Genomic DNA, 144,179 nt, shown 5'->3' with positions numbered 1-144,179 from the left:
GTAGTATAACTTCATGTAGCTTTTGAAGTAATTTGTCATTGGCCCAGTTGTAGATTTCAGAAGGCAAGCAGTTGTTGCCAGATGCCTTGCTCCCAGGAATTATTTTAATGGCTTTCTGCAAATCTTCTAATGTAGGCTTGTTGTACAAATCCATCAAAACTTTCTACTGTGGCAATCCTCCAATTCTTCTGACCCAGGATAGCACTTTTAATTGTATCAATATCGGAGGATAAGGGTACAAGCTTCTATGATGCAACTGTTATGTCTAAATGATTCTGTAGTGATACATGTATAGGAAAACCTCTCCAGCTTTAAACCTGCTTAATTCAAGATCAAAGAGTAATTTAGTTAATTTATATCCGTACAGAATCACGCAGACCCAGCAGTTACATCCAGGTTGACCATATATCCTGGTTTAGCTGGGACAGTCCCAGATATCAGAGCCTCGTCCCAGCTAGCTGGTGAGAGTTCAATTGAATGTCCTGGAAATGCAGGGCCATGGCGCATAATCTGGGAGGCGGAGCGGTACAGCATACCAGGCAGGCAGGCAGGCACTACTATTCCTGTCCGCCCACCTGGCCAGTGTACCATGCTGCCTGCCCCCACTGACTTGGGACAGCAGTGGGAGAGAGGGATAGAGCGGGCTGGTGGGAGACAGTGTCCCAGATGCTCTGGATATCCCAGGTTTCCTTATGGTCAAGTTATATCCTACCAGCTGCTGTGTGCCCCCGAGCAAAAGTTTCCAAGAATGTAACTAGTAAGGTCTATGTCCTGGTCCAGACAAGCTGCAGGGAAGACTTCGTGAAGAGATGCTGCAGGGGTCATGGCTGGGTGGCAGTGGGGCTCAAGTCAGCCTCACGCTGTTACTAGGGTGGGCTTTGCTGCAGGAGAAAGAGGTGTTGGCATGGCCAGCAGCAATGAGGCTAACATAGCAGCTGCTGAGTGAGAGCCTTGTGCAAGCTCCCAATGTAACCATGACCTAATTTTGTTACCAACAGAGATTGCCATAGGTAAATTTGTTGGTGAGAAAATTGGTAGCTGCAGTAGTGGGGGAATCAACACCCAGCAGCTTCTTTGTTAACGCCTTAGCTGTTGACTATGCTGATGCCTCCTGTCCAGCAGCATTTTTTCCCAGCAACATTCTGGCACCTCCTCTAAGTCCATGCCCAGGACTCATGCCCTGTTTGCTGCTCCCTCCAAAGTCATAATACTGGTAGCTTCGCCTTCCCTTTTAAAGTGGTTAAAACGTATATTTGTCCATCCCTTCAGTGGGAGCTTAGGGAAAGTTTAGGCCTTATGAAACATTTCAATGCTTTGAATTCTATTCATACTCTTATTATGAATACTAATATGCTTTTGTTCATAAAGTGGTTTCTATGGGGACTTTGAAGTATTAGTTATGACCTATAAAGTCCTGTATGGCCTGAGACTGGGCTGTCAATGCTTTAGTCAGGAGGGGAGCTAGAACTAGATATTTTCTGCAAGGGCTTGAAACTCTGCAATTTGCCTTCCCCTGTGGCCTGAAATAGCCACTGTGACCATCAATATACATTCCAAAAGCACTGGGGAAGGCTGAGAATATGTTCCTCGCAATGATGAAGGGATGATAAGGAGTGTTCATAGATGGCTGACTGAGTTTGTACTGAAATAATTGCTTTATTGCTGCTGGGAATTTAATGAATTATTAATAATGTGTTAGGGCACTTAAAGCCTTGGATAGGTCTCTTTTCTTAAAGAGTTAATCACATACAAAAAAAAATAAATACAATTTAATTCCAATAAATTCAATTCCAATGTTTCAAATCTCTCCACTTACCAATTACCATTAGATATCTAGGAAGCTTTATCAGGCATAAGTGCATAACTTGCTAACATTTGCCATGTTGTTTACCAATTTAAAAATCTTTCACTGACATTATAGTAAGTTATTGGGGTTTTAGGAAGTCACACCTAATGTAAGAGCTATGCAACCCACTAAATATTTCTAAATATTTACAAGAATAAATACTGAATGTGCTTTTCCTGGAATCACATACTTTTTGTGTTCAGTTTTCACAGATATTTTAATGGATGAGTTTATTGACCAACATGGCCATGTAAATAGTGAAATGTCACTAAATCTTCACCTGGAACTGATTTTGAGCTAATGGGCTTCAAAATTTGAGAGAGGAACTCAATTTTTTTTGTATTCATCAAGTTAATGAACAGAAGCTAGGCAAAGTTTGGTTACACTGTGTCCAAGCAAAATAAATCATCACAACATGGTTTTTGAAATATGGATAGTTAATATTCACAATATACCACTTCCGAAAAGATCCACAGTTATTATGAAGAAAATACTTGTAGGTAAAGGGTACAAACAATTAATATGCATGTGTATTCTTACTTCAAGCCTGTGACTAAATAATGTTAATAGTGTAACATTATAATTTATGAACAGAAAAAGAGTCTATGTTCATCAAAACGGTTATTATTATTTATTCCAATCAACCTTTTACTGTGAAATATGTTATCAAGTTTTTCTTTCTGTTAAAGTATCATATTTTTAGCCTTGGAATGAGTCATTGTTCAATTCTGTATTCTCAAGGGGTGAAAGTTGCTTTGCTCCATAAAGAGTAAACTTTGTGAGTGTGAATACTGGGAGGGAACAGGAAAATGGGAAGACAGCCTCCCTCTACTACTGTAACTGCACTGTCCATGCCAGAGAGATGGTAAGTAATGAGAGTCACAGGACTCCTATCACTAGGCCAGCTCTCTTCATCCTTGTGCACTGACCTGTGCAAGGTCCATGCAAGGATGGACTCCTTCCTGACTTTTCCTCTAGCATTTTGTCAAAGCTCCTTCAGTGGAACAAAGAAACATGATCCCCATGTCTGTGTAGGCCTGACCCCTCCTCTTAATTATAGCCCTGTGGCAGGACGGCCTTCTAGGGGTGCCATGACCTCCCCTAGCGCCCCTACCTACCATGCCAAATCGGGTCTTGAACGCACCCTCTCTCTCACTCGCCACGTCTTTGATATTAATATGTTGAAAGGAGGCTGCCTTTTTACCCTTCCTTGGCATGGGGCTCTGATGTCTTTTGGCTAATGATCTGCCTAGTTACCCTGCTGCACCCTAACCTACTGGGCCTGTCTCCGCACCCTCGCAGCCCGCACCGGGGCCTTGCTCTGAGCCCTCGCCCTCTCCTGGGGCTTCTCTCTATGAGCTTGCGTCGCCCTCCCCCAGGCTCCTCACAGTATCCTCGCCCTCTCTGGGGCTTCTCTCCTCATGCATCCTCCCTGGGGCTTAACACAATGCACTCCCACCCCCCCCACCGGGGCCTGTGCCCCACGCTCCCCCCCCCCCACCGGGGCTCAGGCGGCCTCAGCCTTACCTGGCCCCAGACCCCTTCTAGGGTCCTGTGCCCACTGGGCTCGTCCCGATAATCGCCCACACTGGGACCGGGGTCAGGATACCCCAAAACACAGCACCCTCTGCAGCACCAGGAACCACCCCCCTACTGCTGGGGAGCTCCCCTGAGGCCTCCTCCACCCCTACAGCCTCACCCGGTCCTCCGGTATTATACAACAACAAAACAGAAAACTCATACTCCTGTGTTCCAACATAAATTCCAAGCCAACCTGGCTCCCTTTTACATATATCCTTATCAAGGTTTCCTCCACCCAGTATTGTCAAGCAGATGCTCTCCAGCCATCAGGCTTCTCTGTTATGTTCTGCTCTGCTTGCTCCAACAGAGCTCCCTCTTCCTTTGCAGCCAGAGGGGAACTGGCTCTGGCCTCAGCCTTCTCTGTTTATATAAGCCAGGCCCTGCCCCCTTCTGGTCAGCTGACCAGACTGGTTGCCTTGGCAACCCCCACCTGTGCTGCCCCGGTGAGTGGCAGCTGAGCCCACATTGCTATTATCCAGTAGCAGGCACCCTAGTGTCCTACTACAAGCCCCAATGGGGTTGTGTGGACATAGGGATCCACCCAGGCAGTATTACTTAGAGGCCTTAACTAGTATGAAAGGACTTATGGTATCCTTCAGCAACAAGGGGAATTTCATTCAGTGGAAAAAAATCTACAGTCAGGAAAAAAATTGAGCAGATTCTTTCACAAACACCACCTGCTGTAAGAACTCCTTTCAGTAAAAGGCTTATCAAAATATTTTCTCCTTTCATTTTCCTTCTAAGGTTCTGAGTTGCTTCCCTAATAATAGGGTTGTTTTAAAGAGTTACAAGTCAGGGACTAGCTTTGTAATTACACAACATTCGTTTTTGTGAAGAATGCCATAAAAAGACTGCACATTCTCATTACTTAAAAAGATGAGCAATTGAACAAATTCAAATGCTTTGCCCTCCACTGCAGCTGGACACATGGTCCCTGAACAGCATGCAACGCTGAAAGTCATTTAACTTCAAAAAGGGGGGGAAAATAGTGTGACATATTTAAATGCCATAGAACAGAGCTTACAAAAGAAGGATTTTCTAGTCACCAAAAAGAAAGTATAATGAACGTACAAGAAGCAATAGCGATAAGCATGAATTATTATTTATAGAGGTATATTGTATCCGTCACAAACATCAAATCATAACAAAAACTTATACAAAAATCTTTTTTCCTTACCTCAGAGTTATGTAATTAGTAACTTCCTCTGCCATCAATTCATTGAACACTAAAGAAGGCATAGACTTCATATTTCTTAGTACCTCTAGCTGCATATTTATTTTGAAGTGAAAAAGATTAAATATAAAAAGTAAAAAAATACTCATGGTTTACCTGTACTCTTTAAATAAGAAAATGATCAAAATTTTCATCACAATTCACTTGACTTTGTGTGAACTTGCTTTTTAATGCAAATTCCCTAATCTAACTTGTAAAACATTTAATATTTAGAATATACTCCTTTAAGTTCTATCAAAAGAGGCAAAGCTGCATAACAATGCCTGGTACTGGTGCATTGTGAGCTGCTACAAAGGAATGAGGTGATTCTTTCTTTCAGGTCAGAAGGTCAGGCTTCACTGCATTAATTTTGCTGAGTCCCTTTGTTATAAATAACAAACAAGGTCATTTATTTTCATTTCCTTGTTTCTAATTGCATGCATCTCCTTTGGAGTATGAACTCAGTAAACAGGTGGCTGAAATGCTGGGGGAAAAAAACTTGAAGCTAGTCCAGAAAAGAGGGCATGTCCCACACTGGTAAAGCAATTTGATGAGTTAGAGATTTAGTCATAGCAGGATGTGCACCTGCTTAAGAGCAAAAACACTTCTGTTTGGCATACAGAAATACATGTAAATTAAGAGAGATTATTTCACTCTGAATGCTGTGTTGATATTTGATCATATTCAATCTGGTAAAATTTAAATAAAACCTTAGTGTGTTTTAGTGAACTATAATCTACTTTCAACTGTGTTATTTTTTTCCTCTCTGAATGATATTTTTCCACTGGTGGATCTACAACAAGACGGTTTCTCCAGAGCAGAGCTTTATCACAATTTTCATAATGAAAACTAACTGCAGTACTGAAAAAATAGAATAATAAAAAACTAGTATTAGTGACTGACAAAATGTAAAGTCTTATCAATGTATCCTTATTTTAAAATTGAATTTGCCATAACTTATAGAATACTCACTGATTTGAAATTACAATATCTGCTTAATTAGTTTCTGGTCAAATTTTCAGCCAGTTTAACCTGGGTGACTAAATGTGCTCAAATGCAATTTTTACTGAACGTCCATTTGATGTAGAGCCTGCATTTTGCGGATATGGGCTTCTGCCTGTAAGGTGAGAGATGCCGGGGGCCACCAACTTCCACTAATTTTCAAGTCAGATGATGGCACCTAGCTTCTCACTGGAGATGCTAAATGGCAGAACTCAACTTCTGGATTCATGTATTTAAGAACTTGAGCCCAGGCTGTACCCTCATTTGTATTCTTAGAGGAAACACATCCTCATTTCCCCTGACCTAACCTATCTGTGTGCTTTGTTCCAAATCCTTGTTTGGGAAAGTCTGTGCGGGAAGGAGGAAAGGCGGAGCAGGAAGAGGTGGTTGGGAAAGAGGGAAGCTCATCATCCTTCCCCAGCCAGCAGAGGGAGCTAAGTTATTGGGGAGCAAGGAAGAGAATGGAGGAAGCAAAGGTCCAAATGTCAAGTGTCTCTCTCATGTCTGAGGAACAATTGTCTCATCCGTTTTTTGAGGTCCTGGGCAGACCTTGGCCTGTAATGGTATTTTCTCGTCTGGCTCTGAGGATTGTGCCCATAGCTGTCATTGTTTAACCAACAGCCTTTCTATTAGACAATGGCTGGTCCCAATCTTTTGTTCCCAAGTTCTCATTTGTGTACAAAAACCACACTGTATTTCTGAAAGAAAAATATTACAGGTTTGAGCAAAATATTTTGTTTCTCTAAAAAGATAAAAAAGAAAAAAGTCTGTAAAAACTGGCTCTTTGAGCAAAATATTTGTTTCTTGAATGTAATTATAAACTTCATTCTACAATCTTCCTGACTTCGATACTTATCTTGAAGAGTTCAGTGAAAATAAATTGTTTTCATGAAAGCAGAGAAACCATTTGATAAACACACTGTCTCAGAAAATTGTTCCTGAAGCACAGGTCACTCTCTCACTTTAAAAGAAAGAAAATGTGTTTTAGAAAACAAGCCAGACAGCAGAAAAAAACTTTTTTTGTTTTAGCCAATTTATTTTAAAAGGCAATGCATAAACCACATGGAAAATTCTGCATTGATTATTTAGGCTGCTGTAAGAATCCTAGAAAACATAGTTGAAATGTTTTTATATTGAAGAAGACTGCATTTAGTAATGATTTTGAATATGCACTTTATTGTTTAGGTTTACTTGTCAAATGTATTGCTTAATGTTATGTATTCATGGAAGTGCCCATTTACCAAGGATAGCACTGGATTGTCAGCCAGTAGATACCTCAGAGAACTTGGGATCATGGGATCATAGGAAGGTTGGAATGGAAGGGACTTCACGAAGTCATCTAGTCCAGCCTCCAGGTTGGCAAACTTCAGGTCCGAAGTGTGGAAGATCCAGCTTGGTGAAGCACACAAAAGTCAGAACCTTAATTTATAAAGTTCCTGTTAAATTAGAAAGACTTTAGATATTTATTATCAAAGCATCAAAAACAAAACATAAAGGTACGTAGCCCCACAGGGCATTTAATCATCTGTCGGTCAAACTACCATTGTAACCAAAGATTGAAAGCCCTCTCTCCTAATACCCTCCACGTGGTCATTCTTCTAGTACTAGCCAGTTATCTTTCACCATAAGTATGCCCCCTTGATGGCCCAGTGTCAAACAGATTGGTCTATGTTCTGTTGCAGTGTGAAATGTCAAACTAAAAGGAAAGACATACCTGAACCAGAAACTGAAAGAGGTGGAGGGTGCTCTCAGAGATAGAATGAAAATGAAACCTCATCTTCAAAGGTATGATGATCCATTTATAATTGTTATTGTAGTGCTTTCTAGATTTGGATCACAATTTTAGAAATGGGGTCCTGATCCACTTAGCATGTGCTGAAGTCTCTCCCTGTTGAAGGTCCCTCACATGTTCATGTAAAGATTTTTTAAAACGCAATTATAATTTTCTGAATTGTGATAGTGTCTATGATGCCTAGTCCCAAAACTCTACTGCACTGTGGACAGTATACGCACAGAACAAAAGGAGAGTCTTGGAACCAAATGGTTTACAATGTAAGAGTTTGTCTATATAGCACCTTTAGGCTGCTTGCAGCCATGGAAAAAAACCCCAAAATGGTGCTTTACCTTAAATTTGTCTCATTCCCATACTGAGCCCAGTACATGCCCAGAAGAGGCAGCATGCAGCTTTCCCAGTGTCTGTATAGATTGGTTGCTTTACTAGGGCTTTATTGGCATTTTTATATAATAGCTGATTGAATCAACTGTAGCTAAAAGCACCAAAAACACCCACTGAAGGGCCTGATCTATACAGAAGCTCTGAAGCTAGGTTGAAATAACATGCTGCTACTTCTGGTAAGGTGTTTCCCCCCACCCCCACCCACATCTGTCAGCACCCCTAATGAACTAGTTCTGGTATATCTATCCAGCACAACATTGTCACATGAGCTAGGGACAGATATTCAAAAAACCTGAGCCTGAATTGATCTAATCTTTGCAGGTCAGTCTAACCCAGCTAAGTTAAATCAGTTTTGTAACCAGACAGACATCCCAGAAATGCAGGCACATGCCTGCAATGGCTCAGGCTAGAAGCTGGGGGGGAGGGCGAAGCACTAGAGCAGCCCTCCCCTCACTTCCACAGGGCTGAGCTGAGGGTGGCATAGTTTGGCCCCGGCAGGATGCTCTAATTATTCCCCCTCCTATGCAACTCAACAGGGAATGTTTATCGTCTCTAACTTGTGTTTATTGACCCATTAAGAAAACAAAGCATCTCTCCATTAACTAATGGAACTCTTCTTAAATAGCTCTTCCAAGCAAGGACAGTAAGCTGCTTGTTGATTAGCCCCCAAAAGCCTGTCTGCCTGTCGTCTCCCACATCACAGACTGTAGCCAGCATGTGGTCTGGTAGGTAATGCTGAGGTGTCTGCATAAGGCAGAGGGGAGTGGGGAATAATTCCTGCTTAGCAGGGAGAAGCCAAGCAGACACTGTGCCTGCAAGTCTCTGCCGGAGCTGTATCCAGGGAGCAGAAGGGAGGGGCCAGCCCTGCTGTGGAGCAGGGAATCCCACCCAGCCCAGAGAGCATGCCAGGATGCTAGGGGTGTCTGGTTTATCTTAAACCAGCAAGAGATCTGGGACAGACATTGCATAAACTGGTTTGACCCAAATCAGTTAAGTCGATACTACATTCAAACATGTTTATCTCAAACCGGTTTCAGTCATTTTCAAACTGGTTTATGTGCACTGAACATCTGTTCTGTTACAGGTTTAAACCAGTTTCTGATCACTTAAACTAGTTTATGTATAATGTCTGTCCCTAGCCATGGAGATACCCTACCTGTACTTAAATAGATTCCTACTATCATATTACTGTATATACTAATTAGTTAGTTCTTATTTGGCTTTTTTATCAACATATCTCATAGCACTGTAGGATAGGAAGTACCCTATGTTTAAGATATTTTGCATATAAGTCAGTCGCACATTTTCTATTTCAATTTTAGGAAAATCAACTATTTCCCTGAATATGTTGATAACTACAGACAAAATCCTTGAATTGATATTATCATTACAAAATTCCATAGGAGAATCCAGTAACTAAGAAAAGGACCTAAATAATTAGAACAAATATCAAATGAAAACTGCACTGAAAAATTTCATATTTAGTTTTTTTATTGAATGCATATAATATTACAATTACAAAAATCAAGATTGTCAGGAGCCTTATTAAAGATTAACCTAGCATATAATTCAATGGTGGTTTTTATTAGGGCTGTGTGAAGCTTTGGGAGGTGATTCAATTCAGAGGAGATTTGGCCTGATTCAGTGGCCGAATCTCTGAATCCAAAACAAATCAGGGGACCATTTTAAAGGTCTGAATTGATTCAAAGCTCTCTGTATCTTCAGAAAAGATTTGGAGAGTGCTGATGATTAGTCAGTCCCCGATGGCTGCAGCAGGGAGCTGCAGCTGAAGTCCAAGCTGGTAAGTATTAGGGGTGGGGAGGGGACCACTGGGGGGACCCCTGCCAGCCCCCTCAACTTTCCTCACTCCCCCAGCCACCCAATGGCTGCCCCCACTCGCCCCAGCTCCCGGTGCTTTAAAAAAAAGCCCCAGTGCTCACCAGGTGTTGTCAGGTGGGGGGTGGGGGTGATCCCCACTGCTGCCCACTGCCCCAAGATGTATGGGGGGCACTGCAAAAGCCCCTTGACCCCCCCCCCCATTGCTCTCCCAGCCTCACCATGGGTGCCCCACCCAGGCCAGCTCTGGCCCTTTAAGAAAAAAAAATCCCAAGAAAAGTCCCAGAACTCACTGCTCCTGCAGTGGCCTCATGGCTTGGGAGGGATTGTGCAGAGCCCCCTGTGTAGTTTGGGACAGTGGGGGGCAGCAGGGATCGCTACCCTGGCAGCAGGAGTGGTGAGTCCCGGGGCTTTTCTGTTTTGGCGTTTTTTTCTTTAAGGGCCAGAGCTGGCCTGGGTGGGGCACCCGTGGGCTGGGGAAGCAAGGGGGCAGTCAGGGGGCTTGTGGAGAGCCCCCATGCAGCATGGGGCATGGGGGGCAGTGGGGATCACCCTGCCACCCGGCAGCACCTGCTGAGCCAGGGCTTTTTTTCCCCAAAGAGCTGGGAGAGTGGGCAGGGGATGTGCTTGGCTGATTTGGAGATTCAGCAGCATCCTAGAGATTCGCACAGGCCTAGTTTTTATGGTTCTTTTGAAGGAAAAGATTGGCTTATAATTGGAACAATACAGTAAGTGACATTACCTTCATTATACAGATGTGGAAACCGAGGCCACAGATAGGTATTACATTTGTAGCACTAAATATGTTCTTTTTTTGTGAAACAAAATGTAAGCAAATAGCTGTTCAAACTTGTAGCACTAGAAAGACACTGAAAGTGCTACAAAGTGTTGCACTTTCAAAGAGTGACTTCTCAGCACTACTGTTTTGTAGAGCTACATGTAATGCCTGTACAAAGACATGTAGTACTACAGCATCCCACATTCTCCAAAGAGGAAAGACAGAGGGAGGGAGACCAGCTGGTCCCTTGATATCCCTCTTTGCAGTGAGTTGTCAGAGATTCCTGGTTCCACAGCCACTTAAAACAGTCCTGATGTTCTCTGGGAGTGTTTAAGTGTGAGTGTGAGGGAAGCCACTTCCCACAGCTACTTGAACAGGACCACCAGGATCATTCAAATGGTGGCAATAATTCCCTCACCCTAACCCTTCCCTCCCTGGCCCACTTTGCCACTTTAGTGCTCTGACAGCAGCAATACTGGGGTGGCAGGGCAAGGGTGCAGTTGTCCTCACCCCTGCCACCCCTGCAATTATTGACAACCTGTCCCCTTCTCTGGCAGAGAAGGCAAGTTGTCAGTGATCAGACTTGTCTGTGGGGCAAGTGAAACCCAAGGAGTAGCCTTTTATTGTCCCCTGGCTGGTGCCTTTGGAGCTCTTCAACAAGGGAGCTAGAACACTTGTACACACTCAGAACATTACATTTCTGTAGTACCACAACATGTTGGACCCAGTGGACCACACTGCTGTCCATAATGAAATGCCAGATATATTGCAGGATACTAGGGCAATAAAGGTTGATTGTTTAATAGTGCCCACTGTACATGGGCTAGTTGTGCTGAACAGAACCACCAAGGCATATGGATCAGTGCATATCTGATCTAAATCAATGTTAACAGAAAAGTGTTTTCCTGTCTGACTTTAGGCGGGAACTTACCCCCTTTTATTAGTTTCATTTGAAAATGTTAACTGACCCTAAAATCTGATGAGGAAGGACCTTGGGCTTGATTAAGATAATTTGGGATACTTTAAAATGGTGTTAATCAAATCATTTTTTTAGTCAAAAGTCACTGCTGTAACTGTTATTTCATGTGATGAATCAAAATATTATTGATTTTCAGCAGCCGTTCCTGATAAGTAGAATATGTGCCTGATCCAGAATCTAATGCAATTAATTGGAAGGAGTCTCTTTTGTCTTCAACAGGCTTTGGATCAGATCTTATGCTAGAACCCATATTACTTTTCTTCTCTCTTTTTCTTCCTAAGTGGAAAATATCAGGTCAATCTCTATAATAGTAGCTATCAAACAACAGCCCTGTCATGTGACAAGGAATATCAGCCTATTGTAACTCTTGCCCATGTTATGTGACTGGGTAAAGAAACAACCACACCCTTCTACAGTCTAATCTCCTGTCAATCCCAGGCTTCTATCCCTCCTTTTCACTTTTCTTATGCTTTTTCTACTTTCTGCTTCTCTTCTCTCAGTGTGGGGATTGAGACATCACAGCTAAAATATCAGGGAATTGATTGTGCAAGTTACAGTATTTGCAAGATACTGATTTGGATTTCTGGTTTCCAAACTGGTACAACTGTAAGGCTAGGGACAGACATTCTAAAAGCCTGAGCCTGAATTGATTCAGTCTTTGCAGGTTAGTCTAACCTGGCTAGGCTTGATTAGTTTTGTAACTAGACAGACATCCCAGAAATGCAGACACATTCCTGCAGTGGCTCAGACTAGAAGCCGGGGGGCACCAAAGCAGCCCTCCCTTCCCTTGGACAGAACTGAGCTGAGGGAGGTTGTGGGGAGGGCTTGGCCAGACTCCAGCAGGACACTCTGATTAGCCCAGCAGGGAATTGATAACAGTGTTTATCACCTCTAACTCAGTGTTTATCACCCCATTAAGAAAACACTACCGGCTACCTGTTGATTCTACCTGTTGATTCAGCAGGGACCATAGCCAGCATGTGGTCTGTTAGCTAATACACAGACACCTCCTCAGCAAGGCAGAGGGGAGGGGGGAATTGTAACGGGGAGTGGGGCAAGCAGCCTGCAGTCGCTGCTGGAGCTGCATCCAGGGAGTAGAGGGGAGGGGCCAGCCCTGCTGTGGAGCAGAAAACCCCACCCAGTCCAGAGAGCATGCTGGGATGGTGGGGAAGTCTGATTTATCTTAAACCAGCAAGGGGTCTGGGACAGACATTGCATAAACCAAGTTTGACCCAAATCAGTTAAGTCTGATGCTACATTCAACATGGTTTCTGTGCACTGAACATCTATTCTGCTACTGTTTAAACCAGTTTCTGATCACTTAAACTGCTTTATGGGTAATGTCCTTAGCTTAAATTTCAGAGATGGCCTGGTCTAATGTAGGGCATTCAGTAACAGGCTATAGAACTAGGAACTCCTGAGTTCTACTCCTGATTCTTCTACTAGCTAATAGCACAGTCTTGATCAAGTTACCTCTCTAATCAAGTTACCTTTCAATTTCAACCTCTAAAAAGGGAAAAAAAGCATCAGTACCTCATAGTTTGTAACCATTTTTCATATGGGGATACTGAAGAATGAAGAGAATAAAAAGACTTGCAGAAGGTCTTGGAGACTTATGATACTTGACTGGTTAGAACCTATGACTACTCATGACTTTTGGTGCTTTTCTAAAGATACTTTCTTGCTATGTCCATTAATATCTAGACAGTACCCTTGCTGGACTTATAATAAAATGAACTAGGCATGTAATATGAGGGTTTACAAAGTTAATACTGAATATTTTTAAATGGGTGGTGTGACTTTGTATATGCACATTTTTGTAATTTGCATATTACTGATTCATTCAAATACAATTTATTTTCTTGCTGTAGAAAAGCAGTTTGAGCATTCGTAATGGATTTTAAAATTGAATTATGATGATGAGTCAGAAGACAGTACAGCTAAGGATGGAACAGAGTCATAACTTATGTGCTACATCCTGAATTAGTAATACACTAGCAAGCATGTATTCTGATCCTATCTAAAAGGTGCTTTTAAAAAATGTCGTCAAATTCAAGGCTACTTGGTATAAAGAAAATCCTTGGCTGGAATATTCCATTTGCTATGCCAAGATGCTTGCTTTTCTTACACCAGCTAAAAAGAATGGAATACTTACTTAAAATGATGAATACTTCATTGTTACAACCACTCTGAAAGAAGAAAAGAAAGTAGACTTCCAAATCCATGGCTTTACTGAAGGCTTGGAAAGTGAATAACTAGAGAGAGAGAAATTTGATGGAATCCTTTCAAGATTAAATGTGCAGAAAGATAGAAGAAGTGCTATGGAGCATATTCTGCCTTCAGTTATGTTCACGGGATAGATAGTATATAATTAAGAACAAGGTTTGGCCATGTATGCATCAATTTAAAGCTTAGCAGAGATTATTCAGCTTCAGCCACTTAATAAGCTAAATTGAAGAGAACAGAAAATAGACCACTTACATACTTGTCTTATTTTCAGACCTGTTAAATTATCTGTAGACTGATGTCCCATGCAGGCGTAATATTTTATTTGAAAAGTTTATCATAATTTCTATTCCTTTTTCCTGAAAATGGTTCTCTGTTCTCACTGCAATTCCTGCCAGAGGTAAAACCATAAAAATACTTGATTCCTATAGAACAGGGGTGGGCAAAGTCCAGCTGGTGGGCCAGATCAGGCCTGTGGTGGACTCCATTTTCCACTGGCCCCTGCTTGCATTACTGAGGCCAGTTTCCACGGAGCGCGCAGAAGCAATGGGGTCATAACAGCGCAGGGCCAGGGTTTCCACGGAGAACAGCCCCAAAAGTGCTGGCAGTGTGTGCAGCTGGGTGGGGAGCTGCTCTGGCACTAGGATTGCGGCGCTGGAGGGGCAGGTGAGAGAGCACCAGGCAGAGGGGAGCAGGCTGCGGGGGATCAGGGCCATGGAGGATGAGATTGCAGGGCCCATCCCCTCAGGCTGTCACCATCCAGGAGTTGGCAGGAGGCAAATAGAGGATGGTCACCTCCAGAGCCAGGAGGCGTCAGAGGTGGTGCATAGCTACATCAACTGTCAACCCAGTACAACTGGGGAACAGGTATACAGCCCTGGCAGTGCTGGAGGAGACTGGGCGTGAGGAAGAAGGAAGGGAGGAAGCCACACCCTCATCCAGCAAGCCATCATCCAAATCAACTGAGCATCATCCAGTGACCCAGAGGAAGAGACATTGGGTTATCGTCATAGGGGACTCCCTCCTCAGAGGAATGGAGGGACCCATCCACTGCACAGACCCCAATGTGAGAGAAGTGTACTGTTTCCCAGGAGCCAAGATTGGGGACGTCACAGGAAAGATCACTGACCTCATCCGGCCTTCCGACTACTATCCTATGGTCCTCATCCATGTGGGAACCAATGATGCGGCCCGGAGTAGTCCGGACCAGATCATGGATGGCTACAGGGCTCTGCCAAGCTTAGAGAGTTGGGGGCCCAGGTGGTCTTTTTGTCCCTCCTCCCAGTTACTGGAGGCCGTCAGTGGCAGAACACCTGTATCCGTGAGGTGAACCAGCGCCTCTGGAGTTGGTGTCATCACGCCAGATTTGGCTTCCTGGACCTTGACCCGCACTTCAAATCAGAGGAAGTCCTGGGGTGTGATGGTCTCCATCTCTCCCCCAAAGGTAAGAGTTTGTTTTCTTACTGGCTAGCTGACCTCCTCTGGCGGGCTTTAATCTAAGTTCGTCGAGGGATCCACAGGAGCAAGAGAAAAGTCAACCAGGTGTAGGGCCGGATAAGAGCTCAGGTATACACCAAGGGACCAGTTGTCTCTCAGGTAGGGGGGTACCCAGGGTTCCCTCAGGGGGATTAAGGTGTCTCTTCACTAATGTAAGAAACATGGGGAACAAGCAGGAGAAGCTTGCTCTCCTGCTTGCAAGTAGTAAAATCGACCTGGTTGGCCTAGTGGAGATATGGTGGGATGAAACATTATACTGGGCAGTAGACATAGAGGGCTATAGGTTGTTTAGAAGAGCTAGGAAGGGGAAAAAGGGTGAGGGGGTTGCGCTCTATGTTAGGGAACAGTATACCAGTTTTACCTTCCAAATGGGACCAGAGGAAGGCTTAACTGAGACCCCATGGGTCAAACTTCAAGGAGGGCGGGGGGAGAGGGATCTGGTGGTAGGGGTTTACTACAGGCGACCACATCAGAAAGAAGAGCTGGATCTGGAATTCTCCAGGCAGCTGGGGGAGGCCGTGCGTGCAAAGGATGTTGTGGTCATGGGTGATATGAATTACCCTGACATCAACTGGGAGGAGCAGTCGGCCAGGTCTAGCCACTCACGAAGGTTCCTGACATGCGTACAGGACCTATACCTCATGCAGGAGGTACTCATCCCCACTAGGGAAAATGCCATACTGGATCTGGTGTTAGCCTCTGGGGATGACCTGGTGGGGGATGTGCTAGTACAAGGCAGGCTAGGGGACAGTGATCATGAAATGATCCAGTTTGCTATTCAGAGAAAGGTGGGGAGGGTAACCAGCACAGCACAAATGCTTGACTTTGGGAAAGCCAACTTCGATGTGCCCAGGGCAGTAGTCAGGGAGGCACTCGGAGCCCAGGGTGTAGCTAGTATGGGGGTCCAGGAAAGGTGGTCCTTCCTCAAGGAGGCTATCCTTGAAAAAGGTCCAAGAAACCTTCATGGCTCAGCATGGATATTCAGGCTGGCCTGAGGGCAAAGAAAAAAGCATACTGGCAGTGGAAGCAGAGGGCAGGGACAAAGGAGGAGTATACCTCCCTGACCCGAGCTAGTAGGGATTTGGTAAGGGAGGCTAAAGCAGCACTGGAGCTTAGATTAGCTTCTGGGATTAAGAATAACAAAAAGTCCTTCTTCAAGTATATAGGTAGCAAGAAGAAGTCTCGGGGTAACATTGGACCCCTATGGGGCAGAGCAGGGCAGGGCAGGGCAGGGCAGGGCAGGGCAGTTGGTGACGGACATGCGAGAGAAGGTAGAACTCTTTAACAAGTTATTTGCCTCCATGTTCCTGTCTGCTGACAATGGGTTGCTCTTCGGTGACAGCGTAGAGAAGCCCAGGAAGGATGCAAGTCCCCCGATTATTAGTTCTGACCTAGTTAAGGATTACCTGGAGGGCTTAGATGTATCCAAGTCGGCGGGCCTGGATGACCTTCATCCGTGGGTGCTGAGGGAATTGGCTGGCATCGTTGTGGAGCCATTGACATGGCTATTTGAGGACTCCTTGTGCCTGGGCCAAGTCCCTGAGGACTGGAAAAAGACCAATGTGGAGGGGTAACCAACACGCGTCCGTGCCAGGCTGATCCTGCCTGACTAATCTGGTCTCTTTCTATGACTAGGTAACAAAAAGCTTAGATGTGAAGCAGGAAGTCAGTGTCATCTTCTTGAACTTCCAGAAGGCCTTCGACACAGTGTCCCTCCCAATTCTGGTGGGCAAGCTGAGGGACTGAGGCATTGACGAAGGCACAATCACATGGGTGGCAAACTGGCTCCAGGGTGCACCCAGAGGGTGGTGGTGGACGGGTCGATGTCGACCTGGGAGGGTGTGGGCAGTGGAGTCCCCCAGGGCGCGGTCCTTGGGCCGGTGCTGTTCAACATCTTCATTAGCGACCTGGACGAGGGTGTGGAGAGCACCCTGTTCAAGTTCACTGATGACACCAAGCTGTGGGATAAAGTGAATACACCAGCAGGCAGGGACCGCATCCAGGGAGACCTGGATAGGTTAGAGTAGTGGGCGGATCTGAACAGGATGCAGTTCAACAAGGACAAGTGCAGGGTGCTGCACCTGGGGAGAGGGAACCAGAATTATGGTTAAAGGTTAGGGGCTGACCCTCTCAGCAGCACAGAGGCAGAGAGGGATCTTGGAGTCAGGATTGACTCCAGGATGAATATGAGTCGCTAATGCGACGAAGCAATAGGCAGAGTCAGCCGCACCCTGTCATGCATCAACCGGGGCATCACTAACAGGTCGAGAGAGGTCTTGCTCCCCCTCTATGCAGCGCTGGTCAGGCCGCAGCTGGAGTACTGTGTCCAGTTCTGGGCACTGCACTTCAAGAGGGACATGGAGAACCTGGAGAGGGTCCAGAGGAGGGCCACTCATATGGCTGGGTGCCTCCGTGGCCAGCCCTATGAGGAGAGGCTGAGGGACCTGAATCTCTTCAGTCTCTGCAAGAGGATACTGAGAGGGGATCTTGTGGCTGCCTACAACCTTATCAGGGGCCACTATGAGTCTATGATACTATTTTGTTTATCTTTATCTCACTATCTTATTGTATAATTCATAACATTTTGCAGTTAAGTCATTTTAAAATGAAAAATGACTGAATATGATTAAATAGGTCATATGGTGATTAAGGTAAAATAGGATAATTTGTATGTTTTCTATCCCATTACTCATGTTGGGAAGATACTACAGAGCTACCCAAGGACTCCCATTGTCTTGACTGGGCCTTGGATCAGGTATTAATTAGCTATCTATAGTTGGCCTATAGTGCATCTGTTCAAAGGGTGTCAAGGGCTGGATGTAGGCTGTGGATCTATATTAACTGACCCACAGAGCTGCCTGCTGCATGCAGGCTCATAGGCCATTTCCCATGCCCGATCCAGTGCCAAAGACCAGTCTGGCATAGGTGTCACATGAAGTACATGCCCCAGACCTGCATGCTGCAGTAGTCTACCTCGGACTGGTCCCACATGCTGTGCATTGTACAAAGGCCAGGGCCACCATGTGCTGCATGTGGTTCATGGGGCTGGAGCTGTCATCCATACTGCAATGAACACACATGGCCTGTTCAGAGCACACACTGCATATAGCATGTGCACTGGACCAGTTCTGTGGGTTGGATCTAGCACAGGGGTAGGCAATGTTTTTTGGCCGGAGAAAAACACAATGCCTACCGTGGAAGATGCTAGAGTGCCGGCTTGCCAGAAAAACAAAATGAGGGCAGGGGGTACATGGTACGATGCCCTACTTGTGCCCCTTGCCCCTCACCCAAAGCCCCTGCCCCCCAGCCCTGCTGCCCCTTGCCTCCACCCAAAGCCCCTGCCCCCCAGCCCTGCTGCCCCTTGCCCCCACCCAAAGCCCCTGCCCCCCAGCCCTGCTGCCCTGTGCCCTCCACCCAAAGCCCCTGCCCCCCAGCCCTGCTGCCCCTCAGGGGAGGCTGCACTGCCCCGCTGTCTGCTCTGAGACGTGCGCACAGTCTCCGCCAGCATGGAGCTGATGTCGGAGCTGTGGAGCCTGGCACAGCTGTTTGCAGTCTGCCCGCTGCTAGCTGCAGCTGCCCAGAGCCCAGGCTGGCTACAGACAGCTGCACCAGGCTCTAGAGCCTCTTATCCAGCCTGTAAGGCCAGACGAGTTTGACACCCCTGCTTGACGCTACTTACTTTTCTTTTACTTTAAGATATTCCATAATCCCTTCTTCAAATGAGCAGAAACCTAATTATGGATTCCTTCTCATTTGTCACTCAGTCCTTTACTCATCCAAACCCCTTCTCATGACACAGGTAAAAATGCCTAGGGATAGATTTCATATAAACAGAGTAAGACATCAAGTTTTGTGATAGTCCCTCACAAACAAAACAAACAGCCTGTCACAAATAATGTGTTAACTCACAATTAAGCAGCTACTTTTTCAAACTCAGAAAGATGCTTTCTAGACATATTAGCCAGTAAACAGATTTTGATGTTTACATTTAATAAGCCTCATTCAAAGTTCTTCCCTGAACTTTGGTAGGAATAAGGTTGCTGTCTCATTCTACTTATTATTTTTCTTTTAATGTTGTTGGTGGAGAAGATCTCTAATAAAATATTTCATTCTGAAGGGCTCTATGAGTTCTGAAAAGACTCTGCACTTTTGTTATTCATTTTATCTCTCAAACGATTTACTCATTGCGTGAGTCAAAATATTTTTGCCACAGGGGATAAGTTGCATTTGTCTGCACTGTATATACCTCACATGCTTCAACCATTTCCTTCCAGCATCGAAACATCCTTTAGTTTTGTTTTAGCCATGATGTGTAATTGACAGACACTGACTGAATCTAAAACTGATTAAAGTATGTGGGTAAGTTAGTCTTTCTGCCCTGTGGCTCATGTAGGCTAGGGAGAGAAATTACACATAAATTGGCATAAGTAGTTGGAAACTGGTTCAAATCAGTAATCCAATAGACGTTCAGTGCACATAAATGACTGAAACCGGTTTAAGATAAACCTGGATGGACGTAGTATCAGATTTAACTGATTTAGGTTAAACCAGTTTATTGAACTTCAGTGTCAGATTCCATCCAGAATCAAGTTAACTCACAGTCCCCCAATGTCCCAGGATGCTTTGCACTTCCCTTATTCCCCACCCCTCCCCAAGGGTTGGCAGGCTAGCTGTGGCCCAAACTGTCTGCTTGGCTTCTGGCCTGGGCCCTGCAAGCATGTGGTTGCATGTCCAGAATCAAAAGTGAATGTCTGTTCACTTGCTTATCAGCTCAATCTATGTAGCTTAGACTAACCTGCAAAGATTGAATTGAATCTGCCTCTGGTTTTTTGACTACTTAGACCTAAACAATGCATGGCATTAATTTTTGAAGCTGCACCTATATATGTTCCCTGTACACAGAACCATCCCTAGGGGTGTGTAGGGCCCAGGGCATATCAGCCCGTGCAGGGCCAGGGGGTGGCAAGTGGCTGGAGTGCAGAGTGGGTGAGGGGGGTGATGGCGGTGCACAGCGGCTGCAGCGGGGCCCGTACAGCACTGTCTGCAGGGCCACCCAAAGTGCGGGGCCTGGGGTAGTCACCACGATTCGCCCCGCCAGGCGTGGCCCTGCCTGTACATAGTGACGCACCTCTGAAATGTGTGTGATTTTGCTTTTGGAGGATTTTTTAGGGTTGTCTTCTTTTTCCTTATAGCATTTCCATTGGTATCAACAAATAACATGGTCTAGGGCCTTCAGCAATGGAGGCCTTCTGGAGGTTGCAGTCACAACAATTTCCATTACAATAGGTGACATAGCGTCTGATCTGTGAACTAACAATATTTAGATAAGTACAGTCTTCAAGCACTTTCACACACCATTTTTTAAAAAGGGGAGAATTGTCCCAATTCCCTTCTTACCAATCTAATGTCCAGTGTTTCAAACTACTTGTGCTAGCACATGGAAATCCAGTTTATAGTATGTGTGATTCTTTCTCTCAGATACCAGGAAGGAGGAGGAAGCCTTTAAGTTCCATATCCAAAGTCATGGAAATCAGTCTAGCACTCAAACAGCTCTTTCTTGCTGGGGCACGTCTGCCATCAGTGTACTGAGGGCTGCAGCTGGGACGAGACCATGATCAGAGATATTGAAGTAACAGGCTGATTTCTGTGACACTGGATATGAAGCTTAAGGGTTTTCTCCTCCTCCTAGGTATCTGAGAGAAGGAATCATATATTCTATAAACTGGACTTCCCTGTACTAGCAGGAGTAGTTTGAACCACTGGACATTAGATTGGTAAAAAGGGATTAGGCCAATTATTCCCTTTTAAAAAACCTTGTGTGAAAGTACTTGACAACTGTACTTACCTAAATATTATTGTTAGTTCACAGACCAGATACTTTGTCACCTATTGCACTCTAAAGCCTGTGATAGCTTTTTGCTTCAGGGCTTTTTGAAATGATCCTAGTCACGCCTTTACACAATGTATTTTATGATGAAATCCCTTCACTCAACAAAATTAAATGAACTTAAAACAAAAAAACACAGTAGTAATTCAAGGCCTGTAATATGCATAGAAATGTCCTTTCTTCTCACATGGATGAGGACGCTTGGATATATCCATGGCTAAGTTTTGTCGGTGGTAGGTATTAAGGGCTTGCAATGGAGCTTTGAGGGATCTAAGTTCAGGGATAAACTGCTTCCTAACTGAGGAAGGTGAGAGCAGGCCTTAGAGTTTCTTTTAGGGTACACTATAATGCAGTCAGAGGTATAACTGCAGCAGACCCAAGATCAGTGTTTCCCAACCAGTGTGCTGTGGCACAAGTGTGCCTTCAGAAATGAACAGGTATGCCATGGAATTTTGCCATGGCAATGAGCTACAATGAAGTACAATAGGTATGAGGATGGGGAATGCCTTAACAGGTGTGCCGCAGAAAATTTTTATTAATGTAAGTGTGCCTAGGGCTAGAAAAGGTTGGGAAACACTACCCAAGATAGCTGTAATCAGTTGCAGTGCAGACCCAGCAGCAGGAGCTTGAACATGGTTAGTGGGTCAGGTAAGTACCCAGTGGATTTATGCAGCTCATGCAAAGTCCTGCCATTGCGTCTTCCTTGCTAGTGCTACCTAAACTGAGGAAATTAAAGATATGGTTGGGTATAAGTACCCCATAATTGGCACACAACCTGCACCCAGCCTTGGTTCAACAGTACCATCTTTTCACTGTTGCAAATTCCTTTCAAACTTTGGAACAAGAAAGCACTTTATGTCTCTGTCCATTTGTTTTCTGAACAGTAAAATAAGCAGGTGTTTAAAATATCAACAAAGCAAAATGATTGCACCTGCAACAACGGTAAGGAAGTATGAGTGCTCTCATACAGTGTCTTCTAGAAATGTTCGGTGGCTAACACTATAGGGTATGAAAGCCACCATAAATTACCAATGTGGCAGTAGATCCAATTATGTGGCAGCTGTGGTTGAGCAAACTTATGTGGATTGCCACTTTCCCTTTTAGACTAGCTTCCATTGACTATGAGAAAGAAAGGTTTGTTAGTAGCCTATTATGCTCTGAAGCCCTAGTCTGACATTATGTTAGAAAAATCTTTTTCTTTCTTCCACTACCAAGTTCAGATAGCAAGATATCAGTATGAATCAATAAAGTACATTACAAAAAAGCTGCAATTTAAGTAAAAAGAAAAAATGGAGTGGTGGAAGTTATTCGCCTAGAACATCTCAAGAAAAGCGGAAAAGAATTGAAAGGTCTGGTTATAGCCAGTTTTTGAAATATCTCTTGAATACAAAACAAGACTAACAGCAAATAAGAAATAAAAAAGAGTCACATGAAGACCAACTAAAGGAAATACTTCCAGAAAATGATTAAATGAATAATAGTTTTCTGATGTGAGGGGCAGGTTATAGAAAAGTCTCCAGGATGTAAAATAGAAAGAGATGATCTTATTAGGGAGACTGCAGTGTGGTATGGGAGTCTGAGAGCGGGAGAATCATCCATGAAAGTTAGAATAATGGAGCAAAAGGGGCAAGTGGGAAGATGTGAGAAGACTGAGGCATGTGGATTTTGGGGAGTGAGGCATCAAGAATGACAGGGGAAGAGGAAGCATAGCACAGAGATCAAATGGGTGTGCACACAGTAGGTATGTGATCTTTATTCTATATGAGTGCACACCATGTGTAGGCTCTTCACACTTGTGTGTGTGGCTATGCATGTGTTCAAATACCTGCACAATGTGTAGTTATTCACTGTGTGTATACCATACCTGTTCATACTACGCTTATATGTACATCACCATAACAACTTAATTTCCAGATGAAGCACCATGCAAGGTTTGTACATAACAGAGCGCACTTTGCATATGAACTGTAGAGTGTATATGTGATTTTGTGTGCCTGGGCGCCTTTGTGTGCTGTGCTATGCTCTATGGTGTACATTTATGTGTGCACTCTGTCTTTGCGTGACATCAGTATATCAGTGCGTAGGTGCACTTTGCGTGCTCTGCAGGTCTGTATGCATGCTGCAGTCTGCTGTTGTACGCATGCTGTTGTACTCTACATGTATGTAGCCTGCAAGTTCTGAATACACACATAGATTTCACAGATGCTTATTGAGTCCAGCACCCTGCACTGGGCAGGAAAAAGCGCTGGGGTCAGGTGACCCCAGCCAGATGTTTGTCCAGTCTCCTCTTAAAGACCCCCAAGGTAGGGGAAAGCACCACCTCCCTTGGAAGCCCAGTCCAGATCCTGGTAAAACACTTACCATAAAGTTCTTCCTGATGTCTAACCTAACTCTGCTCTCCGTCAGTTTGTGCCTGTTGGCTCTACACACATTGGACTCTGCATGTGTTGCCTCCACATGTATGTGTGCATGCTACACTCAGCATGCATGCTGTCCTCTACAGGTGCTCTACAAGCAGATAGCCCACATGCTCTGCATACATGCATGCACATGGGACTCTCCAGGTACGTGTGCCCTCTGTACTTTCCATGCATGTTGTACTCCACGCGTGTGCACGCTGCACTCTGCACGTGCGTTGTACTGCACACGCATGTAGCCGACATGCATGCGTGCACCTTGGACTACATGTAGGTGCATGCAGGAACGTGCAGGCTGCGGGGGCCGTGTATGCAGTTTGCCTGCTTGCGGGCACGCGGTCCCCTTGCCCGGCCCTTGCCCGCGCGCTGCCGCGCCCACGGCGTGCGCCGGGGCCGGGCCGGGCCGGGCCCCTCGCGGGCGGCGCTGTGCGGAGGCAGCCGGGGCCGCGGGCGGCAGCTGCTCGCGGTGGGAGGGGAGGGGAGCGGCGCGGCGCGGCGCGGCGCGGCGCGGAGGGAGGGGGGGAGCGGGGAGGCGCGCGGGCGGGCGGGGGGAGGGGCCCAGCCCCTTGTTCCACGAGCTCGGCTCGCTCATTCCTCCCGGGGAGCGGTGCCAGGAGCAGCGGCCGCCGCGGCTGCCCCGCGCTCTAGTCCCGCCGGACCCGACCCGCTCCGCTCCGCTCCGCCCCGCCCCCCCGCAACTCCGCGGCCGCGCCCCAGCCCGGCCCCGCTTCGCCCGCTCGGGGCGCCCCGCGCTGCCCGCGGCCCGGGCCGCCCTTTGTTCCCCGCGGCGGGCAGCGCAGCCCGGGGCCGGGCCGGGCCGGGCAGGGCGCGGGAGGCGGGCGCGTGGCTCCTTTGTGTGCGGCCGCCCGCGCCCACCTGCCCCGTGAAGAGGGACCGGGACCCCCGCCCCGCCCCGCCGCGGGGCGCAGCGCGGCGAGAGCCCCGAAGGTGGATCTATCCGAGCCGCCCGCGGGGCGCGGAGGGGCGCGGAGCGGAGCCAGCCGCCGGCATGGATGTAAGATTTTACCCGGCTGCCGCGGGCAGCGCCCTGCCCGGGGACCCCGCCAGCCTGGACTTCGCCCAGTGCCTGGGTTACTACAGCTACGGCAAGGTGATTCGTGCGCCGCCGCCTCCTGCCGCGCGCGGGCCGGGGGCGGGGGCCGGCGCGAGCGAGCGAGCGGAGCTCCCCCGCGCTCCGCAGGTCGGGGCTGCTACAAGTTGCCCGTAGCGGCGGGGAGACTGGGTCCCTGCTCCTTCCCCGGGCCTGTCATGTACTTACAGCCCCAGGGGCTGGGGGGGGCAGCTGGCTTGGGCTCCTGCCCCTGGCAGGTGGCGGCCCCGGGGAGGTTCTGGGGCAGAGCTGGTACTTTTTTCTCTCCTTTCCCCTTGCTCCCCTCCACCCAAAGCCAGTGAACTTGTCCCTTGGCCTTTCCCCCCACCAGGCAACAACGGGTGGTTTTGCAGGGCCCCTGGGTGCACACCTGCACTGAACTTGGCCAGGGCAGGTCCCGCTTCTGCTCTCAGGGTTTTGTTTGGGCAGAGCTCTCCTGGCCCCGTGGTTTCTAGGTACATCTTTCCAGGAGGGTGGGAGGGGGTCCTGCTACTTGCTCTGTTCTTTGCAGTGATGCCAAATGAAGTCTCTAACTAGCACATTTATTCTAAGCCTGAGGATTAGCTCAAGGTTCATGTACCTGGGCTGCTACCATTGAGAATGCAGCCGCGGACGTGGCTGTCAAGAAGTTGTGGGCCCACTCGCTGCATGTGCCACTTGCCTCTCTTTTTGTGGCCCATGTACTGTGTAGAACAGATGTTTGCAGGCATAAAGGAATGGGCGCTCCCCGATGGCCACGTTGATTTCCAGAGATGCTTTGAAATACGTATGCGGACTGTTTGCTTCCCAAAGTCTCTTAATCTGGGAAACACAAAGTTAAGAGTGACACGGGGACTTGCGCTGTTTTGAAAAAGACTTGGCTGTTTGCACTGTGATGTGTCAATAGCACATTGAGCTATTAGCGCTGGGCCCTCACACATGCACATAAAGATCCCTTTCACACTGTGTTTTTCCTGGTGCTGTGTTTGCCCAACCTCTGGGGCCTTTTGTGAGGCAGGATCTGAGATGCTGGGGGAAGGAAGGGTGCTGCATGAAGTGTTAATTTAAGGTAAAATCTGATGTGTTGAATCCTTTGCAAATTTCTAGATAAAGTTTGAGGCAACTGTAGAGAACTACAAGAGGGAGAAATAATTTGAGTTCAAAACCAGAGGAACGGTACCTAAGTAGGTAGAAACTTTCTCTGGGGAGAGTTACTTCAGAGTACATTTTTTGCTCCCCTCTACAATAGTTGTAATTTCACTGCTGTGGTCTTCAAGATCTGGTGCTGCCTTGCTATTCAAAATGTACAGATGCACTTTCACTGAGAGATGTAGAACAGCGTTCCCAGGGAATGTACGCAATTCATGCATTGCGCGTGCTCTCTGCGAATACAACACTGAGGCTATTAGCATGCTGCTTTGTTAATAGTTAATATAAAAAGAAAAAGAGACACAGTATCATGAATTAAAGATGAAGTTGTCAACCTTAACTTTGAATCCTGTTAAAGACTGCAAGAGCTCTAAATGCCTGGGAAATATGCACTGTTGTCTGGTATGCCAGTTAAATTTGAAAGCTTGCACTCCTTGACATACTATACACTTACTGTACCTTTCATGCATTGTGTTATGTACATCACACACTTATTTCAGGGGCCAGTCTTGTCTTGTACGAATTGCTGATTTTTTTTTTTTTTTCTTCTGCATCCAAAATGTTGATTGGGTGCTAAAAGAGAAGTTTGTTGTGTAAACTAAGTTGTTTCTCATGCAAACAAAGTTTACGTGTACAAAGACAGTGTATACATTTTTCATTTTCGGGAAGAAGGAAAACAGAGCACTATGCAGAAAGCATTAGACGCAACTAATTTTTTCACCTATAAGATTGTATAACAGTTTAAATTCCATTTCTCTTTGCCCCTTTGCACAGTTTTGGCAAGGATCTTGTAGGCCAAGTTCAGTCTGTTGCAAGAGAGATTTTTGTAATGAAACTCCATTTATAATGGATGTAGGTGAATCAGTTGTTACAGATGCATTCTTGCATTCTTTTGATTTGTTCCCGAGTGGGCCCATGCACCCCAAATTTTGCATGTATCATTTGCAATGGTGAGTATTTGAAGATCAGGCAGGAAAGCAGTAGTGTACAGTACTGGTGTTCCAGGATCAGAACAACCTGTGACTGAGTTCCTTGAAGGGAAGCTCCTAGTTTCTAGAAATCTACCCATTCTGTGGAGCAGAGTGCTCCCCCAACCATGCTTCTTCTGAACACAGTCCCTCTGTTATGCTTCTGTGTGTGCCTCTTCTCTGCTCCTGAACAGGACACTGACATAAGTGCCTTAAGCTAACTCTTTACCTGCAAGCATACTCCAACTGATTTCTTTTACAGAACTGCCTCTCCAGCTTAATTTCACACTTACTCAGAGTTGGTCAACACTGGCTAATTACTCCTGGTGATTATCACTGATTTTTGGGAGTATTGCTTTTGGATGTCAGATAGAGCTTTTCTGGACAGAGGCCTTTGAGCATCTGCTTAAAATTAAGTACAAGACTAGTTCCAGAATTCCTGTTTGTACTGAAGTAGCTTCTAGATCAGGATTTTATTGTGATCATAAACTTCAAAGTGGTTGCATGGTAAACAGATAACAGCAAAAACAAAGGCATCAAAAGAAGAAGTAACTTGCCCAAGGTCACACAGGTAGTCAGCGGCATAACCTGTGTTGGAAATAATTTGTCCTGAGACCTAGTCCAGTGATTCACTAAGTGTATGCTAAATGTCCATGACTTTAATAGGCTCACTTACATAGTTGAAGGAATATATGCTTAAATGCTTTGTTAGACTGGGGCAGTACTTCCTAAGTATCCTGTGCTGGGATAGAAGTGATAGAAGTCAAAGTATAACCTGCCCCTGTATGCGTTAGAGATGGAAGTAGGCCTCATTTGCTGAGAACTACCACTAATTGGTAGAACTGCATAGGGAATCATAGTGTGCCTGTTTCTAGAAAAGTTTGGCTCTTGTGTTTATGTGCACTAAAACTTCACTAAAAAATAGCTGTAAAAATTACAGAAGGTTGAAAGGGACCAGCTGTTAAACATTCTACTTCTGTCTTGAGCCCTTTTATGGTTCTGCTGATGGAAAGTAATTTTGAACATTTGCTATAGCTTAATAGTTTTTTCTAAACAAACTTTTCCACTTATTGAGTAGATTACATGCCTTGTAACTGAAAATATTTAGGGAACTACCATTCATCATAATGAATAAAAAGAAATGGTAAAGTAGTCACAGTTCTCCTAGTGCTATTTAAAAAATTCCAACCACCACAGCTTGGTCCAAGATACCATTATGGCTACAAAATTAGCCTCCTTATCCAAAAGTTTACTGCAGTAAAAATGTATAAAATATCTGTTTTAAGTGTTAAAAAATTCATATTTGGGTGCCTTGATTTAGATAACAAATTTAGGTACTAGCTTGATTTTTTTTTTTTTTTTTTTGGTTGAAATATTTTATATTTTGGAAATAGAGCCCAATAAGTTATCTTTTTACAGTTATAAGAGAGAGAGAACATTGCATGGTAGCCTTACAACAGGGAAAGGATAATCTCTATTTTTCCATACTTTGTGTAAGGAAATGCTTTACCGTTTTGGCAATTGAGGATCCTGGGCACAACATCGAAACAAGGACCATAAGCCATGTACAGTAGCAGGCATTTTCAGATAGAAATATGATTATTACATTGTCTGCAGAATTGCAGTCCTGCTGGTTGCATCTCTGCTGGTTATATATGCCTGGACTTTCCTACATGTCCCTGACTACTAAATCGAAAGAGATTGTGGATTAAAATCCATAAAAGATCTTGTGATTTTCCTTTTACTGTACCACCTCAATCTGGGTTGCTGTTTTATCTCAGTGAACCTCTTGCATAACTGGCAAGTTTCTGAGATACTATTTAAGCTAAAGTCTGAATGGAGATCTGCGGAACTTCATTACCGCACAGACGGTTACTGTTGGGAAGCAGGGTGGTACAAAATGTCTCCCCTCCCCACCCTTTCCTTGGTGACCAAGATGTAGCACTAGGGATGCATGAACTCTGGTATAACTAAAATACTACTTTTTCAGTACCTTGTCCCTTGCTAATAAGGTTTTCAAGGGATTCATGGCAAATTAAAAATAGAATACAAATTATAATTTGTACTATTGCTAGTACTTGCAGTACGTTTTTTTTCCTGGAGTAGTGATCCCACAGCTTTTCATGTCTTGAATCTTCTTGAGCAGCTAGCTTTGAAAATGTGTCCTTATATGCCAAGGGCAGCAACTTACAAAGAACTATGTTGTTTTGAATGAGCTTGTGTATAATAGTGATACTAATTGGATTGTGCAGTGTAGAATTTTTTTTGTTCAAATAATGCAACTTCTGTATTGAATAAACCATTTGTATGTAAAACACATGGAAAAGTTGGTTTTAAAAGCAGTTAACATAGCAGAAGCTGTTTTACCCGGTTGATGATTTTTCAGCAATTTTCATTACAACTAATTACAGTTTAATACACAAAAGACTTTTAATGATGTACCGTAGTATATGAAGAGTGCTAGGTTTTATTATTAAGATTTTCTGAAGTATGTATAAAATGGCACATGGAAAAGAAACATAGAAAACTTATAAAAGAAGCTCATGCATAGTCATAGTTCAAAGAATTGGAAAAATGCAGTTATTTTTTTAAACTGCCTTTTGAGTCATAACATTGCTCATATTACATTTTAGTTCCTGATATGAAGTTATTAAGTCTTATTTTCCCTATGAAGTAGGTAAAAGAAAATCAGAAATAACAGTATTCCAGGCTTGTGTCTGTACTATGCAATCTCTACCACTATAACTATGCCAGTGTAGCTACCCTGGCAGAGCCCCCTAGCGTAAAGATAGTATATGCAGATGGTATAATTGTGCAGTAACTTCCCTTCTATCTCCCTGAATGACATAAGCTAAGCAGCTGGAACTGTTCTGTATTCAGGGTTTTGCCAGCAATGCTTTATCAGCTGCGAGCATTATCTTTTCACACTCCCAGCTGACATACCTATTTCAGCAAAACTTTCCAGTGTATCCCCATCTATGTTCCATGACAAACACTTCTATGTGAGCAACTACATTAAATTGTGAAGTTCTTTGGGGCTGAGACTGTATCAGAGTATAATAAATGACAGTACCTAGCACAATAGGGCTGAATAAGTTTTGACCAGTAGAAGGGTGCTGCATTAAATTAGTATTTTTATATGTTATTACTGATAATAATGGATGTAAATAGTTTTGTGGGATTCATTGCACTGTAAATGCCTAATGTATATGAACATAAAATGCCAAATTATGTGGGATTTCCCATGGACCTAAATGTTTTACATTTTTAGGGTTTTAACTGGTTGTGATCTTGCTCTTGGATCTGTAAAGTCAGTGATGCTTTATAGCATGATGGAAAATTGGGTACTACACAAATGTTATCCAGGCTAATACCTAATGACAGGGCTGAATTTCCAAATGCTTAAAACTATATGATGGCAGTCATTAGTCATCTCTGTTGTTACCTGTTTAGTTAATATAATTAACAAGTGCCAGGATCCATAGTGTCTTGAAGATGACTGCAACCAAATTGAGAACTTTAAGGTGAAAATCTAATTAGGAATTTAGATAACAGTGTCATTCAAGAACCTTCTGGTCCTCACCACTTTGCTGCATGAAGATAAAGACTTTGAGATCATGTTTTCCACTACATTCTTAATTATTTTTATAACAGGGTTACAAATCCATATCTACTTCAGTTCAGATGCTCTTTTATGTGTGTTCTCTTTGCTTGCAGTTAAAAAAATGCTAACAACTTCTCGAATGTAATACAAATATTAAACTTGCAAAAACAAGAGGAGGAAAGCCTTTTATTCTAGAACAGCACTTCTCAATCTTTTTTAGACTCAAGGCCTCCCCCCTTATCCCCACCCCCATGTAAAACTCACAGCACCCCTCAGCCAATGCCAGTTCTTAGCTTTCACTTTTTTTTTTAACAAGAAGGAAATAGAAGATTTATCTGTTGCAAAGAACTCGAATGGTCAGAATGGCTTTTAACTTTATGGATACCTATTTGAGAATTTTGGGTTTATCTTGTGAATCATGTGTAAATGTGTGCACACTTAACAGTGCTAATATTAGTACCCCATGGCATCCTAAAGGATCTCACAGCAACCCAGAGTACTGCAGAACCTTGGTTGAGAATAAATCCTGAGATGATCAGTTTGCTTATCTCAGCAGATGTTAGAAAACTTTTTCCTGGGGTAGACTGGCTTACACTACAGTATCACTCCATTGTGTTGGAAGAAAATGGGTTTCATAAGCAGACTGTGTAAATATGAGTGATTATATTTTTATCTATAACTTGTATTTATGTCTAAAATTGTGCACTAGTTCAGCAGTTAACTATATATTATTAGAAATTAAATAAAGTAGCAAAAATGGCTTATCTTATTTCTAGCTTGTTTACATGCTACATTTGCTACTGCTTAATATAAAGTCATTTTCTCTGTTTCCCCTCCATAGTCAGTCATTTTCTCTTTTGTTGAGAAATGCCTTGTTAAACATTAACAGGGAAGCAAAAACAAAAACGAAAAACCTTATAAACGTATAAATCTACATAATGTAGAAAATGGTTTGGTTAAAAAAAAACAAATGTTTCAAAAGTCAAATTTAAAAAAATTGCAAATTGGCAGTATGCCTTTAAACCCAATACACATTTTCTTGGAAAGAAATAGCACATTTCCCTCATCTTTTCACTAGCACTATTATTTCTTAACTTTGTTTATCCTCATTGAGGCCTGATGCAAAGTGGGAAACTTCATAGACTTATATGGACATTAGTTCAGGCTTGTGCTCAACTTTTCATGGGAGAAAGTATTAGCAACTCAACATTGTATTTTTCCTGCTGTAAATTTAGACTTCTAACTGCCTGGGTCACTTTGACTATACTTTTCACTCTTGGGCACATGCTTGCAGTAGAAAGTAAGGCTGTGTGAAGCTTTGGTCACTGATTTGGTTTGGAGGAGATTTGGCTTCATTCGGCAGCTAAATCTCCGAATCTGAATCAAATCGGGAGACCCATTAATCTCTCCAAATCGAATGGGAAACCTCTGATTTGGAGAGATTCGACGCTTCGGACGTGGACGCAGTTTTATATCTTTTTCTACATACCTCAAGGTACCAGGCAGCTTGTGAACGCTGAGATGCTGGGGTGGATGAAGCATCCCATAGGTGTGCGGAGGGGTTCCTAGTGTGCTCGGTGGCGGACCTGGAAGTGAGTCAGGAGCACTTTCAGGTCTGCCACTGAATGGTGGGGGGGAGGAAGGGGGAGGACGGGGGCGTTGGCTCTCCCGCGTTCCTGTTGGGTGCTCCAGTTACCCCAGCATCTCAGTGTTCATGAGCTGCATCTGGTACCTCGAGGTGGCTGAATCGAAGCGGGACAGTGATCCAAATCAGCAAATTGAATTGCTATCTCCTGAATTGGGTTGAATCTGAATCTGAATTGAATATGGCCCACTTTGCAGATCCCTAGTAGAAAGGGCTTAATCTGGTAAAGGAAAGTTGGAGGTAACATGCGCTAGAACTAAGGGTGAAGGGTTGTGTGTGATGTGGCCAAGTGCACCTGGACAACCTCCAGAAAAAGGGATGTTTGAGTTCTCTGACAGCATCCTGTTCTTTGCCTGTTCTGGCTGAGATGTCTTTTCTGAGCACCAGTCAGCTTCAGCAGTGGATGTGACAACACCATAAAAACTGTAGACTCCCCCTTTGCCTCCTGCCCCTCACTGAATATAGAGTGGACAGTTTGGGTCTCAGGACTTTACATCTACATTTACTTTTCCTGAGGTTTAACAGTTTCCATAGAGGCAGCTTAATGAAATTCCTTAAATATGCAAAATGATTCCTGTGTATTAAGTGAAATTGAAGCCTAGATCCAGTATTTCATAGCTACTTATGTTACAACAAAGTCAGTTGTATTCTTTTAATAAGTCGGTTCCGAAAGTAACGGTTGGGATCCCAAATAGGGCCATGCCATTTAAAGTCTACAGAAATTCAGTTCATGTTCCAGCAAGCCAGAACCCATGCAGCTGCTGTTCTGTTACGTGAATACAGGGTCCTGGTTTTTGGAATTGTTAACTTCCTTTATTCCTTATTTTCATGCATCTAACTTTTGAGGGTGTCTCGTCCCATAAAATGCAACAATAAAGAAACGTATACATATTTTTTAGTTTGAAAGCTATTCTTTTTCAGTCAGTAATTCACACCTTCATTTTTGTTGATAAAGCCGTTCTTGCTCTGAAGCCAGTGTCTGCTCATCTGGTGTTATGACCAGTAGTCCCCACTTGCACTTCTAGGTCATGTCCACATGAGTGCTGCTGTTTGTTTCCCCGGGGAAAAGAAGCAGTGACGTACCTTGTGCTGCTAGTATTTGTCCTCGGGGAACACCTGTGCCACGCGTGCTCTGGTGCGTGGCAGGGTACCACATGTGGGGTAGGGTAGGCTGGGGCCAGCAACTGTGCTGGCTCCAGCAGCCTTACCTGGGATCCTGGGGGGCCTTTGGGAGCTGTAGTCTCAGTGTTGCTGCATCTGGGAGCCTGGCTGGCAGCCAGAGCATGGCTCTGGTTTTGGGAGGGGTGCACTGCCACCATGTGCACTGCCCCACTTTTTTGTTTTTGCATGTCTTTTTTTTTTGACTCTGGGATCTCCTGGGGTCAACCCCCCACCCCCCCAATGCTGCAATGTAGCAGCGCAGGAAATGCCTGCGTGTGCAGTGGGTGGTGCGTGCATAGGTCTGAGATGCCACATATTGCACGACTGCGCTCATCTGGATGCAGCCCTAGAAGTGATTTTCAGAATCAAAATATTCTGTATCTAAGATTGAAGAAAGGGGTACATCATTGTATAAAAAATAGTCAAATATTTTGAAATTTGTGTACCTGAAAATCTACGTTTAATTCCTGATCACGCAAACACTTATGCATATGAATAACTTTATATGCATGAATCATGCCATTAAGCTCAGAGAGGCAACTTATATCTGTAAAGTCATGTGCATTTGAAGGATTGAAACATATCATATAAATATTGATTTTTTTTTTTTTGTTCCTGTTTTTTGTGAAAATTGTGCGAGTATCAACTCAGCAGAGCTGTTTATTTCCAGAGCAGAATATTTATTTTATATCTATGGTATTTTACCGCTATTGTACTTATTTATAGTCATGCTGCTCCTGCAAGTTGCTGCATTTTGGCAGGTTTAGGAAAGTTGCTTATTCTTGCATATTCATAAGGATGCATATGTTAAATTAATTTTTACTATCTTTAGTAAACTGATTTCTGATTGACAAAGGTTTATCCTTTTAGGAAATGTGTTTTGTAGAGTAAACAATATTGAATTTCATTTAGATAAATGTTAGTATTGTAGGTGAAACTGAAATTCAGTATGCTTTATTTGTTGTTGGTTTTTTAATCAGTAAGCGTAAAGGTACAATAATAACCGTCAAGCAACTATGTAATATAAGGATTTAATTCCCCTGATAGGCTCTGCGGTTGTGGTTTGTTACCACAGCCCAAGACAGTATTTCTTTCCTTTGTATTGTTTATCATGATTAGAAATACTTTAATCTTTTTTACAAAACTTGTGGCAGGGTTTATACTATACATGTGCACCCAAGCCCTACTGACTTAAGTTTTAGTTGCAAATGTACCTGAGAGGATAATTTATGCCCATAACTGAAAACATTTATATTCCAAAATATACATTGATTTAAACAAAACTAATATCCACGCTTGTGTGACTCCTTACTGTCTGTGGTTGTCTTAAATTTCTAGTAACTTTGTATAACGTGATAAACTGGCATACAAACTCACTCTATGTTCTGGCTGGATCTGGATCTCGGGGCTCTTTGTGGGCCGGATCTGGACCAGGTGGCAGCCGAGGCAGTGCCTGTGATGGGGTAAGTGGCAGCAGGGCAGGCAGCAACAGGAGAAGCAAAACAGCTCTTTCTCCCTGCTTGTTGTCAGCGGCCATGCCCAGTGGGACCTTGTAGCCCTGCATTCTGTAGCAGGCCCCACTGCTGATTTTCCTGGACCTCCGGGAATCCCACAGGCTGAAAGAGAGCTACACGGGCTATATGTATGATGCTGTGGGCCTAAAGTGACTTTCTACAATAAAATAACTTGTATTTTAGGTCTCACAATATTTTTAAATAAAGTGATAGAACATGTATACTTGTTTTCCCTTCTTTCTGACATTCTTAAACACCTACTTTAAGGAATATTTGCACTGACAAAGTGCCATGACGGAGAGTAAGTACCAAGCACCTCATGTGCTAAGCATGTGTAGAAGTGAATTACACGTTACTTTAGACAATGCAGTCTGACTTGCCAGAGGCTTGTATGGTTGCTTCCGTGGTAGAAATCTACCTGTTGTTTCTGGTAGCTTTCCTCTGTTCTTTTATTCTTGTATTTTTGTATTTGGGTTTCAGCCTTTGAAAAGCATGTTTTGGAACAGTAGCTGGGCTTCCTCGCTCATGAAAGACTTTTACAAAACAACCCCATCTTGAATATACATATAGAATTGGTACCCCAAGGATTTAGCTATAATTCTTCTGCATAACCTTGCATAATCATCTTTCTCCAAATGGGCTTGATTCACCCTGATTTGCTGTTGCAGTACTCTTTGTGTAGGAGCTCTGAGTTAGGCCAGTAGTTATTTGCTCCTGGAGAGAAGCTATATTGGGGTTCCCTCTAGCAAAAACTGCCCGTGCAATGTTTTGAGTAGGTAGGAGTTCCCTTCTTGTACTCCGTCTCTGGGAGAACTGCCTTCTTTTGGCCTGCTTCTGAGTCACAGGAGAAACATTATATTTAACAGCAGTTCCTCTCAGCCCCAGCGTACTTACAACCACCAGGACCATGGACCTGCAGCCTTGAGTTATGCCAACAAAAGCCAGAGGATCCAAGGGTTGAATATTATCCAGAGTTTTAGCAAACAAGTTGTGGAAAACAAAACTATATTTTCTGTGTTCACTATATGGATATGTTCAGGGAGTCAAGACAGTAGGTAAAAAGTTTTACCAAGTACTTTGGCACTTTACATACTCAAAGCTGTTTGGAGTACAGTGTGCCATTTGCAAGCCTGGAATGAGTCTTGAACTTTCTATTTCAAGAGTAGCTCTGGTCTGAAAAATGGCTGTAAAATAGTATTACAGTATTTATTTTTGCAGTAATTTACAGATGCAGTTAGTTCAGTTTAAGATAAAACATATTTTGGTAAATGTAGGCTTATTTTGGGATTTGAAAGTTGAAACGGCTCTTTTTCTCTTCTGCATTATAAAGAGCTTGAGTGACATCTGGAAAACTTGGTTCAAGTTCCAACTACAGAAAGCTAGAAAACCCTTTTCCAGTATTATCATATTCATGGCATTACTCAGTAGAACTCCGACTCATGAAAACTCCCAGAATTTAGCTATTTTTTAATAATTTCTGTTTGAACCAGAAGAGTTCTGGTCCTTTGTTTTAAAATATAGTAGAATTTAGATGGATAGATTTCTTTTGAAAAGTTAGTAACCATGGTTTGTAACATACAGAGGTCTGAGAACACTGGAGTCAGAAGATATCATTTTATACTGACACCTTAAAATATGCATTTTAAAATGTAATTGCAATTTAAGATTGAATCAGTTGAAATGAGCTTTCATAGCTCTAGAAAATCAGTAAGAGGTCACATTTTATTATGAAGGCTAATACTCTTATCCCATCTATGTTACTAACTGAGGACCTTATGGCATTCCTTGTCTGACACTGTGGTACACTTTATGGTCCATCTGAATCTTGCCATGGCTGCGTCATATTTCATACTACTTGACAGTATGAACATGTAGAATTTTTTGATGTGGAACTTTGCAAAGTTATCTCCCTGGGAGAAATGAGTGGTATAGTGTGGTGATACAGAGCTTGATTCATATGATGACTACTTATGTGTGTGAACTTTGTGCTATTTTATGCCTTACTCTCCTGCAGAATTTCTGTTTATGACTCATAAAACCCCAACAACTCATAATGTGCTCAATTTGAGAAATTAGGACATCAGTAGCATTAGTACTTACAGTACATGGCAGAGGACAGGGGCTAGATATTACAAGAATACAAAAGTAGTATATATGTTCTTAAATTCTGAAGTATGGGTCCCTTTAGTTTAATTTATTCTCTGCGTGGATGAAAACTGGTGGCAAACATATGCTTTGCTGTCTCCTGCAGCTGCGTTTTTTTTTCTTCTCTGGATTTAACCTTTTTCTTTTAAAATAAATTTGAGAATAAGAAAGAATACCACTTCTGTAGAGGAAAATCAATTCTGAACCTTCAGCTTCACCAATCCAGATTGATGGGTTGCAGCTGCTCTGAGTGAGTGACAGGTAGTAGAGCACTGTTGAGAGCCGGCTTCGAATTTTGAGAGCAGGAATCTTCACCTTCTATCTTTTTTTCACTATTATTTTTCAGTTTTTAGCTCCTCTTCCAATTTTTTTCTCTCTCTCTCTTTTCCAAGCCTTTATATTTCTGGGGAAAGTTGTTGCAGCATATTTCTACGGCCAAAAACAAGGCCATATATATATATTTTTTTTAAAAAAGAAGATCGCTGGTTAGAAACTTGAATCACTACAGTAAATAATTTGGGGATCGCTTGTCTTTGGTGCCCCTGCAGGTTTGCTGTATGAGGATGCGTGCCATCTTTCCTCTGACAGTCTTCATTTAAAGGTGAAGTCTCTATTTGAAGAACAGAGCATTGATACTAATGAGACTGATATGATAGAATTAATTTTTTTCCCCCTTTGGCTTTTGGTAACCAAGCAAGACTGCTTACAATATGCTGCTATCCTGCGTAACTTCAGCAGTTCGTGTTTTGAAGATGTTTGGCCTTGATGTTACGTTAACTTCTTTGAAGGAAGACTGTTTGGGCAAGAAACCTCTGCCTGGCTGGTGATTAGGAAAGAACCAGTTAATCCCTGTACTCCACAGCAGAAATTGCTCTCTGAGAGAAAAGCTGTTTTTTTTAGAAACATTCTGTTATTCTTCTGGGATCCTGACCTTTTTCCTCGAGTGATTTTTAGGTAAGAAGTTAATACAAATGTGTGACTCCCTCTTCTCCACCTCTAGTTTCCAAAGACTTCTAGAGGGGAAGGAGAAGCAGGAAAACACAATGCTTCTGCATGTAAGTGTGAGTACGTTGATGAAGAATCTTTTGGAGAATTGGAAGAAAAATCTTTTTTTCACATTTGGGTTGGTAAAAAACGAACTGGTGGGATATATCCTGAAGGTCAGGTCAGTGCAGATTACATGCCATTAAGCTATCCTTATCCTCTTAGACAAAACCACTCTCTGATATCTACTGACAAAACAATGAAGTCAGTGGTAATAATATGCTACACGTGGATATGTTGTAAGTGCCTCACATAATGCAGCCATCCATGTGGCTGTTAGACAAAGCACCACCTTGTATTCAGCAGGCTTTACATCCAGTCCATCCTCACCACTGGCAGCGACATATATTTTGCTTGACCTAAAGGTCATAAACATGAGTTCTGCAACTATAAACCAGTTCAGATGTCATAACACCCAAGTTTCTTCTTTATAAAATGATCACCATCATTCTGTTTTTCTATAGGGAGAAACCTTATAAAAGGGGAGTAAAACTCAGTATGATCAATCTGGAGATGACTAGATAATCTCTGTCCGAGAATTCAGAAAGAATTTGTATAGAAACCACGGATCCAATAGCAAGTATTTTTCATGAGTCTGGAGTGATGTCTTCTAATTTGAGAATAACAAAACATAATACCTCCTCTGCCTTTACAAGAAGCAGCTTAAACAGCTTGGCTTTTTTGTCCTAGCAAACTGAAAGCCGAGGGGGATTAAAATTCATTTCTATAAATGCATCCTGAGTATAAACAACAGGGAGGGGAAGACCAGTTTAAGTTCCTGTAACAATGTTGTTCCAAGAAAAAAACAAGTTAGAAAATGTCCATGACTATGGCTTCTGTGCAAGCTTACCATCAGAGGAGTCGGGTTCTGGAACAGCTTTCCAGGACTAGTAAGTAGTAAGGGCAAAAAAACCTAACTGGTATACTGTTGTCTGTCACAAGAGAGGTCTGGATTCGATGACCCAGGAAGTCCCTTCAGTCCTATGCACCTGTACAGAAATGCATTCTTATGTGGCATGGCCATGCACTTGCTGCTATATATAGCCCAAGATGTTCTGATTCAGTACGGGGTGGGGGCATCAAGCTCACCTCATACCCCATGCCAGATCCAGCCTGGGGCACAGTGACAGCAGCTCTGGCAGCTCCAGCTCTGGCACAGGGAACAAGACACATGGCAAAGGCAGCTCTTACTCCCACCAGATGCCCCATTCTGAAGCAGTCCTACCACTGCATTGCCCCATGCTATGGTGGCAGCTGCAGCTCCAGCATGATGCATGCAGCAGCAAGAGGTCCAGCTCTGATTAGTGGCATGTAGTAGCAGCAGAGGCTCCTGTGGCATGGGGCTATGGTAGGGTTAGCAGAGGAAGAGGTAGGGCTGCAGCAGTACAGACCACCCATTGTGTCCGTCCTTGCTCAGCCTCCTGCTGCTGATTGCCATGATTGCAAGGCCCAAGGGCTCCAGATTCTGCAGCAGGCCACACAGTCATCCCCCCCTCCCTGTCATGTCTTCCAACTTCCGGTACCTCAACAGGCCAGATAAAGCGGCTCCACAAGCTAGATCTTGTCTGTGGGCCATATGTTAAAGAGGATGGGCAGTTTTGTGGCTACAAGAGAAGCTCTCTAAGATAAAGCAAAGCAAAGCATAAATGAGATGATCATCCAGACTTTTCAACAGAAGGATTTTAGAAGTGTCCATTAATACTCAATGCAGGATTTTTAGGGAAAAGATTTAGGAAAAGGACTTTCAAGAATGGTTAGATCAAGCCAGACTCTTGTGGGTCTTGGCTGCCTTGCAGCTGTCTAATATTTTCTGGCTGAAGGGAAGTTCAGCTAACTAGTAAAAGCCAGTGTTTCTCCATATTGTGGGTGAAGTCAGTACGTGGCAGATGTTCTCATTCGAAGTACACCTACCACTTGCTTGGTTTGTTTGTTCTCTTCTGTGCTGAATGGGAGAATCTTCTAGGCATTGTAGATCACTTTTTCAGAATGGAGGCAGTTCTTTCTTTCTCTTTCTCCTTTCCTCTATTATTTATGTATGTATTTGTTTATGCTATCTTTAAAAGAAAACGGGTAAATGATGTTTGCTAAGTAAAAACTGCTGAGTTACAACTCATTTTGTAAAAAACAACAAAAAAAATTATTATGAATGGAGACTCTGATCTGAGGTACAAAGGGCTCACATTGCTTTTTCATCAATCAGAAGCCTCTTATATTTTGCTCTAGGGATTATCATCTGCAGTACCTTTATCTCCAAACTGAATTAATCTCATCTCCAGAGTATTGCGTCAAATCCATCCAGGAGGAGTCTCATGGAGCCTTGAAGAAAACAGTCTTTCTTGAATAGGTGTTTGGCAGAAGCATATCTTCTAAAAGGATTTTTTTTTACTTGAATGAGATTGGTTCTGATGCCAGACATTAATAGAAGCATGGGTGTCAATATTCAGTTGGTGTGAATTAACATAACTCAAAATTAAAACATAATTCAAGGTTTGACAGGTTTTAGTAATCTGCTTTAAAAAAAATGAAGCCCTCAGTGATTTGGGTAATGCAGAAGAAGAAGAAGAAATAGGCATCTGTTTACCTGGGTATGTTAAATGCTTGGGAGTTCAGCAGTTTGTGGATCTGTTTGTGTCCAAGAACCATGTAAGACTATTTCAGTTTTTCAGGTGGCAGAAAAAATTGTGACTCCAATAGGTGTCATCTTCTCTTAGCCCATGAGCATACATTGCACTTCTTAATAATATATATTTTGTGAAATTTTCAGCTAATGGCACCCTAGACTGGCTATAACAGTCTTTCTTTGATTTTTTTGCAACTCTTAGCACATTGTTCTTTCTCTAAGTTTAGACTTCTTTCTGACTGCTCTAGCCCTGACAAAAAGTAGGTTTGTGAGGCAAGGTCTGAAAAGGTTCAGTTTTCCAGGCAATGGATAGGTAGTTATAATCTATTCACTGTTTTTTTAATTAAACAAAAATACATTTTTACCAGTGTCATATTTTTATATATAATCAATAAAAGAAAGTATGAGACACTTTGAAGAACTACAGCCAAACTGAGGCAGTTTAAGTTATGAGTTAGAGTAAGTACCCTTATGGTTATAAAGTTTATATCAAAGATATATTTAGAACTATTTAATCCCATTACTTCAATTTTTCCTCAAATATTCTGGTTGCTAATTTAATTCAGGAAGTAAATTGTTCCATTTCTTTGAGTTCTTTTATTCTTGTCATCCTCTTATAGCGGGTGTTTGTTTTTGCAACCATAGTGATGAAGTGTATTTTTTTGGCTGTGGTTACGAGAATTCTTCTATCTTTGTATAACTTCAATAAATTAGGGCATTAACTTAACACTATAATAACAGGAATTTGAGGATGCCTGAAATAGCTTTATATCAATTTTCTAACAGAAAATCAGAGGTCTTTCAGTTTGTGACATTTTTTGGAAGATTTCATAACTGGTCATTTACCATCATACTCCCTCTAGTATTTTTGTGATTTGGTATCTGTTTAGTTCTTAAATGCTGGTGTACAAATTATCAAAACAACTTCCCGCCTACTCCAAGCAGGGAAAATTATACTATTTATAGTGGTGAATCTTACATCCGTCCAGTTTTATGATGAGATATTTTAGTAGGTTTCCTTTTCCAACTAGTTTCATGTTGCTAATATTGACCTCCCATTCTGTAGTAAAGTGCATAGTGATGGTTTTATTTATTTTTAACAGGGATCTGATTATCTTACAATTTCCTTACATAGTCTGAGTATTGGGATATAACTGGCTTAAGCTTCCTCCAATTCATTTTCTCTGTTTTAGAAAGTTTTGCCAAGCACATGCTCTTCACCTCTTTTTAGAACTCATACCTGCCAGGATCCTTCAACAAATGATGGGAGGGAAATGGGACATTCAAAGAAAAAAGGACTATCTGGATATGTACATATCTTACTAAGTCATTTCATGTTGTTACAGTCGACTTTGCCTTTTCTCTTCCTTTTCCCCCCTTTCCTTACTGATCAGGCCTCTCACATGTTCTGTCATTTTTAATTTAGACTACATGTTCTTTGAGCCTTAAAATGCTTGTTCCATGTTTTGTGAAGTTTCTATCAAGTATCTGTGTACTCTGAAACATGTCAGTAGTCTACTAAGGTATGAAAAGGCATCTTCAGCTCATGTTTGAGGAGATCAGTTGTTGTTTGGAAATGATTGTTTGCAGAAGTCTTAATAGTGGCATTGTCTAGTTTAGGGTAGATGCAGGACAGAGGGCACCAAAATGCCATGATCTATGTGATGTCTACTCTGTCAGTGGTGCTGGCTGAGTTACTTCACTCATTATATTTTAAAGTAAATTTAGGTGCATCACCTTTTGAGGGCCAGATCTGAGAAACCCTGACTTTCCACCTAGATTTTGTGGGTATTGTTTGTGTTTAGGGCCTCTGAAAATGAAGCCATAGTTGTGTCAAGTTAGACACCCAAAAATACATGTTTAAAATTAATGGGCTCTTAAGAATTCAGACTTTAAACTTTCTCAGTTTTCTCATCTGTTAACCATGGATAATCAGGCTTCCAAATATATTTTGAGGAGACGTGAGTTAATGTTTATAAAGTACTGAAAATGTAAAAGCTCTAGTTAGCACTAATTGCTTTTATTATTTATTCAAGAAGGCTTGGACCAAGTCTAGGCTTCTACATTAATGCAGTGAAAAGTTATAATAATTATTATTCCATCTTGTTGGCTCCTTAAGAAGATGGCTCCGTTTGTAGTCAGAGTTAAAACTTTTTTAGTGTCCATATGGTACTAAACTTTCTCTGAAAAATGTGTTTAGGCCTCACTTGAACCACTTACATTTTTAGCAACATGCTACTAGCATCAAGATAAGGGGTGTACCAATAGAAATTTTTGGGGCTGATACCGATAGCTGATAATTAAGGAGGCATATTGGCCAGTACCAATCCAATTTCTGATGCAGCTGGCTCCAGCTGGTAAGTCCAATGTGGTGGAAGGGGAGGGTGGAGGGAAGGGACATGGGAGGGGCAGATCGATGTCCCCCACGGTGAAGGAGGCAGGAGCAGTGGCAGGCACACACCCCTAATGGATATCTTCTCCCAGACAGGCTTTGAAAATCTCTTTGTTAATCAGCCCGATTAATTATAAAGTTAGACACTGTGTGAAACGGGCCGTATTTGATTTGGATTTGGATTTGGCTTGATTTGGGGGACAGCGATTTGATTTGTTGATTCAGATGACTGTTGCAATTCGATTCAGCTGAATCTGAAGATTCAGTGCTGATTTGGCGAATCAATGATTTGACCATAGACACAGCTTTAAATGTTTTTTCTACATACCTTGAGGTACCAGGTGTAGCTCGTGAATGTTGAGATGGTGGGGCAGATGGAGCATCCCACAGGGCTGGGGGGGGGGTGGTGCATGCTTGGCAGCAGACCCAGAAGTGGACTGGAAGTACTTCTGGTCCACTTATGGGTCTGCCACCAAGCTCACTGAGGACCCCCCCATGCTCCTGTTGGAGGCTTCATCCGCTCCACCATCTCAGCATTCACGAAAAGGAAAAGGAGATACCAGGCTACTGCCCTTGGTTGTTTTTCTTTAACTAAGAGTATAGATACTCCTAACTATTGTATCAGTATCAAAGGATATTTATACAAACTGTTACAATGCAACTGTTGCATCTGCATGATTTTTAGTGTAGTAAAATGTATTCAGTTTTAACTCTGCTTTGTTCAGTGTCAAAGTTAGGGTGATTTGCCTCACTTGCATTGTTACAGGATCATACAGACCTAGCAACTGAGTCATATTGGGTAATATGCGGTAGCTCCCTCTTCCCTTTTAAAGTAGTTAAAACATACATTTATCCATATCCTAAGTGGTATGGAGTAATGATTCCAAATGGAAAGACTAGGATTCCTGTCCCACTTCAAAAATGTGTTGAATTAGGAGTCTGTATAAATTAGCTAATAATTGTGATCTGTTTGTAGCATATGGCTTTGTTACACCAAATTGCACATTTTTGCTTTTGCATTTGTGTGTTTACTTACATCCTAAAAACGATTTGTATTTGGCTTTGCTCAAGTTTAGTGTTTTCTAAATGCTTAGTAATTAGAACTAGTTGGTCTAACAGTGCAGGAAATTATAGTGTATAAAGGCCATTTATTTCAGATACACTTGTTTGAAAAGTCCATCACTAATACCACTTCAGTAATTTATATATATGACTATTAAGGCCTCTCTGTTCATAAATGGTTTCTAGAATTACATAGTTCCCTTTAATAATTAGAATATTTTAATACTATAATGTTAATCTTGTTTGGGGTTGGTTTTTTATCTGGACTGTAAAATGATTAAAATTTGCTTGCACAATTAAAACAATTAGTCGCAATTAATTTTGATTTTAATCGTACAGCAAAACTCAAAATTATGGAAAACTATGTAGGTACTTTGTATGCTTGGTGGGGTAGGGGTTGTGGGGGGTGGGGAATTTGTGAAGGTGTGGGGTCCCTGCATGCCCTGGCAGGATGCGGGGTACCGTGAGCCAGGGGTGAGGGGCAGCAGCAGAGATGGCTGTGGGTCAGGAGTGAGGGGCAGCAGCAGTAGGGGCAGCTGGGGGGGTTGTGGCTTGGGTGTGAGAGACAAACATGTGCAGAGACGCAGACAGTGCCTAGCAGGTAAGTTTGTGGGGGTGAGAGGGAAGCGGGGGAGGAAGATCGAGGCCACCATGGTGAGGCAAGGGCAGGGGCTGGAGAGAATGGGGCCCCAGGGCTGGGGGAGGTGATGAGAGCCGCAGGCAGCTTGGTCCAGGGGTGCTGGGGGGTAGGGGGGACAGAGCGCAGCTCCCCACCACTGTGCATCCCTGGGGGAGGCATGGATTTGTGCATGGGGTGGAGGTGGACTGTCCGCTGCCGGCTGGGGCTCTGTTCCCTTCTGCCTTTGCCCTGGGAGTCGTGTGATGGCTGCATTACATCCCCTGCCCACCCGGTGGCAGGAGGCACAACATAGTGACACATAGCTCCTTGGGCAAAGGCAGCAGGGTGCAGCCTGCATCCGCCCTGCACAGAAATCCAGGGGGGCACATGCCTGCCATTCTTCGTTCGGGGTGTGCATAGCACCAGGGAGTTGCGACTCCACTCCCCTTCCCCCCCATGCCCCTGGATGAGCCGCCCACAGCTCTGTCCTATGACCTGCCCCAGCCGTAGGGCCCCATTTGTCCTTACCCCATTCCCTCCCTCACAGTGGGGACATCGATCAGCCCCCCCACCCTTTCCTTTCCCCCCTGCTCTTCCCCCTTCCCCTTCACTGACTGACTGGCATGGCGCTGCTCTACACACAGCTGGGCTATGTTTCTGGCCACTTACAGGCTGTGGCTGCTCGTGTGTGTCTGTGTGCACCCTGCTCCTCCCCCACACCGTTGTAGCCATCTGGAGCCTGTGTCTGGGCTGTCCTGCAGTCCTCTGTGCTGCCACTGCTGCCCCGCTTGGCAGCCCGGGGGTGGTGGAACAGAGCCTGAGCACGGGCTCCAAACCCACATGTGCAATTAATAAATTAAAAAAATTAATGCAAGAACCAGTAACACTTTAATTGCATGTTTTAACTGTCATTAATCGACAGTCCTATTTTTACTGTTTTTGAAGGCTATAGAAATCTCATTTAAGGAGAAGATAATTACATTACAGAGAAACTGGGCACCAGGCTTGTGGATAAACTCTCAGTTTCTATTATTCTTCACACACCATAATGATTTAGTCTTTTAGCAATGCGTTTTTGAACTCATGGTTTGCGACCCAGAAGTGGGTCGCAGGGATATATGAAAGGGTCATGAACAAACTTTAAAAATGGATTCTCCAGTAAAGGAGAAAGCCATGGGAAACCGTGGCTTTTCCCTTCCAGGCTGGCAGAGTTCCAGCATGCTCGGGCCTGCTCAAGGCCCCTCCTGCCTCTCACACACCCGCTCCCTGCCCTGCACATGGCAGGAGGCAAGGGCACTGAGTCAGGAGTGAGGGGCATGGAGTTGGGACCGGCCATCGATGTTTACAAATCGGTCTTGGTACAAAAAAATTGAGAACCACTTTTTTAGATTTTAGACTGGTTTTTTGGGGTGGGGAGGTAGAACTTGTTACTTTTTGAGAATAAAACCATTAGAAAAATAAGACATATGGTAGAAAAAAATCTAACTTTATAAGACACTAAGATGTGGGGGGATGTGGGTGCACTAGAAGGGTGCAATAGGCTACAAGCTGACCTTGACAGGTTGCAACGGTGGGCGGAGGAGAATAGGATGGGGTTTAACACTGATAAGTGCAAGGTGTTGCACATGGGGAGGAAGAACCGGCACCACACTTACAGGTTGGGGAACTCCCCTCTTGCCTGCACGGAGACGGAAAAGGATCTTGGAGTCGTCATTGACTCCGCGATGAACATGGGCCGGCAGTGTGGGGAGGCAGTCAAGAAGGCCAACCGTACCCTGTCATGCATCCACAGATGCATCTCGAGCAGGTCCAGGGAGGTGATCCTCCCCCTCTATGCGGCACTGGTCAGGCCGCAGCTGGAGTACTGCGTCCAGTTCTGGGCGCCACACTTCAAGAGGGACGTGGACGATATGGAAAGAGTCCAGAAGAGGGCCACTCGTATGATCAGGGGTCAGCAGGGCAGGCCTTATGAGGAGAGGCTACAGGACCTGAACCTGTTTAGCCTCCACAAGAGAAGGTTAAGGGGGGACCTTGTGGCCTGCTACAAACTGGTCAGGGGGGATCAGCAGGTATTGGGGGAGTCCCTGTTCCCCCGTGCGCTGCCAGGAGTGACCAGGAATAACAGTCACAAGCTGGCGGAGGGTAAGTTTAGATTAGATATTAGGAGGCGCTACTTCACAGTCAGGGCGGCTAGGGCCTGGAACCAGCTTCCAGGGGAAGTGCTGCAGGCTCCTAGCCTGGGGATTTTTAAAAGGAAGTTAGATGAGCACCTTGCCGGGGTCATCTGACCCCGGTGCTCTTTCCTGCCAAGGCAGGGGGTCGGACTAGATGATCTACCTAGGTCCCTTCCGACTCTAGCTACTATGAAACTATGAAACTATAAGACGAGCAAACTTTTTCCTTCTTTCTCCTGACTACCTCTGTTCCTCATCTTGGGATGGATAGTGATTGCATGGTAAACCGTAGTCTAGAGCCGTAATGCACGAAAAAAGCAAGGAGTCCGATGAGTTAGGAAGTAGTATTGAACAATACATTTTCATACATTAAGTCCAAATGAAACTTATGAAATATAATTTCAGGGTATAAATTGCAGAAAATCAAGGGCAAACATTTCTAAAGTGACTAGAAATGTATGTTTGGAACACTGAAAGGGGATCTGATTTTTCAGAGAGTGGATAGTTTGTCTATTTGAAATGTCTTGGTCTTTTTAGTTTCTCAGGTTGGTACCCCAAAATCAAGGAACTCAAAATCACAAGGAGGATTGAAATTGTCTTGCGATATTTTAATGAGGTAGATATTTAGTCATTCAGTTTAGCAGTGGGCTATGTGAAAACCATCATAATAATGGCACAGATCTGTCTCATCAAGGAGAGCGCTTATGGTAATTTGGTTCCAGCTGAAAAGAATTAATTGGAAACATTTGTGGCTGGCTTTCACAAAATTAATGTTTTACTGTTACTTGTCATGTAAAGGAATGGCAAGGCCTCCGTACACATTTTATCTATTGTGCAATTGCCTTGTTAATAGCACATTTAGACAGGGTACTCTGCAAATTTAACTATCGCGCCTTAAAAAGGTCCAACCAGCTATTTAGTTATTGCTTAAAAATGTGAAGTAACTTTATGGTTGGTTTCTTTCCAATTTTAATTTGCACATGTAGGTAGTCCTGTGGCTGGGAGACCATAACGGCTGTGATCTCTCAGCTGCTAAGGAGTATAATGCACCGTCAAGGCTGGGAGATCACAGCCAATGCAGTGTGTGGCATAGCCAGGATAGAGAGCTGTGTCTGGTGTGGGACTCTCAGCCCCTGCAGTTGTGGGGTGCTGTTGCATTCTCCCAGCCACGGGGGCATGTGGAGCACCCTGTGACTGGGAGATGGCAATGGCTGGGAAGTGGCATGCAGCTGGGACCAAGAGCTGTGTCAGGTGCAGGGATTCTCAGTCCTGGCTGTGCATGGCCCCCAGGGCTGGGAGCCTTGTCAGCAATGGTGGGCTGCCTGCTTTTTGCTGTTGCAGGTAGAGCCCGGGATCATGCTTCCCCTACATTGGTAATAAGGTGCAATTGGATCTAGTAAGCGATTCCACAATCATGCCTCCTGCCATGCATGTGTGGCATGGCGGGAGGCATGATTGTGTAAATCGTGCATTAGATCCAATTGCACCTTTACCTGGACATGTAGAAAGGGCCTAAAATTAGCAGAAAACATTAATCATTTTTGTCTATCTTACTAAATTTCAAAGAAGCTTTTTAATTCTTATTAAAGAGCTTTATAATCATGTACATTTATTAATCATAAGTAATTAGCTCTTCTAGCTTTACACATGTAAATCATGAACATCCAAGAGAGGAAGAACTTGAATTCATATATCTGACAAATACAGGCAGCTTTATTTCCAGAAACAGAGCTTTAGCTATGTTCTTTCCTCTCAGATAATTTAACTCCTCCTTGAAAAGGATACTCATCAAAGACTGTTTTATGAAACAGAAATACACTATTTACAAGCCCCGTTGGCTTCCATCAGTTATTAAATTTCATATCATATGTGGTTTATTTTTCCAGATGCCACAGTTCAAAATAATGTATTTTTAATACTACATGCAAAATTCTACAGATTCATAATAGCACTAGACATGTTAATACCCTCTGTGACATCCTACTGGTCATATCCAACCGTGATAAACAGTTGTATATGCTATAAAAATGACATCTATTATAAAAGCAAGGATAATACAAAAAGATACAAACAATCACTTACATTTGTAAAGACTGTTACAAATCTTGAATGTTAATTTTGAAAGAAAAAATATATGCTAATGCCAAGTTTATGCCTTCAGTTAATAGCCCTTTATTCCTCCAGGAAAAAAAATCAAGCAGCTTTGCTTTAAATGAATTTAATGAACTGCAAAGACTGACATTTTCACTATAAAAGTCACACTTCATTTAATGAAGTAGTTAAATATTGATGCTATATTAAAATACAGACTGAATAAAAATGGCAATATGCTTTTCAAAATAGGAATTCAAGGTTTTTCCTTGTTACAGTGAACATTTCATGAACTGAGAAAAGGGAAGTACTGTACAGCAGACTATCTCCATAATAAACACAAAACATTCTGTTGAAATAACATTAAGGTTGAAAGACATAAACCCATAAAAGCAAGGAAATTGAGTTAAGCTTTTCACTGCAGTCTTAATTCAGCCCCTTAGTATCTAGGCATTGCAGCTTCATATGTCTGAATTCCACATTATTCACCACTCTAGGCATAATAGTTCCTGTGGTTCACATACTAGTAGATAACTATATTGCAGAAGCGGTAAATAAAGAATTAACCACTTATTTAGTTCATATGGCTAAAAATGCATGTTTTTTCCATCAGTTCTGTCATGTTATTTTGATGTTAATTCAACTTTTATTTTTTTAACATGTAATATTTTACTGATGATAAGTTCTGTTGATGGCATCGTAGTTTCCTATACTTGTATTGATCTTTTTTTAACTTCATCGCATATGTGTGTGTGTGTGATGTGTATGTGTAAACACATATAGGTACACATAGAGACTTTCCTTTGAATCTTGAGAGAGGATGAAGAATGGCTTCATATTTCAATGCTAGCATGTTAACTTTAAAGTTCATCTAATGGTGAAAATGAAAGAAAACAGGAGTTTTGCCATTGTCTTCAGTAGAAACAAAATTGGCCCTATAGTCATTTGCACTTAGAAATGTTAGGATTCGTTGTGCATGTAAAACCCTACTAACTCCTCAGAGTTCAATTTTTCCTGCATAATGGAATACTCAAGATAATATCCTAGCCCCATTGAAGTCAACATTCTTATTAATGTTAGCAGGACTGGGATTTCACTCTGTGGTTATCCTATAAAACAATGTCAGTTACTTTCTTGGGCCAGATTTTCATTGGTATAGAGCAGAGGTGTTCAGCCCACGACACTGTATCATTCGGCATTCCAGATTTCCAGACCCACGCGAGTTCTTGGTTCTGCACACTGGATCAGGGGCCTGATCTCAGTGCACAGAGTTGGGTAGGGATGGTGCTGGGCCCCAGGGACCAATCCTGGTGTGGGAGGCTCACGAAGGGGTGGTGCTGGGCCCCCAGGTCCAAATTCCGGCATGGAGGGGTGGGAGGGAGAGGTGCTGGGTCCCTGGGGCCCAATCCCTTTGTGTGGGGCAGGCTCTAGGGCATGATCCTGGCATGTGTGGCTTGATCTGGTATGGATAGGTCCCATGCCACTCACCTGGCTTGTGGGGCCAAAAGACTGAACATCACTGGTGTAGAAAGTCGACTGCCTTTTTTGCTTTTAATACCTTTGGTTCTCTACAAATAAGAATTTGTAATTCTAGGCATAACTATGGTTTGATTCCATATTCAGACCTATTATCACAACTAGAAATGTAGTGGTGGTAGTGACGAAGGAGAAAATGGGCTTATTTAATAATGGTAGCGGTCAGGTATGCATTGAATAGGAATATCCAATAGTGACAAAGGAAAACTTATTATTTCCATTACTAACAAATGCCATGAGTAACTTTTATGTGTTGGAGTTTGTTTTTCTTATACACAATACAAAAATGCATTTGAAAAGATTTTACTGTATCTTAACGTTGGTGTATGTAAATGTAGAATATTATAGAACATACATGTCTGCATTTGAAAGAAATGTAATATCTAAGTTGCTGGCAGGGGTTGCAACTGTTTCCACACATGTGGCTGTGCCATTGTTCCATTGTGGATGCCAGGGAGGGTAATGAATAGGGGAGAAATCATTCTGGATATATCTGTTTCAGCGCTCTCCTCCTAAAGCATCTACCCCTGCTACTGTTTGAGACACAGGGTATTGGGCCAGATGGACCACTGGTCTTATGTAATAGGATACTTTTTATATTCTTACGTTGCTACTATGGTGTTTTCCATGCAGGCATTGAGAAGGGGAGGGATTTAGCGGAGGTTGCTCTTTTGGAGAACAGTGTTGAAAATCACTAAAATTAATCCAGAATTAGCAGAATACTGAAGACAATAACTTTCTATGCCAGAAATGTTTCCAAAGAAAAGGACATAAATGCAAGCAATAATGTATCAAACATATTCATGTTACTGACTGTTCTTAAAAAGTAAACTAGTCTGCAACATGAGGTGCTGTAAATGGATCGCTTTTAGTCATGTTATTAGCTGTTGGCACCTGATCTACTGTCTTCACTGGGAGGAAGATCTCCTACAGAATGCAAAAAGTGCAGGCCTGAATGCCAAGTTATTTTTTGGGAGGATGTGCAGCAATGTATTCATTTTGTCTGTAAAAATTGTTTGCAAATTGTGCAGTTGATAAGTCATTACTGCAAATGTGCTATATACTGTAAATGTGCTATAGTTGCGTGTTAGGATACTTGTACTAAAACTGCCATACTAAAACTGGATACCTTTTAACAGTGATATAAGGGAAAATGGTTTATTAAACACTAATTTCAGTAGTTATTTAAGAAGTAGCTAGCATTGAACACAGTAATCTCTCTTTCTTTTTAATTCAAGGTTGATGGTCTGGGTCTTAAACATTGTATCTATGAATAGGGCACTCAATAACTATGCAAAATATCTATTTCTCCCATGGGTATTTGTGCTTTGATATATTCTGATCCTTATTAAATTTAAACAGGATCAAATTTATACAGCTTTGGCAGAGATTTATTAAAATACACTGAGTGGACAGCTTGTGGGAGTACAGTGTACTGTAATAACATATGCCTTCTACCAGAGAATAGTAATTATTGAGAATCAAATAAATCTGTAGGAGGTTAAGTATATATGGAGAAGATATCAATTGTAGTTTTTTACTACAATGCTGTCTGAAGATATGTAACTATATGAAGTAATGAACTATATCCTTTTAAGACCTTAAGCATTTGGTAGTATTTGAATATGCTCTTTCCTTACTAACAAATCTAACAGTAATAGAACCTTTAAAAAGAGTAATGTTAATAATACTTGTTCAGTGGCATTACATGTATTAACATTTAGCACTATCCATCTGCATAATCACCTATTTTCCACTTACCACATTACTTTATTAAATATGAATTGAGTGAAATGCAGTCCAGAGTTTTTTGTAAGTTTTCTAAAATAGAAGAAAAAAATCCTAAATAAATTGTAGATTAATTAAAGAAGAAAGATCATATATGAGTCAACTAGAGGTACACTGATATATTGGTACATTAGATTGGCACTGATAAAAGGAAAACTGATGTTACCGGCAATCGGATTTTTTTGGCTGGTGTAGGCAATAATATCACCAATAAATGTTGTGTGTAGGTTTGCAGCCACAGCATGCACGTGGCAAAGAATGCAGCTTGGCAGCATGGAGAGCAATGTCTGGTTGGTAAATATGTGTGGGGAAAAGGGGCATGTGGGAAGGAAAGGGTGGGTGGGGGTAGATCAAGGCCCCAGTGGTGAGGGAGGGAGTGGGGCTGGGGCAGGTGCTGCCCTGGCAGGGCAGGATGCAGGAAAGAGCTGTGGATGTCTCACTGGGGGGGGGGGGGAGCAGGAGGGTGGCTCCCCTGTGCTGCTTGCACCCGCAGGTGAGCAATGGGGGTCATGTGCCTCCCAGATTTGTGCACGGGATGAGGGTAGGTTGTCTGTTGTAGGCTTGGGGCCAGGGGCTGTGCTGTCCTCCTCTTGGTGACAGGGCTGGGCCTGGGCTGTGCTTGGGGTGGGCAGGAGGGCAGGCAGTAGCAGGCACTAGGAGAGTGGTCTATGGGGTAGACTACAGTCACCCCAAAATTTGCTGTGGCCCCCTTCTAGCACCACCGTGGCCCACTTCAAGTGCAGCCCCAACCCAGGCCCCCCACGAGGAAGAGGCCGGCGCAGCCTCTGGCCTTGAGCCTGCAGTGGGCAGCCCAGCCTTACCTCATACACTAATCCAGGGGCACATGCCCCCATGCTTCCCTCGGGGGTCACACAGTGGCAGGGAGCTGCCACCCTGTGCCTTCCAGACGAGTCACCCATGGCTCTGTCCCACACCCCACCCCATCCCAGCTGGGCAGCACCTGCCACTGGCGCCCGTCCCAGTCCCACTCCCTCCCTCACTGTGGGAGCCTGGATCTGCCCTTCCCCCACCCCATTCTGCTTCCCCCCACACAGACTTACCAGCTGGACGCTGCTTTCCAAGCTGCCAGGCTGCATATTGGCTGTTGGATCAGTATCAGCTGATATAGCTGGTTAATAATCACCCATCAGTATTTGCCAAAAAAATCTTTATCAGTGCACCCCTAGATTCAACAGTATGCCTTTGTTGAGAAGAAGGCTAATGGCATACTGGGCTGAATTAGTAGGAATGCTGCTAGCAGATTGAGGGAAGTGATTCTTCTCTTATTAAGCCCTGGTGAAGCCACATCTGGAGTACTGCCCAGTTTTGGGTCCCCAGTTCAGAAAGGATGTGGTGGCAGATAACAGAACAAGGAGCAATGGTCTCAAGATGCAACAAGGGAAGTCTAAGTTAGATATTAGGAAGAACCTTCTTGCTAGGAGGGTTGTAAAACACTGGAACAAGTTACCCAGAGAGGCTGTGGACCTCCATCTTCGGAGGCTTTTAAGCAAAACCGTGGCTGGGATGATCTTATTGGGGATGCTCTTGCTTTGAGAAGGGGGTTGCACTAGATGACCTCCTGGGGCCCCCTACAACCCACTGTGATTTTATGATATAATGAAAATATTTCATTCAACTTCCTCAGTATTCTAAGATGAATTCAGAAATATAAATTCATGAATTTTATATATGGCAAATGGTAGCCTGTGCATACAAGATATATCCCTATAGCATATCTATCTATCTATCTATCTATCTATCTCCATTGGCAAAGGGTTGAAAAAAAGATATCAGGCAAAACCATGAACTGTGGACATAGCTGTGTTAAAGATATAATACTTCATGTAGTAATCAAGCTTACTTTCTTACATAACTTGTGCTGAGATTTATGGGACAGTGGGCATTTAATAAAATTGGTGTTCAGTTGAGAATTGGGAGGTGAGATTTAGAAGTTGAAAGCCAAGGGATGCCAGCCATTGTGCAACGTGGTCCACTTCTTTAGGGCATTGGTGTATAGATCATAACAGGTTCTAGGTCTGTCACTGTTGTTATCATTCAGTACTTCACTATGCTTAGGGGATTCTACCGAGAAGAGAAGATTTCTTCCAGCAATCACAGTGTAGTGGCCTCCATAGAAATCACCCCAAGGATTTCTCCATAACTTTTTCCTCCAGGATTTTTCAGCATCATACTGACAATTTGAGTTTGGGATATAGATTCCTTTATAAACCACGGAAAACTCATTTATTATTTGTCTGAGAGTTTTGTTAAGATCATTATGGGTATAAGAAAGCATCTTTCCCAATGTCTGAAAAGTAGTTAGTTAGACGCACCTGCAGGAAATATGTAAAGTGTATTTCAGGAGTCCCGCTTCAGTTTGCCTCTAGGCCTGCCACCTTGCCTTCTGCTGCATTTGCCCCCTTGGCACTTGCCTCCCTTTACTTGTCCCTTCCCTGCCCCCCGCCCCGTGCCTGGCCCACCCCCTTCACCTGGCAACCCCCCCCCCACACACTTCCATGCTGCTTACTCTTTGGCTTCAGCAGGGCTCTGGCTGCACTCCAGACGGAGGCATGAAGCACGTGTTTTCTCCGCCCCAGCCCAGTAGCAGTAGCAGGAACTCTGTGGTAGTTCTAGGGCTAGGCCAGAGATACCACCACTGCAATGCAGTCTGAGGGGGGAGACAGCATGGGGGTAGATGGGAGGCAGAGGTGGTGGGGAGGCAGGCCGCAGCTGTGGCTCTAGCTGCAGAGATGGAGTTGCAGCGGCAGCTGCCTGCCCCCTTGCCACCTTGTACGTGAATCCAAGATGAGGTGCTTTTGTCCCCATGGTAAGTGGGGGGGGGGGAAACTTGGTCTTGGATTTGAGTAGATTTGGTAAGTCTCTTCCTGAATTTGTACATGAAGCCTGATTTGGTTCTGGTTATTATGTAGCAGCATTTAGGGAAATTTTAAAGTAAGAATTTTGCAAAATGACTTTAGTTCCTTAATGGTTTAAGGAGAAGTATGTTTTATTTTGAAAGTAAAGGTCCCAGAGTTGGGCTATTTGGGTTCTAGTGCCATTTCTGTGTTAGGTTTTATGACGGTGGGATAGTCATTTACCCTCCTGTGCCTTACTGACCACCTCTGGCAAAAATAGACCTCTCAGTAGTGTAGGCTTAATGAATTAATGTTTGTATAGTGCTTTCAGTGTCTCAGTTACAGGGCATTGCCAAAGTTTTTGCTGTAGTATACATATTATTACTACATGTCTAAATTTAATGTTTAACGTATTGTTACAGTTTATATTTACAAATGAGTGATTTGGTAATATTTTTCCATCTAATTTTAGCAGAACAGTTTAAAGTGGAAATAACACTGATTTGCTTTTCCTTTTTTCATAGTGCCTATGGATGTCTAATGCTGTGTGCTTTTAGTTTTAATAGGCATAATATAATATATAGGTGAATTTTTAGTAGGAAGAAATTAATGAAAATGAGATTACAGCATATTGGAACTGTTAAAAATGTTAGTTGTAAAATGAAGTTCAAAGTAGACTATAAAACCTATGTACTTTGTAACATTATATAGGTGGCAATATTGTATGCAGGATAATCACACATTTGTCCTAGATTTTCAAGTTTCAGGCTTTATAGAATCAAGCAGTGATGGAATAAAAACTGAGCATCTGATGCGCTGCAGTTCTAAGAAAATCTCTTAGTAATCTCTTAGCGCTCTTCTGTTCAATATTTCTAGGTCATTCTCTTCATTTTCAATGCAGTTTAAAAAAAGACTTCTGCTGTGTTTTCCTGTGAGTGTGCTTGTGATTTTGGCATGACATGGATTAGGGGGGTCCTTGCTCTGTCTGTGGACAAACATAGAACTGCCTGAGGTTAAAGCATGGTAATAGGAATATTTAGGTAAAAATATCTAACTTTATCTTCTGATAGTTCCTAACCATATGGCACGGTGTTTTGTGTTTACCTCTGATTAGATATCACATCTAATAAAACTCAGATTCTTGTCGGGTTTTTATCTTAAGTATTTTAGGAGGAACACATTTTTTACAATTAATTTCCTATTTTAACTTCTCAAATTACTGTTATCTAAGGTTTTACTACGACCTTTTTGGCTCTGAATTTATTCATCCATCACAGAAATCAGGTTGCCACAGTGACTTAAAGGGAATCACAGTCTCTACTGATACCTTTAGAGACAAATAATCAAATCTTTGCACAGTCTTTCTATGTAGCTTGAACCTAATAGTAAGGAATATTTGTGGTGCTGTTTGAGGGAAGTATTTATTAACGTAAGAGGAGGCCAGGAAGTAGCAGATCAATTTTGCCGCTAACAATTATTTTTAACATATGAGGTACAAGATATTAATTGCACCAAAGATAACATGCTAATTAGAAGGTTCATGCACAGTTGTCTAAGGTTAACAGTGTGCATTGAAATACTTGGAATGGAAACCTAATTATAGTCTAGTTTATGGATGCTGTATTTTGCAAAAGAATGTAAGACATGCATTTTGTACTTTTTAAATTTCCTTTTCCTGGGAAGAAATCTTTTTGTGTGTTTCTTTGTAGTGAAGCTTGATGCTACACATATGAGAGAGAACCAATATATAAACCAATGATTTCAGCAGCATAGAGAGCCTCTCATTTTACCATTGGTTCCAAATGCAGTTGTAAAGATGTTATCAAAACTAGCATGTATTTATATTTACAGTTTTTTATTATTATTCACAGTTACAGAACTAACAAAATACAAGTCTCAAACTTACCCTATGTACTTTCTGCAACAAATCACAACATCCTTACAAATCCCTAAAATGAGGAATCTTTGTTTCTGCCCATTATATGTGATATTTTGGGCAGCGGAAGCATGAGTAGTGTAATAGAAGAGACCAATCATGGTCTTACAGTATTAATGCCTTAAAGTGTTGATGTCACATGGCCTCTATCCTGGGCCAACTTCAGATGCTGCTTTTAAAAATACAGAAAGAAGCAGCTGTATCTCCTATGACTTTACAATGATTTATTTCATCACAGGGAAATTTTCTAGTACAACAGTTTCTACAATTCCTTCCTCCATCCTTAGAAACTGTCCAGGATCCATGAGTCATCTTAGCCAGGTCACATAGTGAAGTAAGAGTTTCTGGCATTAAAAAGCAACAGATTTCCTGTTGTAAAGAGAACTGTTTTTATTATTGACGTTGGTTGTCAGTGAGGTCTATTTACAGCCCAGGTCAAGCAAAATGAATGTAGCAGGTAGAAATGGAACTGGCATGTTTTAAGATGCAAAGATTTGTTGACTTGCCTCACCCGGGACATTGTCTTCTCTTCAGTGTTCACCCAGACAAGAACCTGTTCTAAACTATGGAGTTTTGCTGGTAGCTAGCAAAACTTTTGTATGTCATATTCAAAACTCCTCTGTGGCAGCAGAACATCTCTTTCTGTTGGGACAGTGACCTCTACCAATGGGGTATAAAGCACGTGTAGACATTCCTGTACCTTCTGCTACCTGTCACAGTCCCTTAAGCAGCTTGAGTCTTCGTGCTCTCACCATGTGGAGCTGCACAGAACCACTAGGAACATGCAAGTGTACACAAGTTCAAGCAGCTGGCTCTTTGCTACCACCCTGTTGACTGGGTAAGGTGAATAGAGACACGGTCAGAGTTCTGAACTGGATGTTTTTTCTGGTTCTTAGAAGGCAATTATACAGGAAAGTTAAACTAGCAGCCTTAAACCAGTATAAATTTGGATGAATGATTAGTGAACCAGGCCCTGAATCTTTACCTATGGCTCTAGAGACTTATTATGATTTCACTGTCACATTACACACTTGTAACTGTACTGATTTTGATGGAATTATTCCCAGTTGTGAGATTTAGATTTAAAACCTAGGGGTCCTTAGCTCCAACCTAAGATGTAATACCACTAAATTTTTAATTCTCTAAGGCGAAATAATGAAAAGAAATGGCCGCTTTGTGAAATTTTAAGAATATTTAAATAAAGCTCACTAGTCTTTAAAGGTCCTTTGGCTAAGAAGGCTAAAAACCTTTACAGATTTAGTGAGTCAGATGACATGCCAAAAAGTAACCCATCATTGACTACCCATGGGTGTGTCTGCTTCACTCTCTGGAGTGCTGTAAAATGGAAGGAAATGAATATAAACCTAGAGTTCTACAAGTATTTTAGTATTTTAAATAACTTTCAATGAGACTGAAGTTCTTGAAGCCCAAATTTCTAAAAATATTTAGGCAAGTACATACTTTAAAATTTTTCGGGGTGTATGCGTGGTTCATAAAAGAAAAAAAAAAATTAGGGCCCTAAAGTGAGCAAAATTTAAGTGCCTAAGCATTTATGCCTCAACCATATAGGTGATCTAAACACACCTAACATGCCAAGAAGGCTGCACTCCATACAAAACATAGGGAGCACCTGCAATATGGGTGGAGGAGGACAACATGGTGATGCCTAGTGCTCTTTCCTGGGATGTGGGAGACTTGCCCTGTATACATACTCAGTTTTAGTTGGTTTAAATCCTCATTTCCCAGGAGAGAGCCTATAGGTTGTTTTGGGACGGGGGCACTCTGTTTAGTGAAGTCACCTTACTTTGCAGGAAAGAATTCAAAACTCATTGACCAAAAAGAAACAGCAAAAAAGTGAGTCTTTGGCTCCAGTAATTGGGTGCTCACCTGGGAGTGGGAAGATCACTACCAGTAACAACTGTGCGACAAAAGAAGGACTCCTCTTGGTTTGAATATGATGACTTGAGTGCCTCAGTCCAAGAGAGGGTTTCACACTCTGGATCCCAGTCTGACACAGGCATCTCCTTGTGTTCCAGAGTTCAGCACCTGAGTCCTAGAAAAGCTGATGATTTAGGATACACCATTGGTTAGCTTTTGTGGCTCCCTTCTCAATGTACTAGCTGTAGTGAATCTTATTCTGAGTTTCCTGACTTCCCTGCATATTTTATAAGGAGTGTAGGTACCCAATTCTGGGCTGTGGATTCTATTCCAACCTCAGTTTCCTAAAAAGTTTGGTGTTGCTGTGTTCAGTTTTACAGTGCATAAGTCCCTTTTTGAATCTAGCCCTAAATTAATAAATATGGTTCTTGTAGACCTAGCAGTGCTATGTAAATGAATACCTAGATAACTATAAAAAGTGGAGCCATAGCCCATAGGAAGGGACAGAACAGCTTAGCTAAAGTGGGTCAGTTACTTGTTGTGATTAGGTTAATAAACTTGTTAAGAAGCTTACAGGAGCAATATAGAAAAAAATCAGAATCTGTGAGTTTAGTCATCACTTTCCTGATGCCTCAATTGTACCATCACCTTACTGGTTTCTAATTTTGTGGTTCTCTTGCACTATCACTTAACAATTTAATGCAAGGCTTAGTTTTGCCATGTTCTTTTACTTTTTTGAGGGTTCTTAGTTGGTCTTTCTTCCTTTAGAGCCACGAGCTTTATTTTTTTAATTGCAAACATCAGTGAATTTAATCCCATAGATTTACAACCTTTGAGCCTTTATAGGTGTGCTCCAGGAGGTAGGGGGGTGCTTTAATTAGTGCAGCTCTGATAGCCACACTACTTAAAGCACCCAGAGCATCACATGTATTAGTGTCCCTGTGCTGAAAAATGGCAGCAGGATGCTTTGAACTAAAGCTCATCAAATGAGCTTTAAAGTGTCCTACCACCATTTTTCAGTGCAGGGATGCTGATGCATGTGATGCTGGAGGCTGCTGGAGCGTGGTAATTACCAGCTTCAGCTCTGACACTGTAATTACAGCGCATCAGAGCAGCTTCCTTGCACATGTACAGGAGTCCTTTGAGCTAATGAAGTGTTGTTTCTACTTCACAGAAGGGGAAGCAAGACCCAGTAATATGTCCAAGCTTATATAGGCCTCCTGTGATAAAGCTAGGAATTAATCACTGATCTCCTTAGTCCTGCAGCTTGCCACAGTTCCAACCTCTTAATAAGCACTTGCACAAGGGGCAGGTTAATAGATTTTTCATGAAATTACAATTAACTAATTAGATACATTTGTAAAATGTTATTTGTGTCTATGGATCATTACTAGAATTTTGGAAACCCACTTTTATTTCCTTTTCTCAGATAGTTGGCTTCTCTGAGGGTATTATTTGGTAATAAATAAAGGTTAGGCTGCAGTTTCTCCGAAAATAGTGTATACTACTATAAGTAGTTCCTCTGATCATTGTACAGGAAATGAAACCAAACAGATGCAAACAGAAAAAACTTGTGCTAGGAAAAGGAAATTCAGAAGACTATACTCCATTTGTTTTGTTGTTTAGAGAACTTAAACATCTTGGGCCTTGGCCCAGACCTAAAATAATATAAATATATACTGTTTGAATAGTTAAAAATGGAGACTCTCCAGACGTTGGTTTAGTTCAGGGTTGTTTCAATATCTAAGTGGCTGGGAGCCTTACACCATGCAGGCTGTACCAATGGTGGGGGGGACTCTATGCCCCAGAGCTACACAACTGCAAGCCACGGGTCCTAGGCCATACCCCGCTTTAATATGCCTCACATGGGAAGCTACCTGCCCAATGCTGTACCATGCATGTGGGCAGGTCCCCCTGCACACCAGTATATTACACATTCAGGCACCACCCCACATACACAGTGTTGCAGTGCACGTGCGGGCAGGTCCTCCACACATACTTCTGCAGCATGTGTGTGGGTAGCTGTCGCGGTGCACAGCTGGCCATTGCACCATGTACATGGGTGGTGCTCCTCCTGCATTGCATGCGCTTGCACATAGCCTCCACCTCAGCTCCCATGCTGCTCCATGGTGCTGGCTCCACTGGCACTGCAGGCTGGCAAAAGCTGAGGGAGGGAGGGGATCCTAGAGATTCCAGCTGCAGTTGCATCTGGAGTGATGGAGTAAGCAGCAGATGGGTAGGAGCCTGAGGGCTGCACAGTAACCTCTCTTGAGCTACCTGCAGCCCACAAGACATGAGTTGGACAGCCCTGATTACCACAAAAGAACAGGAAAATATTTTATTTTGCCATCAGTAGCATGTCAAGGAATGTGCATGCTCTTATAGCTATGAGTATTCAAAGCTAAATATGTTCTTTTCATGGTGTTTTTTTTATTTTCAGTTTACTTTTCCTTCCTTTGGGCTTGTGACTGCTCTGTGTCTGTGATCAGTAAAACTTACAATCAACTAAAATTGTGAAAACCCATTCTTCCACATCGAAAAAGATTTTTTTCATGAAATTAAAACTGGATACTGAAGCATACAATGCATATACAGAAATAAAGATACTATATTGTTGGAACAATAGAAATTCAGAACTAAAAACTTCACTTTATCACATAATTTGTATAGCATTAACTCCCAGTTCTTTAAAGGTACACACATGCCTTGTATATACAGGTCTACATTTTGAATTTATATTTTTTTGTGTTTTATATTGTTTCCTTTTATGTTTAAGGAGTACAGCCCCATAGATTTACAACAAAATTAATTTCAATATCACTCATTAGTATTAATTTTAGTATCACTCATAAACTTCCTACTTCAAAATAAAGAAATGGCCTCCATATCACAGTTAATCAGTCAATTTACTAATATTCTAAATACACTTTTTCACGAGACTCTTGCAGTGCTGTATTTTTTCAATGTCAGTATCAGACGATTCATCATATACCTTGTCTATCTAATAACAAAACTTTCCTCATTTTGATGAGGTCAGAACAATTGCCAAAGTTTTGGATATCTTACAAAGTCTCAAGTTTCCAGTGAGCATCAAGAAGAGTGCCTTTGTTCCTGCAGAAAGCTCTCTGCCATCTGCAAGCTCTATTCACTATAAAAAAGAACATAATGTTCCTCTTAAAACAGAGAATATAAAAATTTTCTAGTTTAAATGGTGCAGATTCAATCATCATTTTGCCTTTAGGAACAGGTGTTGTAGGATATGTTGGGCATGTGCTTGAATATTACCCAATGGATATGACTACCTTAAGTCTTAAATATAGCAGAAATGAGAACAAAGTATTTAATGTGATAACAATAAGTCATTATGTGAAGGCCTGCCTAACTTGGTGAACGAGATCAGAAAATGTGCAAGATGGGATTCCATGACAAGAATTGTTTTGGCAAGTCATAACTATATCCCTTTCAGTTCAGGGTTGGGGATCATGTTATCAGGAGGGATCATTCAGGCTAACACAAAAAGAATGGTCAAAGAATGAGGAAAAAATGCACTTTCTAGTTAGTTGCAATGTCTTTTGATCTCCGAACTCTTAAAAGCAAGTTGTTTTGTCACAGATATTAATGAGAATGAACAATGTGTCAGTGACAGTGTATTTGAATGAAGACAGCAGCAGCAGTTCTTACCACAGGGAGACTTGCCATGTTCTGCCCTAACTGGCATAATACTCATTGATTCTAAAGGTTGCACATCTGAAGTGCAGTTAAAAATAAAAAAGCAGACTTGCTATGTCTCCTAATTTGTTCATTTAGGATTACACATTGGGCACATCTATGCATGCAACTAATGTTCATGAATACTGCACATGTGCCAGTCTGCAGTGCCGGGGAATACTGTGCATGTGGAGTCCCATCATAGCAGCCTGGGCTGACAGGGGCCTCGGGGGTGGTCAGTCTGCCAGCCTAAGGCTGCTCTGACTGGGCTGCACATGCTGTGGAGGGGCTGGTTGAGGCACAAGAGTGCTTTAGCATGGGGCTAGCCAACAGACAGCACTCTTGTGCCCCAGCCAGCCGCTCTGCAGCACATGCAGCCTGGTTGGCACAAGGGTGCTTCAGCATGGAGGCTGCCCGATGGCTAGCACTCTGTGCCCCAGCCAGCCAGGGCAGCATCTACACATGCACTGCTGTGCATGAAAATACTCCACTGTAGGGTGGTACTTTCTGTGGAGGTTTTTTTTTTTGTTTCAGCCTGCTAATAGGGGTACCTGCTAATAGGGGTACCCGCTAATAGGGGTACACATGTAGATGCTGAGGCATATACTGCACAATTAATTAGTCAGCTGTGCAGTAAACGTCTTGTGTAGGCACCCCCATTGAGTAAGATACACAGAATGAAGGACGTAGAATGAGAGAATATCCTCTATTTTGGATAACATACAGAAAATAAGAAATGCACTAAAAGATAGATTTAACCAAGAAAGTTACGGTTGTTGGTTTATTTTGTTTTTTAATCAATATGGATAAGTAACAGAATTTACTGACATAGGAGAGTATTTTTTTTAGTGGACTTACTGGTACAGAGTAGGTTTGCATCTGAGAATACCCTGCTTAGAAGAACTCTGTACAAATCGTACCTAATGAACTTTTAGCCAGGGCCATCTTAGGGAGTGCTACTAGGTTGTCCTTACATCCTGACCCCCGCACTATTCAAGGTTCCTGCGCAGATCAGTCTCAGATTACAGAAGCACAAAAGTGGCTTATAGGTGCCTTTGTCACCTGTTTCCCTGAGCTGTACTCAGGCTCAACACAGGATTGGAGCTGTAAACAGGAGGGATTTTTTTTGTCTGTTAATAGCTAAGGAGCTCATTTGCAGAGGTGCTTCTAACTGCCCAGCTTTCTGGCTTGATGCAGGTCAGAAGTAGGGATTCAGTTTTAATTAGATTTCCAGTGCTGGACACAATCAAAATGCTGAAGTTAAGAAATGTTTACTACATGTACATATATGTATGTAAGAAGGGTTCTGTGCAGTTGTCAGACTAGCAACTTTCATATATTTTAAAGACCTGTTTCTAGATTTCAATGAAAAATTCCAGAAGTTGTATATAAATGTTTTTAAGAAAGAATGAAAATTGTTCTTTCTTACTCGCAATGAAAACAAATAGGCTAGTTCCAGGTCCTTCAGAAATGGTGGATGCTGCTGATGTGCAGTACTTGGCTCATTCTACTATGGTTTAGAATAGTATATAGAACTTATTCATTGCAATTTCACCTTGCACACTTCGTATTGAATCAAATTTACCATATAAATAGATTTAATATAATATTAGACTCTTTTAGTCTTATGTGTTTGGTGAAAGAACCTCAGTAGTGTAATGATCCAATTTGAACAAAGATAGGATGGAAAAAATAACATGCAAATGCAAGGCAATTTTACATATACAGTTTGCCCTGATTGCACTTTAGGGTTGAGGAGCTACAGATCTGTCTTATTGAAAATCAAACTCTGATTGATTAGTTGTTCTTTTACAATGACTATTTTACCTATTCTCCTCTGTTCCATGGTACTGCAGTTTTCTCATAACTTGACTCTTACAATAAACTTAAAAATCCAACTTAAATCTAACTTAAAATGTATATACAATTTTTTTCTTGCCACCACTCTGTCATAATTAAAAATAGAATGAGAAAAGCTGAAGATGATGAAAAATATCACTGCTTTTTTATGTAGTAGTGGAAAGCACTGTTATAATGTTAGAGCGTGGCATAAAGAAAATCTTAACAGCAACTTGCTTAATTATATAGTTTGTAAGTGTGATTTTTTTTTTTTTTTTAAAGGAAGTACTGCACCAGGAGGAGAGAACTAGAGTGTTAAATTTTTAATGCTTTCTCTATCTGTAAGAGAGTATATGTTCAAAATTTTGTGGAATTAGAGTAATAACATCATACTTCATATAAAATAGCAGATGACTTTCTCTATTGTTATAACATTGCTAATGAAAATGTCCTATAAGGTGCCATGAATATTTTAAACATTTTCACAAATGTATATTCATGGTACCTTTGAAATGTTATACTCTGCTGTTTTCCAATTAAAGGATTGAGGCAGAAATAGCTATTTTAAGAATTTGCACTTTGGTATTTTTTTTCGTGTTGAGTTTAACTGCCGCTTCCACATGTACAACATGGAAACAGTATAATGAACACATTTAAATATATTGTGTTGGGTATGCAGGACTCTAACTCTCTATTTTAATAGTTGATAACAATCATCCTGCAAGGTGTGATCTCCGCTGTATAATGCAGAATACAGGTCACTGTAGGTAAACCTATTCTAATCATGGTTTCTCTGAACATAAATCCATTAACTTGTCATGATAACCTCACTTTGAAGGTTTGACATAAACAATACTACATTATAAATTATAGTGTTTCATGACAGAACTGCTTTTGGAAGGGCATTCTGAATAAAGTTAACAAAGTTATAAAAATAAAGTTTGGAAGAGCTTATTCTGAGTTGTCTGCTGTTTTTAGGTACAGCTGCTTACTCAGGTTTTATACGATTCATATTTTCTAACAAGTCTCACATTGATAGATTAATAAACATTATTTATACATAATTTCAGTATCTGTCTTTTTTTTTAAATACGTTAGGCAAATCCTTTTCAAGGTTGCTTCTCTAGTATTAAGTTTTGAAGAACTGAAGATCTACTTCATCTTCAAGAAGCACAAAATAATTCTGGCATGACAGAGTAGGGTAGTGTTAATGCATGTCAGCTGAGCTATGACCTAGGGAAAAGCTGGTAGAGGCTTGGGGCAGAGAGCCTTCTAGGTGAAGGCTATCAGCTTCCTTCCTTGCTAACACTTAGTATCAAGCTGAGTTTGTGTTTAGCCACATGTAGAGCACAGAAAAGACTTAATTCTTCCTGCGGGCTTTCACTCAAGAGTAAAGACTGATAAGTAGTCCAGCAACAACTCGTATATCTACAGCATCCATAATAATTCTGTATCTTTACTGTACTTTAATCAGACAAAACAGTGCTTCTGCTTATATTTGGCATTTTAATACTGTGGTTAAGAGAATCTTGGAAATCTTTAGGTAGACAAACAGTCTATCAGATTAGGAAAATGGGCGTTGTCCAAAGACAAATATCTGATCAGAAATAGCTACAGTATTCATGGACATGTTACACTTGATTTTGATTTGGGGGGTAAGGTGTGAATGGAATGAAATGATCAGTGAAACTATTCCAGTCTCAAATCTTAATGTATTGAATACTTAAGCAATACCACTAGTCAAGCAAAATGCCAAACAGTGTATAAGGGTATTCTTATACAGGCCTTCTGAACAATGCATGATGACTTAGCTGGCCAGGTGTCATCTGTAGCACCAGGGGTTGCAGTTTTGACCTGTGTAGTCTCCTTTTGTTCGGTGACAGCTCCCCAGACTGAAGTTTTTTCCTTAGGCTTTTATACCCTTTTACAACCCTCTTCTGTATATTCCATATATAGTCATGCTATAGATCCTCACCAGTTACCTTCTACAGTAGTTATTTCCTCATCAACCTGTCACCCTATGTCTGTTTCTTTGTAACTTCTCACCTACTGAACCCTCTTTGGGCTTGTTTTTCTATTTGACAGGTCTATTCAGGCTTGTTTTTCTACATTCTGCACCTATCTACTTTTTGTTTTGCCTACAACAATTATTTACTTTGCCTCCGTTCTCCTTTTGCTTGCAGCAAATGATGTCCATTTGAAAAAATGGCATCAGTTATGTCAAGGCAGCTTAGAGGCCTACAGACAACATCTGAACTTTCACATAGACAGGGAGAAAATGAATAGTAAATGGCAATGAGAGAAGCTATATAAAAACCTGTTTTAGATTTGGACAACAAAGTAAGTTTCTTGCTTTTGAGATGGTCCAGAAACTGCTAGGGAGGTACCATTAACTTGTTGCCTGATTACCTGCACCTCTGTTGCACTTTCATGTCTGACTAAGTATATCCACTCAGGTATTACTTCCCTTGGGCTAATCTCTGCTGGAGTGGAATCTTCTTCTCCTAGAAGAAGGTTAAGGCCCCCATGTCTTATGAATCGGTAGGCCCAGATGGATTCACTTGGGAGCTGATGACTTGTTGGTAACCCATGACAAGACTGGTTTCTGAAATCAGAGAACTGCATGTCTGGCTTACCTTAAGCTTCTCCAGTCTATGGTGGGGCCAGGAAGATTTTTTTTCTGGCCTTGGTCCAATAAAACATCACCATAAAAACCCTTGTCTCTGTGTTAGCTTGCTCTCTGCTCACTACTTCTCTTCTTCCTCTAGAGAATTACTTTTTAACCTTTTAGGCTGCTTGAAGACAGTAGAAAAAGAAAACTGTGCTTTACCACAAGAGGCAGCATATTATTTTGACTTGGCTCTGCGGCATCTGTAAAGATCTGGTGTTTCAGCAGGGTTTTTGAGCACTTTTAGCTCATAGCTGATTCAATCAGCTATTAGATAAAAGTGCCAGAACCCCACTACAGAGCCCAGTCTTTACAGATGTTGGGTGAACTGGGTTAAACTCAGGTGCTGCCTCTTCTGGGCATGTGCAGGGTTTGGCGTGGGAATGTGCCAAGGTGAAAGTAATGTGCCGGGGTTTATTTAATGTAATGTTTGCAAGGAGCTTTAGTACCCTCATTATTTTCTGGTTCCTAGACTCAGCAAAACAAGCTTTGTATTTTGGGCTGATTCAAGCTTCAGCCTAAGATAGTAGGCAGTACTAATGCTGTAGGACTATTGTCCAGCCTTCTGAACTCTTGCATTTGGCTGGTGATACAGGGGTTCTAGTGGCAATAGTTGCAATGCATTAGGAAGAGAAGTGACAACAATTTGGTGGTAGTGGGGTGCGGGAAGAAAGCGAGGAAACGGTGTCTGGGTCAGAAGCAGTGACCCACTTTCAGGGTTGTGTTAATTTGGCCTGCTGCTCTGGAAAGGATTTTGACTTCTGTGGTTGAACCATTGTTTTGTGATAAGCTAAGATTCCACTTACAGTTGTTCAGTACATTAGTAACCTGAAAGTGTAGAGATATAGAAGGCATGTCTATACTGTGACAACTGCATGGCCTGGTCAGACTGGAACTGCAGACACCTGCTCACCTGCACCCACTCACTAGGTCCAAGCCTGAAAATACATTGAAGATGTTCCAGAATGTCCCTGGCTTCTGTTGTGAAATCTGTAAAATATACTCATTCTTGCTTTTGAGATGGAGGGAAGGAAGTTTATGGAAAGCTCATAAACTAAGAATCTGGGGATGTAGGGACAAATCTTTATTTCTCTTATTTGCTCTTATAGTCCCTTTCATGTGAATAGTTTCATTAAGAGCAGCTACAGAGGGATACTCTGGAGCATCTCCATCAGTGCATTTCCAGGTTTGAAGCAGATGGGTAGGGTGCATCAGGAACAGGCTAGATGTGAGGCACTGCTACCATGGTGTAGATTTACCCGCAGTTCTGTTAAAGATACTAATCTTGGAGGAATAGAAACAAGTTTATTCATGGAGGAGTTAGTGGGTGCATCTACAGGAGATGCTAAATGCAAAAGCTGTGCTAATGCACAGTAGAATAAGTCTACTGCACATTACCATCACTAAAAGAGCATGTGCCAACATTACTGCACTTTGAGGTAGTACCTGTTATTACAGCTACTAAACTTAATACATAGTAACAGTGGTGTATTAATGCACGTGTACACACACCCACTGTTCCTCAGACTCCAGGGGCCAATCTCTCAGAGGCTTCTGGTGTTGAGGGTCACTTATGTTGAGCTGAATTGAGCCAAACTCAATATGAAGCCCTTGCAGGAATTTTTCTTTTTCTGTCACCCTAACCATTAACCAGGATCATAAGTATCCAAAAATAAATTGCAGAAGGGTCTCCAGATATCAGAAATAGAATCATTCACCTGCCCAGAGGGGGAAGGAATCTATTAAAAACAGAAAAAGTCAAAAACTGTAACAAAAAGAAAATACAGGTGCAAAAACTGTAAGCTAGAACTAACCTAGAAAAACCTGAAAACCCTTCAGAACCCAACAGGCACACTGAATAGTATCCATTTCATTTGCAATGCTGTACCTGAGCAAGGAAACAAAAAAATAAGTTATGTACTTTCTAAAGGAGGTTCAGTTTCTATTGATATAAGTATGGGTAAAACCAGTTTCTTATGAAGTGTCCATTTTCTTGTGAAACTCTGTGGACTGTGGGTTTTAGCTGCTTGATCATTTAACATCCAATATTGCTTAGAAAGTATTTGGATTGGAAGCTGCATCAGGTTATTGGTACTCTAGTATGTATTGTGCCAGGTTATTGGTACTCTCGTATGTATTGTTATTCTTGTTCTTCACTGTCCTAGATGCTTTCGAGACAGAAAGAAGGAAGGGGCCATAACCTGGAAAGCTCATAAATTAAGAACCTGGGAATGTAGGGTCAAACTTTTATTTTTCTTATTTGCTCATTTAGTCCCTTTTCCCTTTCACTTGAGTGGTTCTATAGACATCTGTTTGAGTGTAAGAGAGCATGTCTACATGTCACTCTTTGTCGCCGTATGATGCGCTATGTTGATGTAGTGATCACGTGAGTCTACACATGACCGGCAGCTGTCCTGTTTTAGCATGCCACTGTGACAAAGTAGTGGCTAAAACTAACTGCATTATGCACACAGTGCAGTATGGGCGGTTACTGCGCTGAGCTTTAGTATTTCTAAAAAAAAAAAATAGTACTAAAGCATGACGCAGTAATAATGTTGCATATTTATCTTTTTCACTGAACATAAACTATATATTACTGTTCTGTACTATATATCTTGTATGCCTGATTCTGCAGTCTTTAATTAAGGACCTACATATATGAGTAGTTGTGAGGCATTGGTAACTTTATGGGCTTGCTCATGTAAGAGCTGGCCAGTGCAAATAAAGGTTACAGATTTGGCTCCCTAGATGGAAATATGTTTGGATTATTTTAAAAGAAAAAGTATAGGGTTTTCATATAAGAGTCAGATAAATACTGTAGCTCCAGCCTGACCTCAGTACCACAATTGCATGAATATCCAAGGTGTCTTGATGTCAAAGGTTTAACTGTTTTTCAGTGCTGTTTGCCTTTCTAATTTCACTGTGTGATCGTAAAGTTATAAGCATTCTTTCCAGGGGGTCCTGTTAACAGCTTTTTATTATAGTGGCAAATTCATATTGAATTGGTATTCATTTTCACTAATACAGAATAATCAAATCAGTACCATTATTATTGTACTGTTGAAAAAGAAAATAATGGGGATGTAATGTAAAACGGCTAATGCGATGAAACTCTCTTACTGTGTTAGGTTAAGAATGCTATGCCTGCCTGTTCCAGCTCGCTTGAAACAGTGATTGAGTAAGGAAATGGAAGGCATTTCATTTGTGATAAGGTGCCATGTACATCCTCATTTGAATGAGTAATTGTCTGTCTTTGGCCAAAAGGGTGATTGCTGATGCAAGTGTGTGCTTTCTGTGTCACCCTGCACTTTGGTTTTAAACTTGTAAGCATGATACTACATGTATTGTACTGACATGTCATTCTTTAATTGTGAATAACATATTATGGCTCCCTTTCTTGAGAAGAAATGTTTCGCACGTGCTTTTATGTTCATATAAGCTTTTTTTCAAAAAGGGAATAGAGCCTTTAGAATACATTGTTAGAAACTACAACAAGCCCCCTGAAGGTTCAAATTTGACAGGGATGTTAGGCAGTCACTTGACCTGCCTCCTAATGAAGATGAATGGAGAAAATTGCTGGTACAAGAATCACGTGGTGGGCGCTAAGCCCAGGTTGTTGAAAGTGTGATGGAATCTCACAGCTTCATTTATCAGTGTCATATTTCGGCTAAAAGTGAGCAGTATTGTTCTCATTTCTCCCAGATGGATAGGTCAACTTTAATATTTATTGCTTTTGTAGAACATTTGTTTGATGTATTTCCATTAGCTAGGCAATAATAGAAAAGCAGTGGAGAGAAACATAAAACAGCTCCTTTCTTTTTCAGCTGAAATACAGCATATACTAATGTGTAAGTATTGCTAGGAGTGTTGTCTGTTTTTTTTTTTTTTATGTTTGATGACATGATCATATATATTAAAGAGTCTTATAAAATAATAGGAAAGTGACATCAAGGAAATATAGATGTGTTGGTATGTCATTTTTTTTATTTTGATGCTTTCCTTGAGCTTGTAGTCCATCTCATCAATGTCTATTCTGAAAAGATGATGACATTTTTCATGCTATACTCAGGAAACAAGACAATACTACTGGAGTATGGACTGCTGTCAAAGAGGGAGCTTATTTTAGAAAGAATGCAAACGCCATTTTGAATTTGTCAGATGGAGCACAGCAGTGCTGGGGTTTTTTTCCTCTCATTTTTTATTTCCTAATGTTGTTAGATAAATATTTTCATCATCTTTGATGGAAACAGACAAGTAAGCATAACCCAGATTTGTTTCCTAAAATTTAACTAAAGGGGAGATTTGAACTTTGCAAAATGATGGCTCATGTCTAGTAGTGGTTACATCTAGTTACCAATTTATTATTTGTTCTTCATATAATTTACTGTAATCTGAGCTCCTGGCCTGTGGTGTTTGACACACATTATTTTCTATAGTAGAAGGAACCTAGCTGTTTGTGAAGCAGGTGTTGTGTTAAGTGCAATGCAAACATCCTAGCCATATGTTTCTATAATTTAAATTAATTTGGTACAGTCATACTGTTAATCTTTAGTGACTTGTTGATTGGCATTTTGCAGACATATTTCTGGAAAGCACCCAATACCATTTTCTGCTGCCTTTCTGGCAGTAGCAGAGAGTAACATTTCCACAAATTGGAATCTCGTACAGCACTGGGAAGTGAGCCAAGATTTAAATTAGACAATAACCTCTGCTCTGTATATAGCTTCTATTCTTCAGCTGTAGGGAGAGTGATTTGTTTAATACAGTCAAGTCTGTAGCATATAATAGACTGATATATGAGTCACTCCTTGGCAATGTGTGTTTCTTAAATTTATATAGATTGAACAACTGGTTGGTAATGTACTTAGTTACAGTTGTGCAAACAATAACTATTAGCAGGGCTGAACAGACCTGGAAAAACTGCAGTTGGTTGGTGTTTGTTGTTAAAGATTTTATAGAACTGTTGAATTTCAGAACAGTCTTTTCCAGGTGTGGAAGAAGCTAATTCATAAACATGAATATTGTTTGTGCTTTAGGAAAAAAGCTATAAAAGTTTATTTTATAGTTTGGTGTTTCTTATGTTTTGGATAGATCAGCATTGACTTTAGAACATAATGTTTCTCGAAAATTAAACTTAGCATGAATCTTTATTTGTAGCTATATGATTAGCTTGGAGTTCTTTCTAGTTTGCTCTTGTATTATTTTTTTTCTGTCTGCATTTTTAAAATGTGTTTCTGACAATTGATATCCATGGATGCAAAGTATTCTTTTCTTTCCAAACAGCAAAGATCTTTTCTTAAAAGGGAAGCTCTTTACACCAACTCAGTTCATGTTTATTTAAAAGCTTAAAATCATTAGACCAAATCTCACTTTTTGTCCAAAAGAAAATTGATTTTGCTAGCAAAAATGTGTGGGTCTGAAAGAATATTCAGAAATATGCAAATATAGCAGAGATAGAAATCTGTTTGAGCAGCTGAACAAAGCAATCACATTTTTTCTATTGTAAGTTTATTTAGACTTAGTGTGAACATTTCTGAAGGAAATCGTCACCTGCCTTTAGTGAAATACTTCTTTTTGTGAAAAGAAAGACTTTTTCAAGCTGAACTGTTTTAATACTCTGTATTTTCTGCCAGTTCTCACATTTACAAAATAAAGTACACTGTAAATATTGAACAATGCACAGCTATATTTCATAACAGTTTATAGTACACTGCAGATTTAGGATGCATGCCAAGCGGTAGTTAGTAAAAATGATATGCCAATCAAAATTATTATTGCAAGTGTAACCTGTTATAATGCAGTCTCTTATCTGATGTGTCAACTTGATAAAAGCCAGATCTTTTCCTTTAAACAAACCCAGAATTATGAATGTAAGAGTTTATCCTAAACAAAGCTTACCTCTGTCTCATAAACATATTGGAAGTTCAGCATAATAGTATACAGCTTTGTGGCAACTGTATAACCTTTAACTAACACTTAAAAGAAGTGGTTCTGTGTTTGGTTCATGCAGTTTATTCCTTAGGCAAAGGAGAGTTCTCTAAACACTAGTAGCCATATTTACCAAAGCTCAAGGGCAAATGTTCAGGTGGGCAGCACCCTTCATCTTTACCACATTTTCAACAGCTCAGCTCCCAGTTCAATGAGAGACAGATTTTCAAAGGAGGTCAGCCCTCAGTATGCCAACTTCCTGAAAATCTGGCTGCTTATGTCAAAACCTAAATAGAAGATGAGCTTTGAAGTATGATAAAACATGGCTTTAAAGTATGATCCCATTTAACTCCAACTTTTGCCACTAACTTCATTGGGGCCAGAGGTCTACTATCTTATGTGGCAAAAATGGATATGATCACATTTGCATGCTATTGATGCGTTAACAATCTAATTCAGTGCTGCTGGAGCTTATTTAAAACCATTGTTCAGAACGGTACGTAGGTGACTCAACAATCTGCTGGAAATCTTTTGTGTTTGAGAACCTCATTGTACAAATATAATGGGTTTTATCTTCTATATGGTATTGGAGGTATACTCATTCTGCAGATCTTCTCATTTCAGGAATGAGGCCCTGAAAATGAAAAAAAAAACATTTAAGAGACTGTAGACATTAAAAACACAGCTTAGAAAATGAGCACAATATTGTTCTGAAGAGGATTGAGGCTTGTGCAGGTATCAGTAATGTAAGCAAAGATGGAAAAGGCCAAGAAAGGGCCAGCATTCCCCAAAATTAGCATTTATAGAAGAAAAGTGTGGTGAGAGAGTTCACCTTCAAGAAGGGTGAGGTTTCTTCTTTGGGAAAACAAGTTATGCTAGACCTGAAAAGATCAGTTGTCCAGTTGGTTTTGTCTACCATGAAAGGACTATGATTTACTCATGCACATGTGCACGGTTAAATATTATGGAAAAATTCTTCTTTGCAAGCTTTCAGGTCCAAATACCCTTTGTCAGGCTGAGAAAGCGTCTGTGGATGATCTGTGCTCTCCCTGGATGGAGTAGTAAAGCAGCCAGAGGCCAGTACGTCTGCACGTTGGTTTAATAAAAGATACCAGATTTACTCAAAGAACCTTGTCTGCCTATGTCCTTAGACCAACACAGCTACAACCTACATCCATTAAATATTATAACGTAGTAATCCTTTCTTCCTGATCTTAGAGGATGATATATATCCTGAGCATGAAAAATGACAACACTTTCATTTCTTATAGTAGCTAGTGTAGCTACAGGTCATGTTTTAGTACTATATTACCACTACAAATATGTGCATCAAAGGTTATTGCTGGATCCATGTGGGCAAATGGTACTTTGCTCCTCTTCTTACCGTTAGTGCTATGAACAGGTGTCTTATCCAGGCATTTCTTCATTACTCTTTGTTTTCCTCCATGAAGTCTATACAAATGGTGCTTGCACTTTGATTTTATCAGGATTTCTTTTTCTTCTGTCTTTCTGTAACCAGCACCATAATATTACTGTCATTAGATTCCCTGCGGATTCATTTGTGCGAAGAACCCTTATGAAACTGAGAACTCTTCTTTCTCTTGTTCATAACAGTATAGCTGCTACAGTCCTACTGTAGTTACATAGAAGAGGGGAGGCAAAGATCTTTCATGAAAGCATTTTCGTGGATAGCTGTGATTAAGGTCTGTAACTTGTTTAACTTTCTCAAATCTTTGCCCGTTATTTTGTGCAAAGCTAACAACTATAATTACCTTGGCTCCCATTGGCTTGGCATTATATACAATGTATGATGTTTCTTCTAAGAGTGTGACTACACAGGCAATTGAAGGTATGATTAAAGTACATGAAGGCATACCCACTGTAGCTTTAATCTAGCTAGCACAGGTAATAATAATGATGGCTCAGTACAAATTTAAGTGAAAGCACCTGAGTACAAACGGCCTCCTAAGTGGACTTTTACCCATAAGCAGTCTGTGGTTTCATTTCCACAGTGTGTGAAAGACCCAAGCCCATATTTGCCATATTAAGAAAGGGAAAAAACTTCCCTTTAAAAAAAAAGAGAACACCACAACTCTGAGATTGACCTTCATATTTACTGCTTTTCAGATAGTACTTTAGGTATCTATATTAGACATGTTTTATTATTAGAGGGGCTCAAAGTAAATAACCTTTCAGATATATCAGTTTTTAATAGGTTTTTAAATTTTACGTGTACCATATATGCTATAATATTGGGAAAAGACAAAACAAAACTTTGCCAAGTACTTGATTTAAAAAAAAAATCTGCCATTTTTTGAGCCTTTGCAGGCTGTTTTTATGATCTAGTAGAGTTAATGGGGAAATATGATGACACAGCCTGATGTATCTTGGCTTTTAATGGGATTTGGAGCTCGCTAATGTGACTATGAAGAACCTGAAATGTAGAAGTGAGAGTTTAACCATGGTATGCTGAATGCCCAACAACTTTTGTTGTTTGTAAAAATTGTCCGGAGAGTAAAGCTTCATTTGCAAGCTTCCTTCCTTCATCCTATCAGTGTGCATTCCTTTCTCTGTCCTGAATAAAAAAATATTTTAAGAGGCAACTTTCTGTTTTTGAGCATCAAAATATTGTGAGGGTATCCAAAAAAAAAAAAAAAAAAAGGAAGAAGAAATCTATTAGGTTTTGGGGGGCTTCCTGCAGCCATCGCTTCAGGTTTTCTGTCTCAGTGTCTGTGTGAGCGCCTGGCTTTCTTTCCTCCTTCACACAGCATCTCTCTCAAAGAAGTGGGCATGTGTAGCATTTATCTCAAAACCAAGTTGATTCCTGTGTTTAAGGTTTCAGCAGCTAATGCAAACTTTTTCACAGGTAAAAAATTAATTTTGTTAAAATTGTCAAAAGTACCAGACAAAAATAGCTTTTGTATTCTGCAGAAGTTCACTTGAGAAACTTTAGTGGTAAAGGAATTGCAGAATAATTAGCCTGAGTTGTTAATTTTAAGATCATAAGGAAATCAAACCCTATTTTGGAAATGTCTTTTGATACTCATGCACATGTGTGAGAGAAGGGTAGACTTTTATGTTACTAGTGAAATGTTGTGTCAGTTCATGCATTCTTATTTTTTTAGTGGGCATCACTATTTTCTTCTATTGGTAATGAACAAATTGTAAATAAACTGTATATCCCTTCTCTGTCTCTCTTTGCTTCTGAGCCTGGCACTATAGCTGTGCAAATTTTTATGGAATAACCAAATTTGAAAACATCACAGACTCTGGAACTTGAAAAGATTCATTTTAATTGAATATGGCTTCTTTGTACTCGGTTCTTTTTGAGAATCCTAAGTCATTTTCATGTTGTTTGGGTTCCTGCATCTTTGCACCATCTTGCATCAGTTCACATGCTGTCATGAACTGGAAGTAGGACTCATGGATCTCAGCTCTGACACAACTTTTATATCAGGGAAACTTAATCTCTTTATAATGAAAGTTGGCTTCCATTATTATGTTTGCCAAAATGCAAAATAATAATGAAACAGTTGTAACTAAAGGAATTATAGAAAGACTATATAGACCTCTGCCAAGAGTGTTTTGAAGGCACATCTCTTTTCTGCTACCTGGGGAAGGTTCTGATCTCTGAGAGAATTTCTGAAACTGGAATGAAATGATACAGTTCAAAATATAAAATAAAAATAAGAGTTCCTAGTAAGTAGGTATAGCATGCTTCTGCCTGCCAGTGTCATAAGAACACAGTGGATAAAACATTTCTCTGGAATGTCTTGAACTGCAGCAGAATAATTTCTGTACTAAAATGCCTCTCTCTCTGAGGTACAGAGAGAAAACTATTTTTACTTGTTCAGATTACCATCCGGATCATGGTATATATTCAACCAGTAAGGAAAAATAAAAACACCATATGAATATGACCATGTGATTTGTCCCATTTGACCTCCCACAGTGATCCTGTTTGAAATTAAAACATACTGTGAACAGCAGCCTAATTAAATTTGTTCATATCCAGATGGAGCAAGAAAGTTCATATAAAGCTTTGGACAGTTTATGTACACAAACTGAATGCATTCCTTGGCTGGTGCAGTTATTATTTGACTTCAGACCAAAGCTAATTCCAATGGGCTTTTGCTTGAAGTAGAACACTCAACTCTTTGCTCACCTGCCATGTGGAAGGCCAGGAGGGACATTGCAAATGATATGGTTACAGGATATCCTCAAGGGGTAGGGATCCCAACTATAGAGCACATTGCCACAAGATAACCTGCTGCCCATGTCTTGCATCTTTCATGCCCAAATGAAAGATATCCTCTTCAAAAAAAGGATCTCCTAAGCATGGCACCCTGAATCTTATAAAGCTGCCCACTCCCAAAAAGATCAGTGTACACACACGCACATTGTACTTTGGGGAATGGAGTGAAATAAGGGCCTTGTTACATGTTATACTTAAGACATGATAACTGCACTTAACAATGCTAGTGTCTGATCATTCAAGTAGTGAAGCACATGCTAATTGCCATGATAATGCAGGAGCTAGTTCAACACTCTGCTGTTCACTGTACTACAATCCTATATTTAGATCGTTGAGAGTTTTCTGAACACTTGCACATTAATGCTTACTATGAAGTAAATATAGCATGTGCTAGTGTAACGTGTAATGAGGCTCTAACATTTCACTATATTTTAGCCTAATTTTGTTTGGTGCTTGGTTACCAAGCTAATAGGTTCCTTCAAAACCCCTTAGATTAAAGATCATGTGAATTACCTGTTTAAATTTGTTAGTTAATTACATAATAGTTGATTGTTCTATGGTAACAATAATACCACATTGTATACTCGGTAACTATCATTTCCCTATAAAGATTGCATAGTTAAATCCAAGAACACTGTCAGTGGTAGGTGCTATAGGGCTTGGGTCCCTTGTGCAGACATTTTCCCTGTCTTTCAGTGAACTTGGGAGGTATGACAGTTACCTCCTTTTCCCCTCTGATGTTGTATTTTCACCTGCCACATCTTTGATGTTTCTGATTATTATGATCACGAGGTTTTTTTAAAAAAAGAAACCGGGGAGAAAAAAATGAATCACAGAGGACCAACTAGCCAGACAAATTTATAGGGCTTCTCCTTCCTTTTCACCCCGACCTTACCACACCTAAGTTGTTGGACAAAAACAAACAGACCCAAGAACAAGATAACTTCTTGGGTTGACTTTTTCCCCAGACAGGTCTGTCCAAACCTCAGGCCCACAGGGCTTAAGGAGTCCATTCCCCAGCCCAGCAGCTGGCCCCACTTAGGGCAAACTGGCAAATTCAAACATATACTGAAAAGAGAAAAAATGCCCTCAGTTGAGGTCTAAGTCAGTAATAACAAAATCAAAGAAGAGGAAAGGGAGAAAAAAACAATATCGAATACCATCCTCTCTGGCTCCAATTAGCTATCATATAATCAATGAGTCGGAAGGGACCTAGACACATCATCGAGTCCGACCCCTTGCTATGGGCAAGAATGAGCACTGGGGGTGGGAGGGGTCATGTCCCGCCCTCCAAGAGGGATGATCCCACTGGCTCTTCGCTATTCCCTCTCCTTTACCTACTTTTGAGAGAAGGGCTCTTGCCACTCTAAGCTTCTGCAGTGGTACTTCTCAGACAGAGGTCCCCCAGTCACCTTCAGCTTTGTCCCAGCACTTAGGTCATGCTCCATTATAAGAAATTAGTGTTGCAAGAGTAGCACTCGATGTGGCTTGTCCAAGGCCAGTCTGGAGTGAGTACTCACTCTGGAAATGCTGCTTGCTGCCATGTGCACTGGCAGCAACCCTCCAGTTTCCTGGGATAAGTACAAGAGAGTTACCTTTTTCTTCCCAGGAGTTCTCTCCACTTTTACTCTCTTGTCCTGACATACACTTTGAATATTTCCGTATTTCCAGCAGTGGAACTTTATTGGTTCAAAGTCCAGGACTGATGTACATTGATCCTTGGATTAAACCAGTATCAAAATAGCACTTGCTAGTAAAAGGAAACTGCAACGATTGGAAGGACTTATTTCACAGACCACCATTGCCACACATGAATAATAGGGGGCAGAGAACAACTGAAAATTATGTGTGGGGAGAGAAAACACACAATGTACCTGCAATTTTTACTTGATTTTAGTGTCCAGTAATTTGAAATATTAGAGATAAAATCAGTGTTGGAAATTTTAAAATAAGGTGGTTCTGTGTACTATCATAATGACTACTTGAGTTGCAACTCAGCCAATAGCTTCACTGTAGCAAGACCACTCCCCAGGGGTGGTTGTTGCCCCCCCCCCCCCCCGGTGGCCAAACACGTTTGGAAAGGGAGGCTGTCAAAGGGTCTTAGAACAAGCCTTGGTTTATCTTCCTGCCAGCAGGTCCCTCCAGGACCCTGCTGATCTCAGTCTAATCACCTCCCATGTCATGTGGGTCCCCTCAGGGACCTGTTGCCTTATGGGCTGGCTATTCATGGCCTCTGACTTCCTCTACAGCCGTGCCCATACCTTGCAGGTGTTACCTATCTTTCATATCAGTAGAGATTCAACCCCAAATTCCCTCTCTCGTGATTCAAGTCTCTTAAGTGTTTATTAGTCTGTGCCTTTCCTGGGCTTTGGGCCCTTGGGTCTGGTTCTCGCCCCCCTCAGGCTTCAGACCCTTGGCCCTGGTTCTCATCCTGCCCTTGGACCGGTCTCCACCCTGTGCTGGATGCTCTGTCTGCCCTGCTGAACCTGTCTGGCTTTGCCTGGGTTAGGTTTCAGCCTTGTCCTTGGCTACCAGCCTGGTTAACCCAAGCTGATTCTGGGCCATGAGCTCCTGTTGCCCTGGTGGTCAGGCAAATGCTCAGGATCTCAATATTGCACTGTTAGACAGGAGGGTGTGGTGTACAATTGCACATGCACACATAAAAATCAATTAAGCACATATACACTCACTAGGTGCATGCACCCCTACTAGGCATACACACTTGCACTACCAGCTCAGGCACATGGATACATATTACCAATTTAAGCACATACACGCTACATACACCAAATTTATACAGAATCAGTTACCAGTTACCAACACCTGCACATCCAATACACATACGTGGATTACTAATTCATATACCACACACAAGCATACAAACACACACACAATGATATATTAGTATTCACTAGTATATTAGTATTTCATTAGTATTAATGAAATTAGTATTCACTAATTTACACACATACCACCCACCTACACATACACACAGGTGAGTTCCTAAGTTGGGGGTTGTGATGTGTATGTATGTACTTGGTGTACTTGGGATACCTGGGGAAAGGTTAAGGTAAGAAAGTAGAAGTGTAGGAAGTTAAAGTTACCAGGACCAGGACTGGAACTGGTAGACTACAGGGGCCTGGGCTGAAGAACTGAGGCTCGGGGGTAACTTTAGGTTAATTGATCTTAATTGATTAAAAGACAACCCCCAAAGCCTGCAGAACAGGGAAGCATGCTGGCACAGAGTCTGAGACTGAAGCCAGAGCTACAGGGTAGCTGAAAAGGTAGATAGAGAGAGGAGGGAAAATGGAGCTAAGGGAAAGTGTGGATGTTAAAGAGGGGCTCTGGCTGTGGGGAGCCAGAGGATGGCTCCGGGGCAGCTAGAGAAGTTGCAGAGAGTGGCAGTAGGTGCTGGAAGCTGGAGAGAACTGCAGGACAGCTAACAGGAGCTGGGAAGCTGTGGGGGGGGGGGGGGATGGAGATTACAGAAGGTGTGGGGGAAGCCTGAAAACAGAGAGAGGGGCAGCAAAAAAATCACAGGAAAAGCAGCAGGTGGCAGGGCAGCAGAGAGTCACAGGGAAAAGGCAGTAGGAGCAGGGGAGGCTGAGAGGTGACAGAAAAGGGGAGATGGAATTGGAGAGGAGATGGGGAAACTAGCAGAGAGGGTAGGGAGTAGAGCTGAGAGAGAGAATGAGGTTGGAATTTAAGATAAGGAAGGGACTGGGATTTAATAAAACATGACCCAACTCGGCCTAAACTATGCCAGATTGGTTCCCCCCCCCCCCATACACGCATGTGCGCGCGCAGCAGGGTTTAAAGAGGAGTGGTACAGGGGCTGAAGTCTACTGAAGTCCAGGAGAAGAGAGAGAGAGTCCAAATTGTAGGAGGAGGTATGCAGGTACTGTCTATCTGTCCAGGCTGGAAAGGGGTCCTTTTCCAGTAGGTGTTGTCCAGAGGGGGGTCACCAGCAGGGCCTCTGGGTGGATAGGTGGTGTGGCATGGTGCTGGTCCAGATGGAGAGGGCGTCTCACTGCATCTGTCTTCGCTGCTTCTTTTTATAGGGGCAGACCTTGTGTGACCCTAGTGCCAGAAGGCATGCCCAGGCAAGGGTTAGCCCCTGGCTTACTGAGCATGTGTGCTCCATGCAGGGATGTGCAGTTTCGGGTGTCTGTAATGGTGAGAGTTGCTGGTTCTGCAGGGTCTTTTTTTTCCCCAAATGCTGGTCTTGTCTCTGATCTTGGGTGAGGTCTGTGGTTCCTAGATGAATCAATGTGAGGTGATGGCCTAGTTGTTACAGGCCATTCAGTAGAGGCCTGCTACCATTGTATTTCAATCGTTCCCAATCACTCTCATTCATCGGGGAACTGATTTACACAGGAGGGGTACAAGAATCATATTGTTGTCCAGGCAGAGGACAGAAGATGGAGGCTTGACATATAAAATGGAAACTTGACATGACTTTGGTTCACTTACAAACATAGGCCAAAACCGTACAATATCCATATGACAACAGTAAAAATCAATACAAACCTAATAATAATACAGTATGAAACAGCGAATATCCCAAACCAAAAACTTGCTACCAAAATAAAAATGTTGAAAGCTTATCTTAAGTTTGACCTCAGTTACACTTATCTATAGGGAATAAAGAGGGAGAGAAAAAGTCAGAAATGGCTGGGGAAGGGGAAGGAATGCAATTAAAAAGTAAGAAACCGGCGGTTTTGCTACACTCCTAGCCCTTGGCAAAGCTCAGACGAAACATGCATGATCAGGCACTATTGGAACCTGCTCTTACCCAGATAGTTCTGACCCAAATTGCCAGTTCAAACTCAAATGCAATATAAGCACATTGGTCGCAATTTAAATCCAAGCCCAGGAGCTGGCTACTAAAAATCTCCATTCACTCGGTGTTTCTGTTCAGCTCCTCACTTGTTGTTCTCAGGCTTGGTGGTGTCTCAGTTAGTCATCTGGCAACAGCTGTCTCACAGCATGGATCTTTCCCTTTAGTCTCCAGGGCCAGACTACCTGCCCTGGCTCAAGACTTGGGTTTATAGGTCTGCCAGGCCCTGTCCTGTTCCGGTCAGGAGACTCCCTGGGTTGGCTGCAGGTGCTTCCTGATTTAACCTACTGGCTTAACACCAGGGTAGCTTACTGCTGCTGGTCATAGTATCTTGTCCCTCTTGCAGGGCTCTAGCTTATTGTAGGTCCCCAATGATATGAAAGATTGTAGATATTCATAGGTAAATCCCTGGGGACCTGCTCTCGGGAAGGCTACTCATTTTGAACTGCCAATCTGAAGGCTCTTCTGGCTGCCCTTTAACCCTTAAAGTAACAGGAACCTTAGGCTCCCTGTTGTACCCACAAACAGTAGAAGGTAGAAATAAATGCACAGGCATATCACTGTGTGGCCTACCAGCATTAATTTATCTGTTCTAAGCCTCCTTATTGTTGGTATTTTAGGTAGAGAAACTCTTTTCACTCATTATCTTTGGGTAATTATATTTATAAAAATAAGATGGTATAGTTCACCTTTTTTCATTTAATTGTATAATTATATCTCCTTTTGAAAGAGGGACTAGGAACTATATGTACAATATTAACTGTAGACTCAGATTTTACTGAGAAAGGAACCAAAAGTTCACTATAAAGTTTCCTTTCTGGCTGGTGGGGTCTATTATAAGGCTTACTTGTTAGTTCCTTTAAAAATACTGGAAATGTATGTGAGGAAAATTTATGTTACCTGAAAAATTTCTGGGAATTATCTGAACCTTGGACCAAAAATCCTAATAAGAATAATGTTGCTTTTATGAGCCGCGATAAGAAAATATCCTATCCATAAGGATTAAATACTCTTAGCTATATACTTTGGTCATTGTTTACTAAAGCTGTCCTTTCTCTATGTTAAAAAGACTAGTAGCAAATACAACAAATGAATTACCATTTAAATTGTAATATTTCAGAGCCTTTTCACTCTGGCAAAGTTACCAGTCTTGCTTGCCCATTGATCAGCAACTTGAACAGCTGCTGCTTTAACTTTTTGTACCTTTAAAATTGCTTAAAGACCTATTTTGTCCCCTGCTACCTATAGTGAACTAGGAAAGACTTGGCACTTTGTATCCTATCTGTCTGTAGGTCTGTCCTTAAATTATGAGTTCCTTGAAGTAAGGGAATCATACTTGAATATTCGGAAAGTACATTCATAAATAGGGACCAACTTAAAATGCAGCAAGACAAAGGGTTTTTTGTGTTTTGCTTGTGGGACGCAGAGCCAATTTTTGCAGGCATTTCATGGTGGCCCCACCCCTCAGTGCTGATTGGTGGAGAAGTCCCAGCAGGGGAAGGAGGGACAGCCGCCATCTTTGCCACCCTTTGTGCCACTGCACCAACTGGCGCCTTCGCCTCCTGGCAGCAAGGACCACTGGCTCCCACTGGGAATTAAGTAGGTCTCTCTATATATAAACAATGAATAATCTTAAGGGAGAAATGAGTTCCCCAAATTCCAGGAAAGAAGATTGTAAGAGTGTTGCTGAGCTTGTTGAAAAGGTTTTCCATCCCTTCAAACCAGTTTTGCTTGGGGCAATTCTGCACCAAAGTCTGGTTGATGGTCTTAATCTGCCGCTCTCTCTGTCAAGTATGCTCCTGACGGATGAGGGTTCTAGTGCTGACAGTCACCATGGCAGTAGTACCGTGTTACTAGCTGCAGGTTTTTATACAGAAATAAAATGGATATGCGATACAAAAAGTTAAATAATACATACTATTTTTGCATTTGATACTGACCAATTCTTGCTATAACGGAAAATGTTCCATTTTAGAGAAAAGATAAAGGAAAAAATAGTAATTGTGACTAAGAACTGAGATATTTAAGATTGCACTCATGTACTATATTTAGCTTGAGAAGTATCTTGACTAATCTTCCATTATGATTATTATAAAATATCTACATCTGCTTCACTTTCTCTGTATCAATTTTACATTTAAAACTTGATATAATTTGCTACTGTGTAGTAGAGTTGAATTGCAGTCCAGAATGGAATTTACAGTTTTTGCTGAAGTGAGTGAAATTTGATATAAGATTCTAAGAAAAGCTACTTATAGACCAATTGCAGTATAATCATATCACTTTAAATTCATGTGAGAAATTGTTACGGTTATCTTAAATGTAGTGGTATAAAACTATTTCTTGGGTTTCTAGAATAAAATGCTGATATTATGTTAAGAATTACTTTCATTCAATGCTTAGACTGCTTATATAAAATAAATATGAGAGGTAGATTTGATTAACACCTTGATTATCTGAAATGAAAGCCTTCAAGATGAAAGTCAAACCCCAAATGTTCATATGATAGATTTGATTCTATATATTTATTTCATTTTTAAAGACTGACTTATGAATCCAAGTCAGTGCAATTAAAAATCTACCATTCTGGCAAAAATGTGTGTTTTTCCTGGGCTGTATGGGAGGGGGACTATGGTAACTGAGCTTATTGTATCAAGGGCAAGAGGAAATAGAAGTTTCAGACTTTTTTTCAGGATCTAGCACATATTAGATGAAAAATCTGGAGGCAATGCAGATATCCTGCATGGCACAGCTGCAAGGGGAGTAGATAAATATAGCAAGGCTTTACAGCCTTCAGAATAGATCCGGCTCCCATTAAAATCCATTGAAAGATTACCATTGACTTCACATTGATTTGCACTGGTCTTCCTAGACAGGGAGAACTCCCCACCGAACAAAATGAAGGAATAGGCAATCTGAGATTTAGATCTGGAGAGATGCATTTGGCTTTCTTGTGGCCTGCAGTAGTAGTATTCTGCAAAATTTACAAAGCATCCATATTCTGTGGGGCTGCAAAACCTTGACCAAGACAAACCTCAGAGGTTGGGGAAGTAAAAGTTTCTGTGCAAAAAGAACAATTGGGTCCTATCCTTTTTTAAGCTCTTTAAGAGTGGTTACAGAGAAGAATGTAATTTAGCTGCCTTCTGTTCCTCAACTTCATCAGAAACAGGATCTTGTCTCTTGTGAGCTATTTCCTTCTAGTTAGGTAAACAAACTTTATAGATAAAATGTAGAGAACAAATGAAAGATGTAAGGTTACCCATGTGGTAAACTCTTCTCCTTATGGCATCCAGGCAATCCTAAAGTCACAGAAGAATGTAAGTAAAGAAGATATTTTGCCATGAGTAAAGGCTTTCTTCAAATTAGCTCTCCTTGTATATACTAGGCTTTCTTCAAATTAGCTCTCCTTGTATATACTTTCATTCTTGTTGTATATGTTTACTTCATCATACTGATTGAAAGAGACACGTATGTGTTCATGAGATCCATCATTAAAATAGCTTCATTAACCCATCATTGCAAAATCTCTGAAAATGAAAATGGGTTCAAATGAATAAAGTATTAAAATCATAAGAGAACCCATGTTTCTCACATTTTCATGTATGTTTAAAAATTAATTGTAATAGCAATAGTGGCTTCTGCTCTGATTGTGTGCGTGTGTGTATGTATCAGCATTTGGTCTTTTGAAAGTGTTTTAAGCCTCAGGCAACAACAGGGTGCGATGATAGTTCTTGTACAGGAGAATGCTTTGAAGGTAACATCTGTAGATCTTGTTGAGATCATTTTTACATGAAACGTAGAGACCTTAGATTAGCTAAGTGTAATATTTGTATTAGCCCCCCAAAGGAGAAAATATAGGCTAGAAAATGATGTGCTTGTGTACAGATGTAGACCTTCAGACAAGCATACGCACACTACCTGATCATCTATTATACCATTTTACAACTTTATCATTCTTGAAGTCATTAGGGAAGAATAGTGCAAAAGAATGGCGCATTAGTGACTTAGTATAGACATACTAGATAGCAAATAAAAGTTCTGTCAACACTTGGCATATCTATCTAAGATAATTTTTAGGTCGCCTTTATAATAAAGCAAATTTATTTTTTGACATTTAAGAAATAACATTTAGTAAATTTGGAGCCATAACAACACATAGGTGTCTAAATACCATTAAGGTTTTTAAGGCGTCCAAATACCAATAAAAAAAAAATCCTTCCCTATGGAGAGCTACTCCCAATGTGAACCAAATAGAACAGTAATATGTGTATTTTCATGAAGTTATGTATTGAATACAGTGAGTTTTATAGACTATGCACTTCTTACAGGATGTGAAAGTAGCTGTTATTTAAGATCATTAAACATTCTTCTCATTACTGTTCCCCAAACTATAATGGTATCATACTTGGCAAAGTATCATTCAGTCATTGCTTTTGGACATGAAATTCACTGAAGAAAGATTTCATATTAAAGAGTTTGGCTGGAATTGAGAAGAAGATAACATTATTTATTTCTTGTTGAATTGGTTGTAGATCACCAGGGATCCAGGTTTTTTGTTTCCTATGGGAAAATGGAAAAAACATGGATTTTCCCTTTTGAGCAAGAAAAACTTGGATTTTTCATTTTAACAGAGAAAAATGTGGCCCAGTGTGTGGGACCCAGCATGGCTAAGAAAAGCAGGGCAGGGCAGGGAAGCTCCTTGCTGCTGGGAGCCCTGTGCCACCCTGATGAAGCGCCCCTGGCCCACCTGGCAACATCAGGGATGGCAGTGTGGGGTTGTGCCCATCACTGCTCCTGGGAGGGCAGGAGCTTGGTGCAGGCCTCGCAATGGCATGGAGATTCTCTGCTCAGCCACACTCTGCCCTGCTGTGCTGGATCCCGTGCACTGGGCCGTGGGGGGATGGGCAGCAGGGTGGGGATCACTAAACCTGCTGTGGGCAGCCTGCACCCCTCTCCTGCAGGCTCTGCTTTGGCCATGCTACCCATGGGGAGAGAAGGACCTGGGCTGTGCACTCCACTCCACTGCAGCAGCCGGTACATTCTGTGGGTGGCAGCCAGGGCTCAAGTGCTGCAGTGGGGGACCAGAGACTGCTGTCACAGGTCCCTGGACCTGGAGCCCTGGCAGCTGGGGGTCCTCTCTGGCAGGATTGGGGTGGGGGAGGAGGGGGGCTGTGGGTGGGAAGTGAGGGGCACCAGCAGGGTTGGGGGTTTGTGGCTTGGAAGTGAAGGGTATGGACCTGCATCCTGGTGAGTGAAGAGGGCAGGGGGAGCTCTGATTTTGTGTGATAAAACACCAAAATCAAATAACAAAATGTTTAGGTATTTAGAATTTATTTTATTGTAGTGATTGAGGCACTGGTAGTCTTCCAGGTTGCTTTAAAATTGTAGATATATCAATAAAACATTGTGTTCAGTTGATATCCATATATAGTGGTGTTTCATTTTAATCATGGATTTTGGGGGGGTTTTAATCAAAGGATTTGCAATTTTTAAACAGAAAAAACCAAGATCCCTGCAGATCACTGACAAAATTGTAGCTGTAGGTTATGTAATGTGAGGGGAAACGTGTCCTATTGAATTCAATATCAAAACTTTAAGTGGTTTCTGATTTTGGATCAGTTGAGGAGTTAAGTTGAAGATGTACCTAAGAAAAACCCGTATGTGGGAAACTTTGAATTTGAGGCATGGAATGAACATCTTTTGGACAAAAATTGAAAGACCAGCACTTGGTACGAACTGTAAACTTTCACAAAGTTCTTTGAAGACTCCCATTGGAACTTGGTGAGCAGATGCAAATAGGAAATTAACTTACCATATTTCATAGTGGACAGGTTGTTGCAGTGTAGAAGTCAACCCCATTTTTCTGATCCAAAAAGTTAGATTGAGTTATACATTGGATCTACATAATTCCTAACTTTTTGGATCAGAAATATGGGGTCAACCTATACCAGCGCCTGTGTGCCCTCACTGTGGGCCAGGCCCCCAGGGGGTCGACACGTCACAGTACTGCTCGCCAGGGCCAGGGCCGGGCTTGGTGTTCAGCTGGGTGGGCCAGGAAGCACCTCTCACAGAGTTTGGGGCCATGCCAGCTGAGTCCTGAGCCTGGCTCTATTGTCTGTAAGTGGTGCTGCATGGGCTGCGCCAGCTGAGTGCTAAGCCCGGCCCTGTCCCCTGCAAGTAGCACTTGGCTGGCACAGCCCATCCCCGGTGAGCGCACTATGGAGATGCTTCTCAACCAGGCACTGAGCCTGACCCTGTCCCTGGAGATCAGTGCTGCATGGGCCACACCAATTAAGCATTGAGTCCAGTGCCACTCGCAAGGGATGGGACTGGGCTTGATGCTTGGCACTCAGCCAACTACTGTCTCCATCATGTGCTCACAGGGGATGAGACCCCGCCAGCTGAGCAACGCCGATTTGCAGGGGATGAGACCAGACTCAGCGGCTGGCTGAGTAGCATCTCCACAAGTGTGATTGCAGGGGATGGGACTTCGCCAGCTGAGTGCCAAGCTCAGTGGCCAGCCAAGCAGGGTCTCCATAATGATGGTAAGGCCTGCGGGTCTTGATACAGTGTATAAGTCGAGGTTGAATTTTAAGAGTTAAAAATTGGGCTTCAAAACTTAACTTATACACTGTGAAATATGGTACTTGCTTATTTTATACTTATAACAGGTCTCACAGAGTTAAAACTAAAACTCTATTGCACAGTACCTTATTGGATCTCTGATCTCTGAAGGTAAACTGCTGTATAGGCTTTAGAAATTGGGAAAGTATGATCAAATCCTTCATCTGTAATAAAACCAATAAATCTTCCATCCTGAAATTCCCTGATGAGCTACTATGGCTGGTCTACTTGTTACACTTATAACCCAGCGTATTACTGTAATTTACACACTGTTTTATTTTTTCAGATGTACAGAAATTTTAGGGATCCTGAATAGCTGCAGAATCTAGGTCACCATTTAAGATTCACTCAAGATGGATTGACTTTATTTGATATTCAGGATTTTTTTAAAAAATGGACAGGAATCTGGACGGGAATTGGACTTGGGATTTACAATGTTATAGAAAATTAAGTAACTGCTAACGGAGGTGGAGTTAATTTAGCCTTATACCATGATACTAATAGCTGAATTATTCTGCTAAAATAAAAGACAATTATTTTCAGCATTTAACTGTAGTGTTTAATTATTTAATATTTAACTGGCAGTGGGTGTGGCAGGCCAGTAGGGGGCGCTCCTGCGTTGAGCCGCCCACCTCCCTGCGCCCGACCACCTTCCAGACTCCGAATGCCTCCCTAGGGGCGCCTTATGCTTGGCCGACCCCTCTCCCGGAGCACACTCGCTAGCCTGGCGGTAACATCGCCGCCACCACCCCGAGAAGGGACTGACTCAGTCCTGTGTCCTCGGGGAAACACAGGCCTAATAGTCCGACGGGTACTCGACCCGGTACAGGCACTTGGGGCACTTCCCCAAGTCAAGGGGGCAAAAAGCAAAGTCTCCCTTAGTCCGCAGACCTAAGGGGTCTCTGAGGCGTAATTTAGACCCACCCCTCAATAAGTCTCCCACACTAGTCAAAAAGGAGAACTTTATTGATTACAGGGGGTAGGGTAAACTAGGATACAGGGTTGAGCAATATCTTAGAAATTCTAGAGAGCAAACAGTGTGGCTGAGGTAGCCTTTTGATTACGCATCTGTTACTGCCAGCTAAATATCTAATCCGATTGAGTAGCTTACTCACAAGCATCTTTCAGAGTTTTCCAGTTTCCCCTCTGGAGTCTTGGGGTGAGAGAGAGAGCTAGGTCCAGATGGTAAGGCTTTTTTGTCTCCCCTGCTTTGTTGCTGCTTCACCTCATGGCTGAAGAGAGAAGAGCGAGCCTCCTCCCCCTCCCAACCTACATAGCCCCTGTGACCTCATTCACCTGGTCCAGTGGAGGTCAGCCCCAGTTGGCTGTCAGCCAACCAGTTTATAACACATCACCTGTTACCGGGCAGGTTCCAGCTCCCCAGGTAGAAACCCCCCACCCAGGTCATTGATGCCAGTCAGGTAGGCAGAGGGAGCAGGTTTCCGCCCTCCCTCAGGAATGCAGCCAGTTCAAGTTACCTAAAGAGACCGGCCAGGGTGTGGTCCCCTCCGTGCTGACCCACCCTAATCAAATGGTTGCTGCTCAGAGATTTTAGTCACAGTGTCACAGGGCAGAGATTTTGGGGAGAAACAAGGTGGCTTTCTGCCACAGTGGGTACTTACTTTTTCAGGGTACAGTGCTGCTACGATACATGATCCATGGCAGTTAGAATGCTGCCATGCCTAAAATGAAGGCTTTACTTAGAAAATTAGATGGATGGAGGACAAGTGCTGCTATATTAGTTTGTGTTACTGTTAAATTAACTGAGACAGTAAATTGCCCCTTAAAATAGGAACAAATAATATTTAGTTCATTGTTTTCTGTAGAGTTTAATACCTTTGATTAGGACACGTGTTCATAGATAATGCTAGTTGATCAAAACCTGTTCCCATTCCCCCCCATTTTGTTGCCAGAATAATTTTACAGTATCCTGTGTTGTTTGACGTAATCAGGCTGAAGTAGCATTAGTCCAGCTTCTCATCTTTTAATTACAGACAATTTATTGTCTATGCTGTCCCACTTTCTGCATGGCTCCCCACCAGCTAGCTAGACTTAGCAATCTCCATTAATTTAATTTGGCATTTCATTCAATCAGACAGGCTGTGAACATGATGAATTTTTTTTTTTAAATAACACAATGCTCATTCTTAATTGATGTCCTTATCAGACATTGTATTTGCCAGAGCTGTAATTATTGGTCAGGCAGCAAAATCAAATCTGCCCAAATGCAGTGAAGATGTTCTCGGGTGGAATTATTAAGATACAGTATTTAGACCTGCAAAGTAATTTAGTTCTGGTCTATAATTACATCTTTTGGGATCATTATCTTTCTTTTTACTCATAAGGATAGTGTAACCTCTCAGGAATTAATTTGCCAAAAATGAAGATAGACCTAAGAATTTTGCCATAGTAATATACATTTGTGCAAGCAGATATTTTTCTGTAGGAGATAATTGTGTTTGTTGACATAAAATGATTTAATTAATGGTCTGATAAATATGGTTTGTGACAACATTCCTGAGATTCAGAGGGCCAGCAAATGCATTTGGCCGAGTTATTTTTTTCGAAAGTAATAAATAAGGAACACAAATAATGCAACTTGGGTGTTTAATTAAATTGTAAATGCGGAAGAATACTTGCACCTACAAAATGGGCATCATTTGCACAAGTCATTCATTGATAGTAGGGCACAGTCTTGTCACTTACTCATTAACCCAATGAGGATTTGGCCTAAAGAGGCCACTCCAAGAAACCATTAAATATTTAGTCTTATAGATTTATTTTAAATCTTTATTTTTAATAATTGTGTCTTGGATCCTGCCCTATACTCCCTAAGTGTATTTGCTTTACATGTACAAAGACTAAGGGCCAAAATCAAATATAATTCCCATGCTTTATTTTATTGTCAGCTGTTTCATTTTAGTTATTTTTTAAATCATATACTATGTTCTGTTTTAATCTTGTGTAAACTGGTAGAATGATTAATCTTATGGCATGCTTTTAGCAAAAATTATAAATTTTAAACTATAGAACTGTTTTATATAATTTTTATTATATTGTTTTAGCAAAAGCTGTAAATTATATTATAATAACTATGAAGGTACTAGTTCTGGTTTAATTTAAATCAGAATTCTGTGGATACAGAAAGTTTGTTATATTACAGACTTAAGGCACATCTTCCTCAAATTTACAGAATTTTAAGTGTAGAATTACAGGTTTTGCTTTCCAAGCAGGAGAGATGTGTCTTGTTCCAACTCATAGTATGTTCTGTTAATATGATATCAGTGCTGTATTCATTGTTGTGTCAAACTTGGTGTGGTTTTCCCTTTACGATACTTCCATGATGCTTATTATCATCACTAAGATTTGTTTTTGTTCTTTGTTGGAACAGTAGCTCTTTCTTTTGTTTTTGTTTCTAGTGATCACTTTATTAGTCTAGTTAATAATGGGAGTGTTGTGAATAATGTTTTTATTGTTAAAAGTAAAATTACTATGACTGTGTATACCATAGAAGCTGCAGTGTTAAAAAGGAATGCATACCGCTAAATCCTTGAGAACTCTTGAAGTTTTACTCATTTTTCTAAATTCAGATTACTCTTGCATCTCTCAATCTGCTCATTTTATGATAATGGAACCCATGTATTTTCCAAATAAAATTTGTACTCTAGCTTGGTATTTCTAAAGATGGAATAGGTTGCATTTCGTAACAATTATCTATTATTTGGAGTAAAATCCTGCCCTCATTAAAGTCAGTGGCAAAACTCCCATTATCTTTAATGGGGCCAATATTTTACCCTACATATCTAAGCTTCTTTCTCATCTCATCCGTAGTTAATCGTCTAAAAATCCCACTATTATTTTTTAAGTAAATTATTTTTTATCTCAAATCTGAATTTATAAAATATATGATATAGTGATACAACTGTGCAAGTACTGTCCTGTTTTCAGACATAGTATATGAAATTGTTTATAGGAGACAGCTTAAGTCTTTCTTGAAGTGGGTTTTGTTCATATAGTCACAACCTGTACAATAGCCCAAATACATCTGTGAGCTGTTTCTGGAAGTACTGTTAACATATGCAATTGGATTGTGATGTCCTTGCAACTGGATTTATGTGAATTATGAGTCTCAGCTTTCATTTGAAAAAGAAAGTTTCTAGTTTATGCTTGCAGTACCCAAAAGGTAAGCATGCCAGAAAAGTAAAAAAAACCCAAAACAAACAAACAAGAAGGGAACCAAATAAGCGCTATTATTCTTGTTTTTAAACTACTAATTTTAAACAAGTGCCATTATATCTGTAGGTGTTGGCTCATAACTTGTGAGCTGAGCTTGGCAATATTGGACAAGCAAAGGAGAAATGTTTAAAAAGGAGAAGGAGTTGCACATTATTTAAAGCCTGATCATTGCGTTGATTTCATTTAAACCATTAGGATGTGTGGCAGATCAGAAGAAACTTAACTTTACATGGAACGATTATCTTAAATGTAAAGTGTAGGCAAATTTAGTATTTCTCACCCAGGTTGTTCTGAGATTTTTTTCAAGGGTGCCATCGGGTGCCACACCATGTTAACACTGTTTGGTTTACAAACGTGATTCATAAGATATACCCAGAGATTTCAAACAGAAATCCATAGTTGTGGTCTTTCTGAGTTCTTTGCAATAGGAAAACTCTATAATTTTTATCTTGGCAAAAGAAGAGTGAAAATTTAGCTAGCATTTTTCAAGGGGTGCTTCAAGTCTGTCCAGAGATGCCTTGAACCTGAGAAGGTTGAAGTTAGATGTTTGGTGGCACACTACAGGCAGTCCTCGACTTATGACATTTCAAGTTATGACAGATGGCACTTAGGATGTTTATAAATTGACACTCTGTTTCAACTTTCTAACGTGGGTTTTGACTTTGCGGCACTGGATACAGCTGTGTCCAGCTGGTAAGTTTATTGTGGTGGACGGGGAGGGGAAAAGAAGGGGTGAAAGGGTGCAAATCAAGGCCCTTTGCAGTGAGGGAGGGAGTGGAGCTGGGATAGGGGCTGGGGCAAGCACTGCGGGGTGGGCAGGTGCAGGATGGAGCTGCAGCTCATCTGGGGGCCATGGAGGGGAGAGGGGGAAGGTGGCGCAGCTCCTGCTACTGTGCACTGGTCATCCGGGAGCTGCTTGTCCAGCAGCTCCCACTGCTGCTCGTGCCACTTCTCTAGGAAGGCATGGGCAGGGCGTGTGACCCCGGATCTCCACAGGGCGGGGTGGATGGGGCTGGGGCCTCGCTGGGCTGTGCTCCAGATGGGTGCCAGCAGTGCTGGGTGTGGGGGCTATGCCCTCCTGCCGCTTGCCCACCTGGGGCGTGGTGGGTATGGGATGGAGCCACTACACTGACTCCGGGCAAGTGGTGCGCAGCTCTGGCAGCTGTCTCATTTCCCTGCGTGCCCTCCACCCCCGGATGAGCCCATGCCAGCTCTGTCCAGTGTCCTAAAGAAACCAATTCACCATTTAGAACATTGTTACTATGGGAAAATTGGTTCCAAGTTATAATGGTTCAACTTGTGACACAAATGGTTCCTGAAAACTGCGTCTTAAGTGTGAGGACTGCCTGTATTGAAATACCCAGTAGAAATGACTAGGCTGTTTTGGATTACAATAATAGTGGGGGCTCTAAGAAACTTCTTATTCTCCAGAGCAGATGCTGACAGACAAACATATTTTAGTCATTGTCCCTAAAAGCTAAATTTCAGGGTGAAATCCTGACTCAGTTGAAGTAGGAAAATTCCCAGGCACTTTTATCAGGTGAGGCAAGTCCAGTAAAATAGAGTATCTCACGTTGTGTATCATTGAGAGAACATTGTATACTGCTGCAGGGAACTAAGATATGTGTTTTCATTAGTAGCTGTAGGTTGCTTTGAGATCTTCCTGTGAAAGGAACAATATGGTATAAAGTATTGCTGATCATTACTTCTGACTTGAGGAAGAGTGTTTTGTGCCCCAAGGCTTGTCTGACATCTTGAAACTATATAGTTAGTCTAGTAAAACTTATTACTAAACATCCTGTTTCTTGCATGTTTAACATGGCTGTTACAACCCTGCTACTATTACTCAGTAATTTGTAAAATACACCATGTAGACCAGCATGAACAGCAAGTTATAGGAACTACATACTAGAGTTAGATGCACTTCTAGACCAGCAGATGAAGTCATTAGGGGCTCCATATTGTAAATCCAATGGCAGGCTTTCGCCTGTAATTAGTACACCGGTTCTTAAGTATGGGTGTGGGAGTGGGTATGTGCATGTGCATGCGTGTGCCACTCCTCCCTGATATTTGTTAGTAGTTAGGTAAATGGTCTCCAGAAATGAATTGAGAAAGGTGTTGACTTCCGAAGGAATCATGTCACACACAACATTTTTCTCAAATTAAATATTTTACTAAAATAGAACAGAACACCTTGTTCTATTTAGAATGATTTATAACTGTTCCCAGCTGATCACAAAGTGTTTCTAAATTAAAAGCCATTAATTATAGCCTTATATAGATATAAAGATATGCAAGAAGTGCTTTGTAATTCCAGTTCTACACTTCAGGTGAGAGCTTTTTAAATTACTTGGACCATTGGAGCCACCTGCTTGACTAAATGCTGAGGGCCCTGTGTTTCAGTACTCATCAGTGCATTGCAGTGTTAACATTGTTACTGATTTTTCTCATCTCTCCAGGGCAAATACTAATTAATGGATACAATTCACAGCTGATTAGCTGTAGTTTCTTCAGTAATTACATTCGCATACTAACTGTTCAGAAGAGGATTTCTAACCCAGTTCTTATTTCACTCTAAGCTTAATTTGTTTTTTGAATTGTTTAGGTCCTTAAGATAATAACCATTTTATTTTCCTTTGTTGTAGGTACTATTAGATGATAAGTAAGTTTAATCTTAAAAATATTCACTGATAACGAGTTGTTTGTTTTAAATGGATTTCTAATTCATAGACTAAAAATTACATTTAAATAATGTTAAAGTTGTGATACACGCTGACAAAAGCTGAAATACGACAGGGGCTGACATAAGTGCCTCAAGTAATGTATAAAAGAAGCTGAAATACTCTAGCACAATAACAGCAAATTAACGATTCTGTTGTAACCTTCACTTCGATTGTGCATGTTTTGCTGTTTGCTTCTACAGTCTCAATAACACTTAAAAATAATTTTTAATCTGTGATTTTCCTTTTGCTTTAATTTAACAACATAAAATGGAGAAAAATGTTTTGTCAATCAGCTTCTGTAGACTGATGTGTAGACTGATATGAAGAGCAAAACAATATACAATTTTTTAAGCATATGCAGTCAAATCCAGTTCCACTGAGAGCAGGTGCAACCTCAGGGCCATTATGTTAATTGATAGCAGGGTTGAATTTGGACCCACATATTTACCCAGTATATTCTATTAGAACCATTCTGGTCTATTGTACATTTCTACATGTAGGTATTATTTGAAAAAGTGACTTTTTGTTATCATAGAGGAGAACAGCTCCTTTGGAGCCATTAGAGTTTTTCATGTAAATCCTTCTTAGTTCTCGGCTCACTGACATGAGAAAATCTATCATGTCAATCTGACTGCTGTGCATAAGTACTAAGTCTGTGTGCTAAAATCCACACACAATCTTGTCTGGAAAAAAATTACGAATGTGTTGTAGCTGACATTAGAACTAAACCCCTAGGTGAATGTTATATCTATATCACCTCTAGCCATACATATAGATACAGTTATGAGATGATACATGTATGAAGTAAACAGAAGTTTTGCTTACACCGTATTATAGACTAAATTTTTCATTGTGTTCTGTTTTTACATGCACACTCTAATGTCATATATTGCAGTAGGAACCCAACCTTGTAATACTTCAAATTGAAGATGTTATATTTTCATCCCTCTTTCCCCAGTTTCCCTTCATTCTTTCTGCTGCTTTTTTCCTTCCACATGCAAGGAAGGCCCTGATCCAGTGTCTGGTGAAAGCAAAACAAAGGCACTCAGTTGCAAGAACCATGTGTTAATTCCTATCTTCTTTCCTCCAGCCTGTCTTCCAATTGATTTTAGGAGTACAGGTTCTTGAGACTCTCAGGGAAATTAGCCCTTTGAAAGAGCTACTCTTCTGTCACACTTCTGTTCTCTGGTGCTGCAAAATATGGCCTGAAATGTCTTTTCCCCCAGGACTTGCAAGTGGGAAGCCTGGGCAAAATTAGGGTGGAATGGAAGTTCCCTCTAAGCAGGGATTTGTTTATCTTTGGCAACCCTGCATGATGCTCCTTTCAAAAGGAAAAAAATGTGGGGGTAACTGAAAATGTGTGATGCCCCATCCTCATACATTGTAGAGCTGCATACAGTAGAAAAATACCTTGTTTTCTATTTTTAAAAATAAAAATGCGCTTTAAAGATTTCCAAATAAAATGCACCCAACATTTTCTGAGACAACAATAGCACCAAACAAAGATTTATATTTGAGTTATAAAACTTAGAAAATAGGAGTTTAGGGAGAAATGCAGATGCAACCTTAATGATAGTGGTGTGAGCTGGAGATTTTAATGACAATGAATGAAAAATTAATGTGGTGTTCAGAGATTTCAACAATCTCTCTTTTTTAATTCTTGCCCACAAAGCTGTGTTAGGTATTAAATATTTAAGTTTACAAGAACACTAATGAACATGGATATGGCCGTAAGTGTGGCACAGGGACTTCTACCTTATTTGCTACCCTTTATTATACTTTTCACAGTTTGCCTGATAATAAATCAGAAACATGATTTATGTGGCTTAATGTTTCATCTGGCAACACAACTATACCAAAGGTATCTATTCTTCAAAAGCAGAGCTTATTAAACACCCTTGTGCAGTGGGAATATGTGTAAAGATAGTTCCTAGTCTACCTGTTTTTCCTACAAACATCTGACTAATGCCATTTAAGGGAGCTATGGACACAAATTACTAATTAGCCAAATGCTGGTAGTATCTTCTTTTCCATACTGGTCTCTAAATGTTTCTGTAACTCAGTTAAATAACATCAAGAGTTTGGAGGAGAGGGTTTTAGGGAAAGAAATACCTATGAGGATCCTCTGATTTATTCACGTGTGAAAAGTTGCCCCTCAGTGAGCACATATACACATGCAATTAATGCATCTGAATTTTCTGCGCAGAAAATTCATACTCATTAAAGTGCTCTCCAGCACATGTCTATACATGCACTCTCATCAGGTGCAAATTGAGCCTGACAGTAGCAGCCCAATTCAGGGCTGCTTCTGCCCTGCTCTGCTCCCCTGCAGCAGCCCTGAGTAGGGAGGGCATGGCAGCAAGGAAGTGAGCTGTCCTGGCTGGGAGGCAGATGCCTGGTAGCCAGGACAGCTCACCCAGCCTCATGGAGCTCAGGATGGGTCCCAGTCTCCATGTGGCTGGCAGGCACCTCTTACCGAGCCAAGAAGCTCTCTCTGTCCCTGTGGCCCCCATTGCCTAGGCTGACTGGCAGCAATTTCCTCCCAGTCAGTGTCTACACATGCAATACAGAGATTAGAAAAGGGAGCATTAGACTAATATACTGCACAGTAATTGCTGCGCATGTGTAGACAGTGATGCTTTATTGTGTATTAGATTAGTAAATGCACCCAATGAGATGGTCTGTTGCTCCCACTTCAGTTTTGGTTAATTTCCTGCTGTCTGTTAGAGATCCAGCATCTCTGCAATAATCCTGGTCTCCAACCTAATCTCCTGACATTTCAGGCCTCACTGGCAGTGGGAGTCTTCACTGGAATGAGACATGAGCAAATATTTTTTAGTTTTTGTGGGGAAGATGAGATGATAATGATAGACTGAAAAAAGGTGGCAGGTTTCCTCGCCTTTCTTTTTTTAGCCCATCTCTAATTTGAATCGCACTACTAAGAATTCACTTGGTCATGGCTCCCCACAGGACCTTGTAAGTGGGTGAGAAAGTCTCTGAAAAAAATATAATAGTGTGGGGTTGAATTATTACCTGTTTTAGAAATGGACCCATGAAGTGCTTTTCAAAGGGCTTGGTAGCCCTTGGACTGTGCTGGGAGTTGCAGTATTTTTCTAGGATGTTGATAGGATAAAGTATATTTGGACCATATAATCATAAAGGTGTATCATGGCACTTACTAAAATCCCAATATCTGTTTTTCTTTTAGTTTGCAAACAATAACAACTACATGAACATGGCGGAGGCGAATAATGCATTTCTTACTGCAAATGAGGTAGATGTTTTTCTTTTTATCTATGGTCATATTCTGCTGCTTGCTTTGATAATTTAACAGACTTTCAACGGATGAAGAGTGAAGTGCTGAATTTGTATGTGTTTTATGGAGCACAGAATAAAGACTTTAATGAGAAAGAAAATAACCTGACAGCTCTCCATTACTAGTCAATTTAGCTGTCCATAAGGCTGTTACTTACATAGCATGTCAATAGAAACAAATCTGCTTTATGTATGAAAAAAATTATAAACAGAAGGAAAGAAATAAAAGGCACAGTAGGTGTACAATCTGAAAGCAAGCCTAGTACTAGTCATTAGTAGCTAATGGGCTAATTTTGATCATAGATACAAACATTTTAATTTGGATTCTTCACTCATACAAAAAAACTGAATTTTTTCTACATCTGTACATCTGCAGTGTTTGTTGTGGGAATACATTTTCAGCTAGGGATTGGACAGGTTTAGGAACAAGCCTTGGGGCTGAATGATAAAGGCTGACTGGGGCAAAGATGTGGTACATATGGTCTCTTCCTTTGAAAGGTGGCAGCAGGGAAAGGGTGTGTCAACCATTGTGCTCCTATAGTAGCTTTTACAACACCTTTTGACAGCCAGTTTATCAGTGCTCTGGTATTGATATCAATATCAGTGCTCTGGTATTGATATTAATATCAGTGCTCTGGTACTGATATCAGCTATGGCTGGAGCTGCTTTTTGGGCATCCCTGGAAAACCAAAGGGTGGAGGTATAAAAATTGCAAGATATATTGCCTAATAAAATGTGGATGTATGAATATAGACAAGGAGAGAGAACTGGAATGAGCAGTAAGCAGTACTAAATATGTGCATAAGGTGTATGTCGTAAATTATTTTCCAAGCTCAAGGAAAGGTTTAAAAACTGAATAGCCTTGCGTTTAGACATTGGAGGTGGTGATTGTCATGAATGTTCTTGTAACGGTTAAAAAAAATCTTCACTTAAAAAATAGTTAACAATAAATATAAAGGTTAGAATTAAAAGTAGTATTTTATTAATTGTTTTTTATAATAACCACCATCTCTTTTACCCAACAAGCTTGCTTAGATAAGGGAATATTGTTTGGCACTGTCTCCAGTGTTATTTGTGATAATGAACACAAACCCCATCTGTAATGACAACATGATGTTTCATTCTGTAGAATTTCTTTCCTACATTTGAATCAAACATTGATGAAAGCTCTGCTGCCAGCAGCTGTTCAGAGACAATTTAATTCCAGCTGTGATAATTCACCGTGTCAGACATTGGCTGTTATATGTTGATACAACAGTTCTCCAGATTTGCATTTTTATCAAAAGGAACAAATGTTTTGAACATTTCAGTACAGATGGCATTTAACCATGCACCCACACTTAAAAAAACATGCAAGAGAGAAATACTGAAAAGTTAATAACTTCTAAAAAATATGATAAACCCATAAATGTTATACCATCTTGGTCATAACAGCATCTTTCTGCAATACCAAATTTCATACTATTCAGTCCCTTTCTACAAGCTGAATAGCCCAGTGATATGGATTAAGACTACTTCACTAAAGGACATTATTTCCTCTTTCGATTACATATATTTTGTCCTCATCCTTGGATCATTTATACATTGTGTTTAAAGCTATACTTGTTGGAGCAATTATACTGTGAGATGTATTTTCATGTTTTAAAAATGTTAAAGTATTCATCAATTTACTTATGACTATAACTTACTGCAAGTGAAAGAGATGTACTATATCATTAAGACTGTTTCTTGAAAAAAGTTCAATTATTACACAACTGTTATATTTATACATCTCTACCAGATTTACTCTTTTAGATGGGGAAGGAAGTCATATTCTTACAATTACCACCACCTTAAAAATATGACTCTTAAAGAGACTTTGAGAGCTAGACTAATAATATTGATTTTACTGAATACTTTTGCTTGGAAAAAATTAAGAATATGATGAAGTGTTAATATTTGCATTATTGTGTGAACCTAATGTTGGAATGAAATATTTAATTATTTGGTTTTGTATTTAAATGACTTTGTATTTAAATTTTAGCCTATATTTAATTATTTGGTTTTGTATTTAAATGAGAGGATTTGGACCAGGGGCACTGCAGAACTAGAAGACCATTTAAGTCCTGTAAATTATGCCCTAACAATGTAATCACCAGAACCACCTTCAGGTTCAGAATCTACATGTTTGCTTTATGTTTTCGGTCTCTGTGTCATGATTACCATGACCATTTTTAAAGCACCTTAAATATTTATTGAAATAATATTTCAAGTGTTAATTACAGTGGTAATGAAAACAGCCAAATGCCACATATCAAGAATGAGTGTTTATCCGTATTGTTAATGTGATATGTTAGATTTCATTAAGCAGTAATGGGGTAGCAAATGAGTCACAAATTACAGTTGCATCTGTTACTAGACCACATTAGTGCCAAAATAACTGCAAATGCAGCCATAGGGTTATGTTCATTAGCCAACCACTTCTCATCACCAATCCATCCTTTGTGTTTGTGAACTCAGGGTTCCACAGTAAGAAAATTTACACCTTTTGTAATACAGCAATGAAAGTCAAATGTCTCCCTAATGCAGGACTAGCTTTCAAAGCTAGAATTAAGTTGCAGTATTCTGTATCAAGTGAGACCACAAGAGTCTCAGTTCACTTTCACTGTACTCATGCAGACTGTAGCAGGCGGGGACCTCATCATTTCTGGTGTGAGACCAATAATGACAGCTGACAGGTTCTATATGCAAGCAAAGGTTTTTCTTGTGTTTCAGTTTCCATTTTCTCTTGAGCAGTTATTAATTTATATCATCATTAACAGTTTGAAGGATGACAGTTTACAGCAGTTAATGAGATCTTTCAATGAACATATCATTTTTAAATTAACTGGCATTAAGTCACTCTTTCAAACAACATAAATAATACATAAAACAGTTCCCCCCACCATCAACTGGAATTTTGAATTAATACAAACAAATCCCAGAGCAGTGTTGCATGTCCAAAGCAAGACAGAGTGCCTGTTTTAAGATTGCCAACTGCCCTGCCTGATCAAAACAGTCCTGATTTGGGTACATTTAAAATGCCCTAATTTCAATCACTGACTTTCCATTATTAAGTAGCAGCGGACCTGAAATAATATATGAAAGTTCATTTAGCTCATGAGAAATTTGAATAAGTGTAGTTCATTTGTTTTCCAACTAAAGTCAGCAGTGTTGAAGCCAGATACAGACTGTACTTGAATAAAGATTATCTTAGACAGACGCTTACAAACACAGGCACAAACCCTGAAGATAACTGGCAGTAAGTGTTCTGCTCAAGGCATCTTAACAGGTGTTTACTTCATAACAAACCTACTGTTCAAACAAAGCTGGCTTGCTTCAGAAAACATTGGATGCTACTGTAATCACCATCACGGCTGTAAATATCAGTCCTCTAAATAATAACCCTTATGTAAAGAGTCAGTATATTTCATGGATGGAATACAAAAGATATCAAAACCAGATACATATGACTTAATATTATTAGTTATAAAAAAAAGAGAAACAAAAGATGAGCAATGTGTAGTATTGAATTAATGTTGTGTATATGCTACGAAATTGTCAGTATTTTATGAAGCATGAGAATAATGTAAGCTGTTTGTGCTGTTTCACTAACATATCAATAAAGTGGCAATTTGTTATACGGCCAAATCCAATGTAGCTGATGTTCAGACTAACAACAAAGACAGATGTTGCTAATTAAGTACGCATTAAAAAACTGTTAATACTGATACTCCATTAAAACCATATGATAATGAGACTTAAATCTTTAATCAGAATGATCCACAAAACCCTTTGGTATATGAAACTTGTAAAAAAATTATTTAGAACATTTTAATTTAAGATCTAAATAATACAGAACATAGAGAATGTAGAGAATTATTTTGCATTGCAAGGCCAAAACTATCTGGAGTGGTGTACTTTACTGTCCTTGTTTTCTTTTCTTTTCTGTTAGCAGACATTCCATACTCCAAGCCTCGGTGATGAAGAGTTTGAGATTCCACCAATTACACCCCCTCCTGAGTCAGACCCCACACTGGGAATGGCAGACATCTTGTTACCATTTCAGGGACTAGGTGAACAGTTGTCTGCACAAGGAAATGAATTTACACCCCAGTTTCCTCCACAGAGCTTGGATCTTCCTTCTATTACAATATCTCGAAATCTTGTGGAACAAGATGGCGTAGTCCACACCAATGGATTACATATGGTAGGCATGCTTCTTTATATCCTTCAGTGCTTAAAACAAGGGTCAAAACAAAGGAAGGCATATTTTTTAATAAATGTATATTCAATGACTTCTGAAAATGGCATTAAGGTTTAATATTCTGTGGCCAGCCCTAACACTTGCCAATAGTAGCTAATGTTATTTCTGTCTATATGTGATGACAAGTACCTCAGTATTACACTGCAAATAATGAGATACCATTATTTAGCTCCCTAAGGCAACTGACAAATATTTAAGGGTAGCTATTGGTGGATTCAGAAGAGTAAGATATCTTATTGCTGCATGTAAACAGATCTCTTGCAGTAAGTACCCTAGTAATACTGGGAATGTAACAATTTGCATTTTTGGACTGGGCTTTGAAAGTGAGGAAATTCTGTACCAATAATTGCTGGGGAAATTCATGAGAGTCAAACAGGTTGAGGATACAATTTATGCGGAAAGTAACACCCAGTTCAGGACTAGGAGGTAGTGGTTCTACCATTTTAATAATTCCTTTTTTGTTGGTTAGGGTAAGCTATAGATTTTTAAGGGAACCACTTGTTTGTATTTCAAGTGCCAGATAAACGTCTGGCCTTGAACAGGTGTTCATTTCTAGCATTGGAATTTTTTTCAGAAATTTGCACCTCTAGAAATCACTCAGAGAGGGAAAGGGAGTGGTACAAGCATTCAGCGTGCAGTGGCCCACTTTCACTTGCTCTCAGGTAGACTGGAGTAGCAGGGTAAAGCTCCCTACCACTTCCCAGACCAGGGATCCCCAGTCTAGGGAGCCAGCAGGGAGCAGCTGCTCCTTCACAATGGTGCAAAACAACAGATGTGTATGGGCATTTGTACATACGCTAAAGTGCCCTGTGCTGTGGAGCATGCATTTGTATAAATGGTGAGAGGTGCATCAGCGCTGCAAAAATGGTGGTGGTGTGCTTTTGAGTTAAAACACATCGAAGGTGTTAGTTCAAAAGCGCACCGCTGCCATTTTCTGCACTCTAATGCACATTTTGCTGCGTATACAACTGCATGCAACACAGTGCAGTGCGCATCATCTCGCATGTGGAACAGACTCGATTAATCTGTGTTGCAGCATGAAAAGGTATGTGTATAAATGCCCTATGTGGCCACTAGCTTGAGAGTACTGAAGGATGATTTTCAAACATGATGCTGGGAATGATGTAAAAGTGGAAGGAAAACAAATATGCAGTATACTGGTAATAAAAGAGGTATTTCCTTACTCTGTGCATCCCAGAGGGTAAATCTTTAAAAGCAGTCATTTAAGTTTGTTTTTAGCTTTGTCATTGTGCTTGGGAATGCAGGGTTTAATTGTCCTGTGGGGATCAGTGTGCATATTCACTGCTTTTTGTATATGAGGATAGTAAAAGCTGTAGCAGAAGAGAAGTAGGAGAAGTGTTTAGAGAGTCCATTTGTTAATTCTCTTTTTCTTAGCATCCACTATCTACCACCATTAGATATAGGATACTGGGCTAGATGGAGCCATGATCTGACCTATTTTAACATTTCCTGTATTTTTATATGGAAATGGGGCTTGTGATAGTTTGTGCCCTGGGCCTTCTGGAGAGCTTGTCTGAGTGATATGGGTGGGCCAGGGAGATGGTTTCTAGGGCTGTGAAAGCTTTGGTAGCCTATTTGATTCAGAGGAGATTCGGCTCAATTTGTGGGATGAATCTCCGAATCCAAATTGAATCGGGAGACCCATTAAAAGGTCTGAACTGAATCAGAAGATTCTGAATGGATTTGGAAGCCTCTGAATAAATTCGGAGATTCAGGCAGTCCCCACTTGCTGCTGCAGGGAGCTGGACCCAGGCTCTGTGCCAGTAAGTAGCGGGGTAGGGCTGGAGGAGGGGGGAGGGGACCATGGTGGGACCCCTACCCAGCCTTATCTCCTGCTGGCTCCCTTAGCCTCCCTGGTATTGCATGCTGTCCGGGAGCTGGGGCCGCTCAGGTTGAGCGGTGTTGGGCTTCGGGTGACTGCTGGAGCTGCCCCAGCTCTGGGACAGTGTGTGGGGCCCTGCCAAGCTGCGCTGCACCCGTGCAATATGACAGCTGCCACGTGGGTGCCAGATGGCAGGAGGGGCAATCCTTGCTGCCCCTGCTGTATGGGGGGGCTCTGCCACGAGCCCCCAGAGGCCCCAATAGCTGCTGTTGCAGCTGGTGAGTGTAGGGCCTTTATTTTTTTTTAAGTACCACTATGGTGGGGGCTGGAGAGTGGGTGGGGGGTGGGTCCCCACTCACCGCTGCCATACTCCAGCTGCCAATACTGCTGCTGCCACCTGTTTGACTCAGAGGAGATTTGACAACCAAGTACATATGTGAATCCGAATCAGCCAAATCAAATTGGGACAGTGATTCGAATCACTGAATCGAATCACTGTCTCTTTGAATTGGCCAAATCCAAAGCCAGATCGAATATTTGCTGCTTTGCACAGGCCTACTGGTTACTTCATTAATCCTAATAGCCATCCCATTGATAATGTAATACAGTCTTAGTTTGCATTTTCTACAGCGTTTCCTCAGAATTTGGAGCTCTTACCTTTATCTTAATGCCACTGGGAAAGCAAAAGAAGGGAATATGTATAGTGTGGAAAACGAGAAGAAGCCAGGGAAAATGAAAGCTGCCCTTGGTTCTAGTTGGGTCTTACTTTCATTGAGGCAGGGACTAAAACTATTAATTTTGTCCAATAAATATTAAATCCAAGGCAGTCAGCCAACTTCACAAGGACTCTTGGAGAAGGATCTGGGCATTAGAGCACTTCGCTGGGAAGCAAGCGTTTCAAGTTCAACTCCCTTCTGGGTGTCAGGAATCTAGAATTTAGGTCTCCTGTTCCTTAGGCTAGTACCCTAAGTACTAGGCTAAAACACAAGAAAGCCGTTGTCTTTTTTGCTTTTAGCGGGTATACGCCTAGAACAATTTTGTTTCTCCACAAGGTAAAACTGTGTAAGTGCAGAAACTGCAGATCTGTGGCTGGATATGTGCCATTTAGGTGCATAGAGGGTTTAGGCATCTGCATGTTTGTATGTATGTGTGTTCATATATGTGTAAACTCAATACAAACCCTGTCTTTTGAGGCATGAGAAAAAGTATTTTGGGCTACATATCACATATGTACATGTAGGCATTATTCTGTCAGCACTATCAGTTGAATTGTTGAAGGAGCAGATTTTGGCTTTTAGTTTGCATTTTTCCTATGTTGTGATTCTGCCATGAGTAATGACAATGGATGCTTCCCTTTAGATGAAGGAAGGAACCTGCTGTAGTTGAATGCCCTCTTCCTCACCCGCTTCCACCTCCATTGCATTAGTGCTTCTGTGAACTTCATTGATGACAGACTCATTTCTGTATGGGCTGAGGTGGAGGCTTACAGAAGCACAGACCTTCCCCTGTCAGTAGTCTTCTGATACTTCTTGTACAGACTTCCACTCTAATCCCTACCCTCTGCTCGTACCGGGAGAACCTGTGATAGCACAACCTTAGTGGTCATATGCAGTGGGCCCCAAAGTCTGATAGTGAGGAGCTGTGCCAGGGGATTGTTAATGTTACCCTCAGGATCATCCCATGTGAGTTTTACTGTGTGGAAGGGGATCAGCAATTGCCATTTGTTTAAGCAGTTGAGGTTCCCCCCCCACCCCCGCTTTCACTTAAATCACTCTTCAACCCTACTTATAAATGGTTGATCACTACAGGATCTAGAAATAGATAAATGCATAATGGAGGGTCACCACATAGGTCTCTAAAAGATCCTTTTGCTCTGTCTGCTTTTCAGATGTCTTTTTCACTTCTAAGCCAAATTCCAAAAATTGACAATGAAAACAGTACATCACATTTTATACCGAAAACGTGCACTTTATTAAACTGGTAAATATTTATTAACAATATTAGAATTCATCTTTAAATTAGACATTTCATAAATTACCTTGTCTTGAAGCTCTAAAAATTTTTATTGCAGCAATAAAAAAATGTAAAGGAGGCATTTTGACTATGAAACTTAATTTCATGGTCAATTGAATTTACTATATCTGTAAGAACTAAAGATGGGGCAATAAAATAATTATGATATCCGTGTATACTTACAGAATATTCTTGTGCAGTGGTGTTGGAATAGTCTTATTTAAATGCTTTATTAATAGCCTATTGCTAATCACTAAAGCAGACAGTTTTCTAGATACTGAAAAACAAATAGCTTCATTAAATGAATATATGCTGTTAAAATAATTTAATATGAACCCTATCAAGTTTATTGGTCCTTTTCTGAAGTATTAGAGATCTTACTGTAGGTGATATTTAATTTAGCTAGATATAGACTTGCTCTCTTGAAAAGTCCAGTAGAATTTCACCTTGAAGAAATGTCATCCGATTTTAAATCACAAATGTTGAAAAAATAAAATGTGCTTGGACAGAATTATGATTAATACAGTGTGTCTTTGGCTTTGTTCTATGTACTACCTGACATGTTCACCTATAAACTTGAATGCAGAAACGCCAGAGGCATGGTTAAAAATAGGTTATGTCAAGGTTCTCCTCCGTCTCCCTTAGGGTACAGAGTTGGCTAGCTACATAATAATACTTCTGCAAGCTCTTCAGATATTTCCCATAGGAAAGCCACAAAAATAATAAATAATACTTTACATTATATTTTTGATTTATTATTACTTATATTCTTCAATTCTTCCAGTGTGCAAGCAAGATGTTTATTACCAGAATAAATGTGCTGTAGCAGTTATTAAAAGATTGTATTGATGGACTAACAAAGGCTTATACTATTAACAGTAAGATAATTTATGATGTAGTGGAACTGATTTCCTATCCGGCCACATTGGTTATACTATAGAAAGAGTGACAATTTGTCACGTTGCTGATTAGCTTCATTATTATTGGCAACAAACATGACACATTTATCTTGGTTAAATGCATGCTATTACATTTAAAAACAGACAGAAGCAACAAAAAGAGAAGATAAAAGGAGTGCGGTATGATTAACATGCACATTTTAATAACATGCAAATAAAATCCTAGTATTCAAAAATAAATTACTGAAAATGGTATGTTGATGTTCATTCCAAAGAGTAGCCTTTATTTACATGTTGCAGATACTATACTTATATATATATATCTTAATATAAATGAGTAGAAATCAGTATTCTTGCAAGAACGTTTTCTGTCGAGGCTCTCATGTTTGTTTAGAAGATCATCTAAAAATTATTTTAATCTACAAAATACGGCAATTCTATAAAACTACAACTTGTGCTCCTAAGGGTTCCTTTTTTTTACACCTCTCTATAATCTGCCCAGCCTGCTGAGTAGCATTGACATCAGTAGTACATCAATTTCAGAAAGTGGATTATTTTTACTAGACAGCTATTGTGACATATTGGGTCAGTCATAAATGAAAGATATTCATGCAAGCATGCAATACTTGTAATGAAGTCTCACTCTGACCTTCTGTATGATTGATTCTGTAATTTAGTTTTCTCAGGCAGTGCCTGAAATGAAATGAAATCATGTTGAACAAGTTTTGAATACCCACAGTGCACCAGGAGAAGAAAAATCTGCAGCCCCAGAGGCTTGAGAGAGAGCAGCTGAACGATTTATCTCCATGCTATTATAGCCTTTGCCAGCATTCAACATTTCTTTTTTTTTTTCTTATTTGGCTTAAGTACTTAATTCTGCAGGTAGCTGTAAATGGGAAAATAAAATGCTGTTCAGATTTAAAATGACAGGACAGGAGTATGTGCAGGGGACTGATAAAATATCTTGAATAGAACTGACCTTTCATGTAGCTGAAAGTTACTGGGGGATTCATCCTCATAATTACCATATAGATTATTTTTATTTCTTTCCTGCAATGAAACATTTCAGAGAGCAGTAGTGCTGATTGAATGAAAATTGAACTTGTTAACATTCTTTTCAGCTTAGCCTGTTGTACATAACAGAAGGTTAGCTTTGATGAATTTCGAAATTCTCTTTCTGATATCTAAGAAACGGACAGTAAAATAATTGTCTCTCTTCAGTCTATTTTTTCCCTCTGTTATCCAAAAAAGTACAGATTTTACAAAAAAAAACTGATAATTTTACGTATATTGCTCAACATATTATATTTACTATTATAGAAATTATTATTTAAATTTGATGGGTATTTGATCCTGTTTATGTCTTACAATTGTGGCAATACTCTAATTATATTTAAGATTTTGCACAGGTATGCTGAAATCATGTTAGAATAAGATCATCTTTAAATACATTACAATTTAAATGTGGTAAGGTAGTCTAATATCAAACACATCATGATGGCTATAATTGAGACAACGAGAAGACGCATTTAAATACACCAAAAACTGATAATGTAGTCTTAAAGAACTGAATTGTAAGTTTTAGCCTGTTATGGAAGACAATGAATATACAACACAAGGAAAAGTAGTGCCTTTGACTTAAAGATCTAAATCTTATTGTGTTGAATCCCAAATTGCCAATTTAACTTTTAAGTGAATTAATTAACAAAAGATTACCAAGTTAAAGCTAAAAAACTTGGTTTCAAATGTCAAAAGGCTTGATTTCAAGCAGTTATTTACTGCACACATTCCTGTGTACCCATAATTCATATGTTTAATTTTCCTTTACAAAGAAACTTCTATATAATCTCTTTTAATATTCAGTTTATAAACTTATGTTTAGAAATCAGGAGTAAGTTTTCAATTAATACAGTGTTATAGCAATGTTGTTTAATGTGGTACAGAGAAAACAGTTTTTCATGGGTCATTAATGTGTTTAATGCCCGGAACATTCTATTAAAATAAGACCTTGTTATTGTTATGAACATGTTTATTGTCATCCTTAATTAAAAAAAAACTAATTTTGGAGGACAATAATTATTCACTCATAGAAATTATGACAATCTCTTGCCAAAAGAGATCTTTTTGATCAAGAAACTAGGTACCATCTAACTTCAGATTAAGATAACAGTATTAGTCCATTCTGTATTTGACACAAACTTCAGAAGTGGTAGCTGTTTAGTTTCTCTGTTCAAGAATTACGATACCAGGAGACGTAATCACAGAACTAAAAACTGTTAGTTGGCTGACTAACAGAAAACTAAATAATACTCTTAGAGTCCAAGGCAGTGACAGTTTTGTGAATTTTGGCACAAAAATGTGCCAAGTATATTGCAAGAATATGCCCTTAATGCTTTTTTTGCAATTTGTAGTTATTGCAAAATGTATTGTTATCAAACAATCATAATGACAGGCTGTTTTGAGTTCAGATTTAAGTTCAGAGTTCAGAAGAAAAACTTTAAGGTCTTGCTAAATTTAGAAGAAAACAGTTGCTATCTCTACCTAGGGTAACAAAAGTAACTACACCAGACAGCCACTGTGTTCTGATACACTGCAATAACCAGTACCACCTTTATGATAAACTAAATTCTTTAACAGGTCTTGTCATTCCCTAGTACCTAATGCCCTATGGTATATTTTAATTTGGAATGTTTTGGTAAAGATGGTCACTGAGTTGTGAGATGATTTTTTTCTTCTCCCCTTGACACAAGTTTAAAAAAATCAGGATTGAAAAAGAACCTGCCACATTAAAAGACTAACAAAAATCTAACTAAAATCAACTAAAAGAAAACCGTGACTGTCTTTTTAAAATACTTGCTGAATCAAAATGGAAATTGAAGCTGAAAACATTGAGATGAGACTCTCTGTTTATTATCACTTGTCTACACAGACTTCAGCTATGAGTTTTCTCAGTAGCAGCATTTGCCTGATACATAACTCTTTAAACAGAAATTGTTGATGCTAAAATGTTAAGGGTTGTGAAGGTTAGTTGTTATCTCACTTCATCTGATCTGGAAAAATAAGTCCTATTTAGTTTTACTGGAGCAGGTCTGACTTGAGTCCAAGCAGCTTGAAACCTTATTTTGATAGGTGGATCATGAATGTATACAAAATGACAGCCTTGACTTCATATAGCTCACAGTCTAGGGCAGGGGTAGGCAAAATATGGTTGGTCAGATCTGGCCTGCCAGGCAATTTTATCCAGCCACAAGTACGGTGCCTACAAGGGCTGTGTGAAACTTTGGGTGCTGATCTTATTCAGAGGAGATTCGGCCCGATTCAGCGGCAAAATCTCTGAATCCAAATCGAATCAGGAGACCAGTGAAAAGGTCCTAAACAATTTGAAGCTCTTCAAATCAATTCAGAAAAGATTCAGAGATTCAAGCAGTCCCCACTCGCTGCCGTAGGGAGCTGAACCCAGAGTCCATGCTGGTAAGTAGGGGGTGGGGGGGGCCGGAGGAGGGGGGAGGAGACCATGGGGGGGACCTCTGCCAGGTCCGATCCCCTGCCTCCTCTCCCAGTGCCCCCGTGGCTACCCTGTCTGGCCCCAGCTCTTTAAAAAAAAAAAAAAAGGTGAAAGAAAAAAAAAAGCCTCTTGCACTCTCTGGCTGCTGCTGTGGCTGTCAGGGCTTCTCGGGACTCGTGGTACACACCAAGAGGCAGTGGGGAGTGCCCCCCGCCTGGCAGCAGCCAGTGAATGCAGGCTTTTTAAAAAAAATAAAGAGTGGGGAGCTGGGGCTGGGAGAGTGGGCAGTGAGTGGGTGCTTGTGACAGAGCCCCCCACACAGCATGAGGCAGAGGGAGACAGTGGGGATCACTCCCCTGCCTGGCAGCAGCTGGTGAATGCTGGGCTTTTTTTTTTTTTAAAAGAGTGGGGAGCTGGGCCCAGAGGGGGCAGCCATTGATGGGTCTGGGAGAGCGGGCAAGGGGATGGGGCCAGTTCAGAGATTTGGCTGATTCGGTGCTGGGTGAATCTCTGAATGATATTTGGCTGAATTGATGTGAGAAAGTGATTTGAAAGACCAAATTAAATCACTGTCCCCCAAATCAGCCAAATCCAAATCTGCAGCAAAAAGTAGCCGCTTCGCACAGGCCCAGTGCCTACCAGTTTACTGCGTCTGGCCTGGCCCCGGGCTGCCCCTGCTGTGCTCATGTGGGGTTGAGCCTCACTCACTCCTGCGGGGGTGGTGCACACTGCACTCCCACCCTCACTTGCAGGCCCTGACCTTGACCCTGCAAGTAAGGAAGTGGTGGGAGTATGGGGAGTGGCGGTGGCAGTGACCAGGTGGAGGGAGCAGGTGGCAGCAGGTGGGAAGGCAGGGGGGAGGATAGAGAAACAGCTGGGGAAGGGGGATGGCAGGTGGGGAGGGGGAAGTGGTGGCAGTGGTAGGGGCAAGTGGGAGCAAAGTAGCAGCTGGGCGGGAGTGCAGGGCTGACAGGGACCCAGGGCAGGAGCATGGAACCTGGACTGGCTGGGGCATAGGGTCCACCTGGCTTTATCCTGTAGGGCTCGCATGAAGTTCCTGGGTTCTCCACCCAAGCCTCTGGAGGGAGCTCCATGCAATGAGGCCAGTGCCCTGGCCTCATTCACTGCTATGCGCAGGTCATGGGGCATGGTAGGGAGCTCCACACTATGGAGCCTGGCTATTTCCCCTACTCTCCCGTTGCTCTAGCCGAGCCCCATGACCTGCACAGCCATCTTTATCGCATAGGATTTGGGCACATGACTTCTGCATAGTGGAGCTGGTGGCCCTGCCACATGCAGTCCTGGGACTTGCCAGGATCGTATGTCACTGGGAGACTGCCTGCTGATGGCAGCAGGGGTTGTGCACAGTGGGGGGGACTTACTTGTTGGGGGGCACTACATGCACATCTTACCGTACACACGCACCCCTCATCCAACCACAAACCCCATACTCACCAATAGACACACCCACGTCACCACAACCCCCCCAAAAACCTTCCACACCATACCCTCCCCACCCCCCCAAACATCCAAATGCATACCTAAAGCCTCCTAAAACCCTACATACACAGGCCCCAACACACATACACCCACAGCTCTCTAAAAACCCCATACCCACCCATGTCCCCTCCACACCCTTCCACCCCTGCCCAATATGTAAGACTTCATTTTGAGCTATTATGCAATCCCCTTAACATGCACAAATCAGGACAAAAATATTTTTTGAAATAAAATTAAAATAAGTTACTCTAGATATTTGAGTTTTAGTATATAATTTGTTTTTTTCTGGTTCCAAGAGGGCAAGCCCCCTTCCCAGAAGGAGTACTTCTGGGGACAAGGGGAGGAACTTCAAGTGGCAAAGGTCAAGGGTTAGGGGCTGGACTTATGGTCCCAAGATGGTGACCAGGATCAGGGCACCTTTCAAGGGACGGGACTATGCTTGCAGTCCTAGACAGCTCACCAAAACTTGTTAAGCAGCCCTCCAGCTGAAATAACTGCCCCACTGTCTAGGGGCTCTCAGTCCTGGGATATATTTTTTTATGTAAGTGGTGAAGCTGACTTCTTATATTGTTGAGCTCTGTGGAAGAAGAGCAAAAATGCAAGCAGGACATGCATCCACATAATGCATGGAGCATTTTGTAATTTGACTGGAAAAGGCAACTTGCCATCTTTAAAATTCCCTACCAAAGCAGTTTAAAATGAGAGATGTGGATAGAATTCATAATTGGAGGAATAATAAAGCAAAAAGGAGGCTTTGGGTACAGACCATAAAGCCCTAATAAGACTGGTCCAGGAAGAATAGCAAGCCCAGACTGTAAGTCAACTGCAACAGTAGCAACACTTGTAGAAACATTTTTTTCAGGAACACTCTTATAGCTTCATTTTACTTTGTTCAAGATGGACCTTGAATAATAAAACTACCCAGTCATCTTTGAGTGGATGCCAATGTTGAGATGTCATTGTAGTCTTGGGATACATTTAGCTCCTTCAGCCCTGGGTAAAAGCACTGCTACTAGCCATCAGCACTAGGGCTATGTGAAGCTTCAGTCACTAATTCAATTCGGCAGAGATTGGCCCAATTTGGCGACCGAATCTCCAAATCCAGATTGAATCAGGAGACCCTTTAATCTCTCCGAATTGAATCGGAACCCTCCGAATTGATTTGAAGAGATTTGATGGTTAGGATGTAAACACAGCTTTAAATGTTTTTGCTTTAAATGTTTTTTCTGCACACCTCAAGGTACCAGGCAGCTCGTGAATGCTAAGATGCTGAGGTGGATGAAGTGCCCCCGTCCATTTCTGGGTCCGCCACAGAGCATGCAAGGGACCCCCTCCTCTGTCTCCCAGTTCAGCAACTGGTACCTCCTGGGTCTGGGGGGTCACCCAGCATCCCCCTGTGGTCGATTGCCAAGCTGGGGGGGTAACCATGGAAGTACTTCTGGTCCACATACTTACGGTCTACTTCCAAGTCTGCGGGGGCTCCCCCGCGCTCCTGTGGGACGCTCCATCTGCCCTACCATCCCAGTGTTCACGAGCCGCGCCTGGTATCTCGAGGTATGTAGAAAAAACATTTAAAGCTGTGTCTATGGCTGAATTGCAGATTCTCTGAATCAGCATTGAATCTTCATGTTCGGCAGAATCAAATCGGGACAGCAATCTGAATCGATTGAATCACTCTCCCCGATTCGTCCATATCCGAATCGAATACTGCCTGTTTTGCACACCCCTAATCAACGCTACCGTCACAGATTGATTTGGAATCCTGTGGGAAATAGTACTGGCAGTGTTTTGGAATTATCTTTCACATCTTACCAAGTGATTAGTGTACTAGACAACTTGGGGTTTAACATCTGAATTTTGGTCAGTGGAAGAAATTCTAGTTTTAATTGTTCTCAGTTTTTTAGTGGTCTGTTTGAGACTTGAGATTTATGTGCAGGCACATCAACTGTGTGGGAGCAGAGGTTTTACCACACAAAGGAGATTTATAAAGGAATTGAGTCATGAGAGGGACAACCACACATATGGCTGCATCACAGAAATGAAAGATAGTCCATGAGGCTGGTTGAAGAATCGTCAAAGAGAAAATCAGAGAAACTTGTGAATTCCAGGGAAGGCGCTAAGATACTCTGCCAGACTTTAGAGAGACAGCTACACCTCATAATGTCTCTTTTGTTTGTAGAAGCATATATATATAAAAAACTTGTTTTCATAATACAGTATAATTTTGCGGGTATATGTGGGATAACTGAAACAGAAAAAGGCAGGGCCCACCTGTTGTTTCATCTGTGTGTGGGGGAGAAAACTAAAACAGAGATAAAACTCTGTCCCTTTTAGTTGTACAATGATGGTAAGATATTTAGACTTGAGCACATCCCCATGAGTGGGAATATGCATTTCCCTAGGGATAGACAGCAGCGGCATGTGTGCCTCTGCTAGTTGTCCCCAGGCATGCCCCTGCACACGCGCTCTGGCACGCAGCAAATTGACTTTGGTAGGGTAGGGGAGGCTGAGGTCAACACCTGGGCTGGCCCCAGCAGCATTATCTGAGGTCCTGCGGGCCTCCCAGGTTTCAGCAGCAGCGATCCAAGCATGCAGAGTCTGGCCAGCAGCTGGAGCAGGCTGTGGCTGGCCAGGCTCCGGTTTCGGGAGGTGCACACTGCAACCATGTGCACTGTGCTGTGGTTTTTTTTTTTTTTTGGGGGGGGGGGGAGGGAGATTGATTTTTTTTTTTTTTTTTTTTACATTGGGATTTCCCGGTGTCAAAAAAACCTGCTGCGCTGCAATTTAGCAGCAAGGCAAACGCATGCACATGCATGCTCACGGGCATGTGCCCACTGAGACCTCTGACACATCAGAGAGCGTACCATGCCTGTCTGAATAAAAAGGAAAATAGTGAACTTGCAAGATTTAATGCACTCTAAGTATGTTCAGACAGCAGAACCTGTGTAAGCCTTCTGCATGCAGAGGAACTTTTGGATCCATTTTGCAGCCTTAATTCCTTAGGAATGAAAATAGCTTGCTTGTTATCTTAGTTCATTAATGTGAGATGAGACTAGGTAAACTTTAATGTTCTCCAGAGGCATAAGACAGGGTCACAGCTGTGGAACAGGAGATGTTACTCATACTAGAACTTTTAGTATCCACAGTTTGACTGGTATCTTATTAATCTGTATATCTGAAAACATGAATACTTCTTGAATGGTGGCAGTACTGAGCTAAGCTCTGTGTTGTATTCCATAAAGCAAGGCTTTAATCTGTGACAGATAAAAACATGCTGTTAGTATGATTTGATGGACAGACAAATTTAAATCTTATAAAATTTTGATTAATGGATTCTTTTATCTGTATTTTAGTTGTGGAGAAAGAGAGCATTGAGGATTTCCCTCCAAGATATGCTGACTTGCCCAAAAGTAATATGAGTAATTTACTGGCAGGAATAACTGATGTTTTTGCTTTTTATATTGAAGTGTATTCAACTTAAATTTATCTGTTGGTATATTGCATCAGCTTATGTTATGTTGACAGTGACAAATATGAAGACAAATACAGAATACAAGGTATTTTTAGTCAACCTTCTAAGCAAGGCATATTTTGTGTACCCACGAAGTTTTGAACACACACACACAATTTAACATGCTTATTTTTGTGGGAGTTTCCACCACACCTTCCTTGAAATAGACCAGTGGCTGGTTCTGTTCCTACATATTTATGCAGGAAAAATAATTTGGACTCAGTCATGACTTCGTTTTTCTTTCATTGAAGACTCACAGTGGAAGTGTTGCTTATGTAAATTAATCAAGATAGTGTCCATTGGCAGTAATGTCTTTTTGTAGTGTCAAAATGTCAGGTTTGTCCTATGATATTGTAAAGAACAATTTTTTAGCAATTGATCCTAAAATTAAAAATTTTACTTTAAAAATATATAATATTGCATGTTTATGGGGGGAAAATATTTGTAGAAGGCCAACGGAAGCTTCATTGCACTCAAGTCACCCTCAACTTATAGTAGAAAGTGGAAATTAAATAATTTCTATAAGTTACTGCTGGCCCTTTCACTGGGTGAATGTCACCCTTTGCTATTAAAATGAATATTAAATTGCAAACGTAATTTTTTGTTGGATATTTAGTGAGCTGATGTCAGAAGATCCAAATAAGTTTTATTATTTTGAGCTAGTTTTCCCTTTGGGTACCTAGTATTTTTTCTCTGGCTAGCTTAGATTCAGTAACATTTGAGATGTACTTTCCAAACAGCGTATACATAGAAATTTCAGAGTTTTTGTTACTTGATATTTGGTTTGCTTGCTCTCCAGTAGAACTATAATACTAGCTACTGAGAAAAATTAGTATCTAATGGTATTTGGCTGTGTTTTTGGCCTACCGTGCAAAGATTAGGTGTCCTGTGGCAAGACTTGTTTACTGGAGCAACATCAAAATATCAGAGTTAAGAGTTTGGCATAGATTTTTTATTTCCTGTATATTTGAAAGATGACGACATTTTTTCTTTTTGAACTTATTTTTCATTAGGATATCTTTTCTTGAATTTAGATGGAAGGTAGCTACATCTCAGTCTTGCCAGTAGAAAGCTGGCAAGGTGAGAAGGAAAAGCTATATAGCTTTCCACTAAATCTTCATTGTGGAACATGTACTGGAGTCAGCAGCATTGTATTATTGCAAAGCAGGTTATAAAATGGGTTCAGGAATCTGTTAGTGTAATGGCTGAAGATCCTCTTGATTCCTCAGATCCTACCTTCTCTGCATCATACTCAGGATAATGGTCCTGGGTTCTGGAACTACGAATGAAAATGTTGACAACTGAATTTTGTACATAAATATAATAGTCTCAGAGCAGAGCTTTATAGGTAAAATACATTGTGCCCCGCACTGGCTTACCTCATCTTCAGTGCACTTGAAGAGGCCAGGAAGCAGGATTTTCTGATTCCCTCATAATAGCATCTCTTCTGTAAATATATTTGAAGTGCTTAAGTAGAATAGTGATTTGTGTGAGAACTAGCAGTATCTGTCTGCCTTTGGCTTTTATTTTACACCAATTTGTACCCCCTGAATTTGACAGTTAATGTAAGTCTAGTCTATAGAAGCTTAGGTGATGCTCAGTTTGAATTTTGCATGATTTGGGGTCACAATCACTTAGCTTTGCATAGTTTCATAGTAGCTAGAGTCGGAAGGGACCTAGGTAGATCATCTAGTCCGACCCCCTGCCTTGGCAGGAAAGAGCACCGGGGTCAGATGACCCCGGCAAGGTGCTCATCTAACTTCCTTTTAAAAATCCCCAGGCTAGGAGCCTGCACCACTTCCCCTGGAAGCCAGTTCCAGGCCCTAGCCGCCCTGACTGTGAAGTAGCGCCTCCTAATATCTAATCTAAACTTACCCTCCGCCAGCTTGTGACCGTTATTCCTGGTCACTCCTGGCAGCGCACGGGGGAACAGGGACTCCCCCAATACCTGCTGATCCCCCCTGACCAGTTTGTAGCAGGCCACAAGGTCCCCCCTTAACCTTCTCTTGTGGAGGCTAAACAGGTTCAGGTCCCGTAGCCTCTCCTCATAAGGCCTGCCCTGCTGACCCCTGATCATACGAGTGGCCCTCCTCTGAACTCTTTCCATATCGTCCACGTCCCTCTTGAAGTGTGGCGCCCAGAACTGGACGCAGTACTCCAGCTGCGGCCTGACCAGTGCCGCATAGAGGGGGAGGATCACCTCCCTGGACCTGCTCGAGATGCATCTGTGGATGCATGACAGGGTATGGTTGGCCTTCTTGACTGCTTCCCCACACTGCCGGCCCATGTTCATCGTGGAGTCAATGACGACTCCAAGATCCTTTTCCGTCTCCGTGCTGGCAAGAGGGGAGTTCCCCAACCTGTAAGTGTGGTGCCGGTTCTTCCTCCCCATGTGCAACACCTTGCACTTATCAGTGTTAAACCCCATCCTATTCTCCTCCGCCCACCGTTGCAACCTGTCAAGGTCAGCTTGTAGCCTATTGCACCCTTCTAGTGCACCCACATCCCCCCACATCTTAGTGTCATCAGCAAACTTGAACAGGGTGCTTTCTACCCCCTCATCCAAGTCACTGATGAAGATGTTGAACAGTGCGGGCCCGAGGACCGAGCCCTGCGGAACCCCACTGCCCACGTCCTTCCAGGTCGAGAAGAACCCATCCACTACCACCCTCTGGGTGCGGCCCTCCAACCAGTTGGCGACCCATTTGACTGTGTGGGCATCGACACCTCAGTCTCCCAGCTTTTTGATGAGGACAGGGTGAGAGACAGTGTCGAAAGCCTTCCGGAAGTCCAGAAAGACTACATCCACAGCAACCCCTGCGTCTAATGATTTGGTGACCTGATCGTAAAAGGCCACCAGGTTGGTCTGACAAGACCTGCCACTGATGAACCCATGTTGGTTGCCCTTGAGCATGCATTCCCCCGCAAGGCCCTCCTGGATGTGTGCCAGGATAATTTTTTCAAAGAGCTTACCCGGGATTGAGGTAAGACTAACTGGCCTGTAATTTCCCGGGTCCTCTTTTTTTCCCTTTTTGAAGGGATCTTTTTGAAGATAGGGACCACATTTGCCCTCTTCCAGTCCTCCGGCACCTCACCAGAGCACCACGAGTACTCATAGAGCCACGCCAGGGGTCCCACAATGACCTCGGCCAGTTCCTGTAGAACCCTAGGGTGAAGATCGTCCGGACCAGCGGACTTGAACACGTCCAGCCTCTCCAGAAGTACCCTAACTAACTCCTCGCTAACCCTTGGCCCAGGCGTGTCTCTCCCAGGGCCCGAGGGGGGCCCAGCAGGGAGGTGGCTGAACTGGTCCCTACTTAGGAAGACAGAGGCAAAGAAATCGTTAAATATGTTAGCTTTGTCATCTGGCGTGATGACTAAGTTGCCCATCGTGTCCTGCAGGGGCCCCATATTACCCGGGACCCTCTTTTTACCCCCTATGTTCAACTCAAAACCATAGGTTCATTCAAAATTGGCATTTTGCCTTAAGAGGTTCTTAAATAATTTGGCAAACCTGCTCTACGTTTTGAGTTGTATTAGGAAAGTCTTATATATATAATACAGAAACCCACAGTTTATACAAGAAACGGATATGTGATATTCTTCAGTATTTTGACAGAATTTCCAAAGATGTGTTCTGATTGCATAAGGTGTGTTGTTTCTGTTGTCTGTGTTTTGGGTACTAATGGAATTAGGATAGCACATAAGCCCACCAATTACTGATTTTCTTCTTTCCATGCATACTATTATTAGGAAAGTATTAATGATACTGTGGTTCTGTAGGAAGCATTACTGAGCCAATAAGCATATCTTAAAATATTTGAGAAATTATAGAGTTAAAATATGTTGATGCTAGAGGTGCACCAATATATTGGTCTGATATTGGATTAGCACCAATATAAAGAAAATAAAATTGGCTGTACTGGAAATTAGCCTGATGCAGCCAATAATTTGGCCGATAAATGCCTGTGCATACACACAGCTGCAACGAGCATGCAGACAGTGAGAAGCACAGTCTGGCAGCTTGGAGAGCTGCATGCAGCTGGTAAGTTTGTTGTGGTGGAAGGGGAGGGGGAGAGAGAGGGTGTGAGGGGCAAATCAACACCACCTGCATTGAGGGAGGGAGTGGGGCAGGGACTGGGGCAGGCACTGCCCAGCCAGGGCAGGGTGGGGGATGCAGGACAGAACCATGGCTCATGCAGTGGGGAAGAGGGGCGCATGCCCCCACGATCAGCATGGGGCAGGGGGGCTGCAGCTGCCAGCTGGAGGCAGGGCACTGCCAGGCTCTTCTCGGCCGGGGCTGCGCTTGGTGTGGGTGGTAGTGGCACTGGGAAGGTGGCTGCAGCCACCCCAAATTTAGCTGTAGCCCCACCTCAACCCCTCCTCCCAGCGCCGCTGCCACCCGCCTGGTGCAGCCCCGGCTCAACCCCTGCCTCCACACGCGCCGGGAAGAGCTGCGCTAGGGGGGCAGTGGTGGTACTGGGAGGGCAGGGCTGGGGACAGCTACAGTGAAATTGGGGTGGCTGAAGCCCCCCTGCACCTCTTCCCAGTGCTGCCACCTCCTGCCTCAAGCCCAGCCCCCACCAAGAAGAGCCTAGCGCAGCCCTGGATCCAGCTGGCAACTGCAGCCCGCCAGCCCCACCCTGCGCAGATCTGAGAGACACCCCTCCTCCCCATGCCCTTCTGGGGTGCATGCAGTGGTGGGACCCCCCCCCCATGCTTCCTGGATGAGCCACAGCTTTGCCCCGCCCCGCCAAGCTGAGCAGCATCTGCCCCTACCCCAGTCCCACTCCCTCCCTCGCTGCAGGAGGCATTAATTTGCCCTCTTTCCCCCCCATGCCCCTTTCCACCATAACAGACTTCCCAGCTGGATGAGAAATCGGATTAGCATCATCCGATATGCCTCCTTAAAAATTGGCTATTGGTATCGGCCCCCAAATCTCTACTGGTTTACGCCTTAGTTGATAGAAGTTTATATGAGGATAATGGTGTCTTCAAGTTCATTTTCAAGCTTAGAAGGGCTATTCCAAGGCTGGAGATCATAACAATTAATACTGAGGATCTGTTGTACCATCATACCACTATACCAAGCACTATAAGGAAATAATGCTATATGCTCTTCTTTGTTTTCTGTGAGTTCCTCCATGCATGGTTATGTACAATATTCCAGTGCAGTTGACAAAAAATGACACGCTCAGATAATAAAAATGGAATGCACACTCCATTATTCATGGTGCTTTAAATACAGATTGTGAGTATAATTTTGAATCTAAGTGCAGCAAATATATTATGGGTGGTTGTCACATGACAGGGTGAACTAATTTGTTACTAAATCAGAATACACAAAACCTTAGAAATTAAGGTTTTTTGTTTTACATACCATATTTTAAATTTCGTTTCCGTTAGTTGTTTCTAGTTAGGAAACAGTACTAAGTTTCCAGTTCTAGTTCTTACTACATTTTATTAAGGAAAAACAGCGAGGGAGTTATAGAGAAATAGAAAAAGAAGGCAATAATAAAGAAGTAGAAAAAACATGCAAGGTTTATACTGTTTCAAAAGGAGGGGCAGTTAAGAATTCATAGGCTTGTGTATAAAATTAGATTCTGGGTCAGTGTAAGTCAAGAGAATTTAGTTTCAATAAAATCATAGACTCAACCAAAATGACAAGACTTAAGAGTAAATCATTTGTAACTCAAGTCCTCATATTTTGTGATTTTGGTACAAAGACTGTGAAAGCCTGTTTTGTGTAACAGTAAAGGAGAGAGGGAATCAAGCCTTTAGAGGTAAAATACCTTCTGGAAATTGTTCTGTGCAATTCTGACTATTTCTAATTTTGTTTTAACAGCAATTTTTTCTTTAATGCAATCAAGTAGTGTCTTTAAAGCAAAAGAACTGGATTAATATGCAGAAAGTGCTATCCTATAAAAAAAAGACTTTGAAAGACTTTGAATGACTTCCAGATGCCACTGCCAATATAATTCTATATCAGAGTGACCCTATAGTTGCCAGTAGTAAATTTCATAGAAAGGTGCCCTGAAGTAAATAGGGAGTTTAGCAAGTAAGTCTGTTGTTTTGAGCATTTCTATATCAAATGCTCCATTTTTTTTGTCATGCATGTTCATCTCTAAGGAACTGGGTTCCTTTATTTTTGGGGGTGGAAGATATTAAAAGCATTTGAGAAATAAGAACAAAAACAAAGTCCAGGATCCAGCTGGCACCACCTAATAGAGCATGGGAAAGTTGGGGTAGCCCATGGGGGTCCTAAGATCCTGACCTAGCACATAGGATCTGGATTCAGAGCTTGTGGAGACAGCTGCAAGTGGAAAGCATGTGGCATACCTGGGTGCTTTGTGCTCCTTGATGAAAGTATGCTTTGGCTTTTGCAAATCCCATAAGTGTATATTCACTCAGTAAAGGGGAAGTTGTCACTGAGGGTCACCAAAAAAAAATAGAACCCCAAGGTCTTTTTGGTGCAGCAGGGGGAAATGGATGGCCTGGATGAGAGCTTAGGTGCAAGCCTGTTTCAAATAGATATGGAAAGATGGCAGAGCTGAGCACAGATCCTTCACTAAGGTGTCCTGACTCTACTACTCAGTCTTGCAGTGCAGCAGGAACCACGTTTGGGAGAAAAAATCTTAAAGAGATTCTTACCTGGTCACCTAAACAAGGTCCAGATTTTAAAAAATGTTCAGTAATTATCAGTTCCTACTGAGACACTTCTGGCCAGACTTTCAAAAGCTCAGTATCCAGCAGGGGGTGGTGTGGGGAGGAGCTGGGGAGACTATAAACTGAGTACTACAGTAAACTGCAGATTCATGAGGTGTTACAGTATTTCTTTGAGGATGCCCTCACCTGTTACTAATCACACTGTAGATTATTTACTCTGAAGGAATTTTCAAAATGTAATTTACTTCTCTCATGTCATTTTGTTTGGGCAATGATTAGTTAGATTTTTCAGTTGGTATATGAACTATTTATTGCCTCCAACTACAGTCTAAAATGATCCCCCCTCCATTCTTTTAAATGTTCTTTTCCTGTATATTGATTTTGTGTATGCACTTAAAAATGAAACCCAGTTGTTCATTATCACATTCAGACTCATTTTACCTTTAGGGTCTCTCTTTATTTGTAAATAAAGGGGGTATTGTACAGTTCTGTAGAAGAACACAGACCTTGCCCTTAAGAAATGGTAAAGATAGGGGGGGACACACACTCAAACAAATCTATGAGTATGGGAGACTCAAGTACAGGATGAATGAACTTGATGAGTGAGACATACTGTGTTAGTTTTGCATGCTTTTGGTTGCTAATTAAACCTATGTTCATTTATGAAGACTTGGGAGTTTTGAGGAGGGGATTATTTGAATGCACTTGAATGCTGTGGTGCCAGGTCTGTATAGGGCAAGGCAACATTCTCTACTAAAACTCCTTTAAAAATTCCACTTCAGTCTAAATTGTTTTTTTCACCTACTACTGTTAAAGGTAACAGCTATGAATAATTGAATGTCAGTGGAGGAAAAATGTTTATTTCTCTATTTTTTTTTCATTTTGTTTACTTTATTCACTTGACAGCAATTTGTGTCTAGTCAGTTGCAGTGTTTCCAGTGCAGGCAGTCAGTCCCTATTGTTTGCCTGGCTACTTTGCACACCAATCAGGGAGAGAAAAATACATTAAAGAATAGGGAAATGCGATTGCAATGTCACAAAAATTGGCAAGGGAAGTCCAAGGCAGGTGTTATATCTAAAGCTTAACTTGTTTAACTTGTGGTTAGCTTGTTTTTTAAATTGACTACATTTCAGACTGACAATGTCAATTTAGTAAGACTGTTAAAATGGCGTTACTGGTAGTATTATATTGTCATTGTTGGTTTTAAATATTATTTCCATCCCTTTTAGGACCAGAATCACACACCAGTTTCTCAATATCGTCAAGATCCTTCTTTGATCATGAGATCTATTGTCCATATGACTGATGCTGCTCGTTCAGGAATTATGCCTCCTACTCAACTGACTACCATTAACCAGTCTCAGCTAAGTGCACAATTGGGGCTAAATTTAGGAGGCACTAATTTGCCCCACACTTCTCCATCACCTCCTGCCAGTAAATCAGCAACTCCTTCGCCATCCAGCTCTATAAATGAAGAGGATGCAGATGAATCAAATAGAGTAAGTTATAGCATATAGTACAGTGAACAAGCTGCACATGTGTGCATGTGTAGTTTTAAACGGGTGTCAGTAAGAATACTGACTTTCAGCAGCTGTGTGGCCAGGTAAAATATACAAACAGTACAGTAAGAGAGAATCTGCTTGTGGCAATATTCATATGCTGTGGGTGACCTCTTTGCTTAGTAAAATGATACTTGCTTATGAAATGTACATCACATCTCTTTAGTGACTTTTGTGCCTTTGCATGCCTACTTCTTTATAAGGGATAAGGATTGTAGCCATATTGGTCTGTAGACAAAAGGAATTGGAACTCATGGTAGAGGTGGTATCTTTTATTAGACCAACTAGATATTGGCGGGGGGATATTTCTTTACAAGCTTTCAGGCACACAGCCTTCTTCAGGTACAAGAGAATGCAAAGACTGTAAAATTTCTCCTAGGTTGAAATGAAAACTCATATTTCACAGGAGAGCTGAAGGTGTTCTCCTGTTTGGAGAAACTCCTTTATAACAAATTTCTGACTTTTTATGAATGTGATCAGCCTCTTGCTTCATCTACTTATAAAAGTTTTGACATTTTAACATTCCTTGATATTGTATATTTAAAAATATATACATTTTACTAGAAATAAAAGATGACCTTTCCCTTTAAATGAAAGTTTTAGTATGCCTGGGGTTCATTTCCATTTAGATTAAAATAGAACTGTTAGCAAAGGGTCTATTTTAATCTGACATTCTGATCAGATCAACTAAACTTAGTACAGTGAAAATTTATTTAGAGGCCCAATCTTGCATGTCCCATGTGCAGATCTCCTGATGAAATCAGTGGGAATTGCATTGTGGAAGACCCACACTGTAGGGTCGTAAAGAATCAAAGTAAAATAAAATAGGGGAAACCCTTCCTCTATCCTATACCATTTGTGTCATCATTTATCCTTAGAACAGGAAAAAACAGTGGAAAATACAAGGAACAATACAGGGTACGTACCCCCCTACGACCCATGAAACTGCTTCTCAGAAGAATCTTGTATGCCCCAACATCAGGGGATTTTTTAGGAGAATTCATGGCCTGCATTTGGTGATTTATATGGATCTGTGAGGCTACCATTCCTTCATGATGGATGTGGATGGGAGCAGCTGTGGGTGTTCACAACAGATCTGTAGCAGCTGAAGAGTTGCTATTGCTTTGTAGCCTGAGGGAAAGATTCCTAACCCCTGACCCAAGCCTGAGTTAACAGATTTAGCTAAGGAACCAGGTCATGTTTCATACCTTCTTACTTTTGAGTTTCTATTGCTAAAATCTTGTCTATGTAGAAAACATATGCTACAGAATGTAACATGTATATAGCACATCCTGATTGTTTGTTTTTTTTTCACAGAAATTACATCAAGGGCATGCTTATGGGACTGAATCTGCAACCTTTATTTATATTGAATAGCAATTGCTGGTACATTTAGACCTTAGCAGCCAATGGTGTTAAATGCCTGAGCAAATTCTACTTAGCAGAAGTAAGGGTTGCAACCAGGATTTCAAAATGTTACCCATCAATTAATCTTACTCATTTGTTGTTTAACAGAACTGTGGCGAATTTATCATACAGAAATCGTCTTATTTGTGTTTCAAGTACTGTATAGTATACTGTGTAGACTCTGGGCTTTGTTGTTGTTTCTTAGACTGCTGGAGAGAAAAGAGCTGCTCCAGATTCTGGCAAGAAGCCCAAGACTCCGAAGAAGAAGAAAAAGAAAGATCCCAATGAGCCACAAAAGCCAGTGTCAGCATATGCCCTATTCTTCAGGGACACACAAGCTGCAATTAAAGGACAGAACCCTAATGCTACATTTGGAGAGGTTTCAAAAATAGTGGCATCAATGTGGGACAGTTTAGGAGAAGAACAAAAACAGGTAACAAAGAGTTGACTGCAGTGATGCATTAGGGTCTTGCAAGTAGTAAAATGACAATCTTTCTAACTAAATAGCAGATCCTCAGCTAGTATAGTGTTGCTGCGATGAATTTACACTGATTTAAATTGGCTGAGCAACTGTCCTCAGAGTAGCATCTTGTTTTATTACTCTTCAGATATTATCAAACTTGTATCCTACAATTTTACATAATTATTGTCTTCAAGTTTTTTAATTTTTAGTATCAGTTTGGAGAAAGCAACCCAATACCCCATTAAGACCATCTGTTTAATAATCATTTGAAAGCTTTTTTTCCCCTTAAATTCAAAAGTTATAACAGAAGAAGGGCACATTTGCTATTTCCTTTGATCTTCTTCATGAATCTGCGTAACAAAGCTCATGGGCACCAAAACTTTAAAGCCAATTCACTGTACTTCATTTCAAGAACCTAGTGTTTGAAATATTATTTATTATTCATTTTAAAATTTAGTACAGAATGTTGAATTTTCAGAGATCAGCTCTTCTTGCTTAAGGGACATTCTCTTTTCCATGCCCATGGAACTCCTATGCAGGAGTTTAAAAAATTACAGATTCTTGAGGGTCTGGTCTGTTGATAATTTTGCACAATTTTCATCAGTTGTTAATGGGAGTTATGCTTACTGGTGATGGAAGAAAAGGCCCTTTAATTCTAAGCAGAACAATGGAAAGAAGAAACAGGTCTAAGTCCTTGGTCTTTCATTACAAGTATGGTAATATGCAATATAGCGTGGTTTGGTGATGGATGTTTTAGTTGCATTCTTTTGTTCAATTAAAATCCCAGTCTTAAAAATATATTTTCTCAATCCTGAGATCTCCAATCAACCCTTAGTTTCCTCAACTTGGAAAGCTTATTTAGGCTAAGATATGAAAGAGACTTTTTGTGATATGCACTGTAAGATCTCCTTTGACGGTTTTAGCCTACTCTTAGTGATGCTGGCAATTTTAAGGTGAAGTATCAATACATTAAAGTAAGATGGACAAAAATGAAAGTCTATTGTTTCCTATATAAGTCAATTGGCCTTTTATGGTCAGCTGCATTGGGAACTAGGTTACATTAGTTTTGAGCACTTTCTCCACCCTTTGGAGAAAATAGGTTTTTCTACATGTGCTCACACAGAACACCTAAGAAAATCTTCATTGCTTAAATATATTGATTGGTTTTTGAGACCTCATTCCATTCTTATCTATATCAGCACATGAAATTTCACTCTTCCCATGCCTCTCTCTACCTCTTGTCAGGACAGTTTTTGCTCCTAGAGAGGTAAAGTATGCACAAAAATCACTAGATGGAGAAAGAAAGTATGACTCAGAAGTACTGATTACTAGCTCCCAACTATAACAATTTGTAGCAGTCATGAAACACTGTTCTGATAAAAGATAACAGTGTAACCAAAGGAAAACCTAAGTTACTGTGGTGAAAAATCCAGACAAACCTGTATTCACTTGCAGGTCTAGGTGTAGTGCAGGGCAGTGTATTTTCAGTGCAAGTGTATTGAGAGCTTTAAGGGAAGAAAAATCATATAAATCAGAGTATTTGTGGTCTGTGTTGTAGAGGCTAAGACAAGATGGTGCCTCTTGTTTCCTTTTATGTAAGTGAATGTGGCCCTATTCTGGTAAGAGTATATTTTTTTCACCATAAAATAATAAGCTGAAGCTGGTGCTAATTATTATGTCTTTAATAGGTATATAAAAGGAAAACTGAAGCTGCCAAAAAAGAATACCTGAAGGCTCTTGCTGCCTACAGAGCTAGCCTTGTTTCCAAGGTAAGTGTCACGGTAAACTAATGTTTAGCAATGGTTGTTTAAATGTGGGATTTTGTCATATGAAAAGTATATCTGGAGTCCCAGAGTTTCTTTAATATAATCCCCAAAGATTTTGTATAATAGCTTGAACTACATACTGTGCTTGTTTTTGCACAAAAATACTTTGCAACACTAATATCACAGTAATAAATATCAGACAGTAACTATACAAACTCACCTTGTCTGTGGTTATTTTTGGAAGCAAAAATAACTATGTTGCATGAAAGTAGAGTTTGGTCAGAGAAATTAGCCAGCTTTGAGAGAGTCTCTCTTGGTGCATAACTTTCCAAGGGGCAACTGGTCAAGAAGTGCAAAATATATTGGATGAGGGTAGGCAGAAGGTAAATCACAAGGATTTTTTTGCCGGTAGAGAACAGGAATTCAGTGTGATTGTGAATTTAAAACATTCTAGAAATGGACAAGCTGGCAGGTAGCCACACAGAATGCTATAACAGAGCCTTGTTAGAGAGACAAGAAAACTAACTTGCACTATGAAGCAAGACAGGTTGTATGTTCCACATAGGAAGGTGTTAAGTGTTCTAGGAAAATGCAGAAACAAAATCCAGACTCAAAAACTGGAAGATTATGCATGTGTTATGTGTGTTGGGGAGAAAGAGTTCATATAATATAATGTTATGTTGTCCTCAAAACAAAGATCCTTAATATGCTCAGTTTCTAATGCCAAGCTGCCAGCTGAATACCACTGAGGATATGGGCACTGGGTACTTTTGAAAATCTGACCCTAAGTTCTCTTTTTAAAATCCACGAAATCCTTTTGGACCAGCCTCTAGCATAACACACTGTTAGCACACTGAATAGTGCAGTGCCATGCAGATTCTACTTAGTTCTGTCACCAGATAGTTTTATTGCAAGAAATTTTATAATACGTATTTCTTATTTGCTGCTACAAGAACATGCCTACTCAGTAGTAGCCTACATTCATAGGATAAGTAGGTGGAAGGGAAATAGGATCATTACACGGTGTCTGTGAGTCTGCATGCGCGCGCACACACACTACAAATATGCAAAGTGTTGTATGACAATATCCTTGAGTTTCTTATCTTTAAGCTACCAAATTCCATACAGATAACTCCACTGATTTCAATAAGGGTTGAAAGAGTTTAGCAATGGCAGACACTAGCCTCTTGTCAAAACCAGAACTGGACCATGTACAATAACAGATTAATAAGGTGTGATAGAATGGATCATTGAATTTGAGCCCCAGGGATCTTTTCTGCATCCTGATTGATCTTTTTTCAATACAAAACAGCTTCCTTAAAAGTTGTGAATCTTCTTTTCATATCAACTACATCTCTTTTTGTCCCTTTAAGATGAAAGGATCCTTACATTGATCTGAGTAACACAGAGCAAGGCTCCCTATTTGTCTAACTGATGGATTTAATTTAATGATAGAAATTTAAAGAAGAAATTAGATATGCTTCCAGTAAAATAATATAAGTTGCCATAACTTATATTTGCTACATGAACCAGTATAATAATTATACAAATGCTTAGGATGTATCCTCTTTCTCGTTTGATGTTAAGCTGGTTACATTACAGTATATGATAAAAGAAGGGAACTGTGATGGTTATAAACCTCATAAAAATGATCTATTTTGTACCAGTAACAGCTCTTGAATCCCTCTCTCAATCACAGGCAGCTGCAGAATCAGCCGAAGCCCAGACAATTCGTTCCGTTCAGCAAACATTGGCGTCCACTAACTTGTCTTCCTCCCTTATTCTGAATACTCCTCTTTCCCAGCATGCAACAGTGTCTGCATCTCCTCAGACTCTTCAGCAGTCCCTTCCCAGGGCAATCGCTCCAAAACCTTTAACCATGAGACTGCCAATGAATCAGATTGTAGCTTCCGTTACCATTGCACCAAACATGCCAACAAACATTGCAGCCCCATTGATAAGCTCTATGGGAACAAATATGGTGGCAACACCATCTTCATCTCAAGTAAGCCCCTCAATGCAAACCCAGCAGCATCAGATACAACAGCTACAGCAGCAGCAGATGCAGCAGATGCAGCAGCAGCAACTCCATCAGCACCAAATGCATCAACAAATCCAACAGCAAATGCAACAGCAGCATTTTCAGCACCACATGCAGCAACATTTGCAGCAGCAGCAGCATCTTCAGCAGCAAATTAATCAGCAGCAAATGCAACAGCAGTTACAACATATACAGCTGCAGCAAATGCAGCAGCAGCAGATGCAACACATGCAACACCAGTCCCAGCCTTCTCCTCAGCAGCACTCCCCTGTAGCCTCACAGATAACTTCCCCCATCCCTGCCATTGGGAGCCCTCAGCCAGCACCTCAGCAGCATCAGTCACAAATACAATCCCAGACACAGACTCAAGTGTTATCACAGGTCAGTATTTTCTGAAGATAAATACTCTTGCTACACTGATTTGCATTCATCAAGGGGGGAGGGGCACACTATTTGGCTGAAAACTGTAAATTGTTGATGGTAGTTATGCAGGGATGCATAACAGATCAAATGATCCTCTAAAGTGTCTATTAGATAGGCAATAAAGAACTACAATGTAGCTGTGTATCATCTTTTAGCTGACTATAAATCATTTTGTTTAAAAAAAAAACAAAAACAAACCCACAAAACCTGTGCTCTTTTTCATGTGATGCCTTTTTTAATTTATTTAAGCTTTACCTACAATATGTGAATCAAATGGCTTAATAAATACCTGGACCTTCTGACTGCAAAATGGCCCTTCTGAATTATATAATAGTGAGTAATTATATTGTTCTTTCTCTAAAAGTGATTAATGCACTTAAGACGGTATGAACTCACAAAGTCCTTGAAGCACAGTTGTAACTACCTGTAAAATGGTGATTGGATTTCATACAGTCATATTTGTATGACATGAGTAGTTGATGGCATTTTTTGTCATAAAAAATCGTAAATCACAGATTTTTGCCAAAGCTTTTAAGTTTTTCTTTGATGTCTTCAGAAAAACAAATGCAAGTGACTGAACGTAAATGTTTGACCTATCTTTTCACTTTGATTTCTCCAAATAAACCTACCATGCTTTGTAACAAAATATATATTGACACTGTTACCCGTTATGTTAATTCCAGTTGCAAAACAAATGTGAATATTATATTCTGTGTTTAAGTGATGAGTTTCAGATTTAATACACTGTATTTTTAAAAGGGAAATGCACTTAAATAAAACTGTTATTACAAAAGCTAAGATTAAAAAAATGCAAGAGTTTTTAAAATGCTGTAATACCAGTAGAATATTTAAAATAAGCTCCACATCTGAATAATCATTGTAAATATTTTCTTTAAAAGTTGTAAGTTTTCATATCATGTGTTGTAAAGTTTTCATAAATGAGGCTTTAATGTAAACACTGGTAACATGAACTATTAATTGCTACATTGCTTATTGTGTTTTTATGCTGTTTTATACTTTTTTATGAGTTATGATAGCAGCAATTAAGTTGTTTGTATTTTGCTTATCTAAAATAAATGCTTTTATCTTGCTATAGAATAAACACATTTCAGTAAAACTCATGGGCTGTAAGTGTTTAATGCAACAACCAAAACAAGTTTTTGCTTTAAATGTACTTTCTTTAAAAAATGTGCTCGCCTTTCTTGATTTTGAGTTTGTGCAAATAGGTACTTTATAAAGACTGATAGTATTTGTTCAGGTTTTGTACAGTAAGTGCAAGTTCTTGTGTTCATAAGTGGAAAAACAGCATGTGTCTTTTGTGCTGTTTCTGTGAGGGGCAATATATATAGGAAATAGTGTATCAAATTATAAAACATTAATTTTATTTGAATTATAAATGCAAATATTATATTTGTAAACTACCTGAAGAGACAGAGTAGCAAATTGTGGTTGAATAGGATTATTTTGGGATGGTCATAAACAAATTCTGGATCTAAAACCTCTTGATTTTTGTTGAGTTAAAGATCCAAGTACAGTTTTAGCCTTGGGTCATTTAACTGGCTAATCTAAAAATCACACTTCTGAAAATTCTCAGCTTCATGACTGGTCCATCTCTAATTGTCTGAGTAGTGTATTTTTACACAAGCACAAACGATGCATGGAGATAAGAAACCCAAACAATTTTGCACACCAGGTTTGGAATCCTTCTCTTCCAACATAGAACTGAGATCCTGGTACTGTTTATACAGTTGTTTTTGGGTTTTTTTATTATTGACAGGGAAAAGAAATCCTTTTTTTTTTTCCTTCTCTAATTTCTTTTCTGCACTAGCTGCAGTACAAGTGCAGTATGACCACTATCCCCAGTTGTCTTGCATGATTAATTACAGCATCTGTCCTGTCAGAAGCTATAATGAAGAGGTCTTGATAAAAATTGCAAATTACCACTGGCAACAATCTTAAACTGCTTATGATAAAATGAAAATTAAAAACAGCAAGTGTCAAGCCTGAGCAGAATCCTAATCCTGTTAAGAGGTGGTGTTCATGTCTGCCAGCTCAGGGCAGAACCATAAAAATAAAAATATAGGTTCCTAAAAAGATGCAGTTGTAGTTCAGAGAAGATTTACTAGATGTTGTGAGTTATTAATAATGAATTCAGCTTTCAATATTTCATAGTTCCCCATTCTCTGTTTATTATATACAAATATTGAACAGCAAGAGATTCTAATTATAAATTTATAGATTTCTTGGAGCAGAAAAAAATCATGTATAAGTTGAAGCTTTTCATAATATGTGTTAGTGGACAGGGAGCAGTGATTGTAATAGCCTTAGTATGATGTCTGAGAGGGAGAATGTTTATACCAAATAAGAGGAAGTCTGCATGTATTAGAAATATCAAAGCTGAGGCTGATTTGTGAAAGAGTTTTCTGGGTGTCAGTTTTAACCAACATTACATAACAGGAACCATTTTATAGTCTATTTTGAAACCTTTAGACAAATGTCTTCAAAAATAATTGCTAAACTGCATGTGACAGTAATTGTGTATTAGTTCTGTAATTGTCATTTTGAAGACCTATGAAGTATCGTTTGAAAAATGTCACTAGTGATAAGAGTTAATTACAACTGAAGTCTGTTTTCAACTATTTGCAGTTAGAAGCAGGTGTTATTACACTCATTAAATGATTTCATAAATCCTGGGTTTTATCACATTTGATTAAGTGCTGCTGAACTACTGATGGTCAATTCCAGGAAAAATAGTTTTAATTACTGCAGTTAAAAAAATTAATCATCAAGCAGAACTGTACATTCTAAATGTCAAGATTTTTGAATCATGGAAAATTAGAACTTCCCCCTGCTTGTTACAAAATTATATTTCACTTAATCCACAATAGCATATTGCAGAACATATTGTGTTCAAGTCTCACAAGTTAATGTTCATATTTCTAAGGTCTGAGTAAATAACTTTGCTGTTACAGGTCAAAAATATTTAAATCACTAATTTAAATCACTTCATATACAATTTATATAGGAAAGATGTAGTGTCTATATGATTTAAGTAACATATACCTTTTTTTAAACAATGTTTTCCTTCCTATTGTTAACAGCCATTTCACTACCCCCTTTTTCCCAAGGTTTTAGATGCTTTATCACCCCAGTTAACCACATTCTCCTTTCACATTAACCTAACCTGACATACGATGAAAGAACATAAGGAGGTTTAATTTTTAGCTGACACAGGGTCATTAGTTTCCAACTCCAAGAACAAAGGCTTTAAATGCCTTTATGCAGATAATTTCAACTATATGTTGTCACCTGACCATTGTGGTTTGAAGATTTCCAGGACAGATGGACTAAATATCTCAAGTTTAACCAGAAGTCTTGTGCTGGCTCCTTTCAATGGGGATTGGGTATTTGAATGGTTCCTTTTCCATTTTTCACTTCATGGAGTATTTTTCAGCACTGGACTTCATTCTAACCTTTCCCTCCCCCCTTTGTTTGGCTTTTGTTTCGCAACAGCTGTTATTATCGTTTTTGGTCAGCTGTGATTGCTGGAGGCAAAATAGGACCAGATGGTGTTTTGCTATGCATGAATGGAGAGTTAGAGGAGTTTGAATTGAATAGGCCAAGTTTGAATGGTGTCTATGCACCACCTGCCCCCTTCAGCAGCAGCATACACATCATAGTAGCATGATCTGTCTCAGACCTACTAGAATTGGATGGGAATGGACAGAGCCTTGTTGGATTTTCTCCATATTTATTGATCTTCCATGCACTAACAGCATAATGCAGTACACAGTCAATTTGAGTTAATTGGATATGACACAGCATGTACATGTAATCTATCACTCTAGTCTCTTGGTACACTTCAGGTTTTGCTGCCACAAAAACATGCATACTCAGTAGTAGCCTACATTAATAAGATAAGTAGGTGGAAGGCAAATAGGATCATTGCACAGTGTATTTTAACAAAATATACTGTAGTACTACAAATATGCAATTTAACCTGCTGGCGAATAAACAAATACATGCATTAAACTTATTTGGCATAGAGTGGATACAGTATTTTGGCACACACAAAATGCAAGGTGCCCCAGGATTTTTTGATTTGCCTGTGAAATTTAAAAAGATGGTTTCTTTTACGTGATAATAACATTACTAACAATAAGACAATTCAGAGGGTATCTGCCTATTTTAAAGGGTGAGAGCATTTTACTGTCTGATCAACACCAACTAGTCATTAACACATGCTAGTTTACTTGTTCCCCCACAACCAGCTTGGATGACTAAAGGGCTTCCTTGGAATCCTGAAGCCAATCAGTGATGGCAGTTGTATAAGACTGATCTTCTAAGGATACCAAGGAGCCAAGACACTTCTTATTAAAAGAAATTGAAAGCCACTAGGTAGAATAGGGATGGTTTGGCTTTGACTGCATAGAATGCCAAGGTTGTTGTAACCATATGTTCAAATGCACAATAAATATGAAAGTGGCAGCTTGATGTCATTACAAGTCAGCGGCACAGTTGCGACCCTTTTGAAAAAAGCAAATTGTGGTGCCTTTGCCTAGGCTGCTGGGTAGAAAAACAAGCTGTTGTCTTATGAAGCAAAACTTTAAAAATAACAATACCTTCACTGAAAAATTCTCCAGTGTTTGCAAGTGACAAGGAATTTCTACTTTTGCAAGGTGGAGCAGCATGGAATCCTGGGGAGGACTTCTTTTGCAGAGTCAACAAGCTGCTGAAGGTAGATAGATATACATAAAGGATACAGAAAAAATGGGACAATGTTATTTTAAAATGCTAAAACCTTTAACAAAAGACGTGCTGCCTGAGGGGAGCTTTTCAGATATAGAAATAGTGCATGCCTGTGATGCATGCAGCACTATGTTTGTCTCTTCTATGAAGTAGAGAGGAAATGTGTTGTGTCACATCGCCAGTCCAAGCACATAGAACATTCGATTCTTCAGCACCTGCACCAGTCTGACCTACATGCTTTTTTAGCAATATAACTGTTTTGGTCAGGGGCATGATCAAGGGCAAAGGTTCTTCCAAACCTAACAGCCTTGGGCTAGCACAGTTAAGATGCATCACTTTATATAGCTGAAAGCATATCAGGGCATGATGGGACTGGCAGAATGTATATCAGATTCTGATTTTAATACAAAGTGCACTGATAGCAAACACAGACATCTCATTAATGCAAGTAGGGAAAAATAAATCCTGTATTTTAGGGTATAGTACAGTATAGTTATATAGGATACTGGGGTTACTATAGCTGTTTGGAAAATATCTCCCTCTTTCTTTCAATATAAATGCAGTCCTTCACCCTCACTTCAGAAAATCTGTCCAGAGCATGCTAATTGTCTTGCACAAATTAAACACCTTTGAACAAGAAAAGTAATAAAATCCAGTAATCCTTACATTCAGTTCTTGTATAGCCAGTGGAGTTGTACTTGGAGTTAAACCAAGGCTGCATTTGTCCCAATTAATTCTTTTCATCTTCAAAGCAGTTGACCAAGGTGAATTAGTTGATGCATGTTTATGTACTCCTATGGTTTCATCTGTGTGGTTTGTAAGCCATCCATTGGGGAATTCAAAGCATGGCTAAGGAACACATCAGACAATGATACCAACTAGGACCACAGTGAAGTACTAGGGTTATCTACATAGCGTTTAATTCTTACCTTAGGTTTTATCATTTTCCCACAGAAATCAATGGAAGACGGACCATTACCGATCTTGTAATCAGTTGCAAGTTAATTCAATCAAAGGGTGAAATTCTGGCTTCACTGAAATCAAGGATCCAGCTCCCATAACTTCAGTGGGGTCAGTATTTCCCTGGGCTAAATTTTCAAATAGTTCAATTCCCCTGTATCAATTCTTTTTGCTTTCACATATAAACAACTTTCAACTGAAATCTGCAAAGTTGATTGTCCAGAGCATCTGGGAAAATATTCATAATTTAAATGCATTAAGTAAAATGATAATGTTATTTGGCTTCAGTTAATCAATAACAGGAGAAATATAATGCTTTAGTTTGATTAACCTTCTGCTGTGCACTACAAAGTCAAATGAAATCAGAAATACTTTCTTTTTTTTAATTTGCACAAATTGGGTTTCTCAGCCTAGACTTCATCTTTGGGAGGGCTTTTTTCCCTGCCTTGTCATTTATCTGTGTGTTTTATCTGAAGTTTGTTTGTTGCTTTAGAACAGCGTATTTGTCTACTGTAGACAAAATAAGCACTTTGTTCAGTTCCTTACTTGAGGTCAAATTCTCTTGAGGAGAACAAGTGTGGGTTGTGTAGCTGTCAAAGGAGGTTTTAGTGCTTGACCCTAAGAAGCATTCAGAGCCCAGAGACTCTTTTTTATTGCTTTTCATTTTCATTGTTTGCACTTTATACTTAGGAAGGGGCCTCTGCAGAGGGCAAAGACCCTACTTTGGTATTCACAACTAGCAGCCATCAACTAAAACACCTCAAAAGCTATTCATTGCAAGAAATTTGGGAACTGCTACTCTGTGTCAGCTTCTAGAGCCTAATCATAATTTCACATAAAGAGGTTGCGGGCCAGAATGCACATTAAGAATGTTGAATATTGGAGAAAGAAATGGTGAAAGGGAAGTTAGAGAAGCAGAGTTTTTGCAGAAAGTACTTTGCAAGGAACAGAGTGGTGCAAATAAGTAGCAATGGATTCACTGAAGCAGGAATGTGGGTCCAAGGAGTTAGTTGTTGAATTAATGCAGGGTAGAAGAAGATACAGACAGTAACTGCTTTACTGGATACTCCCTAAAAATAGTGATGATACATTTTTCTATGTCTATGCTTATACCACAGTTAAATGTCTTGTGTTTTCTACAGATGGTGTTTATATAGTGCATATAAGCTCAGTGTTAGAAATAGCCATAAAAAAACCCGAGGTTTTGTATAATTATTTGCAATTATAATTGCATAATTGGATAGCATAACTGTTATATTACATTTTTATGGAACTACACTGTAATTATATTTCAACAATAGTTATTAACAGTAAGAGCTGCTTCCTGTAAAACAGACAACATATTTTACAGTGTCTACTAACTGAGTAGGAGATTTGGCTAAGATACTTGTGAAAGGGGGGTTCTCATTCCTTTACATCCTGGTAGGCAAAATTACTGGCCTTATCTTTTTCACTTCAGTTTGCCAATACCATTTCAACAGGCAGCTTCACAAAACCACCAAACAAACAGATGGACTAAGATAATAAATACTTTAGCTGCAAAAGAAGGTCACCTCTTTGGAGAGTTACGCTTTTTCTCAAGCCCTTATGTAATTATTGCACTATCAGTGAAAATACTGCAGGTCTCTCATAATTTAGTCAAGAGAGATAGTTAGCCATGTTAGTCTGAAATCAGGCAGAAGGCAGGGCAGGGTGGCTCCTTGCAGTCTAAGTGGTTCAGAGAGCCATTAGCTTGCATAGGCAACAACCTACTTCATCAGATAGCACTGAGTTAAATTATTGTACTTTCTTAGGTTGCTATGGCAGACAGGCAGAATCTTATGTAGGACAGAGCTGCATTGTTACTAGCATTCCACGGCTGGTGTCAGGGAGGGAGAGATGATGGGCATGCTAGCCACTTCCTCTCTGCAGCTCAACATTATAAAATGAGAGTGCACTTTGGGAGAGGAGAAATAGGTCAATATTCTGTCTTCAGTTTCCGCCCACTTTGGTATGGTTTGCATTTTTCAGGGGTTCTAGAAGGGAGAAGACACTGCACTACTCTGAGTACAGGGACTGCAAAGTGCTTAGCATTTGTTTGGGAAAATATGGTTTTAATTTTACTGCCTTATGCAACCAGCAATCTGTGAGCACAAAGAAGTGCAAGGACACGTGAACAGTGCAGGCCGGTAACCCTTCAATCTGCAAGCCACAGACATTACTTATGGTAACTTCAGAATTAAAAATGTAGACAAATAAAAGCAGAATAAGTAAAAAAAATACATATAGCAACTAAAGCAATCATCAAAGGGCTGGCTCATCACTTCCTGAAAAGCATGGTAGTTTTTTCCAAGCATTCTCCAAACTTGGTATTTGTTATTCACAAAATGTATATCAACTAGGAAGGAACGTGGCAGACCCGTAGTGTTCTAGCAATGTGGAATGCTGATATACACTCTATTCAAGTTGTGTCCTTGATGTGTATATTATTTTCCCTTCGTTATAATTGACCTAGTGCTCCCATGTTTGTTCAGAGATAGGGCTATATTTTCCTGCCCAGAAACCTATCTTAGCAGTGCAAAGTAACTGGAAAATGCCTTCTAAAACAATAGAAGAGCCTCTATAATAGAAGGAAGTGTTGGTTTTATGTTGACCCTGCTTAGTTCTGTGCTATGTGCTCTCTTCTTCCATGCTCTTGCACAAACAATGAGTCATGTCAAGGACAGGGAACGATGTGCAGTAGGTGAGAGGGGCATGCAGAGTATGAATTAACTTGTTATGTGATCCCCGAGCCTGATGTTCCTGTTCTAGGTGTTTGAAACCCTTAATTGTCAACACTGGGTGGTTAGATACTTTGAGCTACGTTCACCCTCTTGCATTAGCCCATTCAACAGTTCCTTAATCCATAAGTAAGTAAAGAATTTTGCAGCCCCATTGCATGTTTCCTTTGCACTGATTCAAGACGTACCTGGGAGGACCATTCAGTAACAGAGAAAAGAAATGTAGGTTGAAGGACTCATTTCTTGCTCTGGTGCTTGTGGCTTTTTCCTATCCACTCTGGGAAAATTCTTGTTTAACCTCCTCTTAAAAATTTCAAAGGATGGAGATTCCACAGCCCCTCTATGTAGCATGTGTGGCGGGCCAGTAGGAGGTGCTCCTACATTGAGCTGCCCACCTCCCTGCGCCCGCCCACCTTCCAGGCTCTGAGTGCCTCCCTAGGGGTGCCTCACGTCCAGCTGACCCCCTTCCTGGAGCACACTCGCTAGCCTGGGGGGTACCATACCTGCCACCACCCCGAGAAGGGACTGCGGCCCAGTGTCCTCAGGGAAACACAGGCCTAATAGTCCTATGGTTACTTGACCCAGTACAGGCACTTGGGGCACTTCCCCAAGTCGGGGGCCAAGAAGGAAAGTCTCCCTTAGTCTGCAGACCTAAGGGATCTCTTGGTAGCCAGCTCATGTTAGCTAAAGAGATTGGGTAAAGGTGTGTCTCCTCTGCTGGGCCCATCCTAATCACACTGTCACAGCACGGAGATTTTGGGGAGAAACAAAGGTGGCTTCCTGCCACAGTATGCTCCACAAAAGGAAGGACTGGGACCTTGGAGCTCTGCTGAATATGAGGCAGCAGTTGTGGGTGTCCAGCAAATACAGGATCGGTCCCCTTGGAGCTCTGGCAAACAATAGGTAATAACCGTGCCTGGTGCAATTCCTGCAATCATGATTCCTGCAATCACATTAGGCATCTTCTGTCACCACCTGCCATTCATCAGAGCTCCAAGGGCCCCAATCCTTCCTTTTGCAGAATGTCCGCCAAGGATATTGTATAAAAAGAGAAAAATTGTGAGTTACAGATGGCTCCTCCGCCCACCTTGTGGCTGAGAGCTGACTGCAGGCAGGAGCTGGGGCTGTGCTGACTCAGCTCTATAAGACCCCAGGGATGGGGCCTTCTATGTGCACAGCTGGAGCATCCAAATGTGAGCTGACTACTAACCCACCCTCCTGTGAGGGGGAGGACTTAGCAAGGGGGCCACAAAGCAGCCTAGGATGCTAGCAGACAGTGACCTAACTTGATTCAGTAGGGGATCTGGTACAGAAGTTTGATATACCGATCTAACTTAGTGAACTTCTGTTTGGTTATGAATGTAGACCAGTTTCCAATTGCTTATACTGGTTTATGTGTAATAGCTGTACCTGACTGTAATCAACTATCAGAAAGGCACATAGGTCTTTTTCTGCAGCACCATAGCCTAGCCAGTCTTTTTCCCAAATGAGATTTACACATTCGATTTTCACCCTAAATGCAGGACTTTGCACTTATTGGTGTGGAGAAATCCCCTTCTCTCTGACTCCCACTTGGGACAAACCAGGTGATCCCTGTATTTCCTGGGTTTCTTCATGGTACTGGCTGGTCAGTCAGATGACCTCAGCTGAAGACATTCCTGAGGGAGGGGAAAGTTTCCCCTCCACTGCAGATCAGGTGACTGGTCCCCTCACCTGAGAAAGTGATGTCATTTTAAAGCACCAGGCATCAGCCAGTGGGTTCCTGGTGGGAACTTTAGTGATGAGGTCACAACAGGGTATTTTAAGGATTCCTCCATCTTGGGAAACTCTTGAAACTCACTGACACACCATGAGTTGCTTGCCTCCAGAGGAAAGCTCAGTCAGCCTCTAGGTGATCCTTGTCAGTAACTAACCAGAAACATATCTTGAAATATCATTTACTGTGATCCAGAAGCATGGCAAAGGGCTACCTAGCCCCACTGCTTGCTTCTCTATCCCATACTCTTCCCCAAGCCTACCCTCTTTAACCAATAAAGCTCTCCACTATTACAAGTGTGGTGAACTTGCTGGGAGAAGAATTGGGTATGCCTTTGTGTCCCCTTGGTTCAGCTCACTAAGGAAGGCTACTTCTTGTGCTTCATAGCTAAAGGAAGGACCCAAAGTTCTTGCAGTGGGTCAAACACCCTCAAGGTCTGGGTCCGGAAACAGTCCAGACCCCTGGGTGGTAGTAGCAGTTACCCCAGGCTTGCAGGTATCCTCCAGGAAGGGGGTTGGACACATGTGAGGCACCCAGGGGAGGCACTTGGAGGTTGGGCACAGTGAGGTGGGTGGCTCAGCGCAGGAGTGTGAGCTACTGGTCTGCCACACAGCCTAGCCAGTCTTTTCCCCAAATGGTATTTATGCATTTGATTGTTCCACCCTAAGTGCAGGACTTTGCACTTATTTTCATTGAATTTCATTTGATTAATTTCAGACCATTTTTCCAATTTATCAAGGTCATTCTGAATCCTAATTCTATCCTAATTCTTTGGTGGAATTGTGCTCCATGTGACTAAAGCTCAAGTATTGGCATATCTTATATTTGGGCCTCAGTTCAGGAGAACCCTAAAGCACATTGAAGTCTACTACTATGGGAGAAAATAACCTGTGCTTAGTTTTAAAATGTATATTTAGGTTTCACACATTTTTTTTTCTAATAGAACCCTCCCTCCCACCCCCACACAGCAACAAGAACAAAAAAACAAAGCCAAGCCACGTGGTCTACATCACAGTGGACACTAATGGCCTATGCTGCATGTCAAGCCTGAAGATGAGCATGAAGCTTGAGCCTCCTGTATACCTGCAGGCCTACCAAGAGACTGTCTTTAGATGCCAGCATCCCAATGCACCTTGTTCCTCTTAGCTTCGATGAAACCTAAGCACTGACTTAAAGTTAAGCTCCTTATCAAGTATGTCCCTGGATAGGGATCATAATTAAGATTTAAAAGAAGAGCGTGAGGAGGTCTATAACTACTTATAATCCTTGTCATCTTTCTTTAGAGGCCTGAAATGGGAATAATGAGACTTTCCCTATGGTCTATGTAATATATTTTTTGTTGCTGTTAAAGATTTTTCAATGTGAAACTGAAATAAAAAGAAAAGTTTATTAAGGTTTTTGTTAAAGAAGAAGACATTGATTAAGTAGGTGACTTCTTGAAAAGCGGAATCAAGAGGTTATTATGTATTCTGATTAATTAAAGCCTGGAATGTTTAAGTGTTGATAACTGTGTGTGTTTCTTTAAAACATTCTCCTGGGTTTTGTATATGGAAAAGAAAAGGATGAGTGGCTAATCGTCTGCAGCTCAGAAGTAAAGTATTGTTGTGACTGAGATTTGCTAGTCAGGTATAAAAAGAACCAGTCCTTGAGACAATGTTGTTCAGCTAACTGGTAACCAAGATGGGTGACTGATTCCTCTGTGAATTAATTGGTGCTTTTAAAAAAAAAAACATTAACCCCTTACAGTACATCATGATATCATTCCCTACAGTGATTTTTATTTCACGTGATTTAGAGATTTGAACCGTCAGCTGAGATCAGTGGAAAGACCTCCATTAATTTCAATGAAGTTGGACCTGTCCCGGAGAGCAGTGAAGCCAAACTGTTTTAGCTTTACTCATTTTGCCAAATAAAATGGATGGCATAGCTCAGTGCCTTGGTGCAAACGCCTTAAGTTAGTGGGGGATAGAAGGCATTTGGAATCCGACTCAGTCCAAAGCAAAGGTGAAATACCATAAATATAGCTTAGAGCCATCATTGTCCTGGTTTGCACTAGCTGTAACAATTAAACACTCTTAGAGTTCGATGTATAAAGCACGGGATAGTTTTATGGCACTGTATAAATCATTGTTAATAATGCTGAACTCTGTAAAGCTTTTTGGGTTACAGGCAGGAGGAAAGAAATAATATTGTTCTGATAATGTTTCATTTGAAAGCAGGTTTTCATGCTCATCAGGGAGGGCCCTCAGTCTCTGCCTCACTCCTTGAACCTCACACTTGATGGACCAAGGTTTGTGATTGTGACGGGCTAGCTGGCAGTGAACTAGCCCAGGGGTTTTGAAAGGGCAAAAGATGATTGGAGGACTTGGGATTCCCTTTCCTCACCAATCTGATAATAATTTGGCCCAGAGGTTTTGAAGGGGTAAAAGATGATTGGAGGACTTGCTTCTTGTTAACTCACTCACCCCAAGTCACCCTAGCTAGGACTTGAATTAAAGTCTCCCACACGGTAGGCCCAAACATTGCCATACAGCCACCAGTGGTGCCACTGCTCCAGCCTGCTAGGGGTCTTGACCTTCCCGGAGCCTCAGCCTCGCATCGAGCTGCCTGGCCTCTGATTGGAGGAGCTGGAAGCAGAGCTGGGAACATCTCAGGTCGCTGCTCAGATCTTTGCTGGAGCAGGAAATCAATATACTTATTTATCCTTAGGGGAGACTACATGTTTCCAATGTGGTAGCTCTTCCCACCTGGCAGCCCAGTGCCCACGGAGGAAAGTGGCCAGAACTTCAGCAACTTCAGTGGCGCCAAGGGATGGCGCATCCACTTCTGGGACACAGGCTCTGCCCAGTGAGGCTGGGAGCTCTTCCAGACCTTTCACCCCTGTTCCATCCAAGGAAGCTAGACTCTCCAGCATGAGAGCACCATCCAGCGGAGGGACTGGGACTACTCCCTAGCCCTCTCTCCCACCCATTCCACCTATGGTGCCCACCCCCCTGGTGCAGAGGCCCCACCAGGTAAAGGTGCTGGTGTCTCCACTTGCCCCCTGCCTGCCCTGACCACCCCGGCTGAGGCAACTGGGCTGACAGGTGACTGGCGCCAAGGCCCTGTCAGACGGGGCTCGGGGCTCCTCCTGGCCACCCTCCACCACGGCCTTGTCTGAGGTGGCTGACCCTGGGGGTGCAGGCCTGGAGCAGTCTGGCCCATCCCCTACAAAGGGTGGGCTGCCTG

At 41.3% G+C, this 144,179-nt stretch overlaps 1 protein-coding gene across 2 annotated transcripts; it reads left to right on the top strand.

The window, feature by feature from the left end:
- Positions 1-23,962: 23,962 nt before the first annotated feature.
- TOX3 (TOX high mobility group box family member 3) lies at positions 23,963-130,920 on the top strand. Of its 2 annotated transcripts, none has more exons than XM_090063444.1 (7): positions 23,963-24,549; positions 98,739-98,804; positions 102,822-103,073; positions 124,298-124,567; positions 126,240-126,467; positions 128,186-128,266; positions 129,963-130,920. In XM_090063444.1, the coding sequence occupies exons 1-7, from the start codon at positions 24,448-24,450 to the stop codon at positions 130,698-130,700; spliced, it is 1,737 nt and encodes a 578-aa protein (XP_089919570.1). In that variant the 5' UTR covers positions 23,963-24,447; the 3' UTR covers positions 130,701-130,920. The 2 variants fall into 2 exon arrangements, with proteins under 2 accessions (XP_089919570.1, XP_089919569.1); XM_090063443.1 differs by having other exon boundaries at positions 23,965-24,549; positions 102,819-103,073.
- The last annotated feature ends 13,259 nt before the right edge of the window (positions 130,921-144,179 follow it).

The sequence above is a fragment of the Crocodylus siamensis genome, chromosome 9, assembly GCF_052110815.1.
Source record: "Crocodylus siamensis isolate JL-2025a chromosome 9, ASM5211081v1, whole genome shotgun sequence".
In the NCBI taxonomy this organism is placed as follows: domain Eukaryota; kingdom Metazoa; phylum Chordata; order Crocodylia; family Crocodylidae; genus Crocodylus; species Crocodylus siamensis.
Note: the sequence above shows the minus strand (reverse complement) of the source record. Positions and strands in the feature narration are given on the sequence as shown.

What these genes read in the sequence shown, in the direction of transcription:
- TOX3 (XM_090063443.1), top strand. Translation starts at nt 24,448, where the DNA reads ATGGATGTAAGATTTTACCCGGCTGCCGCGGGCAGCGCCCTGCCCGGG. An exon ending in ACACCAATGGATTACATATG is followed by an intron (nt 103,074 to 124,297) that starts GTAGGCATGCTT and finishes CATCCCTTTTAG; the next exon opens with GACCAGAATCACACACCAGT. An exon ending in GAGCTAGCCTTGTTTCCAAG is followed by an intron (nt 128,267 to 129,962) that starts GTAAGTGTCACG and finishes TCTCAATCACAG; the next exon opens with GCAGCTGCAGAATCAGCCGA.